At 39.2% G+C, this 140,659-nt stretch overlaps 12 protein-coding genes across 30 annotated transcripts in view; 8 read left to right on the forward strand and 4 right to left on the reverse strand.

The window, feature by feature from the left end:
* Positions 1–2,397: 2,397 nt before the first annotated feature.
* On the forward strand, positions 2,398–4,295 carry LOC114553992 (40S ribosomal protein S26). Its single transcript, XM_028575512.1, has 4 exons — positions 2,398–2,495; positions 3,507–3,684; positions 3,789–3,919; positions 4,201–4,295. The coding sequence occupies exons 1-4, from the start codon at positions 2,493–2,495 to the stop codon at positions 4,234–4,236; spliced, it is 348 nt and encodes a 115-aa protein (XP_028431313.1). The 5' UTR covers positions 2,398–2,492; the 3' UTR covers positions 4,237–4,295.
* Positions 4,296–5,991: 1,696 nt separating this feature from the next.
* On the reverse strand, positions 5,992–11,619 carry LOC114553991 (zinc finger protein Eos). 5 transcript variants are annotated; one of them, XM_028575509.1, is made up of 8 exons: positions 11,564–11,619; positions 10,063–10,120; positions 9,861–9,965; positions 9,298–9,552; positions 8,853–9,020; positions 8,607–8,756; positions 8,169–8,300; positions 5,992–7,673 (listed from the first exon to the last, which is right to left on the reverse strand). In XM_028575509.1, exons 2-8 carry the CDS (start codon positions 10,100–10,102, stop codon positions 6,787–6,789), a joined length of 1,737 nt encoding a protein of 578 aa, XP_028431310.1. In that variant the 5' UTR covers positions 10,103–10,120; positions 11,564–11,619; the 3' UTR covers positions 5,992–6,786. The 5 variants fall into 5 exon arrangements, with proteins under 5 accessions (XP_028431310.1, XP_028431308.1, XP_028431309.1 ...); XM_028575507.1 differs by lacking the exon at positions 11,564–11,619 and adding an exon at positions 11,285–11,547; XM_028575508.1 differs by lacking the exon at positions 11,564–11,619 and adding an exon at positions 10,582–11,267.
* A 4,071-nt stretch (positions 11,620–15,690) lies between these two features.
* On the forward strand, positions 15,691–21,218 carry rhebl1 (Ras homolog, mTORC1 binding like 1). The gene is made up of 8 exons (XM_028575878.1): positions 15,691–16,130; positions 17,567–17,638; positions 17,751–17,818; positions 18,228–18,310; positions 18,725–18,781; positions 18,878–18,925; positions 19,247–19,328; positions 19,430–21,218. Exons 1-8 carry the CDS (start codon positions 16,079–16,081, stop codon positions 19,520–19,522), a joined length of 555 nt encoding a protein of 184 aa, XP_028431679.1. The 5' UTR covers positions 15,691–16,078; the 3' UTR covers positions 19,523–21,218.
* Positions 21,219–21,519: 301 nt separating this feature from the next.
* Positions 21,520–29,107, forward strand: LOC114553928 (protein kinase, AMP-activated, gamma 1 non-catalytic subunit). Its single transcript, XM_028575398.1, has 13 exons — positions 21,520–21,684; positions 23,181–23,232; positions 23,328–23,428; positions 24,496–24,577; positions 24,670–24,728; positions 24,948–24,993; positions 25,089–25,143; positions 25,530–25,656; positions 25,891–26,056; positions 26,158–26,195; positions 26,596–26,742; positions 27,134–27,233; positions 27,419–29,107. The coding sequence occupies exons 1-13, from the start codon at positions 21,676–21,678 to the stop codon at positions 27,427–27,429; spliced, it is 993 nt and encodes a 330-aa protein (XP_028431199.1). The 5' UTR covers positions 21,520–21,675; the 3' UTR covers positions 27,430–29,107.
* Positions 29,108–29,663: 556 nt separating this feature from the next.
* LOC114553596 (activin receptor type-1B) lies at positions 29,664–39,014 on the reverse strand. 2 transcript variants are annotated; one of them, XM_028574833.1, is made up of 9 exons: positions 38,796–39,014; positions 36,043–36,288; positions 35,205–35,471; positions 34,834–35,064; positions 34,519–34,686; positions 33,693–33,849; positions 33,187–33,311; positions 32,933–33,063; positions 29,664–32,260 (listed from the first exon to the last, which is right to left on the reverse strand). In XM_028574833.1, the coding sequence occupies exons 1-9, from the start codon at positions 38,860–38,862 to the stop codon at positions 32,135–32,137; spliced, it is 1,518 nt and encodes a 505-aa protein (XP_028430634.1). In that variant the 5' UTR covers positions 38,863–39,014; the 3' UTR covers positions 29,664–32,134. The 2 variants fall into 2 exon arrangements, with proteins under 2 accessions (XP_028430634.1, XP_028430633.1); XM_028574832.1 differs by having other exon boundaries at positions 36,034–36,288.
* Positions 38,360–68,715, forward strand: arhgef25b (Rho guanine nucleotide exchange factor (GEF) 25b). Of its 6 annotated transcripts, none has more exons than XM_028574826.1 (21): positions 38,360–38,588; positions 38,704–39,029; positions 43,014–43,173; positions 43,318–43,542; positions 45,896–46,061; positions 47,682–47,787; positions 56,368–56,690; positions 56,783–56,881; positions 59,686–59,813; positions 60,160–60,226; positions 60,456–60,559; positions 61,780–61,849; positions 63,533–63,622; positions 63,724–63,816; positions 64,136–64,186; positions 64,478–64,555; positions 64,656–64,847; positions 64,928–65,108; positions 65,200–65,405; positions 65,506–65,586; positions 67,741–68,715. In XM_028574826.1, exons 5-21 carry the CDS (start codon positions 46,002–46,004, stop codon positions 67,828–67,830), a joined length of 2,019 nt encoding a protein of 672 aa, XP_028430627.1. In that variant the 5' UTR covers positions 38,360–38,588; positions 38,704–39,029; positions 43,014–43,173; positions 43,318–43,542; positions 45,896–46,001; the 3' UTR covers positions 67,831–68,715. The 6 variants fall into 6 exon arrangements, with proteins under 6 accessions (XP_028430627.1, XP_028430629.1, XP_028430628.1 ...); XM_028574828.1 differs by having other exon boundaries at positions 38,992–39,029; XM_028574827.1 differs by lacking the exon at positions 38,704–39,029 and adding an exon at positions 41,436–41,609.
* Positions 39,736–43,524, reverse strand: ankrd33ab (ankyrin repeat domain 33Ab). Its single transcript, XM_028575071.1, has 5 exons — positions 43,264–43,524; positions 43,025–43,154; positions 42,665–42,805; positions 40,852–41,621; positions 39,736–39,753 (listed from the first exon to the last, which is right to left on the reverse strand). The coding sequence occupies exons 1-5, from the start codon at positions 43,522–43,524 to the stop codon at positions 39,736–39,738; spliced, it is 1,320 nt and encodes a 439-aa protein (XP_028430872.1).
* A 1,967-nt stretch (positions 68,716–70,682) lies between the features above and the next one.
* On the reverse strand, positions 70,683–85,462 carry b4galnt1b (beta-1,4-N-acetyl-galactosaminyl transferase 1b). Of its 4 annotated transcripts, none has more exons than XM_028575642.1 (12): positions 85,303–85,462; positions 82,347–82,442; positions 81,323–81,545; positions 81,032–81,208; positions 79,987–80,093; positions 78,977–79,014; positions 78,703–78,883; positions 77,484–77,576; positions 76,102–76,289; positions 75,874–76,014; positions 75,428–75,665; positions 70,683–72,879 (listed from the first exon to the last, which is right to left on the reverse strand). In XM_028575642.1, the coding sequence occupies exons 3-12, from the start codon at positions 81,535–81,537 to the stop codon at positions 72,662–72,664; spliced, it is 1,596 nt and encodes a 531-aa protein (XP_028431443.1). In that variant the 5' UTR covers positions 81,538–81,545; positions 82,347–82,442; positions 85,303–85,462; the 3' UTR covers positions 70,683–72,661. The 4 variants fall into 4 exon arrangements, with proteins under 4 accessions (XP_028431443.1, XP_028431444.1, XP_028431442.1 ...); XM_028575643.1 differs by lacking the exon at positions 85,303–85,462 and adding an exon at positions 83,944–84,050; XM_028575641.1 differs by lacking the exon at positions 85,303–85,462 and adding an exon at positions 83,862–84,050.
* A 3,736-nt stretch (positions 85,463–89,198) lies between these two features.
* On the forward strand, positions 89,199–101,386 carry os9 (OS9 endoplasmic reticulum lectin). The gene is made up of 15 exons (XM_028575486.1): positions 89,199–89,388; positions 89,826–90,008; positions 92,799–92,862; positions 92,943–93,019; positions 93,330–93,428; positions 93,600–93,801; positions 94,565–94,720; positions 94,877–94,992; positions 95,303–95,363; positions 95,705–95,787; positions 95,913–96,110; positions 97,013–97,214; positions 97,633–97,800; positions 98,321–98,430; positions 99,738–101,386. The coding sequence occupies exons 1-15, from the start codon at positions 89,239–89,241 to the stop codon at positions 99,873–99,875; spliced, it is 2,007 nt and encodes a 668-aa protein (XP_028431287.1). The 5' UTR covers positions 89,199–89,238; the 3' UTR covers positions 99,876–101,386.
* A 3,978-nt stretch (positions 101,387–105,364) lies between these two features.
* Positions 105,365–122,399, forward strand: c1galt1lb (core 1 synthase, glycoprotein-N-acetylgalactosamine 3-beta-galactosyltransferase 1, like b). 5 transcript variants are annotated; one of them, XR_003692400.1, is made up of 7 exons: positions 105,365–105,923; positions 106,105–106,374; positions 110,022–110,686; positions 116,999–117,332; positions 120,894–120,993; positions 121,441–121,514; positions 121,975–122,399. XR_003692400.1 is itself a non-coding variant. In XM_028575977.1 (4 exons), the coding sequence occupies exons 2-4, from the start codon at positions 106,149–106,151 to the stop codon at positions 117,287–117,289; spliced, it is 1,182 nt and encodes a 393-aa protein (XP_028431778.1). In that variant the 5' UTR covers positions 105,365–105,923; positions 106,105–106,148; the 3' UTR covers positions 117,290–118,410. The 5 variants fall into 5 exon arrangements, 2 of the variants coding, with proteins under 2 accessions (XP_028431778.1, XP_028431779.1); XR_003692401.1 differs by having other exon boundaries at positions 120,897–120,993; XR_003692402.1 differs by lacking the exon at positions 121,441–121,514.
* Positions 122,400–127,874: 5,475 nt separating this feature from the next.
* On the forward strand, positions 127,875–130,528 carry apof (apolipoprotein F). The gene is made up of 2 exons (XM_028576669.1): positions 127,875–128,190; positions 128,828–130,528. The coding sequence occupies exon 2, from the start codon at positions 128,867–128,869 to the stop codon at positions 130,160–130,162; it is 1,296 nt and encodes a 431-aa protein (XP_028432470.1). The 5' UTR covers positions 127,875–128,190; positions 128,828–128,866; the 3' UTR covers positions 130,163–130,528.
* Positions 130,529–133,709: 3,181 nt separating this feature from the next.
* Positions 133,710–140,659, forward strand: part of stat2 (signal transducer and activator of transcription 2) — an 11,419-nt gene continuing 4,469 nt past the window's right edge. The window contains exons 1-15 of one of the 2 annotated variants that reach the window (XM_028574957.1): positions 133,710–134,039; positions 134,803–134,934; positions 135,030–135,174; positions 135,855–135,950; positions 137,165–137,257; positions 137,356–137,434; positions 137,583–137,662; positions 137,767–137,918; positions 138,810–138,968; positions 139,064–139,153; positions 139,692–139,751; positions 139,848–139,868; positions 139,959–140,052; positions 140,271–140,318; positions 140,485–140,568. In XM_028574957.1, the coding sequence (XP_028430758.1) occupies positions 134,804–134,934; positions 135,030–135,174; positions 135,855–135,950; positions 137,165–137,257; positions 137,356–137,434; positions 137,583–137,662; positions 137,767–137,918; positions 138,810–138,968; positions 139,064–139,153; positions 139,692–139,751; positions 139,848–139,868; positions 139,959–140,052; positions 140,271–140,318; positions 140,485–140,568 (1,332 nt within the window). In that variant the 5' untranslated portion in view covers positions 133,710–134,039; position 134,803. The remainder of the gene's footprint in view (positions 134,040–134,802; positions 134,935–135,029; positions 135,175–135,854; positions 135,951–137,164; positions 137,258–137,355; positions 137,435–137,582; positions 137,663–137,766; positions 137,919–138,809; positions 138,969–139,063; positions 139,154–139,691; positions 139,752–139,847; positions 139,869–139,958; positions 140,053–140,270; positions 140,319–140,484; positions 140,569–140,659) is intronic. The other variant, XM_028574956.1, reaches the window with a different exon arrangement.

The following is a 140,659-nucleotide window of genomic DNA, read 5'->3' on the forward strand; positions in this document are numbered from 1 at the left end:
TATCAGAGACTCATGTTAGATGCCGGGATAAAAAAGAAATTCACAGTTTATAAAAAATATGTAGTTTAATTGATTCAATGAAACCTCTCCTGCTTAAGCTGTAACTGTTTGCTAATACAAGCTAGGCCACATGCAAAACATATATAAAAAACAAAAGCAGTTTTTTATGTTTATTCCATTTACTACAAGTCACTTGATATTTTTTTAACCTTCCAGACAGGCTTTGATTTCAACAGAAAATCTAAAAATCTTAAAACTTGATTAGTTAGGTTAGCCATAGCAGTGTAGATTATGTCTGTTTGATTTTCCTCAATGACATACATTTTACATATTAAGGTACACTACCGGTCAAAAGTTTGGGGTCACTTAGAAATTTCCATTCCACTCCATTCCAGACACAATACCAGCTGAGATCAGTTGCATTGTTTTTTTAATCAGAACAGCAGTTTTCAGATTACATTATGTGCTTACATAATTGCTAAAGGGTTCTCAACTGTTGTAGACAGAAGTGGCTGAAGAAATGCTTGAAATACATGTTTTTTGGTCTAAATGTCATACCCAAATTAAAAGTGGTACAGCTCCCATATACTTTGACACTCAGGGGTATGCCTGATATCATTGGAAAGGTGATTGATGTGGGTGTGTTTGTGTATTTGAGAATTGTTGTATTTTGTAGTTTTTGGGCTTTTTTCTTTGCACTTTTCAAATGGAAATAAAAAAACGCACAGACATATCTGTAGAAAGAAATCATATAAAATCAATTTTTTGAGTCTTTTGGTGTCTGGATTGTTTCTGTAGTAAGCTGAGACGTGGCTAATGCCCTGTGGCGTCTGTCACCTGTCAAATGTGTTTACAGCAGTGTATTCTAATCACTTTACAGATGTATGACTTGGACGGAAATAAAACACCTCCATTCTAGCCTCTGTAACTCTGTGTCAGTAAGGCCTAGAATCGCCCTGACACTTGTAACAAAAACTTGAGAATGTTTCCTTTCCAATGATATCAGGCACACCCCTGAGTGTCAAAGTATATGGGAGCTGTACTACTTTTAATTTGAGTATGACGTTTAGACCAAAAAACATGGATTTCAAGCATTTCTTCAGCCACTTCTTTCTACAACAGTTGAGAACCCTTTAGCAATTATGTAAGCACATAATGTAATCTGAAAACTGCTGTTCTGATTAAAAAAACAATGCAACTGATCTCAGCTGGTATTGTGTCTGGAATGGAGTGGAATGGAAATTTCTAAGTGACCCCAAACTTTTGACCGTTAGTGTATATTAAGGGTATATTGTTTTGGTGTAAAAATGCAGTGCAGACTTCTGTGATAACAGTGCCCCAAACTCCCTTTCAACAAGTTGTCTGACTCAAGTTGAAAAAGTAATATTCATACCTTGCAGTTGACATTAATGGTAAGAAAAATACATTCTTAACATAGTATGTTTTGTCATATAAAGTTTTGTAATAAACACAACATATTGTGCAATAATTCAGCCGCAAATGCATGTAAATATAGTCACCCTTTCATATTTTGTAAGTCAAGTATTTACAGTAGCTTTTTAAAATTAATAAAATAAAACACTTTATCTATGCTTTTGAGTCTACCTGGAAAGTTGAAGAACATAGGTGGGCTTGTTTTAATATAAGGCGTGGCTCGATGGCACTGCTTATGTAATTCCATGGATGTATTAAGACAGGGATGTCAAACTCATTTTCACTAGGGGCCACACTGGAAAAAGAGAATCCCACCAAGGGCCAGACATGTGGAGTTTATTGACATGCTTTTGTTACTGCATGTCACTTTTTTTTTTTTTTACATTTTGGTAGCTTTTTTCCAAATTTTTTTGTTTTTGTTCCAACTTTTTTGTGGCTTTTTGTTGCATTTTTGTTGACATGAAGCTCTACAAAAGTCATCAAAAGAGTTCCTTAGCCATCACTGAATTTAGCAAATCAAGCACTGTTTCACAGCCTGAATATGAAAACTCTCTCTGTTTCTCTGGGAATTTCTGAGTCTCAGAGTCGGCAAATCTGCCAAATTCTGCTTTGAATGTCAGGTAATTACAGTTTAAAAAACACTGTCCTGTGTTTTTGGTTTGTTGCACAACTAGGAGGGCCAAAATGTATTGTGAACCTAGAGTGATATACGGGCCGGATCTAAATCTGCAAGGGGCCGGATTTGGCCCGCGGGCCTTGAGTTTGACACATGTGTATTAAGATAGGCCTAAGTGCAGCAAAAGAACTCCGCTCACTCCGGTGACTACCCTGATAACCCTCCGCGAAAAAACGAATATTGATATTATTGATATTATTTTTCCTGAATAAAAGATATGTAATGTTTTTATTTAAAGACATAATTACAACACACAATTATGTACAGAATAAAAATAAAGTAAGAAAATATTTCTTTCGAAAAATATTTCGAGGGCGGAGCGGTTAGCACTACTTCTCGCGGTACAACCTCTTCCGGTCCTCTTTCCAGCTTCCCGTGCAAGATGGTGAGTGTGTTGCAGTGGCGTCCGTGTGGCAAAAACAGAATTAACTGTCATTTTATTCGAATAATAACACATTATTAGCTCGTATTAGGTATTTTATTAAAATAGCTTAACCACAACGTGTGGGATAGGCCTTAGATGTCACTCGAATATATATAAAAAATTAGTCCGGGCCTAATGCTAACTGTTAGCAGGCTAACCGTTTTGTGCATGTGTTCCTGTGAACTAACGTTAGCTAAGTTAGCTAGCGAAGGATAATGTTACTGTAGATGTGCGGAGAAACACAACGAAGCAATGTGGGGTCATTATATCTTAGTTTTTCACGATGGTATATACTAATGCGTCAGTGAAATGAGACGGGGTGCTTTAAATATTTTATTTATTATTTTACGTGTTGCAATGAGACACCGCAGCCACCACATGCATTTGAGGATCCCCTGTATTAGGTTTACAAGATGCAGAAGCTAATGGATAACGTAGCTAATAACGTTAGTCACTCCAAGTAACGTTACCGATAATGCTGTCGGTTATTTTGTATTGGGATAGCGAATTGTACTGAAGTGTAGGGGTAGGTCTTTTGATATCCTTAAATTTTCTTCACTAAATTTAATTAAGTACTTTTCAAAGCCCGTGGCAAAGATGTGTGTAATTGAAATAGACGGCAACTATTTCAGTGATTTGTTCAGTTGCCATTAAAGGACTGTTAGTAGGGCTGGTATTGTTTGAACAGTTTAAAAACGAGTATATTGATACAGTAACGTTGTTTTGATACATCTTAAAGAGACGTTTCTCTAAAAATCGTATTTATCAAAATAAGTTAAACTTTTAAACGTAACTATTATCTAAACCCAAGCAGCCAACCAACAACTTTGCTTAATCACGTCTTATATTGATGCCAGTTTTCGGTACTTGGCAGTTGTTGATGCGCAGTGCTGCTGAACTTTGTTCTGTACCAAAGAAATTAGTTGTCGGTCTGTAATTTGTATCTCTTTCTAACTGACATTTGTTTTGCAGACCAAGAAAAGGAGGAATAACGGTCGTGCCAAGAAGGGCCGTGGCCATGTGCAGCCCATCCGCTGCACCAACTGTGCACGCTGTGTCCCCAAGGACAAGGCCATCAAGAAGTTTGTCATCAGGAATATCGTGGAGGCGGCAGCCGTGAGAGACATCTCCGAGGCCAGTGTCTTTGACTGTAAGTGCACATGCTTGTTTTACATGTCTTGTGTCATAAGTTGTCTTTTGACCCTGGTGGCTTGGCCTCATCTGAACCTCTCTCCATTTGTGTTCACTCTGCAGCTTATGTTTTGCCCAAACTTTATGTGAAGCTGCACTACTGTGTCAGCTGTGCTATCCACAGTAAGGTGGTGAGGAACCGCTCTTGTGAGGCCAGGAAAGACCGCACCCCACCACCCAGATTCAGGCCTGCTGTAAGTACCTTCTACTGCACTGTGCCGTGTTAACTGTCAGATCAGTTCATTGAAGTTTTACAAAATCGTTTTCACAGTGGATAATTTGACTAGTCATAGCTGGAAAAGCACAGGTCTAACTGACATTGATGGTAGTTTTGTCACCTTCAGATGAGTCGGTAGTTCCAGTATTGGAACTGGCACACCTGAATGTAACATGGCCATTAATGTTAATTGATGTCATGTTGTCCACAGTGAGCAGGGTCTATCAGATAATCTAAATTTTATTTTCGTTTTTACAGGCCGGTGCACCAAGAGCCCCTCCAAAGCCTATGTAAAGCAGAATTTGAAGATGCTGTACACCTGAAGAATAAATTCAAGTCTTTACAAACTTGAATGTGTGAAGTTTATTATTCCAACTAACCATTAATTGTGTAGCTTTTGGAAAGACAGGCCTGTCAAGTATTTTATTTGGAATAGACTTTCTTACAGTACAAAACTTACAGTAGTTTAAGATTGAATTACACAAATGCATAATTACAATAGGATACATTTAAAAAGGCTCTGCAGTTATTTAAAGCAATGTTGGACCATTATCAGTATGGGAAGGTTAACAAAGATAGTAAAATTGAGGCAAACTGCAAGAAAAAAAGCATTTGAACACAAAATAACACAAAACAGAAGTTTTCTAAAGTATAGTCTTGAATTAGAGTAGACAGTTTATTTGGTTGTCTTATGTTTAAAACGGAAAGGGTGTAGTTTGAGGAGCAAAAAGCATTGGTAATCGCATGCATCAGGTCTAGAAGCACATAGTCTAGTGTTTTACATGAATAAATAAAAAAAAATCTACACCCAAACGTTTAGCTTGTGAACGGTGAGTTTGCTCTCTTTGATGCAGAATGTTCAAATAGAAAACGCAAATACTGCAGAGGATTTAGCAAAATCAGTAACTTTTTGTACAATATTTGTCACACTTGAGGTCAACGAAATGGCTGAGGGTTCACATCTACAGGAAGTTTTACACATTGTATCTCTAGTTAGTTCTTTGGCTCCTAGCAGAAGTCCTTTTTTATGGTTGATTTTTTTGGTTGATTTATTTTGGAAGGCATAACCCCAAATTACTTTTCTAAACGTGTTCTGCAAAACTAAGGAGAGAATTCCTGGAAAAAACAAACATCTACAAGGTTTTACTGACAGAGCAACAGTAGGAAGTAGTGGTTCTTTGGTTTAACCAAATGTCCTGTTCAACACACTAGGTATTGATTTTGTACCCCATTCTGTAATGTAGACTGAACAAGTTAGCCTGCTTAACAGTACAACTTATTGTGCTTACATTGTGTAAAGTAAAATATAAACAAGTTTCTACAACAACTATCTCAATTGTTTTATCATGTCACAGATGAAGACAGAACCAAGAGCTGACAGTGTTCTGACACATTGCTCTTATACATTCCTGCACCGTTTTACCAAGACAGGATATATTATCACAACCAACAGAACCCATTTTTAAATAAACACCTTTTTCGGGATTGAGGACAGTAGTAAGCTGCCACTCCACACTGCACTCATTCGTGACATACAGCAGCATGTGCGAAATGCCATATGCACATTTAGTCTTTGATAAATTAGCAGAATTGGTTATTTGCCAACACATTAATGAAAATCAACCCAACTTGTGTTGAATAGGAGAATACAAATATTGTGCAAAGCTATAAGCCAGAGACTTGTATCTGAAAAACAACTTAAGTAAATTACTTTGTAACTCATGATCTCTAACATCACCCACAATGATCTGATTCAAGATATGACAGTTGGTAGCTCATGTCCTTCAGTCTGGTCAACAAGGTGTGATCAGGGTGAAGAAAGGCACAATACAATGAGTTGACACCAAAATCATTTTCAAATATAAACAGATTAGTGTTGGTTTGCAGTCTGATGTAGCTATGAAAGGGGAAATGTTAACTTGTTAAGACCCTAACCTCTTCAGAAATCTCTGAAATTGTGGCAGTGATACTCGTTCTCATTTCCTAGTGAGAAAAAAACATTTAATCAGTTTTTCTCACATTGAGAGAAATGTGCAGGTCATTAATGTATTCCATAAAATAGTTTAATATATCATAGTATTCTGGCAGGTATCAGTGCAACAAAAGCAGTCATAGAAAAGAAAAAACATTTGATACACCGCGCCACACGGCATTCACACAGGCCTTCATTTTCCACTTTACATATTCAATTTACTTCCATAAAACACAGGGTCTGTCACTTTCACTCATTCTCTCACGTACACACACACACACGTTAAAAACAAAAGTGCATTTCTAATTCAAGGACAACCCCTCAAACATCTATTCGACTTGGACCTGGTTTTTGAGTTTGGTCTGCACTTCTCATAATAAAGCAATCTATTACAGAATCAACCCCAAGTTGGAAAAAAACTATGTTATCTCTGTTAAAGTGCACAAGAAGGGACAGTTTTCAGGTTATGCACAAAAGTCAGATTTGTCTACTGTAATTTGTGCATCAGGTTTGAATCCTGAATTTTGGAGCAAGGCACGTCTGCGGATGAAAAAGTGCATTAGCTCTTAATCTACTTTAGAATACATTGAATTAAAAGTGCATTTTAAAATTGATTACTTGTTCAAAGTGCATTAAAAATAAGGACCACTATACTAATTTTAGAAAACACACATATGAGCTTGCCATTAATGCTGGTACATGCTAAATGTACCAGTGCCTGTTTGAAATATATATATACACACACTGTATATACACGTGTAAATTTCATGTCATCGGTGTCTCATTTAGCTTGTGTGCAGACCAAACCCAGCCAGGTCCTTGTCTCAGTGTAAAAATAGCTCTAGGTGAAACAGGTTGACAACCCTTTATCCTCAGTCAAGGATGTGCTCCCCGCGGACAATGTGTGAAGAAAATTCATAGCGGTCCTGACTGCGGTGGCCACAGATGTTACACTCAAAAGGCTGGCGAAAACCATGGCAGCCCATGTGGATGGTAAACATGACATGGTCCAGGAAAAGCACACGGCAGTGCTCGCAACGGAAAGAGCGCACAGCTCGCCCTTCCCCGTCTACAACCCGAAACGCCTCCCTGGAGGTGGAGGAGGGCGCTGTGGGTGAGCTTGGAGTTGGCGCGAGGGCAGGAGGTGGAAGGGCTGAGGGGCCTCCATCCTCTCTTTCCACCTCCCTGTCTTTGGCGTGGCTGGGACTACGTCTGTCCCGACTCCTGTGGGGTGCAACGGGATGAGGCGCTGGGTGGTGGTTGTTGGAGTGTTGAAGATGATGGCCGTTGTTACTGTGCAGGGTTGGAGTCGGAGCGGTACTGTTGCAAGGCTCATCTGGCATGCTCTCTGTGTCTGTAGAGTCCTGGCAACCGTTGTTAGGTGAGGGTGCGTGACTGCGACCAGCAGGCAGGTCTTCGTGGCCCTCTGCCGCCTCCCTCCCCCCTATAGCCGCAGCTCCCAGCCCAGCTCCAGTCCCTGTACAATCCAGCCTCGGGCCCAGAGCAACAGAGGTGTGAATGGAGCTGTGGATCGGCCTGAGTTCTGATAAACATGAAGGGTGAGTGGTGGGAAGGTGTAGAGGCCTCAGTGTGTCTGACACCCCTCCTCCTCCATTACCTGCTACACCTGCGTATTCTCCTCCCAGACCAGTAAAGTGCGGGGTTTCAAGGTCCCCTGCGTTCATCTCTCCATCTTTATCCAAACCAGTGGTGAACTCATAAGGTGCATCTGCAAGGTTAAGGCGTATGCTCTTCTGTCCTGCAATAAAGAAACACAATCTTATGATAGTGTACTATCAAAGTCTGTGGAAGACGTCAAAACTCAAGTTTTAAAAAAAGATTACAAAAATTATACATGGCACATACATTGAGTTCAGGACAAGTTGAGTTGCAGGACAAAAATGATGGTGCTTTTGTGTATAATAAGGTTTATGACAATAAGGTCTATCACTGTTCACTTGGAAACCATTTAATTATACTGTTGTCCTGATCCTGTATTCACTGTTCTCCTGCACCAGCTACGTGCAACTGTAATCAATAAACCCCAAAACAAAGCCCAGAAGTTCCAAAATTCACTTTGACATTTGGTTGGAATCTATGGCGAATCGTACAGCTTTAATACATTAAATTGCAAAAGCCCGTGTTCACATCACTTGCACAAAAAGATCAGTACTATTGTATGTGGTATCCAATTCACCAAATTAATGCCGCTTTCAGTTTCCTGAACCTGTCCACACGGAGACCAAATGCTCACCTACAAATTTTTGTGGTGTGGATCTCTTGCGTTTGGTGATGCTGTTGGTGAGCCGATCAATAAATGCCATCTTGTCTGAGGAGGGTTGCAGTAGAGAGTCTGGTATAAACTCTAGCTCTCTCATCTCCTCTCCTGCACAGAGTACAAACAAATTGTAACGTTATTTTTTTTGGGGGGTGGGGGGTCTTACTACCTAGACAGCATTTATCCCAAATATTTAAGTTGGATGCTTGTTTTCAATGTTTGGATAGAAAAGAAGTGAAGGGTTTGTGTGCATTACCTTGTTAAGGAGGTAGACTACATTTCAACACTAGATGCCACTAAAATCCCTTTGGAAATTGATTTACGACACCAGATTGTGATGTTGGTTACTGTCTTATCGGAGAAAATGTTTTTTACTCCTGACACTGCTTCTCCATGCATGCCATAGAACTGTACCTGGATTCTGTGCATTGGATGGCTGCTGTGCCTCCAGACTCTGTAAGTAGCTGTGGCAGCGCTCACGGTGCTCCTCCAGGGTGCTCTGCTGCTTGTAACTACGGCCACAATAACTGCACTTATACGGCTTTCCTACAGTTGGAGAGGAGACTGGGGACAATGTGGGAAGATAGCATTTTTACTGTCACATCATTGTAAACGATCATAAGAAAAATAAAACAACGATCAGGCTTGAATCTGTACTACCTGCATGAGTGCGAAGGTGGCCAGTGAGCGCATCTCGTCTTCGACAGGCATAGCTGCAGAACGGACATTTAAAGGGCTTCTCCCCTGAGTGCAGCTTGATGTGGCGGAGCAGGTTACCCTTTTGAGTAAAGGAGGCGCCACACTGATTACACTGGAATGGTCGTTCACCTGGAGATAGATCAAGCCTGTCAACCCAACTTGTTTTATTACATCTATAGTGTCTGCCGCAATGGGCCTTATGCAAGAATCACTTGTATGAACAGATTGGATCCCGAGTGGCACAAAAAAAAGGTGATTTTAAGAGAATGTGTGGCACTGACAATTTTCTCTTATACCAAAACCCAACATATATTCTGTATCTAACATAATCTCTCTTTCCCAAAAAGCAAACTGAATGGATGTTTTTTCACAGAGATGACTTATCTGAACTAAACTGATCAGTCACCTGTATGGCTGCGTTTGTGCACCATGAGAACATTAGGCCCAATGCAGATCATTCCACAGATGTCACACTTGAGCTTTCCATTAGGCAATCTAGTGGCTCCAGCTTGCATGGTTTCAGGATTGGTGAGCTCCCTGTAGCCTCCGACAGCTTCAGATCCCTGCTCGAGACATCCTTCGTCTACCCGCTCCCCTCTTTCATCTTCAGTACTGCGACCTGGGTCTTCATCACTGTACAGCTCCACTTTAATGGAGTTGGCTACAGAGGCACAATAGCAGACATAAAGAACGAGAAAGAGTGCATAGGCTTACATGCCATTACTTCTATGATTAAAGTAGGAATGCCTCAGTAACTAAACTAAATTGATTAAGTGTATCTGAATAATAATATAATCATAAAATTGTGTGTACACCTTTGCACAAGCTTTGTAAACATTTTACATTAAGATGATCTATTACTATGATGTGTCCCATTATATATTGGGAGCTAAACAAAGAAGTGATTTGTGTAATAATTAAGAATTTCATAGTCTGTTTTGTGGGATTCACACATATTTACTCACTGACCACTGAGGGAGCGACTAGGGGAGGTCTCCTTGCTGTTAGGGGTGCTCACTGTTGGACCTCCAAGGGCCCCAGAAAACTCTCTTTCCATTGAAGAGTCTCCACTAGCTGCGACCAAAATGAAAAAAAAGCAAGCTTTGTCATTTGAACAACATGCCAACATTGAAGGTAAGTATATCTGTGATGAAAAGAAAAACAGTCCTACCTGATATGCAAGACCGGCCATTGCAGTCATCAACATCCATACTAGTTCAAGCTGAATACTAAAATGACAGTTGTGTCAGAAACTGAATTATCTCTTTAACACATTCACTAAGGCCCCAATTCATTCAAACATAACATCACATACAGTAGTTACAGGTACAGGTCCAATTTGACATCACATGAAATGAAAACCCCTGATGCACGTCAAGTTAAATTGGTAACGTTATCGCTTAAGACCTAATTCAGAGAGGTTCGGGATAAGAATACGAAAATGTTGTATCACACATTTTGAATGACCAAAAAATAAAACACTTAAGGCTAGCGTGAATGTCAGCTAACTATAGTCAACTTGTCGTTGCAATGTAACGTTAGCTAAGTACACATTCTGAACTGCACCGATATTTAACTGTAACATTAGCTCCTAAAGCTAACAACACATGTGCTGAAGATTAGCTGATGTAGGTTAATTAATCATACCAGAAAATAGTTAACAAGCAGCTAAGTTAGCGCCAACACTAACCTTAGCAGCCACAGATCAGCTGATTGACTCAGTTACAATTAGCTTAGGTTGGCCCATGACAACATTAATAAAGTAACTTAATGTTAAGCTTATCTGACGTTAGACTCATCTGAGACACATCATTCTGACATCCAGATTATAATCGAGAAAGAGAGAGCGGTTACTTTGACGTTTACATAACGGTTCAGGTAGCCGAAGTTAACGGGTCGGCCTTGGTGGCTAACGTTAGCTTACTGCATGTGATGGAAATCACCGTTAGCCAAGTTAGCTAAACTCAACATAATGTCTAGGGTTACAACAGTCTGCCATCCTCCACAGCTTCATAAAAAGCATGGCGCAAAGTTACAGCGATGACGCGAAGTAGATAATGCTGACTTTTGACATTAACTGGCTAGCTGACGCTAAATTGGACATTGAAGTCTCTACGACGTCTTGTTTATCGCTAGCACAACAAACCAACGTTAGCCTGAAGTATCTTAGCTAGCTAGCTAGCCACCACAGTCAATGTTTCCTAAATGGTTGCTATGGCACCCACTCCCTCCCAAATGCTATGGCTAGCCAGCTAGTGGTTAGCTAGCTAGCTTGCTCTCCCTGAAGCCTAAAAAGCTGACTTTTAAAACAAAACACAACGGAGGAGGCCAATTATAAAAATAAAAAAAACACTTTCAAAGTTGTCCGGTTCTCCCGGTAACTGTTGCATTACCTGTCCCTGCCAGGACCGTTCCAGTAAGGTAATTTTGTATTTTCATCTGCCTGTTGACGGCAGCATTTCTGGTAGCCAATTTTTTTTTACCTAGGATGGCGAAGGCATGGAGAAAGCCATGAAACGCCCTACCTTTCCTCTGATTGGCTAATACTCGTTACCTGCTCTGATTGGGTTGGTAAGGTTTAGGCAAGAGGAGTGGGATTGGATAGGGTTAGGATAAGAATGTCAGGGTAAGCCAATTAGAGACAGAGCAAGGCAGAGTAGGGCGGGACATACCTTCGCCCTCCTGGGACGTCTTTCTCTATCACTCTGGGAATACTCATCTCCTGGCAGCGTTTACCTTTACCTCATGGATGTATTAAGAGAAAAACAATTTCCGGTTAGATGCCAAATCTAGCTGCTAATCAACCAACAGCAATGAGTGGCCTTACATGAACCACGAATCTGTATATAACAACATTATAATAAGAGCCACCAGGATGGCAGTCATTACTTTTTTAGGTGACAAAGGTTGGTGCGAAAAATTTGCGACATATTACCCTTAGTTCACACAGTAGTATACATATAATATGCTATAATCCATAACTGTTTCTGTGACTTTAAGCAGTGTTCAGTCATTGTACCAGTCCCAATAAAATAATAAGAGTGTTGCTCCCAAAAAAATCATACCAAAATTAGATATTTCCATACCACAAAACATGGAATAACAGAACCCCCTTTTTTGTTTTAAATGAGTCCAACTTTTGAAATGCATCCATTTTATTTTGTCTTCACAAAAGTCAGCCATGCAAGAACTTGTGCTAAGTCCAGAAATATCTGATCAAAGAATAAGTCAACAAAACATTTGGTAGTCAACAGTTTTGTTGTTTTGATTGGTACTCAAAAACTATTGAAGCTCCATAATCAGTCAGTAAATGTTAACTAAAGTAAATGTAAATGTTAGTGCCAGCAGTGCAGTTGCTGGCATTGGAGTGAATGCCCCTGCATGCTGGTAGTACCTTCATCACAGACTTACCATCACAAATCTCAGAACAATACAATAGCGAAGATATATTTATGCTCACTGTTTAATATATATATATATATATATATATATACACACACACTACTGGTCAAAAGTTTTAGAACACCCCAATTTCTTTTGTTTTTTATTGAAATTTTAGCAGTTCATGTCCAATGAATAGCTTGAAATAGTACAAAGATAAGTGGTGAACTGCCTGAGGTTAAAAAAAGTAAGGTTACCCAAAACTGAAAAATAATGTACATTTCAGTATTTTACAAAAAGGCCTTTTTCAGGGAACAAGAAATGGGTTAACAACGTAAAGCTGTTCTGCAGCAATGGAGGTTGATCAAGCTTTGAAAGTTGGTGCTACCAATTCCCAGAGGTGTTCCAATTTGTCTGGATTACTTACCACCCCCTCTGTTTGTATAAAAGTATTGTTGAAACACACTGTGGTACCATACCCTCGTGAGCATTATTTGAACAGTATTGTACTGCAGAAAGTAGTGTGTTGCTATAAAAATGGCGGGAAAAAGGCAATTAACAATGTAAGAGAGACAGACCATCATAACACTTAAGAATGTTGGTCTTGTCTACAGAGAAATTGCGAAGAAAGTCAAGGTGTCAGTGAGTACAGTATTCTTCACCATCAAAAGGCACTTAGAAACTGGGGGAAACTCTGACAGAAAGAGGTCTGGCAGACCCAAAGCCACGACAGAATCAGAAGACAAGTTTCTGAGAGTCAACAGCTTGGGTGATAGGCGGCTCACAGGACAACAGCTTCAAGCACAGCTTAATAGTGGTCGTAATAAGCAAGTCTCAGTTTCAACTGTAAAGAGAAGACTCCGAGCTGCAGGGTTGATAGGTCCAGTTGCAGCAAGAAAGCCATTGCTAAGACATCAGAATAAGAAAAAGAGCCTTGCCTGGACCAAGAAACATCGTCAATGGACTACTGAAGACTGGAAGAAGGTGTTATGGACTGATGAATCAAAATTTGAAATCTTTGGTTCATCACGCAGGATTTTTGTACGCCGTCAAGTAGGCAAAAGGATGGTTCCTCAGTGTGTGACATCAACTGTCGAACATGGAGGAGGAAGCATGATGGTCTGGGGCTGTTTTGCTGGATCCAGGGTCGGTGATTTGTACAGAGTGAAAGGCACCCTGAACCAAAACGACTACCACAGCATTTTGCAGCGCCATGCAGTACGCACCTAGTTGGTCAGGGGTTCATCCTACAGCAAGATAATGACCCAAAACATAAGTCCAAGCTATGCCAGAACTACCTTAGGAAAAAAGAACAAGATGGTAAGCTTAAAAACATGGAGTGGCCAGCACAGTCACCAGACTTAAACCCCATTGAGCTGGTTTGGGATGAACTGGACAGAAAAGTGCCACACATTTATGGGAACTTCTGCAACAGAGTTGGGAAGAACTTTCTGAAGAATATTTGATTTCCATTGTAGAAAGAATGCCACGAGTGTGTTCAGCTGTTATATCTGCCAAAGGGGGCTACTTTGATGAGTCAAACATTTAGAATACATTTTGGTTTATAAATTCCATCCATCTTTTCTTTAAAAACCTGGAAAAATTGGGGTGTTCTAAAACTTTTGACCGGTAGTGTGTGTGTGTGTGTATGTATGTGTATATATATGAACATAATCTTGTGGTCTATATATATATATATATATATATATATATATATATATATATATATATATATATATATATGAGACCACAAGATTATGTTCAGTGATTTAAGGTAAACAATGGCATGAATGACATGAATTGTGATATGGCTGTTCAGACTGAGGTCACATTGCAAAAAATCTGATATTTATCTGATTTAGGACCGCATTAAAGTGGCCAAAATCGTAATTGAAAAGATCAGATTCCATGGGATTTGTGCTTTTCACATTGTTATAAAAAAAAGATTTAAGCCACTTTTGCCTGCAGTGTGAATGTAACCTTAGTGTCTTAAGCCAAATACGCTTTAATTCACAAACATGAAGTAGCTGAAAATATTGATTATTTAAAAGCATATTCACAGCTTACCAGTAAACACTGAAACAATCACCAGTGCCTAGTCCTCAGTGGTGGAAGAATTATTCAGATCCTTAAGTAAAAGTACTAATACCACACTGTATATAATACTCTGTTACAAATAAAAGTCCTGCTTTGAAAATGTAAAAGTATGTAGGTATCATCTGAAAAAGTTACTAAAAAGTACTCAATGCAGATAAATCCTCACGCTTTAGAAACTGGAAACGATCAAAACAGACATGTCAATCAACTAAGTGTTTAATCGTCTAATCATTTCAGCCGTACTAGGCCTATATATTGTTGGGTATTTTAATTTATAATAAAACATTGTATTTTATAAACTACATGTGTTTTGTGTGCAAAAATCTTAATTTTAAAAGTAACTAGTAACTAAAGCTGTCAGATTAGTGGAGTAAAAAGTACAATATTTGTAGTGTAGTGGAGTAGAAGTAGAAAGTGGCAAGAAGCTCAGATGTCTACTTTAGTATAGTATTTGAGTACATATACTGGTCCAGACCATAGTGACATCATTAGCGTAGATTTGTGAGAGAAAGGGGGCCACATTCTTGTTGGGGCCAATGAGGCCACATCATGGTCCAGTTTGTAAAGTAGCCTACAATGTGGTCAATTTGAAAATTTCCTGTTTCAGTTTTACTTTATTAGACACATAGGTTAACGCAGGGTCAACGGTAAACTTAAATGGGTTGGACAAGAGAACAGATCAGCTCAACAATTAAAGCACTAATCACAATAAGAGCACTAGTCATATAAAGATAAAATAAGATTAAATGACAATAGGATGTGGGATAAGATTGGATGTATAGGCCTAAATAAAAATAGAATAAAGCATTATAAACATATATGTAAAAATGAGGATAGTGTGTAGAAGTGACAAGTTTATCCAACAGAATAGCACAAATTTAATGAGTAAAAAGGAATGACACATGGGATATCAGAAACAGAAACGAAACAGAAAGTGGAGAATTTTCATTCACTGATACATTTAGATTCCTTGGTGTTATTTTATTCACTTGATTTGGCTAAAGAAAGCCCATTCCCCATGAGTCCATTCCAAGTCTAGCATGATTGTAATAGTTTTAATAGAGTATCTGATTTTAAGCATAGGCTACGTGATTGAGAACAAGACAGTGCAAGTGAGAAAAAGGATGAAGAAAGAGAACAAACATGTGAGATACTTTACTAACAGATACACAAAAACAGACCACAAATAAGTATGTTCTTCTTTCTATTTCCTTTTAATTATCAAAACATGGATGTATTAAGAGATGCACAAAGGGTGACCTCTACTGTACAAATAGTCCATGTCCATGACGTATTCACTGGTTTTACGACGGTGTGCTTACACAATGACAGTTTCCGTCAGTTTGACTTGCGAATCGTAACCATATACTGTCTATGATCGTAACCGCGTTGAGGAGGGAGCTTTTTTTTTTTTAATTCCAATTTCAGTTGGAACGAAAATTTCCTCGTTTCAAACTATCGGTCGATATCGATAACAATATCAGATACAGAAAAATATATTTATTTTTTTAGATAAGTAACGTTACTTAAACTCTTAACTTCCAGCTCGAGGCCCAGCAGAGAGCTCAAGCAGCAGCTCCGAAAAGTTTGTTGTTGTCACGTGATGTGATACGAATGTGGCGATAAAAGTTTGTTTCGATAGTAAACCTAGGTGGCGTAAGTTACTAACGTTACATTATTAAAACCTATTGAACAACGATTTCACCAAAATGCCTCAACCAAAACATCGAAAGATTGCTGTTATAGGTTACAGGTCTGTAGGTGAGTAAAGCACACGAGCTCGTGCACAGCTAATGTTAGTCAGCTAACAGGCTAACGCTTTGTTTTCCTCCTAAGTGTATCCCACGAACACCGGTGACGCTAGATCACCTGTGTTTATGTTTCTTTGTGCTTCGTGTGTTTGCTGAGCAGTTGATTATTAAACCACACTAAAATCAACGTTACCATGTTGTATAGCCATCTGTTACTAGTTGTAACGTGTTCTGTGAAAACAAAGTTAGCTCAGCCGGTGACATCCTGGTTTAGAGCCAAGTGCTGTGTGTCCAGCAAGTCTAACAAAAGTATGTAACGTTAGTTAATGTCAGGGGTTTCTGGGTTATGTCTGTTTTTCGGTCCGTTTTTTATTATTACATCGGGAACTATGTTGGAAATAAGTCTTTCCACTTTACATGTAATCCCTTGGATTTTTTTTTTGTCTTCTAGCTATATCCATTAATCAAATTAATCGAATAATACATGTCCACAATTAAAGGAAGTCAGCATGTAGCTAAGCATATTCGACTTCCTACCAAGTTAATACCAGCCGTTTATATTATTAAATGTACTTGTGTGGCCGATGTTGCCTTAAATATATCACCAATCAGATTCTGTGTTAGCTGTATTAACCAAAACGTTCAGCTGTATGGCCATTGCAAACGCTTATATACTTTATCAGATGTTTTATTATTTAGATGGCAGCCATTACCAAAAACGGTGCCTCCATAGAATATAGATAAGGTCACAGATTTAAGCTGTAAAGAAACAAAATGATCCCATAGATGCACGGAGGATCACACATTTTGATGGCTTTGGTAGCAGAATCTGAAGTGTATCTGAAGAGCACTATCCCTTCGCCTGTCAATATGTGTCGGTCCTTTGGTCGATATCATTTAATTGATTCTCTCTGATCTGACAGCTCACAGATTTCAGTACACCAAAATCACAGATATCAAATTTTGGGAGCCTATCTAAATACTACAGAGGTGCATCATCTTTGGTAATGGCTTAACTAGTACTGGGCGATATGGAGAAAATCAGATATCACGATATTCTTGACAAAATACCTCTATCGATATCGTGGCAATATTCTAGGGTTGACAATTGGTGCTTTAACAAAATATCTTCACACTTAGATTTTAGATAAATAATCATCAGTAATGTGGACATAATGTCTAAGTGAGGAAAAAGCAAATAATAGAACAGCTAGAACAGTCCAGTAAGTTCAGAAAAGTACCTCACTTTACTGTAATGCAGCCTTTAAAACCAGGAAAAGACAACACTTATGTCATATCATGATCTTATGATATCCAAAATCTAAGACAATATCTAGTCTCATATCACGATATCGATATAATATCAATATATTGCCCAGTCCTAGGCTTAAAATTGTGTTAAAATTGTAGTAAAACAACCATGTTATGTTTCTTTGCCCTGTACAGGAAAGTCATCTCTTACAATACAGTTTGTGGAAGGACAGTTTGTTGACTCCTATGACCCCACCATCGAAAACAGTATGTGTCAATATTAGATTGTTTATAAGATATTGCAGCGAAAAAAAAAAAAGTGACAATGGATGTGTTTTCCAGGAAATGTTTTGTATAACTGGTCCGTTCCTCTTCCCAGCCTTTAACAAATTGGTCAGCGTGAACGGTCAAGACTTCAATCTTCAGCTGGTTGATACAGCTGGACAAGTAAGTTGATCATCTACCGCCATATCTTACACAGGCACTAAACTTTTGGTTTTAAATCAACACCTCTGATTTGTTAATCTCTAGGTTTAAACGTTAATTTGTTGTGCTAGTGTTAAGCAAGACACTTGATTGACACTTTAATGTCCAGTTTAGCATTAGTCAGCCAGTTAATTCCACAAGTCTGCGCTATCTACCTTACCTCATTGCCCATATTACTTCACTTTAACTTTGCTAACTTAGGCTGGTATTATGACATGTACTCTAATGTCAGGTTGACAAGTCTATTCAATTGACAGGTGCCAGTTATTTTAGAAGCTATAGTCTTGTATGTCTGACTCCATTTAATAATGTATTATGTTTGGTAACAGTCATACCCAATGAAATTATAATACCTCCCTTCTGTCTGTAGGATGAGTACTCCATTTTTCACCAATCTCACTCAATGGACATCCATGGGTATGTCCTTGTCTATTCAGTGACTTCCAATAAAAGGTGAGTGGATGGTTGTTTTCATATCTGTATGAATAATGAGGCATACACCGTTAAGTATAAAAACATTACGTAAACAACACAATAACGCTAGCGTTGTTCTAACATATACAGATTTTTAGCATTCATGATACATTAATCCTAAACCACAAAGATTTACAAGGGTTAAACCCACTGTTGTGTATACCGTGTTATCTAAATGTCATACAATGGACATATAACTAGGTTTATAATGTTCAATTTTTGAGTAGTTCATTTAGTTGGTGTTGTATTCAACTTCATTGGGTGCCTGTTTGCCCATTGCTTTAACCAAATATGCCGAAGCATAGGGTTCTTTGGACTGGCATTATGTATTATAATAGTAAGTAAGTAACATACAGGTTAGAGTTGCATACTGACTACTCTGTCTCTGTTCAGTTTTGAAGTTGTGCAGGTTCTACACGACAAGCTGCTAGACATGGTTGGGAAGATTCAGTAAGTTCAGTTGGATCTTTAAAATTCCCCACTTCAATATTAGTCTTGTTTTATTTTTTAAGATCATTTTTCCAACCAGGGTTTTTTTCTTTTTAGGGTCCCAACTGTCCTTGTAGGGAACAAAAAAGATCTCCACATGGAAAGGTAATTAAGATGATTTGAATCTTGAATATAAACTGTTACTGTCAGGTTAAAAATAACACAGATAATACTGTTAGACTTTTTGGTCTTAAACACTCCGTATAATTCAACATTAAATACATTTTTAATGACAAGCGTTAAGAAGTTAAAGGCTAAGTAGAATTATATTCTGTATTGTTCTTAGTGTCAACAAATCCCCTGAAAAGAGCAAAACCAACAGTAAATTGATCCTGTTAACATGGAATGCCTGTGTAGCCAAGTACAAATACAAAAGGTGTCTTCTGTTTTCAGTAAGTGAAGCTTCCCTTTTATTTTTTTTCACAGGGTTATCAAGCCAGAAGAGGGAAAGAAACTTGCTGATTCCTGGGGTGCTGCATTCATGGAGTCCTCAGCCAAGGAGAATGAGGTAATGATAGGTATCTCTTTGAATACCAGCTCATCAATGCATACCACATACTAATTTGGACACAGATTTCAAATTCTGATGACAATATTCTTGCAATGCAGACAGCTGTGGAGGTTTTCAAGCGGATCATTTTGGAGATGGAGAAAGCTGATGGAAATGCACCCCCAGAGGAGAAGAAGTGCGCCATGATGTAAACTTGTATCCAGGACATCAGTAAGCTCATTTGCTGAAGACAGAAGGCACAACTTCACCAGCTTGCCAACCGTGACCTCACCGACACCAAGACACTGCAGTTGAACTTTTCTGCTCCATTGTGATACCAGATTGATTTACTTAGCAAGGCAACTGCCCAGACATTTGATAAACCATCCAACTAATTGTAACCACAGGGAGAATGTTCTCAGAGCAAGACTAATCTTTGTTTTAGACAAAGATGCACCGTCGGTGAACACTTTCTTTAAATATTGAATGAAATGTAATCTATAACTGGGCAAAAATCTTGACTTTGAGTTCAACCAAATGCCCAGAAAACAAAATAATATTGCCAAACATTGGTCCCAATTATTGCATAACATTTTTTTGTGAACGTATTATGGTAGTAACTACTTGTAAATCTGATCATTGAGACATCATTGGCTTATGTCTCATATTTCATGAGTAGTTGAGTTAATGTACAGGTAGGGCTGGTTAATAACCTTTTTAAGGACTGGTATTATTTCAACAGGTTTTTCTTTTTTTTTTTTTTTTTTTTTTTTACAGTGATGGAGAGTCACATGGAGTTCACATTGCTTTAAATGTGGTGATAAAATGTCAGTATCTCACAAAAGGTGGATTTCCTTGAACACCTTGGAATGAGATTTCACATAAGAAATTTCACTGGTTTCACAGTTCTCACTGTAATTGTTTATCAACTCATCTTCGGGTACCTTTTCACCAATGAAATCTTGGAACTGTCTTCGTGATGGAGGAATCTTTTTGTATCTACCAACTCACATTTTAAGCTCTTCTGCTAAGCAGATTAGTACTCTGTTTGTTTCTACAGTTTAATTTCTCCTTATTGACCGTAATAAAGATGTTCTCTTTTGGACAACCCTCAGAGAAATTTAGTATAGATTGGGCTAGATCTTAGGTATTTACCAGCTACGGCCTTTTTATACAATATAATAGAATCTTAGAAATTTGTTTGATGCTATTGGTTATATTTTGAGTGGTGCAGGTTTGCTCTCCCTTAAATATCCTAAGTAGAATATATTCTTATAACTGCGTTATAATTATGAACATTCTTGAGTTGCAATTTTTAAATTGCATTTTAACACTGCGTAAGACTATTTAAGTGGCTAAAGGCTACAGAGTTAGCTAACTAATCGTTGAGCTCATGGTTTTGATTTGATGGTTCATGCAAGCCAAACCAGTCCAGGATGACGTGCATTTCATTTATATTGCATATTGTGGACTTGCATGTTTACTGTCAAGATGCTTGAGATCCCAAATGACTTGGTTTTCTTAGATCCTGTAGCATTACAAAGACTCCCCTCCCCCCTACCCTTACACACACACACACCCATAATCCTCATGTTGTACCTGTAGTGGGTAATTTTTATCAAGTGCTTTGCTGAGTAAGTAGTTGACTGATTGATGATGGTTGACCAGAAGCTGGGGATGCTGTGTCTTGTGCCTTACAGTTCTTCAAACTTCCCCATCTACTTCCCTTCATAACTCAAGGTGCTCTTGAAGTGTTTTTTTTTTTTTTTTTTCCCCATCTGTTGACTTGATACTATGTTGCAGGTGGTGTTGTGCACCTGAACACCAGTACCCACTTGTGGGTTAATGTTAATTCAGAAATCTTGCTGTAAACAGTTTTGTATATAAATAAATCTGCTACTCATTTGATGTGTCATTGTGCTGATTTTGGCTGGATTATTTAGGTAGCTAAATAGTTGCCTATTCAATAATTCAAAATTGTAATTTCCCCACTGGGGATCAATAAACAGTATAAATAAATAAATATTCAGTATATTACTGCACAGTTTACAGTGAGAATACATAGCTTGATGTACTACAACAACTGGTCATTTGTCTTTGGGCTATACTCATGGATGTATTAAGAGGGCTATACTGTAACTTCACTTAAGGTACGTAGGCATACACAGCATCATAGTATAGGGGTTAATGTATTGTCTACATTTGACATGAAATTGTGGTGCGTTAACACTACATGCACTACGGTTACGACTCAACAGCCATTCAGGTTGCTCAATGCAAGTTGTAGCGGAAGACCTGTATGGTTTTGCAACATCCTGTGTTGTAAAGGAACCCGGGCAAAGGAAGGTGATACGGCGAAAGGAATATGGAGTGTGTAAGTTATGTAGCTAACTTGAGCGTCAATAGATCCGTTAGCTTTCTAACAAAGTTAACTAACGTGACTTTCCGAAGCATGCTAACGGTAACAGCTAACTAACGTTAGCTCATTCTTGGCAGAGTAACTATCGCTAGTTCTGAGGCTAGCGCACTTGTTAGTAACGTTAACTTGGCACATATTTCTTTTACTGGTTTCAGCCCAGGTATCGGTGTACAGTTACTATAGCTAGCTAGTTACTTAAACAAAGACAGTAACGTTATGTCATATAATGCTTCACCAGGGTAGCCGACGCAAAAGCCAGAGCTGACATGGAAAGTCACCTCGACTGGTTCGTTAATGTCAACAGACAGTGACGCTAGCTTACTGATAATGATTAGCTAAGTTAACGTTATTACTATTGCGTTAAAAGTAAAGTTTGCGTTATTCAGCCTGCACATAACTTCCAACAGCGATGCTACTGTCTGTCAGTTTGGCAACTGGGCACCGTTCAATTATAGCAGCAGTGTCAAAATAAATCTTTATAACAGCTGAATTAACTATAGTACTAGCTGACCTCAGTGTATAACAGCAATTAGCTAGTTAGTTACATCCATACAGTCTATGGTTACATCCCACAATTGAAGTCATTATCAATGAAGCTATGCGTGTTTTTGTGTGCCATGTTTGTCCTAATATGCAGTGGACCTGTTGGTGAGACATTTATGAATACCCTAACGTTACACCAGGGGCGTCAAACTCATTTTAGTTCATGGGGACTCCAATTTAATCTCAAGTGGACAGAGTTTCTCGTCAGGCTGATGTTGCCAAAATTAAGCCAGTCGCTCGCTTGTTAGGGCACACGATTTCTGCATGTTCAGCATGTGTTCATAAACCCACCCGCAGAGTATGGCTTTGATACTGATGCAGATTCTATTTCGTTAGCAATAAGGTAGCTAGCTTTCACAGCTGCATCGCTGATCTATTGGCTATGACTTAAAACAGACTGCTGTTTCCTTAAACCTGCCAACAATGTATGTATCTTCTCTGTTCTCAGTTGTCCTTGCAAGTTCTTGTATTTTTCGCCAAACACAGTTGCTTTACCTCTGCGACTAAAAAACTGGTCCATTTTCTTGAAAAACCATACACTGTGTGTCCACTTTTCTCCTTTTGGACAAGAACAAATGTTCACATAGGAATAGCAGTGTAATTTACTGAAAAAAATTCTCTGCCGTTTTCACACTTTGCAAAGTCATCAGGTGGGCCGGATTGGACCCTTTGGCAGAACATTATACGTACACTAACCATGTGAAGGATTGCACCTAACTGCCTATAGTCTCACTTGGTGGGCCAGTAAATTCTTCTACCTATAATAACACTGATGGGATCAATAAATTAGCTAGGCTGGGGATTATTTAGCCATGTTATGCAGGCTTTTGTATAACAATAAAGCTTCAATATTCACAAGGTCGCCGACACAAACTGACATTTATTGACCTTTTATCTTTTTGTTTCAGATTCCAGTGACTATTGATGATCTTGAGGGCAAAAATGACCCAGTCATAGAGGGTAAATTATTTATAATCTCATGAGACCAAACTGAGAAACAGTGACATTTAAAAACATCAAGCAAGTGTCATTAACAGTCTCTCTTATTCCTTCAGACCCAGAGCACAATGTGTACACCAGGTTTATGAAGTCCCACCGGTGTTATGACCTCGTACCTACCAGCTCCAAACTGGTTGTGTTTGATACATCACTTCAGGTAAAACAAAAGCTTTACATAAAGAAAATTGAATATATCTCTGCAGTCTTTTCCCAAGGTTTGTGGGAGACTAAGGTGCTTATTTGGTGGTGGGTATAGGGGTCCTCCCTCAAGAAAAGGTTACCTTTTCCAATTTGAAAAAAATTCAATGTTACATCATTTTGGATTATTATTATTATTATTATTATTATTATTATTACCATATATGTGTCTAAAACGTTGGAATAACCCTCAAAAAGCTTAAAGACAAAACTTACTAAAGAAGTCCACTGGGGACAATCATTAGATCTGAGAAAAGTCTTTAGGTTACATTCATTTAGCGTAGGTGGTGCTCAAAATAGCTTGGGTGTAGGCATGGGCTGGTTACCGTTTTCAAGGTATACCGTGGTTTGAAAAAGTCATGGTTTGGTGGTCAAAACCACAAACAATTTCTGTAATACCGTTCCAAAGGTATGAGCTGTTTTTTTGTGAGTGGTCAAGGAGAGAAACTGCAGTTTAGTAATCTGTCTCTTTGCCAATTTGCAGTATGTTTTAAAAATAAAATACATTGTGTTCTAGGGCTGTCCTCGACTAAAGAAATTCTTCGTCGACTAACACTTATACGATTTTGTCGACTAATCGATTAGTTGATTTAATTGACAGAGCTGCGCGCTTTGAGAGGTGGTTAAGACTAGAAAAGCACAATATAAATGTAGTTAATTAACCATCTGTAAAACTGAGTTTCTCCACAATTAATCCTGCAAAAGCACCACTTTAAATCTTGTGTTTAACGTAAGTGTGCTCATGAGTTTCTTGGAAATGCATGAATAAGCCTAAAAAATTACTTATCAACTAAAGAAATCTTAGTCGACTAAGACCAAAACGACCGATAAAAAAAAATAAAAATGTAAAGCTATAATTGCAATACCGTGAAATTGTGATATTTTTGCTGAAGGTTATCATACCGTCAGAATCGTATACCGGCGCATGCCTACTTGGGCGTTGTGCCGAAGCCTTATTATAGTAGGGAAAACCCTGCTCTGATTAGCCAATTTAGACTGAGACGTCGGGTGTGATTCATTTTACAGGTCAAGAAGGCATTTTTTGCTCTTGTTTCAAATGGGGTAAGAGCGGCGCCCCTGTGGGACAGCAAGAAGCAGTGCTTCGTTGGTAAGGGCAATTTTCATTTGGCACACTTTCACTCTGTATAAAACAAAATTAAATAAAAGGACTGACTTGATTCTCCTCATGCATCTCCACAGGTATGTTGACCATCACAGACTTTATTAACATCCTACATCGCTACTACAAATCTCCATTGGTAAGATGGTGGACACCACATGGTTCTAGTCCTTTTTAATTGTAAGATAAGGTGTAAAAAATGAAATCTTAAAGTTGAACTTCAGGCTTATTTTGTAATAAGGTAGGGTTTTAACTAATTTGCGGCTGAATGTGCCCATGCTCCTTTTCCATTTGTATTGAGATTTCTTTCTTAGTTCCTCTTAAATAGGTTAACCCTTTCTCTTTTGTTATCTTTTAGGTTCAGATATACGAGTTGGAAGAACACAAAATTGAAACATGGAGAGGTGAGAAAGTTTAATTAATATGTAATGTGCTTTTTTTCATTGACTCGTCTAATCTTGAAGGTTTTGACTTTATTGTCTGTTCTTGTTTATAATAGAGTTGTACCTCCAAGACTCTTTTAAGCCCTTGGTTAGCATATCTCCCAATGCAAGGTGAGTTTTGTTTATTTTTTTATTTATGCTTGGTTTGACAGTAGTACTTCCAGGCATCTACATTTTCTTGTTGGTGTCAAACTTCACTTTTCTGAAGACACAAATGTTGCATGCTGGGATATACAACTATGGGGCATCTGATGGTTTATACTGTGTCAGTAACCCTTTTAAGTTGGCCCATTCCCAGCAAATGTCGATGAGGAAATACAATTACGATTATGTTTGTAAACATAGTATTTATCAGACAAATGCTTCACTTATCACTTGAAGTTATTACCTTTCTTGCCAAGATACCAACAGTTGATGAGCTAACATTAGTTACTATCTCTTAGCTATTTTTCCTTTTTTTATTAAGCTATTAATAAAATTAAACTTCTCTGTCACAGTTTGTATGATGCAGTATCATCACTGCTGAAGAATAAGATCCACAGACTGCCTGTAATCGACCCCCTGACCGGGAACACACTCTATATTCTCACACACAAGAGGATTCTCAAGTTCCTGAAGCTTTTTGTAAGCCCTCTTGTTTTCTCTCCTCACTACTACTACTACTACTACTACTTCTACCACTACATTTAATACTTTAAATTATTGTCATTGTTTGAGTCTGTTAAAAACACGTCTAGTACAGAGTAAAGAAGTTGTCTACAGTTAAAGAACATGGTAAATTATAAAACTCTTTTACAAAGACATCAATTCTCCTACAGTTTAAATGAAGTGTGCACAATCTCTTGTTATTGTTTTCAGATATCGGAGATGCCAAAACCCTCATTCTTGAGACAAACCTTAGAGGACCTGAACATCGGAACATTCCAGAACATAGCAGTGGTCCGCACAGACACACCGCTGTACACGGCACTGGGTATTTTTGTTGAGCAGCGAGTGTCTGCGCTCCCTGTTGTGGATGACAAAGGTATGTGGGCTGGTTGAAATAACATCCTTGTTGATTTTGCATTTAGTGACCAGAGACCTCTTGTATTTAGTGTGTGTACTGATAGGCTGCCTCTCTTGCAGGTCGAGTGGTGGATATCTACTCAAAATTTGATGTTATAGTAAGTTGTTATCTGTCGTTTATGTTTTTGGTTGTTGCTTATAAGCACATAGTAAAGTGCCTGCTTTAATTTCCCAAAGCCAAAGACAATGCATTCAAATTGCTTGCTTTATTACAGTCATTATAACGTTATACATTATAACAGTCCAAACCCCCCAAATATTTAGATAACAATCAGATATGACAAATAAAAGCATCAAATCATCACATTTGAGAAGCTTTAAGATAATTATCCCATGCCATGCACTGTATCACCATATACTGTATATCAATATTGGGATGTATAATGACATATAGCGTGATATATTTTACCCAGCCTTGCATGGGATATTCATTTATACTGGCTAAAAATGTAACCGTAATGATGAAACATTTTAACCTGAAGGCCTGTGTTTATACAGAACCTGGCAGCAGAGAAGACGTACAACAACCTGGATCTGACAGTGACCAAAGCCTTGCAGCACCGCTCTCAGTACTTTGAAGGAGTGCTGACCTGCCACAGGCACGAGACCGTGGAGGCCATCATCAACAGACTTGTGGAGGCTGAGGTGAGAGTTGGATGTCATTGTGTGTCACAGTCTCTTGTGGCCGGTTTGCCCCCTGTTGCTTTTAGGCTATTACTGTCCAGAGTGTAATGAACATGAATAGCCTATGATGAACAATGTCTGAAATGTTCCTCCACACTTTATTCTTCTTTTTCAATCAAAGTCCTAAATCAAGGGACACATCAAACAAAGCTATAACCGGCTTTTCTCCGATTTTTGCGTTAAATAAAAACTCAAAGGAATCCTAGCTACTCTGTCTCTTTTTATCAATGCTGCTGTGTGTGTATAGTTTGATGGCATCTGACAGTTACTCTGTACATTCTTCTGGCTATGGTAGAAATACTATTTTACAAAGGTAAAAGTGACATTGATGGTCCTCTTGTATGTCCTTCAGGTGCACAGGCTGGTGGTGGTGGACGAGCAGGATGTGGTGAAGGGAATTGTCTCCCTTTCAGATATTCTCCAGGCACTAGTGCTGACCGATGGAGAAGAGGGTAAGTACAGTTGGGTAACTGTCTCAAGATTTTTTGGAACTGACACATTTTTAATAGAAGCAACATCATATTATAAATACAGGGAATACTATTAAAAGCAGTTGTATTAAAAGCAGTGTGATTATTTGTACATCCTAAACATGTTCATGGTAAAATAAGTGATGATTTGATTTTTCTGTCCACAGGCACAGCTTGACGAAGTAACTCAAACGAGGAAAGGCTACACAGTTTTAAGAAGAGGTCAGAGCAAAGGGAGAAAGAAAAGGCATGTGAGAGGGGAATTTTTGACATTATATTGAAGTATCATCACCCGTCTCCTGTAACCAGACCTTCTATATCCACACATGGTGATCTCTCCCTCACTGCAGAAATATGAAGCTTTAGCAACACAGCAAAATAAAATTGACTTACAGAAGCTCCTGTAAATCGAGCCAAATTCCAAGCCGAGAGAGAGCCAAGAGAGATGTAAAAGCACAAGAGACCTATAAGGAGGAGCTGTAGCCTCTCAGGATGACAAGGCATCATTCCCACCTTAGTGCTTGTTAAACTACATAGAGGAGGACCATTAATGCTTTGATTAAAAATGTTTTCCCAATAGTATAAATGATGTAATCAGTTACAAGCTAAAGGAAACTCTTATACCTGTGTTGCCTTTTCTTGGCAGCATTTCATTTCTATAAAAAGACTGAAATCTAGATGCACATAAAACCTATGTAAGGGTAATTTTAAACAATGTGTAACTTTCTGAGATTAACATTCAGTGTGCGTTTTTGTTCTGGCACGTTCCTGACAATTGCTTAAGGCCTGTTCTTTGTACATATAAGTATGGATGGTGTTTTCTGGCTTAAATTATTTTGTTATCCAGCTAGTTTAGTTCTAAATCATTTTTCAACCTTGATTAACTACCAATTTGCATATTGATGGTCATATGGTTACAGAAGTATTTATCTGTATGTATGTGTGGTACATTCTGTACATACATACAAAACCTAGCTTCATGCTACTTCTGTGTGAATATTGTAAAAATGATCTAGCTTAATTTATCATTCAAACACTATACCTTGGAGATGGCCAGTAGTCTGCACTGGTCAGTTTTATTTGAAAATCTTGGTCATGATCTAACTCAATTTTTAATAAGCCAGGACTTTTGCAGGTTTCAACTTCAGACCTGTTGCTGCAAAATGTAAATGTACATTTGTCAACAATTAAATCAAGTTACCATTGTGCAGAGAATTCAGCAAACCTGAAAGAGCACTTTAGGCTCTCGAGACAACCTCATTTGTGAAGTCCAGAACAGCATTGATAAATCTGCTGTAAAAGACGACATAAATGGTGCTGTATCCTGGATATTATGGGTTTTATGTTTTGTCTGTGTTGTCATGTATAACACAATGTTAAATGGCTTGTACATGTTACTTTAAAGACACCTTTTTTTCTGCCTGTTTTGTTACTCACACTTTGGGTTTTGGCATTAGCGTTAAAGAGAATTGCTTATTGCTTCAATGCTGCAAAATCTCATCAGTTTTTGGAAAAGTGGCCCATTACTTGAAAACCAATGGTTTTTGTGGCATTGTTTGTTTTCGGATTTCTAACTAGCGTTATGTTGATGTCAGTTACAGTCAGTGATGACATGCCTGAACATCAAGTTTTATGCATTTATACAGCCCTTTTCTGTTCATTGTGTTTAGGGGACTTTATCAAAATCACTCAAAACCAGCATTTCCTTACCATTTTCTTAGGAAAATGTCATACTTTCTGTTTTGGTATACATGAAATTGAATGCATACAACTGTATGTAAATGGACAGTTTTTGTAGTAATCTGCATTGAGATTATGATTGAAAGAATGAGCAATAAAGGTTCTTTGAGAGTTTGTTTAAATGGTATTATTACCTCCGAAGAAGGCTATGCTTTTCGGTTCGGTTTGTTTGTCAGCATGATTACAGAAAATAACGATCATGAAACTTGGTGGAAAGCTGTAGCATGGATATACAAATTATTTTCCACTTCTGTTAACATTGCGAGGTAGGACATATGCGCTGCATTCATGTGGTGTCAGAATAATCGCACAAATGAGTTCCCAACTGGGAAATTTCACAATATTTAACATTGTGAGATAGGGCATGTCTGGGTAGAGCTCTGCACTCTCTAAATGCCCATATAGTTGTTAAATGCACAAATCTTATATATTGCATATAACTTGTGTCTAAAGATGTAACTGGGTAGCATTGATGTGATAGCATTGACAACTTCTCATTAAACTAGAATTAACAGATTTTCTTTCGGCCACTTGGGGGCAGCAAAAACAAGTTCTAAACAACACTGACTTATCACCTGGAACCAATGCCTGGAACCTACTATGGCGAGCTTTTTTTTAATACAAAGTTGGAGTTAGGCAAGAGGAAAGAACATAAAATAAATGGACACCACATTGGAAAACAATTGCATTTATTACTCTATATTAGAAGGTACATGATTGAAGTCCTGAAGTTTTTTTTTTACATAGATGCTGTTTCTTTGCCATGACCTGACAGAGACTTGGGAGTTGTCACAAACTGTAGAATAATACCTAATTTCTTTGACTCACACCCTCCTAATTATCCATGAGGATACTTTGAGCAAGGTATCAAAACCTTAAATACACTATGCATTTGTATACATTGTAAGGCAGATACAATTTGACAAGCATACCCCTTTAGTGTATAAATATGGTTGACACTACACTACCTATCAAACAGTAGAGCTCCACAGTCAAAAACAACAGCATCAAGTGCAGTCTTTTCGTTCTTACAAACATCCTGTTAGACTAATACAATACAGTGCAGTGAGCAAGTGATTTTAATTATTGGTCAAACACATTTGTGAGACAGCATTGAGACATTTTAGTAGTATTTAGTTTCAACATTCAACAGAAAAAGTCAGACTCTCTTTACAGTTTCCAGTTAAATTGTACTGCAACTGGTTGGCATGATTTGTATAAACATTCTCATTGTTGTTCTCATCAACAATTTGGTTTTAATGCTGCAATGTCAGTAGTAGTGCACATGTGGCCTTTCAGGCTTTTATATAGACTCACAGCATACAAATATAAATAGGGAAAGACTACACACAGACAGTACCTATTGAATTTGCATACAGCTAAAGACAAAAAAGTGCAGCTTTTTTCCTGAAAACAAATACAATGTAGACAGTGGTTTCTGACAATGTTAGCTTGATGGAAACAATCCACATACAATTTGCACATTAAGGAGGTAATGTATGGTGAACAAAAGGAGTTGTGAGGGGAAAACATTGATTAAGAATTAAATACTGCTCTGCAGTATTAGAGGGCTATTGGAGAAAGTCAGCATCATTAGTGTGTCTGACACATCCAGTAATGTCACTTCAGAGGTCAAATAGTACAGCAAGAGTCAAGACAGAAGTAATTTTCTTCCCACCAACCAAAAAGTTGATATAAAAGATTTAACCATCTAAAACATAACCTAAGTACCAACATACATTTATTTACACAAGTATCACCTTAAAAAGCTATTTTATGTGCAGTAGTTATACTTGGCCAGGGAAAATGCACCCTGAATGGAAAAGAACATTGGACATGCTTTGACAATATACAAAAATTAACATAAAAACAAACTATTATTCAGATTCCTGAAGTTAGTGTATTAAAAATAAAACATTTTTGCCCTGTATTTAAAGTACAGTGTAAATAGTATTGGCTGCTGCAAAGGGCAAAAGGTTTATCAGAATGTAGTGTATACCAGTTTATCTGAGGGGCTGGAGCAATGTTTACTCTCATGGCAGGTTATGGTCTACGGGTTGATCGAGAGACAATCAGATTGGAATACTACCATTTAAATATTATACATGTGTTTTCAGCAAGAAGTGTCCCAATCTGAAGCCAGCGAGTGTGTCAGCTAAAAAGATCAAGGAGAAAAAAATCAAGTCCCTGGCAGCTGTTGCTCTACATGTACTGTCCAAGTGAAATGCATTTTTGCTTAATTATCCTACATTTGTATTTAACATTGTTAAATAACATGCTTAACATGGTTCTAAACTGACAAAAAGGAAATAAGGAAAACCTGAGGTTTACAACAGCTTATGGAAGGGCTCCAGACAAGTGGTCCAAAGGTCAAATCATGTTTGGCAAGTTGCACTTGCGCTCCAGTGACTTCAAAGTCTTAAAACACCTTGTTGAAAGCAAATGGGCTGCATTTACACAAACTTCCTCAACTGCTTTGTACATGCTTACATGGTTATCTGCAGACAACTCAACAACACAGCTGTAGCAGAATCAGATGGATTATTGTCTTTGAAGGATTTCTAAGCAGTTTGTGATGTGCCTGTATGCTGTAGGTGAGACAGATAAACCTGCACAATAGCCACACAAGATCTAGTCATTTAAATGACAGAAAAAAGTAAGTTAAAAACATTCCTAACTCTTCCAGCTTGCCCCCTTTCAAAGACAAAAAGAGCAAAATGCTGTTTGTTAACTATTAAGTGACTGTGATCAAAGAGACTTTGAGGAAATATCAGCAACTGATTTTCAAAATGTTAAATGGTTAATTACATATCCTGTTATCGATTGCATACAAGTACACAGGAAATCCAAGGATCCTCAATAGTACAGAATATAGAAAGGAACAAAAAGGGCAGCAGTAGCTGAGGACAGGAAAGGTGTTCTTGGTAGTTTGGCTGGGTAAGCGAGGTAGGGTTTGTCAAAAATCAAGTGGCTTCAAAACTGGCAGGAATGTCTATGTAGTAATATTTTACAAAGTGCGAATCTCCATCATATTCTCTTACTCTGTGCGTTCTTTGTAGAAGGCCCCGCCACCTCCTCTCAGTGTCCTACAGTCTGGAAGTCGGCTCCTGCTCAGTGCTCTTTCTCAGCGCTCTGCTGACTGCTCAGACTTTAATGTCCTCTTGAATGCTGAGCTGGGAGAGGGTCTTCTTGATCCGCAGGGCCGTCAAGCGGGCAGCACCGTTAGCATACCAACACTCCCTCATGATTTTGCCCATAACCCGCAAGGCCTGGAACAGTAGTGGGGAAAAGCAAATAAGGATTAAGAGCTTACAATACAGTATGATTGATTATGATGATACAAATGTAGCTCAAGTAGTCAGTATGTATAGTGTTTGAAAGACCCTGTTCCTGTACAAGTATTGTGTTGCTAATGTCAATCCCCTAATTTGGCTTGAAAATATAAATAAAAACATAAAAATTGCATTACAAAAAGAGCTTTAATGGACAAATCAGTTTATTCCATCATTGGTTTTATTTTCGCAGCTTTGGCCGTCATTGCTGAGATCTGGAAAATCCGATTGGGCAAGAAAAATGTCAGACAATCTGACAAAGCCCAACAAATACTTGCGTTTTAAAGCTGATTATTGATATTCGCAAGTCTAACTTTTTTTTTGTTTACATAAGAAAATCACTTAAACATAAAGATTTCTACTGAGAAAGAATGTGACCAAGATATGTGAAATGAATGTAATAGATACCGATAATCTAGTAATACTGGCTGATGTTTCTGGCTCTAGTTGTAAAAAGGCCATCAGTTTAGCCTTATTAACTGAGAACAAGTGAACCCGAAATGTGCATCCCTCATGGCACAGGAAAACAGTCGATAGACAGTGTGACAAATATTTTTTGAGTAATAATTTTAACCATATATATTATATAAATATCGATCATTTTTATACCTCGTAGCTCTGCCACCAATTGGGGATGTTGGGTCGTATTTTTTGGTCACACACCAACTTTCTCATCTCCTCTATGGAAGGGTCAGAAGGTACCAGGTCATAGTAGGGCAGCTGGTACTCTTCATGGATACCTGATAACCCAGGACAATGTTATGTGGGGTTAGAGCAGTGCTGTGATCTCAGTTTTTAACATCAATAAAAAAATATCAAAGAACACAGGTTGAGTATCCAGAGTAAAAACAAAAGAGTCTGACCTCCACTATTACAGCGGCATGCAATCTCCCAGTAGACCAGCCCCAAAGCATAGATATCAGCACATTTGAATGAGTCAAAGTGTCTCATGTTGATAGTCTCATCCAGAACCTCTGGAGCCATATACCTGAGGGATGTAAAAACAATCCCAGTTAAAGGGTTTTCTGGGAAAGGTGTCAAAGATATCATACTATTTAACAATGTAATCATACTATTTAACAATGTTCTGTACATATACCATGTTACTTGCACTATTCATATTTGTTAATATCTGAACAACCTCACTGTTTAACTATGTTCTGTACATATATCATCCAACTGTTCATTCGTTGACGTTCATACTGTACATACCTGTACTGCAATCCCTACTGTCTACATTTTAATATATTCCCTGATGTACTTGCACTTCTGCTTAGATGCTTAACTGCATTTAATTAGCTCTGTACTTGTAACCTGCTTAATGGCAATCAAATTTAATCTGAACTTGAATCTGAATATCGACACAGACCTCTTGGTGCCCACCCTCTGATTGGGCGCAATATCGATGGTGTCTGTTGAAGAGTCATGACGGACAGCCAAGCCCAGGTCAGCGATGGCACAGGTGCAGTTCTTCTTCACGAGGATGTTCTTGGACTTCAGGTCTCTGTGCGCGATACCTGGCTTTCCTACCAAAACATAAATGTACACTTCAGACACTTTTCAATTCATATCTCTAAATTAGTTTTTGAACATGTCATTTTCAACTCTAAACTCTCTTTCGTGAAAAACTAGAAACTACACCTAGCTATGCAATTTTCCTTTTTGGGGCATCAGTTTGGTTGACAAAAATAGAAAACAGTCCTCTTTTTATGCAACAAAATGTCCTCAACTTTAATCTTCCATGACGGATAGTTAAGCAGAGGATTCAGTAGTGAACTGCTTTAAAAGATAACCAGTAGATTATGGATATAACCTCAGATGACTTAGACATGAGAGCACAAACTATTTCCCAGGGCCATACCAAAGGTACAAATTATATAACATTCAATTATTTACATTTAGAAATTAAGTGCAATCTCACCACACTGGATTCTCATTGTCTCTATTTTTCAACAGGTATACCATTTATTCATCTTTTTTCAATGCATAAGCCAACCTTGCAATTGTTTAAGTATTTAGACACCCCATCAATAATACAACAATGTCTTCAAGGACATCGTTTATTTATCCATTTCTATCTATTTGTCAGTTGAGAGGCCTTGTGCTAGTCTGTGGGGAGAAAACATAACAAACGTGTTTCAAATAAAAAAATAATTACAACCAGCACTAAAAGTGCTGAAAAGTGTTGCTGTTACCTTGTGTTCCTAGAATCTCCATGTGCAGATGTGCCAGGCCACTGGCAGCTGACAGTGCCAGTTTGATCATTCCTTCAGTAGTGACAGAGTAGCGATTCAGGTAGTCAAACAGAGAGCCATGCTCATGGTAGTCCGACACCAACCACAGCTGGGTCCAAGTGCCATTGTCTGGGCAGGAGACAGAAATATAGAGATACACAAGAAATGTTATTACTTGATGATGACGAATTATTACACAACAAACAAATCACACACATCAATAACCCTAATCTGCAAATTATTCATCCATTCTTCAACATGTTGTGATGTCACAACCTTTGTTGTCAGCAGCTATAAAGCCCAGGATATTTTCATGGCGGAGCATTATGGTCTGATAGATTTCAGCCTCACGGAACCAGGAGCGCTCCTCTCTGGATGAGAAGATCTTCACCGCCACATCACCGCCCCTCCAACGTCCTCGCCACACCTCCCCGAAACGCCCTTTACCAATGATCTCTTGGAGGACAATTGTTCGCGCCACGGTTCGCTGGACAAACAGAGGCAGACCTGCTTAGAAAAGATGAGAACAGTTATCAGCAGTTTTCTGATATTAATTTGATTTAAAAAAAAAAAAAAAAAAAGTCAAACCAGTGTAAACTACAACATGGGGGCTGGTCTGCAGCTAAATTATCACGTTGTGCACTGACCGGAGCCTGAACCAGACGAGGACAGATCGTATATAAGGTCCTGCAGGGTCCTGTCTTTGGCCATGTAGAGGTGGTCACAGGAGGGGTCCTCCACTTCCAATCGCTGCCTGTGGCTGTAGGCCCGCTGGTGGTACTGATACATGAACATACACATCAGCAGCAGCAGACACAGCAGGAACACTGGCCCTGCAATCACAGCGACTAGTTCCACCAGCACCCATGTCCCACCAGGGCCATAGCCTCCCCCGAGTCCTGACTGAGTTGTGACTAAAAAGAGAACAGTAAAGAATTAAAAGGCAACATCCGGCACATATAAGCAGATTCCCTGATATGAACTGCTTTGTGTCCATGAGGGACAAGAGTATAAAGTATAAAGCTTTTGGCTAAGCAGACAATTAGTCAACATTTGACTCTTGCATTAACTTCTTTTGATTATTCCCAGTTATTTAAGAAAGAAATTGTCAATTCTCTACACTAAAAAGGCTTTTAGTGTTTTACTTTTCCCTCTTGACCATTTTCATATAACCATTTTAATGAAGATATCCACGCTATGTATGTGAACCTTCTCTCCACATACTCTCTGCAAAATATTTTTGGACACTGTCCAAAATACCATAGGAAACATATCTTCCCAGGAACCATGAGTCACAAAACTGTGTAGAAATAGGAAACATGTTTTTGCCTGGGGTTTGCTGTAAGGAGCGGATGTTAGATGGGTGGTACACTACTCCAGGTAAAGACACACCTTTTTTAAAGGTCACCGTCAGACACTTGGTGATAGCAGCACTAAATGTACCAATTGTACTGTGTATGCTGTGTGATACTTCACCTTTCTCACCTGAGGGTACTTTGAGGTCAATGCTGTTGCAGTAGTCTGTGTAGCAGCAGTGGGTATTGAGCAAGCCCTCTGCACTGAGGCAGTAGAACGGTTGTCCGGGGGGCACAAGATTGTCCCGTGTGATGCAGATACGGATGTGCTGCTCTTGGCCATCAATTAAGGAAGTGGAGGCCTTGCAGGCTCCATCGGTCTCACACTGGTAGCCAGTCTTCTCGCACTGGGCAGTGGTGCAGTTACACCACAGAGCTGCAGGGATGGAGAGGGCAGAAAGAAGCAACACAGTGTGAAACAAAATAGTTTGCAGAATTACAAAATACTGGACTTTACAAAACGTATCATCATCATTGCTCATCAAATGTATGAGCAAAATACTTTATTTTCTTCTCAGTTGTGCCGGAACTTACAGTACACATCATGTGCAGTAGAGGGCAATACCAGCCAACAGTAACAGCATACATAACATTATAAGCTATGGACTTACAAAAAATTAGGGGTCTAAATCACAAGTTTTATCATGATACAATATTATATTGGTTCTTTGGACAACAATACGATATTTGCTGATATCACAAAGTCTGCTATGATACGATTTTGATTTGATCCAATTTAGGGACCTGCAATCGACATGAGACAATATCATATGCCCATTTAACACAATCACAAAAAGCAACTAAAAAGCCATTTAAATACAAAACAAACCATTTTTTTAAATAAAAATAATTAATATAGTGGAAATTTCAAAATAAGAGTGCATCTTAATAATGATATGTACCCTTTGCTGGGTGTCATCCACTCTCTCTCACCCCTTTCATGTCATGTGAATAAAAAACATTTATAAAAAAAAAAAAAAATCGACATTTTCGCTTTGCAGTTCACAGTGATGATATTGGATTTTTGATCATCGATTGTTACACCCCTACAACTAATATGCAACATATCCTTACATGAAGCCCCAAAACATAAAGGACAATAACTAGTAATACTTTGTCAGTGATGAACTTCTATTGTGGTTTCTTTGGCATGTGGCATCTCACTTTTTGGTCGCTAAAGATGATCTCAATATAATTAGTTTGGTTTGTGGGAGACCCGCTTGAGGCAGCTACACGACAAGGTTAGAGAGTAAAACAATTATGCAGCAGCGCCCCTTAAATATTCCAAGTACTAAAGGAACATTTTCAGATGAGTGACGTATTGCAAAGATTATTAAGACACAAAAATTATGTCACATTCCAGTTCTTCTGAAAAAGCCCCCATTGAATTCTCATTAGAAAACAACCTTGCTAGAGAGCCTGTGTGCTGGATGTATTTGTTAGAAAACCCACACACATGCACCTGAACTTCAGTGCCATCTACATCAAATGAAGGGAAATGTAGAGATAATGTGCTTTGTGGTGCTGACTCATACAATGCCAACACCTACATGACAGATGCTGGTGGTCAAATACGAAAAACAAAACAACCAGATAAGAAGTCTAATCCACATTGAGCTGAATGTTTTAAAAACACCTTTAGAGAAGAAATACAGCCAAGATACTGACCACTACAGTATAATTTGGGATAAAAAAAAAAAAAAGGCAATAGTAAAAAGGTGTTTTCTGAATGTTTACCTTTAAAACAAAACCATTTCAGTGGTTAAAATATAGTACATCACAATTTAAAAACGTGTTTCCTTGTAAAGTACACAACAGTTCATATCACCACTGGAATTCAGCTGTTTGAGCAGAAGGTGATCTTTTTCTGTTTTCAACCAAAACACAACCAGATGAGATGTTTTAACAACTCAAGTAACAACTTTATGTTCCATACTTTTTGAAGACAATAGTCACACAGTGCACTGTGTTGGGATTCAAAGGAGTGTGCTGTATAGTTAAGATGTGTTCCTACTAGCACTTATTCACAGGTTGTATTGACAGAAAAAAAGGAAAAGGAACAGTTTCCACATTTCTCAACATAACTTTGTCCTATGGGGGATTTGATGATGTATACCATTTATACTGTGGCAACTATTCCTTAAATATATTTGTCCTTAAATATAGTTTTTTGTTGGTTGGATCAACTACAACACTATTATTACACAATATTAAACATCTATGTAATATCTATCTTTTTAGCAACAATCATCTCCATATATGTGCCTGGATGCTATAGATATGAGATTACTAATGTCTGTAATTTGAGTACATCCATTGTAGATACATTAACATTTGAGCACTCTGCAATCTTAACACACACACACACACACACACACACACACACACACACACACACATCATAATAGCCTCATGGCATAATTATCTAAATAGCTACATGTCAAGTGTATGTGGATATCATTACTGTGACACAAATAGGTAATTAAACGTTTACAAAATATTAGGGACACATTGTACAGAGCGGTGACAACCGTCTCTATAGTTGTGCAAGTTGAATAACCATGACTACAAAAAGCTGAAGCTTAGCTAGCTAGTCAAACTATGTTGTTTACAGCTAAATAATTCACTGAGCTACTTCAGACCAGCCTATCTAGCTCCGACAGCGATAGGAAGACGGTGAGAAGTCGTGTTGTTACATTTACATGAAATGTATTTAAATAATTGCCAGGTTTGTACACATGAAGTCGGATTTAATGTCTATTTGTCAATTCAATGTGTCGTCCTTGGCTAGGGGCTAGCTAACGTCAGCTAACAGCTAGCTAACTCCACACTTTCGCCTTGATGACGGCAGCAGCTTATGAACAAAACAAACAAGTCACTCACCCTCGCAGTTTCTGTACAGGACGGCCTGAACAACCAAGGCAGCTAACGAAATCCGTAGGTTAGCCATGATCAATAAATTCCCGGTTCATCGCATTAAGACATTTAGTTAGCTAGCTAACGTAAGAGGTGGCGAGGCGTGATGATGACAGCTAACCAGGCTGTCAGTGAACAGTTTACTAACATTCTCCACCAGCAGGCAGCAGCATTGACAGCCACAGACTGCGGATTAAAGAGGTGAGTAATCATCTATCTATCTATCTATCTATCTATCTATCTATCTATCTATCTATCTATCTATCTATCTATCTATCTATCTATCTATCTATCTATCATTTGGTCATCCATACATGTAGGTTAAAGGTCAACATCATGAGGATGTACTGGATGTAGCAGACATTGAGAGATAGATATGCAACACAATACAGACCAGTATACATGCAGTGGTGCTCATAAGTTTATGAACCCATGCTAAAGTTGACTAAAAATAGGAATAGGGTTCATAAAGTTATGAGCACCACTTGTACATACAAGGGCGTAACTTTGGGTTCAACATTGGGGGTTGAGATCTCCAACTGTCTAGGGAAGTCTGAAAAAAGCAAGAAAAACGTTTTTAAAAAGCGGCAAAAACATTGAAATGGAACAAAAACTTAAGAAAAAGTCCAGTTTTGATCCATACGTTACGCCTGTGCATACATATCAGGTCAAAAAGGTCTCTCACAAATGGCCTTTTGTCAACACCAAGTCCTAGCTAACTTTCCTTGTCATTAGGCTGTAAGATCATCCCCAAATTTATTAGATGAATGGAGGAAAGGCTGTTTCTGCAAATTTGATGCATCATACTCTATGACAGGGGATTGTTGTCTTCAGTTATGGTCTTTGGTCTGAACTGCCTTCAGCCTTTGAACATTAATTCTGCAATCTCCAATTTATTTTTGGTCAATCAGGGCAGCAGAACAAACTGAAAATACAACATGGACATACAGGTATTATCACCTTATAAAGTTTATTAGCATTCATGGGAAAATCCAACATTCACTTTTCTTTCAGCTCTGGTTTGTTCTCCACAAAGCCCTGAGAAATATATCTGGCTCTTTAGCTGTTAAATGTTATACGTGCTGAATTTGGTGGTAACTCCTTGTGGGTTCATCACATAACATCATTCAATCCATTGTTAATATAAAAATATTGACTAGTGCAACACCAATGAATAAATAAATTGATTGAATTGAAACCTTCACTGTCCTATATTTATTTGTAATTTATAATTAGAGTTAATAAAATCAGGATATATATGAATATGTTATCAGCAGAAAATGGCAATATAAACTAGAATTACCTTTAATAAACACATTGTGATGCATGTTTGCCATACTGTATGGTATTTACAATTGGTTTTTGGCTAGCTATTTACAAAAATACACAACACATAAAACAATATTACATAACAACACAAATGAGCTATGACGTAGCTATGTGTTTCTATATTTACATACAACAGATATGCAGGTACTATACAGTTTGTGCCTGAATGCCTGGTCTTTATGTGAATGATGAGGTAGATCCCAGAAATGATTTAGCACCTGTGAAACTGAATCAGTAAATATGTTTTTTATGCATTGTATCATAATCATAAAAAAGCCTTTTTTAAATACAAAAATGGGATTTTATACATTTTGTATATATTTATGGAAAAATAAACTTTGTTTCTATCCTAACTCAAAATATACTTGTCTCAACACAAATTAGAGGCTAAAAGCTTCAAACTCCTCCCAAAGAGGCTCTGCAGTGCTCGTTTGAAGTCCTCTGTCGTTCAATTTTAGGAAGAAAAGAAATCTCTCTTACCTATTTCCCCTTTAGGGCATAGGTTCTATATTTGTTGAATATTTCCAAGATATTTGGTTTGGAAGTTTCAAGCCCTGAGTTGTACACGAAAAGCATTTTGTTTTAAAAAGGGATGATTCGTACAGCAGAACACCCCTTTTTTTTCAAATTCTCAGTTTTTGGCCTTCTTGTCTTTTTCTTTACTTTTCTCCTTTTTCTCTTTTTCTTTCTCAGCTTTCTTTTTCTCCTTCTTTTTGTCATCCTTGATCTCCTTGTATCTCCATTTGGGTGGTTCCAGGAAACCCTTTTCCTTCTTCTTCTTCTTCTTTTCTTTCTTTGGCGTTGCATCTGAAGGCCTGCTGATGTCGATCTTGGGGATGCAGCCAGAGGGGAATATGCTGTTCCTTCTCGCCATACTGCGTGGAATGAATGCAGTAGTAACTTTAGTGGAAGCCAATGAGAGGATGCTGCCTCGCCGCCCAGTCTCCACACAGCACGTTGTAGAGATTGACTCTGCAGAGTGAACTGTGAGATTGATGTTTGATACTGAGCCGTTGCTGTGACACACTGAGCTCTCTTCTAATTCCTTATCTGTGTGTTTCTTCATCAGCTCTGGCACAGCCATGCGCCTCTTCCCCACTTCAGGAGGGCTTGTAGGGCAGAGTGGACGGCATCCAGTTGAAATGAGGGGACTGTGGACACTGGTGGTCATGCGCACCATGTGGTCCAAGGCTCCGTTGTCCTCGGGGTCATGAGGAAATCTGAATCCGAATCTGTTTTTGATCCGCTGGGTGATTTTTTCTGTGGTGCTTTTCCCAGCTGTGGCCTTGGCTACCCTCTCCTTGAGCTCAGGCCACTCAGGGATATAACTCTCACAGAACTGCACAGCTTTTGGCCGCTTATTAAGGCGGCGGAGATGACAAAGGGTCTCATAGCGACCTGTTTTCAGCGCCCAGTCCCGAGCACATTTTCCTTTTGTGGAGTCTACTGCATGTAAGTCAGCCCCTGGAAATAAAGATGGTAGAGCAAAGAAATCATAAGAACATCTATGATGCAGATCATATCGTCCAGTGCTAGCTGCAATGCAGAGCTGTACGATTATTCTATCAATCAAAACAAGCAAATGGAGGACATCACTGTGGGCTCTGAGAAATTGTGAATGTAATTTTTTTCCTGTGCTTTTAAACATTTCACGGACTAAAGGATTGACCAACTAACAGAGAAAAAAATATATACATTCAATCAAGAAAATAATCATTATTTGCAGCCCCACTGCAATGTTAAACAAAGATTTATGACTAGCAGAGATTTTAGATTGGAAACATGTGCAGTCTTCAAATAACTCTGCAAGTGGCTAATCTACAACCAGCCTGCAATACTACTAAGTCGAGGTTACTGGAGGGTGTGTTAAGATGCAATAATGTCCTCAGAATGATCCCTTTAACCGGTACGGCGTTACTGGCACACTCACTCGCGAAAGGAGTTAGCTGACTTCAAATATGGACAGATAAACTGTGGGCTCAGCTATTCTAATCACCAGTGCTGTAACTGTTTATTTAGAGCTGTAAGAGTCCTGGTTAATGAGCTACTGTCAGGTGTGTTTAAAAAAGATCTGATAATATCAGAGAACAGTAGCTCCTGTATGAGTGCAACATTGTCAAAAGTCAAAGGTTGTTTGGTGGATGAAGACAATACAAAAAATTGTGTTTGTAAAAGTTGGGCCTTTGAATGCCTGGAGACTTGAGAGTTCAGTCAACTGAATATTATTGTATATGTCTATGTAAATATGCAATAGGTTTGAGAGTGTTGTAACATATAAATATATGAATATATAAACATTTAATATATAAACTAATATATAACCAATATAAAATTACCTCTTCAGGTCTCATTTTTGTGATATATTAGAATGATGCCAGCAAGGTCATAATATATAATTTTCCAGAAAGTGCATACATTATGCAATAATGACTAAGACTAATAACAATAAATGAAATAAATAAAAAAATAAAAAATCAAGCAAACAAACACTAAAAAAAACAACATACCAGCCATAACAAGGGCAGCCACGACGTCATTGCGGCCGGTCATAGCAGCTTTGATGAGGGCTGTAAAACCTCGACAATCCTTTATTTCAGTGTCTATACCAGGATAGTAGTTTAGGAGATACATGACTGTGTTGATATGACCTGCAGATAAAAACAGAGATGAGCAGTGCGTCAGAAAATGTAACATTTGAAAGCCGGCTGTTTGGATCAAAATTTTCAGTCTATATAAGTCACATCGTACTGTATATGATATTTGCTACTGTCTGTTTACACCATAATTGTGTTGTAGTTTACTGTTTTATCCTCTGAACTTGATCTTTGTTTTGTTTTGGCAATGTTTGTTGTGTAGGTACGACTTACCTGCTTGGGATGCAATCATCAGAGCAGTGTTGCCGTCATTGTCCTGATGATTTATGTCTATAAAGGGACAGGTGTGAAGCCCATATACAATGTCCACGAAACCTTTGCAGCAAGCCACCATCAAGCCATTCTGTTGGTAATAGTCAACGGTAAGGATCAATGACCATGGGAGTGTTTTAGACATTATGAGCTATGATTTACATGTGCTGAATTATCACCATTATGAATGAAACTCTCACCCAGCCATTGATGTCCAGCTCTGTGACCTCCTCTTTTGTAACCCCTCTCTCCAGAACTTTCCGCAGAGCGACGGATTCATTACGAGCACATGCTCGATACAGTGTTAATGCTGCATGCCCGTCTGTTATCTCCGGCGTGTAGTCTGGAAGCACCGAGTCATCAGAGAGGATGCTGTCTGAATCGGACTCGTCCCCCGACAGAGACATGTCGTCCTCATCAGGGCCTGAGCCCAGGTGTGGGTCCTTCGCTGCAGTGGCCATCTTTCAACGGTAGAACAGGTGATACGGTGCTGTGTCCTTTGGCTACATCTACAAGAAAATCCAAAATAGAACCTAGTCGTCAGAAACTACTGGATGTTGTCTATAGCAACACAGGTGCAATCATGTGTGCTCTAGAGATGGAAACTCAGAAAGGATGAATTTGTTTCCTCCCTGGAAAGCTCTCTGTAATTAACGTAATGCCAAGTTAAAATCATCTCTTCAAGGCTGTTCACAACATGACAAGATGCTGTATATAAAAGGCTTCAGATCTGCCACGCTGAAAGAGCAAAAGTTTGCTTATTGCCAGATTGACAAAGTGAAAACATGAGTCTGTCACTCAGGCATTATGAGTGTGTTATCTGTGAGTCATGGAGTGGGTGTGGTTGTATGAGCTCAGTGTGCCTTTACTGTTGAGTAACTGGATCAGCATCTGAAAGCCCTGCTAAACTAACAGGAGGGCTAAATGAGGAACAACCCACCTCAGAATAACCTCAGTCACACATGCTTTGGCTCTATTACTGCTTTGTGAAGCCAACATGACTATTTCAACAAATGTATACTGAAATGTAGCATGTATTTAATCACATGCACATGTTTACACTTATACTCAAGTGTTCCTAACACTGAAATCAAAGCAACAGAATTGCAATTTGGGAATATTCAAAATGTCTAAAGTGGATCACAGGCAGTGGTTTTCCAGTTATTTTCATAGCACAAGAAAGCACTTCTCCTGCTAAATTTTTTATGTCACAGACCAATGTGCAACCAAAGTTCTTGAAACCAAAGTAAAGAAGGGAAAACTCACAGGCAGAGCTTTAGCATCCTTCATCAGTACAGAATGTAAGAACTATCACTTTGATCAAACTAACTGATGTATCAACACAAATTATACACACTCACCATAAAGTGTAATCAATCAGCTGTAAATGTAGATGTATCCACATATGTCACAGCTCTGGACTTCTTGTTGGATGACTTCTGACTTCCTCCAACACTCCTGCTGTATTTTCAGAGCAGCCGACAGATCACAGTTTCCTCCTGGGCCTGTAAATAGAGGGACTTTACCCATTTCCATCCCACATATTGTCGCAATGTTATAAAACTGAGAGGAGGAGTCTTTGCAGCTTCTCAGCTCCTGTCCTTAGCTCATCCTACTTACACCAGCTTATGGAAAGGGTTACCAGCGTTGCCCCTACTACGTGCTTATACTTGTTTGTTTTTTATCTGGCTAGACTAAGGAGAGTTTCTTGAAGTTAGATGCCATTTTTCCTCTCTTTTTGTCTTAATTTTGATACCCTTTTTGAAAAATCACAGGTACATTTGATGAAAGGGAACAAATCAAGATGGGAAACTCAAAAAACAAATGAGAACATAAACAGAAGAACATGGATAGAAAACTTGAATAACAATCACACGTCATCTTCTATGAAATATGAATAAATATGAATTTATGCTAAAAATCCCCTATCAAAGCACATACACCACATACAGTGTTTTGTATTCCGTCCCTAAATAAGTAATTAATCCAATTGTAAATGTCTTAAATGTCGACTGTAAGCTGCTTAAGCCAGAGGAATATAATGAATAGTTAAGACTGACTAACGGATGATCAAATCCCATCAGGGGTGACCGACCTGCTCTGAACAGATGGGACAGATTCCAGACTCAATAGTTAAAATGGCAACAAAAGTCATTTCACAGAACAGCAGTGGCATTCGGCTTGAGGCTGAGTGATGTTTCTCAGATTTACCACAGGATGGGGATCTCTCACCCAGTTCACAGGCTCTAATCTCAGACTTTATAATTTGGTCATAACAGAGTGAAACTGATGAGCCGTTATACATGTGTCCTAAATATTAGGAATGTTCAAACTGCATAAACATAATTTAAATCTGAAATGCATCTACGCTATATAAAGTGAATTCTCAGAGGATTTGAATATATTTTTGGTCTTACTGCAGGACTTGTAGTGCAGAGTGTAGAAACTGGAATAACAGCTGTAAATTAATGAAACAGGAATAATAAAAATAAAACAAGGGAATCATATAGGCAGTATGATCTACTCAATAACAATAATGAAGCACTTTAAGTTTTTCTGAAGATATTTGAGTTAGTTAACACTCCTGCTTTGGGAATGATCACAGGCTGAAATTGTGGGACCTGTGGGACGTGGCTGGACCTGCCTAGACAGATTGCCCCATCTCTTATCCCACTATAATTGAGCAGTTGTCCTCATCTGCCTGGAGGAGAAAAATACCTGAAGCAAAGCATAGATTGTCTACTTTTATCCTTGTGTTGGACGTCAGGCAGAACGACTTCTTCTGAAGCTTTTCAACTTGTTTTCTGTCTTTTGATTAAATGAAAATCAAAGGAACGGGCATGGATGCTTAAATGAGGGGAGAAGACTACATTTGAAAATATTTAGGTGAACAGAAAGGACGCCACATTCGGAAAAACGGAAGAGAAAGCGATGCAAAATGAAGACTGGCAAAGTGCATAGGAGGACTGAACAACTTCTAGGATACAGGGTTGATAAAGTGAGTGTCTTTGGTACAAGTGAGGTGATGGAAATAACAAATCTCAATGCTAAAAGCTAGCATATATCAACTTGGGCTCCTCTTTATTATTCACATACATGCTGTAATTGTGTGAAATGTAATGGAGTAAGTAGAAGAACACACCTGAAAGTAAGAAGATTCTGTATGCTTTTGTTTATGTCAGATCTTAAGCTTGCTTTAGTCAAATATTTCCCTCTATACAGTTTAATAAAGTGTAGGTCTTTTTTATTGACAATATTCTTTCATGTAAAACTGTAATAGTGCTCTTGTCATGTGCTGACACAATTTTGCTACTGTTTATGTGGCCAAAGTGCCATTTAATTGGTGTGAATACATGAAATTTACTCGTACTTTCAAACTTAAGTATAAAAGCAAGTTATCAAATTTCTTAAAGCTAAGAATCACTTTCACTCTCCCAGTTGTTTAAGACAGACAGCTCCAGAGGGCTCTCAAGTGGTTAGGAGTTGCCAGTTGGGGCTTGAGATAGCATTGAGGAGACAGAGACATACGGCAATCTTTCAGTAGAGGAAGAATGTTTTTGAAATGTTTGACGACGAGCAGTTAATCATTCGGTATCATTTGGACAGAGCAGGCATACAATATCTTACAATCTAGGCTATAGGCAGGTCAGTAAACAGCACACCGGTTTGAAATTTGTAATTAAGACATGGTGGAGAACGGGTTTATCTTTCATTTCCAATGTGTATATCATAATGTATTCTTTTGAAAAATCATTACTGTCAAATGTGTGTTAAATGTAAACTCCTCTTAGGAATTTCACCATTTAATGTGAATTTATTTGAGAATATTCTTAAATAAGGAAATCTATCTAGTGATTGATCCATGCTTATGTTGTCATCCAAAATCCCATTTGTGGTACAGCAAAGTGTCCCGAATCATCGCTAAGACTGACACTTAAGATATAGTCCTACACTTCACTTAAATTACGACTGAGATGCTTGATAACTAACTTTAAAGCGCAGCTTTGAGCCAAGAATTTTTTTTGTCTTAAGTCAATTCCTAGCAGTGTTCTTGCGAGTAATTCTCAGAGGCTTGTTAAATACGGGCCCTGGTTTTTAAGTATTTTATAGATTACAAGTCACTTTTAAAATGGAGTTAGCTTTCAGACAGAATCAGACTTATTTGGCTGTGGATTTCATGTTGTCCTGTACTCTCCCCATCAGTTTAGTCCTCTCAGGGAAATTCCTCAGATAAGATTAGAAACCACTTAAGCTGATGCAGAAGTAGGAAAGAGAGAGGGGTGGAGAGAGAGGTGAAATAGAGTGGAAAAGTGGTATAATTAGCTCAATCACTCTTTCTGTTCTGTTACGCCTATAGTCTTTTAACTAATACTTGACATAGGGTTGGCTAATCTATTGGTTACCTATAAAATGTAGAATTGATTTTTTTAAATTCTTTGGATTACTTAAGAAGCACTACTGTACACAGACTGGTCCCTCTTTATATTTCTGAACTTTTGTATCCCCTGGCCACGGTGAGATCACTGAGGTCTACTGACCCAGGCTTTTGGCTGTCCCGAAATCTAGGCTTAATGGCTTTGCTTTAACTTTAACTTGTTTAATCTGTCTTTTGTGTAAGGTTTCACACACCAGCCCGGAGAAACTGTTATCGGATGAAAACAATCAGGACATCCAGACGCAATTCAAGTGTGCCAGGAAGTCCAGTGTGGCTGCAGGATGCAAAGGTAACCATGGCTCTATCTGCTGTACTCATGTCTTCAGTGACTTTGAAGAAATATGGTTGTTTACTGTTGTGTGCACCTCTTATATCACCCATAGTGTGGAGCTATCTGATGAAAAGGAAGAGCAGCGTTACCATCAGACTTTGAAAATGTTTCACTTTGCACACAAAACATCATAGATACCATTTCTGATTTTAAATACTAAATGCAACAACAAACAAAAAGCACACACTACTTTATCCTGATGATTAAATATTGGCTAATTAGTAGTGTGCATGCACATATACACAAGCATTCAGATAAAATAATCCTACATTGTGGAGAGATCAGTGCTTTACAGCTCACATGGATCATGTGTCAGCACAGTTTTTAAAGGCTTAACTCGACGGCCAAAAGAGCAAGAGCATTTTGATATTTTTATAGCTGTAATCTGTCCTCAGCGGATTGAGATTCCAGGGTTGTGTTGGTCTAGTGACGCGAATGTGTGCTTATCTCTGTGTGTGTGCGCGTGTGCGTGCATGCGTGCGTGCGTGTGTCAAGTTGTCTAAAATATGTGTAAGACACAGCAGCTGTGTTAGAGACAGATTCTTCTCTTCCTGTCTTTTTTTCTTCTTCACTGACTTTATCCATGTTTGGGTTTGTATGAGTTTATGCATAAATCTCCTTGAATCACACTGCCGGCTGCCACGAGCCTGGACAGCTGCGCTCAGAAGATCATCTAGTCGTGAATGCTTAATCTTGGCTTTGAGATTAAATTGGTCTGCCTCCATCCTGCCAGCTCAGTTTGCTGTGTGTGGGATATTTCCACATGTTGGTTTTTCCACAGCAGTGGAAATGCTTTGGTACCTGTGGTGACAAAAGAGACTGCCTTATTGATTAGGAGGGGAGTTTTTTTTACCTGTTCTAAAATAACATATATGATTTTTGAATTTTCTCTAAAACTACAGTATGTCTGGGTAACCCTTCAGTACAATTTGCATTTGTTAATTTGTTGTTGGTGGCTAGCTCAAATAAAAAGGGATTATCCAGTGTATCACAAGCAAAAAAGAAAGATTAAGAAGAAAAACTAACTGCTTGCTGCAGATGTTTGCACATCTGCAGCAGGCATGTACAGTGTGTAAATGCATGCAATAACATTTCATTTAAATTTGTTGTTGTCTTTGTTGTATGGGCGAAGAGAAAGTCAAACCGTTTGCTTATTTCATATGAAAAAGCCATGTTTGTCAGTGTACTAAAGGTCCCACAGCCACAGAGCAAACACTGAGAAGAGAAGCTGATGAGGGAGGTGTGAGGAGAGAGGGGAGAGGGAGCAGAAAGGGAGTGGAGAGGAATTAGAGGAGGTGGGACTGGGAAACAGATGCTGGCATAGCAGTGCAGCATGTTAGCCACCACCCCCTCCCTCATCACAGCCCCTCCCATTCCCTGCCTCTCTATCGCTCCCTCACTTATTTTTGGTCCATCTCATAGTCTTTGGCCACTATCTGACCACACAGAGAGGCTTGAGAGTGGAGGAGTGCTGTCTCTTTGGTGTTTTTTTGCTGTTATTCTTCAAATCATGGGATAGAAACAGAATTTTTTTGTCTTGTCTCAGGGGTATCTATGCAGATTTGGACTATGACTGAGGAGCGCTCTGTACACTTTTTCTCCCATCTCCTCCTTGTATTACCGAAGGAATAGTGTGTGTGTGTGTGTGTGTGTGCGTTTGTGTGTTTGTGTGTGTGTGTGTGTGTGTGTGTGTGTGTGTGTGTGTGTGTGTGTGTATGTCCCTCCAGCATGATGTCTGCTTCTGATAGTCTTGAGTCTAGCAGCAGGAGTGGATCATCATGAGAGGGGGTCACCACCAGCGAGGGTGTGGGTGTCAGCACCTGTTCAGAAAACTGCTCAGCAAATGTGGCTGCTGCTTTGTTCAACTTAGAGGTACGTAGATGCTGTAGTTGGTCTTTGACTATGGAGTGACGTTTTTACTTATATGAAACAGCTATTTTAATTGCTTGTATACAAAGTTTTGTCCTGTAGGAGATGCACTTGGATGTTACTTATATGTCATACATCAATCTGCATGACTGGAAATAATTACTCCCCATCCCCTGAGACCACAATAGAAATAAGCCATACATAGCAGGGCTTTATTGTGTTATCCTGACTGTTCCCTTTTATGTAAGCACTCTGCCCTAATTGTGGTAAAGCAAGAGTTTCTTCTTTTATTATCAACTGATTGGAGGTTGAAGGGAAATAAGAAAGCCTTATATTTGTTGTTACACTCTTTTTAAAATTATTTAATCAACAATATTGTTATATTTTTAAAAGTCTGTTGACTTTTTACTACATTGAGTAAATGTTAATTTTGGGGCTCCATATGTGACGGCGTAAAAAATGAAACATTAGCTTACATTAGTAAAGACTTTTCTCTTTTATGCCTTTGTTCCTGTGTAGTGTTAGTTTTCATATAAGATGGATTTTTGATGGCAGATAAAAACAGTGGGATTTTCTTAGGTTTTGTACCCCTACAATACAGTGAATCTGCTTCAGAGCAAAGGCAGCTGGACGTACACAAACCTTTGGACATGCACATAGGTAGACCCACATAAACACGTCCCATTACTGCCCCGACCCTTAAAAACCTCTGTTGTTCTAGTTGCTCTGGCAGTGATTACAGAACAGCTCTTCTCTGAGCTGCGCTACTCTGACAGGCCCTGCAAATAGTTGTGTTAAATATATAAAAAAATAAAAACAGCCTTGAGATTTAGTTGCCTTGCTTTCTCACCTTTGATCGCAACGTTGAATAGAACATCACAGAGACTTTTCTTTCTCTCAGTATTGCTGCTATACAAGGTGTTTTCTTTCCATCTGACTCTAAAAATACCCATTCTGTGTGTTTGTGAGTCTGTGGGTGAGTTTGCTTTGTGTTTATAGAAAGCCTAGTTACAGCCAAGGTCTTTTTTCATCTAATCAGTTTTTCTCTTCTTTCATACTTTTTCTATTATTGTGGTTGCAGGAATACTTTTGTTGCAGAGCCCTTTTCTTACATTTTCAAGTGTTCTTGTTTGGTTTAGGGCTTTCTCCTTTGTTTTTTTGGGGCTTTTTGGTCTCCCTCTATCTCCCCTGAAGACTTCCTTCTTATAACTCGTTCATTGTGCAATCTCTCTCATTAAGTGTTTTATTTCGTTTAGCACATTGTCCAACATTTATTTATAAAGGCAGGGAAACGCCTCCAGATAAAGTATGTTTGGTTGAACATACTTATCTACTTATCTAATAAGATAGAATTGCTTACTTATTACTATCTACTTAAAAGTCCTGCCAACAGTCTCACTGTCTCATAACACATGCATCACTGTGCCTCAGAAACTGCCATGACTAACAGTCCATTAGTCCACCAGTGTGTGTGAAATCATCATTGCCAGTATGTGAAGAAGTAAATATGATGACTAACAAGGACAACAGTGTTTAGTACCACTGATCACCTACATATACAGAAGTTTATCTGTAGGCTCAGCCATCTTGCACTTGTTGGTTGTGTTTTTTTGATTACTGTCGCTGAACCACAGGACTGCCTGATCATTAAAGCACACAATTAGACACTAAGACATGAGTCTAATGTGTCTAAAGTGTCAGACACTGAGAACTCAGTCTTCTCCTCCTCAAATTTATTTCTAAAGCAAAGGCAATTCAAAGTGCTTTACATAATGCATCAAACAGGGACTATAGAGCAAAACATTAAAATGTAAACTAAAATAATAGAAACTGCTGCTATAATCAAATGTTTTTTTTTATATCAACAATAGATCAAATGATCACTTATTTGAAAGTGTTTTTAGTGGAAATTAACTCACAGAGAATATAACCCAACTCTGCAGTTCCCCTCAGCTCTACAGAGATTTTAGCATCTTTCAGCTCATTGTTTTGGTGTGGAGATCGTTTCCAGTCACAGCAGGCAGCTGTTTTCATAGGAGCCCGAGAGGTTTTTGTTTAGCAGCAAACAAAAACTATGAGGGATGGCGACAATGTACGAATGAGAAGCCACATCAGCAGCCTGCAGCGCTGTGGGAAAAAGAATGTGGTGGCATGAGGAGTAGATGTCCTGCAACACTGTGAAAACTGTAACTGGGTCAGTTGTCAACACACAGGATGTGAAGGGACATTAATCAGAAATATTCCCGTTTACCAGCAAATACAATCACCCTTATAATGGCTCAGGTCACAGACGCTAAGAGCAAAGAGCAAAAAAAGTGAACAAACACTTATACACTTATATTGATACCTGTAGACATATGGCAATATAGATGATGAAATGTGTGTTCTAGTGCCTGGTGTATCTCAGTCTGATATTACTTACTGAACCATTTTATGATGCAGCTGTGGTAGCTGGCCAGTGGGTATCAAGTAGCCTTAGCAGTTAGCGACAGCAAAACTGATCGAATGTTTTAAAGTTAATTAAGGTACAGTCCAATGACTGATAAGTAGAAGCTGTTAGCAGGAGCATTTGAATGTGTGGAGTGGGAGTGGGATAGATACTCTGTGTAAAGGTGAGTAGTTGATGCACAGGGAGATCAGCTGATCACATTCTGCTTTAACCCTGAGCTCCATTCTGCATTTGTATGTGACCAACCCGTTTCCTGAGGCTTTTAAAAGGGTGACAGTAACTGTAAAGTAGCATTTTCCTACATGTTAAAAGTCCATCCTCATGTTTAGGAGTGAAACCACTTATTAGTATAATGTGGAGCAAAGAAGATGACACATTGATGTTCGTGTGCATTTTAAACTCTATTAATCTATCACTTTCCTGGATTGATAAACTGTGAATCAACTCTGTTTAGGAGTGAGTGGATGCAGACGACATGAAAGTGACTGATTTGTAGTTTTAGTGACAGTGGTTTGGACTGAAAGTATTTTTCTTGGCAGTATTCCAACAGGAAGTGAAGCAGGCCTTTTAACCCCAAAATGACTATTTGATTCCAATAAAGACAATTTCATACATCAGCACTGATAAGCACGCACAGAATATGAAGCACAAACATATTCAGCTGCCATACACACACAAATGAAGGCCTGGCACGTAACATGTGTAAAGCTTTAGTCATGCTTAGACTTGGTGAAGTGTCATTATTATGTTTGAAGCTTGAGAAGCATCTCAATAATTCCTGCTGTTGCTGACCATGACCATATATGGGGTTTAGTGGGGGAAGATGTAGTTAACTGTCTCCTAGCCATCTGCTTTAATAGAGAGAGGGAGAGAGACTTCCATGATGTAAAGTCAGTCATGGAAGCAGCACTCACCACAAATACAATATATATTCTTGTCATGTAATCTCTTCTCTAATGTTTCTTCTCTTTATACACCTAAAATTATAAAATATTGTAGGTTTATTTTTATGGAAGGATTTTGTATTGTAGCTGTAACAGTAAATATACCACCTTGCCTTTAACAATACTGTGAAAACCAAAGTCAAACGTTTTGGTTGTCATTCAAAAGTAGCATTTAAGTGGATACTAATTACCCATAAATTCAGAGATTGTACAAATTACAGATTATATTACATCTCACATCGTATTGATGATGGACTACTACAACATTTTACTCAAACAGACAAACTGCCACTTTACTATTAAAGAACCTAAAATTTTAAATCATACTACGGTGAAAATTAAAAATTAGCATACTCAGAGAGAGCAGATTATACTAAGTCACTTTTTAGTCAGAAAGACATTGCTGGCTGTGGTTTTGACGACTACAACAAGCTTTAACGGGATTGTTTTAAAGGTAACAGTTAAGAAACGTATATCTCTCCGCACCTGCATGTCTAGAATAGATGTGTCAGAAGTGAACTCCTGCACACTGTCATCACAGCTTTATTATTGGTCTGTTAATTCCACTCTCGCATATGAAACTGTTGTGAGCCACAGTGTAGTGCAATTTGCTGACACCGAGCTGCCAGGCAGGTAATAATCCAACAGACAGGATTACTGTTGGAGAGACTGACCCTTCATTACTGTTGGAGAGACTGATCCTTCACTAATATTTTGGTCCCATTTACTGCCATCTCTTTCCATTTGGGTAGATGTGTTGTCTGAGCCAATGGGGTAGCCAAGAGAATCAAACCCCACCCAACCTTAATCCAGCCATTAATCTCTATGCCGTAGGGAATTTGTGTGGCACATGAAACCAGCTCCATGACAAGTTACACAAATCTGCCCCAGTGATAGATGTGAATGGTCATAGAAAATGTTTTTCTTAAAATTTAACATCCAGTATTTACTATTTTCATGGACAGAACGTTTATACAAGAGGACAATGTTTAATATAATTTGGATGTCCATAAAGCCTGCATGCGAGGATGCATTCACAGCATGCATGCTTGCAGGCTGACTGCTGACACTCCCCGCGGACCGGATGGTGGGCCAGCTGTTGCTCTGTGGGAAAATGACACATAACAAGTGCCTCAAACAAACATGACAAGCTGAGTCGCTAAGCTCTGCAGTGGTTTGGATGTCACAATGACCATTACGCACCATTAAGGGTCAGTTCATAGGAAAGGCTGACGTGTTTGTCAAAAACCCTGCAGTAAGGTGCACTTTTTGCATCATTTCAACAGATGGTAAGGTGGTTGTTAATGGTCTTGTATGATCTGATCTGGATAGATGAAAAACAAGGAGACCAGATGTCTGCCTCTGCTCAACGTGACATACAGTATGTGTGTGTATGTATGTGGGCATGTGGATGTTTGCACCAACCTGATTCTTAAGAATTTGTTCTGGTATGGTCTTATTTGAGTCACATAGTTTAGGATATGGTGTCAGAAAGTAATTTTATTGTCAAATTACAGCCTTTCTGACAGTTTATGGTTAATTGCAGGGATGTTGTTGGTCTGTCTTGGCTGACACACATCTTCTATGTTGCACAGAGGTCAGGGACAATGCCCGGCAGACTGGGGTGGTGGTTCCCATTTCTAAAAAGGGGGACCTGAGGGTGCGCTCCAATTATTGGGGTATCACACTGCTTAGCTTCCCTGGGAAAGCTTATGCCAGGGTGCTAGAAAGGAAGCACCGGGGCCGTTGCTATGAGTTATTCGGTACTTATATAACTTGAGTTTGTCCAGTACTTTATAAGTTTATAACTTAACATCTGCAAAACTAATGCTGTACTTTGTGTTTAATGCTAAGTACCAAATGTTACCCACGCTCGACTAAAATGGTGAACATGCTAAACATTACACCTGCTTAACATCAGCTTGTTAAGCATTGCCATTTTGATAATGTTAGCTTTTAGCTCAAAGCACTGGTAATGGAGCTTCACATAGCCGCTAACATGGCTGTAGACTCTTTTATTTTTATATTAGCATTATAACTATACAGTACGTATTTGAAAAAAAAAATCATCACACATGATCATCACCAATGTTGTGAACAATAAACTGAAACTAAATATTTGTGTATTTTATTGCAATTATTGAAGATTTGCTGGTCCCCGTGAAATAAAAGGAGAACTGAAATGAAGCTGGAAGAAAAACCCATTATTTAGTATTTCACTGTCAATATGGCATCTTGTTTAATTGCAGTATCAGGCAGTTTTGGCAAATGGCTGACCCAGATTTCCACTGCCTTCTTGAAAGCTTGTTATTATAATTACAACTTACATAAATGTGCTGACAGGGAATAGTGGCTTCTGGTAGGAGTCCAAAACGGCAAAATGAGGCTCCTGAAAGATTCCACTTTGCTACGATCAGCAGAACAGAGTGAAATGTTAATGTTAGGGTGCTTGATTAAACAGTGTGGTAGAGGATTAGGTACCAATTTCCATAGTCAAGAGACTTAAAGCTGTAAAAAAAAATCCAGCTTTGGCGTAAAAGGGTGTCAGTGCCAGTGTTGGTCCAGCCTAAGTTGTAGAATGAGGGCAGTTCATTACATATGTGACGTGTTTAGTTGTGACTGAGGACAGGAAAAAAAATCATTCCAGTTTGCATTCTTTAAATCTTATTGTTGAGAGGTTGGTGGTTCAATATCCATCTCCTATGTAGGTTCAGGCAGCATTGTGTTCTTTTTAAATAAATAAAAAATGCCGACTCATGTCATGTTGTCTGCATCTCACAACATGAGGTGCACCTCTGCAAATGCAAATTATGTTTGTGTCAATGCATTAAAAAGAAGACTTTCCATGTTCAGTTTAGATTTATTTTAACTGCCTCTATTATCCAGTACTGCCCATTGTCCAGTATTGCTTCTTACACAGCTTAGTAAAAGCCATAGACTGTATAAAGCGCAGTGATAGACCTTTGGTTGGTGTCATTACATTTTTGGTTTAAATGCACTTTCTTTTTTAGACAATGTCTAACAAATGCATTATATAAATTCTGTTTAAACTTATGAGTCCTTCCTCGTGAGAACAGATGTGTTTATAATGATTTAGGACCGGTTGGTACAGTAGCTGCAGCTACTAAAGTTACAGTTAGGGCTTAACACAGGAAATTGACCAACATTTTTGTGCAGAAATCTGTCTGCAGCGTCTGACCTGAGAGGATGTACCCCACAATTAGCTGCTGTATGTTAACCCAATCCTTTTCTGTCTTTCTTTTTTTCTCTCTACAGCAGAGTCTTACTCTGTGGCAGGCAGTGCAGTCAGTATCACCCCATCAATGGGCCCTGTGCCCCACCAGGCCTCAGGCAGTTCCAGCCCCTGCTCACACTCCTCGTCTGGAGGATCACGGCACCCTGTCAGTGCCCTCAAGAAATGGCTCACCAATCCCGTCCGCAAGCTGAGCTCTGATGCCAGAGGAGGAGCGGGAAAAGTCGAGAAGCAGATGTGCAGGTCAGACAGGAGGCAACCGCCATTGCTCTTTTCCCACAATGAAACTCAGCCGAGGCCTCTGGAACCGCACAACAACTACACCATCCTCTCGTCAGGAGACACGGTGAGACCTAAAGACAGACGGATACATTCATACCTCCTGAGGAAACATTATATGTTCTTGTTTGTAACGGTTGTTGTGTTTGTGTTGTACAGGTGTTGAAAGACAGTCTGTTGAGTCCAGCAACTCCTTCTCCTACACAGCCGCCCTGTCACAGCTACTTATCTGACCTCCTGCAAGGCACAGACACACAGGTCTGTCTCAGCAGATAAAGTACAGTTGTCAGTGAAGCTGATTGATTGATTGATTAATTGATTGAAGATTGATAAATCCTGAAATGAAGATGTATTAGAATATAAGAACTAAAGAACTAGAAAACTGAATCATATGAACAAAGAAAGTAGAAAAAGTTAGTTGTTTTTTTTTTACCTTGGTCATCCGGTCTACAAGAACGTAATGAAAATAGTTTGCGGTGCAAAGAAAGTTGGGAAACATATAGGACAGGTTATTACTGCAATGGTATGAAATTACACAGTGTATAAAATTAATATTTTTTTTCTGATGGGACAATAAAAATACAAAGTAGTTGAGAGAAACAAATGAACAATAAATAATGCAAACTAAAAGTCAAAAGTGCTCCCACCACTGGATTCTTCACCCCCCTTACAGTTATTGTAATACTTTCAGTAGAACCTCTCTCATCATCAACCCCTTAAGTAATGCAGGTCTCATGAGTTAATAATGTATAAATGACAGAAACACATACACCTAAATGTCGATACAACTCTCACTGCATCTATGAATTATGAACGTGCACATCTCTCTACATCCTGTTCAGTTCAATTCAATTCAATTTAGTTGTATTAGCATGTGAAAGGCTTTTTATTTGCACACATCATTCGACTTCCACCAACTGTGCTAAGCGAATAGCATATACTTTTGCTGCATATTTTGTGTTTATGCACACACACAAACACACAAGCACTTACGACTATTTTCTGATAACGCTACACTGTAGTGAATACTATTTGAAAGGCCCTCTGTAGTGGAATCAATCCTGTGGGCTTTTCTAGACGGCATCTGGAAGTACTTAACTAGCAAAGCAGTCTGTAAAAGACTGAAACAGGATCAGGGTTGGGGGTGAGGAGGGTACTGTCATGACACCCAAGAAGCCTGAGCAATAGAGAGCTAATTAGCCTAGGGGAGCTCCAGGGTCACCGGCCGTATGTGAACATAAATGTGAACATAAATACTGCCGTTGGCTGTAGGATTGGAACGGGTTTACCTACACATACAGCTCGACATGAACTTGTAGTTCTTGGTCTCCTTCCTTCCTTGGCCGTCAACTGGTCCAGTTCCTGTAGCATTGTTTCACATTGTTCTGCTTGATAAATGACTGACCTCACTTTCAGCCTTTCTCAGTCCAATGGCCCTTTGGGACATATAGAGCCCTGCAGCTTTATGTTTACTTCAGCTTCTTAACCCTTCAGTGTTGTCCTGCCCAGGTCAGGGTAAATAGAAGCCTAATCATCTCTATAAATGAAAAAATTGACATTTTGGGAAATATGCTTATTTGCTTTCTTGCCGAGAGTCAGGTGAGAAGATTAACACCAATCTCACGTCTGTATGGTAAATATAAAGCTACACCAAGTGGCCAGTCAGTTTAGCTTAGAAAAAGGAAACAGCTAGCCTGGCTCTGTCTAATCTCTACAAAAACCGAAGTGTAAAAATGACAAGTCACTCTTTAACAAGGAGTTATATGACTGACTATTTATTGCCTGGGAGTAGTAACTTCCTGGAGTCTCTGGCACATACCTCGACACATAACCCATTGTAAAGTGTAAATTGTCATTTAACGGATTAAACAAAGAGATATAACATGTTAATTGGTGAGCTTCAGAGGTGCTGGTAGGCAGATTTTGTTGACAGAGCCAGGCTTTCCAGTCGTTAAGCTAAGCTAAGCTAACCAGATGCTGGCTCCAGTTACAACCCCAGAGACATGAGAGTGGTATCAATCTTCTAATCCAACTCTCGGCATAAAATGAATGAAAATGAAACATTTAGAGCAACAAGCAAGCTAAGCTTATTTTTAATGGCTTCTGACTAGTTGATCAGAACCAGAGTGGACATGGAGTTTGAATAAGTCTGAGATGTTTGTCATAGGCAGGATGTGTGCTGGGTAAAGACGAGGAACAGTCGACTCAGACAGAGTGAGAGAGCAAAAAAGAATGAGGAAAATAAACAGCAGAAGGATTATCATCTAGTGCACCGAGGCAGAGCACAACATGTGGTGAGACTACAGTTTGTCAAGAGGATTGCAGTCAGATTCACATTAGATTATACTGCTTTTAAGTGCGGAGTGATAGTTGTTATATAACAACTTTCCATACTGTGGTCAATTACCCCAACCTTTATTAGCTGACTGGACAAATTGTACAAAATGTTGCTTATTATTCACCATCATCTGTCAGGCCACATTCTACTTTTCCAAATGTCTCTGCCCAGCAGTCTTCTGAGCAGCAAGAAGAGACATTAAAAAGTTATTATTACTCTCAGGTTACTTGGGATTTGGGGGGAGCAGAGTGGAGCAAACAATTGTTCTACTGATGTGTTCCCCAGAATCAGGACCCTGTCATCTTTACAGTATATATTTCTTCAGATGTGTGCTGGCTGGGTCAGGGGCTGCTATAGATGGAGCTTTATGATTTCAGTTTGTTGCTTTACTTGTTAAATAATGGATGACTTTACCTCTTAACCTCAAAATAAAAACCATCTAAGAGGTTTACAGGGCAAATCTTTCATTAGTAAAACTGATAGCAACTCTAATAAAAATGTTAATCTGAAGAGTACCTAGTAATTATAGCTATCAAATAAATGTAGTGGAATAAATGGAAATACTAAGTAAAGTACCTCAAAATTATACTTCAGAACTGTACTTGAGAAAATTTACTTTTCACTGGGTCACTGCCCTACACAACAGGATCTGCCTGTCTCCTCTCACATAATATGTTACAGTGATGCTTACCAAAAGCTGTACTGTCTTGTTTGTGTGTTTTAGAGTCAAAAGTCCAGTATCCACACTCTCCAAGGGGAAGATGGCTGCACTGTGACTGATGACTCAGCCAGCCAGTGGTCTGCTACGGTGGACAGCGAAGAGGAGAGAAACATTGCCTTAGAAAAGAGCATGTAAGTGTTGACCTCTACATTAACGGAGTAGTTTGACATTTTGGGGAAACTTTTTTTTTTTTTTTTTTTTTTATTCACTTTATTGCATAAAGTTAGATAAGAAGATTGATACCACTTTCGTTTTGGACAGAGATATTTTCAAAACAGTGCTTGTGTGGATGGGATTTTCTTTGAGAACGAAGACAGGAAAACACTGTTTACAAAAATACCCATGTACATGTGGACTAGGCATAACTATCAGCAAGAACGCGAATAAGCATATTTCCAAAATTTGGCTATTTTGCCAAAATGTACATTTCTATTTCTTAATGTCCTTTGTTTGCCGTTTTCAAAATCTCTATCTCAGATATGTGCTGACAGAGCTGATAGAGACAGAAAGGTTGTATGTGGAAGATCTTGGACTCATAGTGCAGGTATGTCTCTTTTCCAGTCTTTAGTAGCCTAAATAATCTGCTTATGACATTTAGACATTACCAAGCTCCCTTTATCAATAACACTCTGCAACATTCACGTCTTAAACTGACTCTCCAAATCTCTGATTTGATTAGTGACATGTGTCTCTGTGTGTGTGTGTGTGTGTGTGTGTGTGTGTGTGTGTGTGTGTGTGTGTGTGTGTGTGTGTGTGTGTGTGTGTGTGTATAGGGCTACATGGGCACCATGGCCAATCAGGTAGTTCCAGAGGACCTAAAAGGGAAGGATAGGATTGTGTTTGGAAACATCCAACAGATCTACGACTGGCATAAGAAGTGAGTCAGAGCACCCCTCCCCCATCTCTCTCTCTCTCTCTCTCTCTCTCTCTCTCTCTCTCTCCTCCCTCTCTCAGTTCCTCTGAATTTGAACAATCTCTTATAGTGGTTCAGCGTGTGTCACGTCCCCTGGCTGTTTGTTTCGTGTGTGTGTGTGTGTGTGTGTGTGTGCGCGGGCGCGCGCTAGGGTTTAATTCCCGGGAATTAAGACTATTTCCCGATTCCCGGGAAAGGTTATGACGGGAAATAAAATAAAATAAAAAAACCGCAAGGAGTGTGCGTCTATTGTTGTCATACGCCTACGGTAACGTTGATGCAGGCGACGGAGCCGTACCGTAGCAACAGTAATAAAGGCTCACTAAATTCATTACGCAGCAGTAGGCTACATCCGTGGAGGCGGAGAGAGCGTTTTTCTATCTGCGGCCAATTTATCACGAAAATCCGAAACCGCCTGAGCGCAGAGTCTATCTACGCTCTCTGCTTGTTGAAAGCACACTTCCAGAAGAAAAAGAAAGAAAGGCAGGGTGAGAATGCATTGTAAACTAAAAGAAATATGTAGCCTAAGTTGTCACAAGTTCAATGCAACGCTGATATTGTGTTTAGGCATTGTTTTCCCCCCAATTCAGTTTTTACATAGGCTATGGCCCTGTCTTTTTGCAGTGCACAGTTGTACATTTAAGTGGGTCGTTTTCTTTAATTTTGTTGAACTTGTATGTGTTTTAAAGAGAAATGCCTGCCCTGCCCTAATAAAGAAATATTTGGTTTACTTCGAGTGATTATTCCCATTTGCAGCCGCTTACAAATCTCAACAGTCACAGAATGGATTTCGTTTAACAGAATGGTTTAGGAATCATTCAATGGTTTACTTTAGTAGATTTCGATTTTCGTTATAATGAAGTTCTGTAAAATATTGGTTTTATAAGAGTTGCCTAGATTTTAAGAAGACAATTGATGATGGACATAAACTTTTTGTGTTTATTTGTGTTCTTTTGCCTTAATAATGATACAAATAATATATAAAAATGTCAGTTTGGGATTTGGGAACGCATATTTGAATGATATTGATACATTACTTGGGTTTAAAAAAAAAAAGGCTATTCCCAGGAAATGGGTCTTTTCCCGGTATCTGATTCATCTAATTTTCGGTTAAAATATTAACCCTGTGTGTGTGTGTGGGAATGACTGTTCCTGCCTGACTTTCTCTGCTTTGTTTCACACAGTTATTTGCTGGGAGAGCTGGAGAAATGTGTGGGTGATCCTGACCGCCTGGCCCAACTCTTCATCAAACATGTGAGTCTACATCAGTGAGTTACCACCATCCATATGTGTCTTGATCTTGCATCTGCAGATGCAGCTGCAGAATAAACAGTTTTGCAATCATCAGCTCTCAAAGCTGACAATCAGTGTTAAAGAAGCTCTGCAGAAACCGCGCAATGTGTGAAAATGAGCTGGAATTACAGATCTCCGAGATCTATAAAAAGTATTCACACCCTCCTTGAAGTATTTTATATGTGGCTGTTTAAAACCAGACTGATCTCATGAAGTGGCGTATGTATGACACGCCAATTTGTATTCCATTTTCGGTGTGTTATCAAGAGGCATAATCGCTTTTTAGCGTGTTTATCAATGCTGTTTGGCCTCCATTGACTTACATTACCTCACCACTTGGCTTTAGAAAGTGGCGTGTATGTTTATGCGAAGTCATGATGTTATGTTGTTAAAACTGAACTTTGAGAAAACTATTTAATATCAAAGTGAAAACAGATCTCTACAAATTGAGAATGGAAGGAATTACAAACATATACAAGAGAATAAATTGAAACATACTGATCACGTGGATTCAATCATCATCATCATCATCATCAAACTTTATTACAGACTCAAGGTCCAAATCACCCACAACAATACATAAATATATATCCATAAACGCAAATGTATACACACCTACTTACACATGTAATAAATATAAAAACAAACAAATTTAAAAAGAAAATTATTGTTCTACCAGGAGACAATTATACCAGTGTTTCCACATACGGGATTGGTAGCGTGTAGTGCTTAGACGTATGTCAGTTAAGCCCATTATTATTTCATTTTGTGACCCATCAAGCCGACACATGAATTTAAACATTAGGTTTCTTAAAACAGCATGAAAGGTTCTCACTCTTGCAACCACAAACATCTCACTTGCACTACACCATCTTGGTCTTGTGAGTAATATTCTCATTGCGTCATTATATGCTACTTTCAATTTTAAAAGACTTGCCTTTTTATAGTTTGACCACAAGTGCGCAGTATACAACGGTGTGCAATATGCTTTGAACAGAGATATCTTTACACCAGCTGTACATGCCCTAAATTTACGTAAGAGACTATTGGCTTGTGCATACATCATGCGACATTGCCTGTAAATATCTTCATCATCTGTCATTTTATCAGTGATAAAATGACCAAGGTATTTCACCTTATCACAAACACTAAGCGTATTATTAGCCAATTTAAAATCAGGGAAATTCAATGTTGTAAAACATATAAAAAGGGTAGTATATACATTTTATTGGCATTGTACATATCGGTATCAGTATATAGTGTCGTTACAGCAGAAAAATAAACTACTGGAGAAAAATCTGAAAAATATTTTGATTTGGTGCAGCTTTTCCAGCTCAGCTCCTCTATCCACTTCACTCCGTGTAGTGTAGCACGCCAATTAATCCACGGCAAATTAAACCATTCTTTGTCAGCCACTGGAACTATTTAATGAAGCAAAGGTCATGCACTGGTTTAACAAACCCCCCCAAAAAAAACTCATGAGGGGAATGGGAACACAAGAAAACTGAGAGGAAACTAAGAGTCAGAGTAGCTCAGAGGCTTAATTCTTCCTCTGTCCGTTCGTCACTGTCCCTCACACACAGATTATTTGGAATAATTGTAACGTGAGCTCTCTCTCTCTCTTTTTAATTCTTTTTTTTCCAGGAACGGCGTCTTCACATGTATGTGGTTTACTGTCAGAACAAACCAAAATCAGAACACATTGTCTCTGAGTACATTGAGACCTACTTTGAGGTGAGTAAACTGTTGTACTACTGTCAATTTTATTGGAGCTATTTAATGATTTTTATTTTTTTTACTGAGGACACTTTCTCTGTTTTTCTGTGACCTAACAGGATCTCAGGCAGCAGTTGGGTCACAGGCTGCAGCTCAATGATCTGCTTATCAAACCTGTTCAGAGGATCATGAAGTATCAGCTACTGCTGAAGGTTTGCAGTTTAACATGATTGTGTATCTGCATGCATGGCACTGTTACACAACATTAAAGATATAATCAATGTCCGCAAGAGAGGAATTGAAAAGGCAAACTGCTTCGGTCTTCCCACGAATTCTGAGGAAGACCTGTGTGCAGTCAATAGCCTTTGTCTTATTTATAATCATGTAGACGCTATAATAAAAGGCTCTTCACATCACGGTCGCATCCAAGTAGCGTATCCTCTTTTGCTTTTTATTATGAGGGTATTGTTTCCTTTTTATTGAAAATTATTAAAACTCTACATAAACCTCTCTTTGACTGGTAAACCCCAGGACTTCCTGAAGTACTACAGCAAAGCTGGAAGGGATGTTGAGGAGCTGCAGGTATGAGCTCATTACTTAATGTGAATACATATACAGTGAGCTGCCAGTTTATTAGGTACACCTACAGTAGCTAAACTAATGCAGTCTAATACAACAGTCCTGGTTCAATTTTTGTTGAACTGTTCTTTCAAACGTCTTTAAATTAGGATGTTGTATTAGACTGCAGTAGTTTCAGCTAGGTGTATCTAATGAACTGGCAATTGAATGTGTAAAGTACTATTGTGAGTCTGTATAACACAAAATTGTGTTTTGACTTCAACTGATTCTCCTCCATCCAATTTCTCTCATCAGGGGGCGGTGGAGGTGATGTGTTTTGTGCCAAAACGCTGTAATGATATGATGAATGTGGGCAGGCTCCAAGGTTTTGAGGTGAGATACTGATTATTTCCTGTCCATCATCACAGATGAAATGCATATCCAGGGTGACTTACAGTCTATGACAATGTTTGTGGCGAACACACTGTTTCAGGGGAAAATAACGGCTCAGGGGAAGTTGCTCCAGCAGGATACCTTCTCTGTCAGCGAGCAGGAAAGCGGCTTACCGTCCAAAGCGAAGGAGAGGAGGGTCTTTCTGTTTGAGCAGCTGGTCATCTTCAGTGAGCCAATTGATAAGAAAAAGGGCTTCTCTTTGCCAGGGTACACTTTTAAGAACAGCATCAAGGTGCGAATGACACTGCGTTTTAAAACATCTTTGGTTTAGTGTTTTTTTTTAATGTTCAACAAGTCTCCTGTGTGCTTCAGGTCAGCTGTTTGGGCGTGGAGGAGCACTCTGAGAATGATCTATGCTCTCTGGTTCTGACCTCCCGCGGGACTAATGGCAGTGTGACGCGCTTCATCATGCAGGCATCATCTCTGGAAATACAGCAAGCTTGGTTTGATGACGTGGTCCAGATTTTGGAGAGTCAGAGGAACTTCCTTAATGGTACCAGAGCTTAGTGTTTCTTCAATAAAACCGCAGATTTAAGAGTTTGGTGCGTTTTAAGTAATGTGACATCTCTTCCTGTCCACTGGAGCCCTTCAGTCTCCAATAGAGTACCAACGCAGGGAAAGCAAATCAAACAGCCTGGGCAGGAACATGAAGTCTCCAACTGCGTCAGCATCTGGCCTGCGACCTCACTCCTCTGCATCCATGGACCGACGCCAGAAGCCCTGCCTGCTCTCTTGCAACACCTCCCTGCCCTCTCTGCATCCACCACACCACAGCCCAGCCTTGAAAGTGGTGAGTGTGCAGCAACGCTCCCTTGCACATTTGTGTACATTCATAAATTTCTCCTTCTCTGACATTCTTTTGCTTTGATTTGTCTTCTATCTCTCTCAAGCTTTCTAATCCCTGTGCTGCGAGACCTCAAACAGCTCTCCCTCCACTTTCTCCCCCCGAGCAGCTCAGTTTGTACACAGAGGTAAGACACACCCGCCAGACAGCCAATGGGCTGCCGCCATCCCAGCATGCAGGTACATCAGTCTTACTTCACACAGCGGTGAAAAGTGTATCCCAATTTGTATGTAGAAGTAGAAGTAGTAACATCACAATTTAAAAGGTTAGTTCACCCAAATTACAAAAAACACCTTTCCCTTACTGGCTGGTATCTAGCAATGAGGATAGTTTGGGGTTTATTTACCCATGTTTAGAGATATCCATGTCCAAGATTTCTTTTGCTACCCAAATACAGTGAAGGTTAAAGGTATAATATGTAGGGTTTTCCTAATGAAACAATGTTAGACTAATGCAAAAATGACTGTCATTGCCAACGGTTTTTCCCCAAACACATCCGAGAACTCACCAATCTGTCCATGTGCAAATCCCAAGTCAAAACGCTGTTATCTCTATGTCAGCAGTTTGTTGTCGTGATCACTGACGATGAGGGGAAATTACTCTCTGGTTGCCTTTGTCAAATATCCTGTTGTTGTTTCTGCGTGGATTTAAAAACCAGGTCGACCTAATCTGTAGCCAGCGTTATTCAGTCATCCAGTTTATGGAAAAACTCACTGACCTGCTGTTTTATCTCATTCTCTCAGAGACTTCCACCAGGAGAAGGAAATGGTTTGATCGCATATTAGATGTGCTTATCTGGCCTGATTCTACAAAGTCGCTCTCGTCCTATTGTTGTCTGTCTTGGTGTTTTTGGATCAGCAGTGTTTACATCCTGCTCTAGGTGCAGGAGTACAGACAAGTTTTCTATGGTGCTTATCCCTCTGGCTTTTCTTAGTTAATATCTGTTTCTGCACATGACATTTTATGTAACAGCTCCATAATCTTATTTCTGTAAAATTCAATACCAATTATGAGGTTTTTCGTGTGGTTCGTGTCAGAATTAGAGAAGCACAACATTTTTGTAACTTATACATAATTTTTAAAGCTGCACTAATCAATATTTTAACAATTGATCAGTTGGCCCAAATAATTTCCATCTCACAGTTTTCCTCAGCTCTATGGAGCTTTTTGGTGTCTTTCAGTTCATTGTTTTGGTTTTACACCCCACAACTTTACTGTTTTTATTTCCCTCTCACCGCTCTCATCAGCCTAGTTTCAAGCAATGACAGGCGGCTGATATCAGGGGACTAATCTCTAAAAACCTCACAGCACCAAACAGCAGACACAGTTAGCGACTAGCTGGTGAACATGTGGGGGCATTTAGTAGCTAAGACTAAGACTAAAAAGAGTCAGATATTTCCCTCAGGAGTTGTTAGAGACAAAAACAGCTAAAGGAAAGTTAAAATTGGATTCACATTTGTCAGGTGGACAGAAACACAACTCCAAATGAATGATTATTTTGCTTCGTAGCTGCTCAATGTATAAATGAGCAAATGTTTGCTAACATTTTAGCTGTAATAACTTTGTTAAAAATATGTCAATGTGTTAACAGCATGTTCTGCTTCCCTTAAGTGGCTTCCCCAAACAAAAATCATTTAAAGAGGACAGATCATGAAAACCCATATTTTCAGTGCTTATATATTTGGGTATCTGGATTGTCAAAACCAATTGTGAAATAAGGAAACCCAGTCAGTTTTTTGTGGGATGGGATTTTACCGTAGACTGTAAAAAAAAGACTGGACGTAGCAGCAGTGACGTCACCCATTCAATTGTGGACTCGGCCACATGGACTGCCGTTCTTGTAAACCACGAGTTTGCCATTTGGCCTTCGCCATCTTTTATTTTTTTTTAACCGGACCTGATCATATTTGGACAAGAGGGTGGAGCTGGGGAGGATGACGCGGCTAAACCAGTGTTGATTTTCAACTCCGGGCACTGGCGCAGCGTATAGTCAAGATTGTTAATGTTAATATTGGGTGATGTGATTATTAGCATGAATCACATCATGATTTTATCTGACCGCTTAGCTAATTACAAAGTAATATACAACATTTCATTTACTTTTAGGCCACCCAAAAGGACAGAGTAATGAATTTATTATGAGGAGTTGTGTGCCATTACCATTAACTGTTTGTGTAACACTGGAAATATAAAGTAGGAACGTTCTGTCTACTATTTGAAGTTGTGCGTATAAACCACACAAGTATTAAAAACATTTAATTAGTTGCTTTTTTTCCCTCAGGGTGTGACTTCCAGTTTCCAGGAGACCACATTAAACATGGGTGCCCATCGACCAAACAACCTGGATCACCTGAAGGAGATTGAGCAGTAAAATGAACTACGATGACAAATGAACTCCCTTTACTTTTCTGCAGTAGGAGTGCCTCAACTGAGTCAGCGTGATCTGTCAGCATTGTTTGTTTCACTCCTGTACAGATGTCATCAAGGTCTCAGTGTCTCCGTTCCTCACATTTTGCTCTTAATTTCCCTCCAAATATCAATCAAATACCACCATGGTTTAGCTTAATCTGGATTTGATCTTGTATAATCATATCTCTGTGCGTGTGTGTGTGTGTGTGTGTGTGTGTGTGTGTGTGTGTGTGTGTGTGTGTGTGTGCGTGTGCGCATACATATTCGCACATTCACACATCTACAGATGGTGAAATGTGTGAAAATGCAGTTTTGAAGAACCACAGAGACTGTACTTCATATTGTACGTATATGTATACATTTCTTACTTTTTTCATTAGAATTCATGGATGAATATTTTTGTAGATCATAATATTTTCATAAAGGACCAATTACACTTTATTTCCCCTGAGAACTCTAATCTCAAATCCCTTTATGCAGTCATACTCTGTGTTCTCAAATGTCTGTATCCTTGAAATCACTGAGTGATTGCAGATTCCAGCTTCACTGTGGAGTCTGAATCCATACAAGTTGTGTATGTCTGTGTGTTCCTTGCAAACACTGTGTGTTCCTTGAGAAAATAGCTGTTTTCCCTTTGGTGGGCTATTTTAACCCTGCAATTGTTTTACTGTTATCTGAACCAAACACATTTGCAAACTCACACAGGGCACACGTCCTAATCAAGCAGAAAAAGGACAAAGGGAAGACAAAGGTGCTCACCGGTCACTGTCATGTTGAATGTAAATAATCTCATGTGTGATATGTGATCATATCAATAAAGCTATTTGACTTGTGTCCTGATACACACAGAAAGGGAAATGCTTTTCAGATACGTGTCATCGTTTTTGGAGAAAAAAAAACAACTTCTAAAAATATTTCAGAGCTAGCGTGTTGTGTGTGTTGCATGAGATGTTGGGTGAGACAACGGCTCCCTGGGCACAGACATGTCAAAGGACCCCCAATCCTCTTACATGGGAGCAAGATGTGGTTGTTTTGCGTTTCTTTGTAGTCGCTGTAGATCTCTTAGTTTTGCTTCTCTAGGTAGCTGATTAGCATTTTTTTGTAGTCATGCAGCTTTTTGCATCTTGTGTTGTTTTCCACCTCTTTGTAGTCATTCTGTATCTTTTTGTGGTCACTTTTGTCTCTCTGTGGTGCCTCTTTGTTGTTGTTTGATTCAAACAAGAAATAGTAACAGTCACCTCAAACAGAGGCATTGGTCCAGGGGCCCCTTGGGACTGTTCAGTAATCCCTTCATCTTCCCAGGGTACTGTTAATATAAATAGATGCATTAAAACATTTAGGCTACTTTGGAGGATATGAATTCTACAGTGACAGCAGAAGTCACTGCAGCAAACCATGAAAATGTTTTTTAAACAAGATTCTCCTCTCCAGCCTGCTACTCTTTTTTTAAGTCAATTTTCTGACCATAATCTGTGTCAGAAGCCACATTATCAGCCACTTTAAGATTAAGACATACTTTATTGATCCTGTTAGGGAAAATAAAAAAAATGTTTCAGTCTGTTGTTAGTTATTACACACAGAAATACACACATATGCCCAAGCCCTATACACGCACTAATGGAAAGATGTCAAAGTGAGGGAGCTGCCCATGACAGGCACCCTGAGCAGCTGGGGGTTCGGTGCCTTGCTCAAGGGCACCTTGGCAGTGCCCAGGAGGTGAACTGGCACCTCTCCAGCTACCAGTCCACACTCTGTTCTTGGTCCGCGCGTGGATTTGAACCCACGACCCAAGCCGGTTCCCTTGGACCGAGGTACTGCCACACCCCAATTACCTTATTGTACAGGGTGTCCTCATGGCTTTCTTTGCCTCAGCTGTCATTATACAGTCAATTGTATATTCTGAAATGTGTTTCTATTTGAAGAAAACAAGTTAAGAGTGGCTTAGCCACATTTATTTCAATTTCTTTTTAAAAATGTTGCATAAAATTAGATCTTTGCACTAGAGCAATTCCATAACAGAGAACCTGGTATACAGCATCCTCTAGTGGAGAGATTGAAGACACTCATGCTTGTGTCTATGATTTGGTGAATCAAAATGTCAATTTGATAATTCCTTAATTTATTAATATAACATTTTATATCATAAATATTTGTTTTTGTAGAAAGCTTTAATAAAATGTAAGGTGAGTTGTGGTTGAACAGTGCGATTACTAGGCAGCATGGCTTTTTTTCTTTTAATTTTTAAACAAGGAGAAAGCAAACACCAGAAAGTGAGGCACCAGTTCCGACACCTGGCTGCTGTTCTACATTACAACAAACAGAACATTGCTGTTTGGATCCTCTGTATAGCCAATGGCACTGTGGTGGTTGGATATCTGACTGTATGAAACATTATGTCCCAAAGATCTTCATTTACACACCATACTGTAGTGTAGGCTTACATGCACCCAGCTTTATTAACAACTCCTACATCTTCTAAAACACGTCTGCTCTCTAACACACAATATGTGTTGCCTTCTGTGCACTGCTCAACATTGATACTATGCAGTCCTTGTAAATATGCCATAAAATAACTTTATAATTTTCTAAAATTCTCATATCCTTTGAATGTTTTTTTTTTTTATATTATAGTGTACTAAGGAGCATCATGGTGGTTCAGTAGTTACAGCTGTTGCCTCACAGCAAAAATAACCTGCATTTGAACTTTGACTCTGAAAAAATCACAATCACTTATCATCCCCCCCACCCACACACACACACACACACACACCCACCCCCCTTCCCAACCGCACAAAATATTTTGGGGCAATTAAAGACAGGTGTTCCACAGACATTTTAATATGTCAACAATTGAAATAAATTAAAAAAGTTTCATACTGCTGTGATCATTCAACTGACACCAGTGGTTTTTGGGTGAAGCAGGCAAGTAAAATTTCTGTTAACACAATAAATATCACTGGTTTTAAAATAAAGGTTTTCAGCTCAGTTAAAGATCTCAGTAGTTGGTTACAGTTCCTAACATGAGACACATTTTTTAACACACAACTACACAAAAGCCTTTTAAAATACTGTCGATGAAGTTTCATTCTGACCCCTGTCTACAGAGGTGAACAGAGTGAATGTTGCATTTAGGTGAACAAACAGAAGAATCCATAATGGAAAGAAACATCACACAAAATTGTTTTAAAATATTCTTCTCAAGATTTAAAAAAAGCATCAGCTAATACATCTCTGCCCCCTCTTTGCTAATACTGTTTTATTGGCATCATTGGGCAAAACTTCCATAATACCATTTGAGCATATTGTAATTCAAGTAGACTGAGCAATAAATAGACTTTGCACCTCCTCTTGGCTCTGTTTGCAGGCTTTAGAAAATCTAGCCCGTGACAGAAGACTTTGGCCAATGACAGGTCAGAGGGCGCTCCTATTGGCTGTTCTACAAATGCAGACGCAGAGAGCTGCAAGAGGAGGGCTGTATTTTACAATTCTGGTGGGATTTTTTCTCTCTTTTTTGGCCTTTTACAGAAAACAGCCTAACCTAGCTTTAAAAACGTATTAGGAAACAATAGAGTGATACAAGGGTGCCATCTAAAGGTCATGGTATAAAACAACAGCATCATCACTTCAGGCATGAGTGTTAGTTGGACATACAGTAACTCTCCAAAGAGTCAGTATAAAAACGTCACCGTCTCACCGTGTCTCATTTACTTTGTCTCTCTCAGTTTTCCTCTCATGCTCTGACTACTCACTTTTTTTTTAAGATGTTAATTTATCACCAAACTTTTATTAATTCTGTCTCAATGTCCTTGTTTTTTTTTCCTCATTTATTCTCTTATAATGAGGGAAAATAAACATGCACTTTGGTTGATTCAACTTTTGTTTTTAGGGAGCATGTAATGAATCACTGTTATTCATCAGTGTGCACTGGACAGAAGAGCTGCTCTTCTTGACATGTTTGTTGAAAGTGAAAGACAGCAGAAGACCAAAAACAAGGCTGCTCCCAGATCAGGCTACACCAGATGTGATGGGATCGCAAGTTTGTCCTGCTCAGATGAAATTGATCGCTCACAAATGGCACATTCTGGCTAAAGAGGGGTAGCAAAACCAAAGACACAAAGTGATAAAAACGCCCTAGAGCCAGCAGCCAAACCTTTGGCACGACCAGTCAGTCACAGAGCGCAGGTACCACAGGTGGAAAAGTTCTGAATGCGTTCTTCATGTGGCATTTGTGAAAAGTACACTGCGCTGTGTCTACAGGATTGTCACTGTCTGGAAAGTTCCCCCTTGTCCTCAGGCTCTTAGACGTCACTATTGCTTTTTCAAGCTCAGTCTTGTTTTTGGATAGTGCAAATTGAAGGTGGACACATGAACCTCTGCTCACGTTAGCCTAGAATGACAATGAAGATGCTATCTGTTTGGTTTACCCAAAGCTCAGTCTCTGTTAGAACAACTCGAGGATGTAAAGCCAGATAAGATTTGACAAACAAAAAGCCTTGCATTAGTCATTTAACTAGGTCTGTGTTTGTTGATTCTCTACTCTCTAGAGAGCATGGATGGTCATATCCAGCTTCTGGATATTTACTGTGTATCAGGACTTTTTGTTTTAGCACTGACCAAATAAACATGCTAAAAACTGCTCTAATGTAACATCTCTATGTTGAAGCCTGAAACCTCTTGTGAAGATTTTCAAGAAAAAGCAAACCAAAGTGTGTGTGTTTTAAATCTTATCTGACGGGACGGGGCGGAGGAGAACTTCTTTGGCAACTCAGGAGGAGCAGAGGAACCCTCAGGAACTAATTATGAGTCAAACACTGAAATCGGTTCTTGAAGAACAGGAGTCCGTTTTTCGTGTGTGTGGCGTCAGAGGAGGCCGGCGGGTAACGAAACTTGGCGTAAGTCTTGTCGCTCTCTGATTGGCTGACCCAGGGAAGTTTGATTTTGGTTGCATGGTTGACAATGACGTCATCGCAAGAGCCCACGTGGAGAGAACCCAGGCCATCGATGAAAAACTCTGCGAAATAAACGCAAACAAAATGATTGAGCCAAATAAGATAAAATAAGATAAGATAGACTTTATTACTGTAATCCCACACTGGGGAAATTCCTTTGTTACAGCAGCTCAAAAGAATAACACAAATACACACATCCAGTCAACTCATTTTAAAGACCCCCTCTTATACTCCTTTTTAACGTCATATTTTTACTCTAAGGTCTACTAGAATAGGTTTACATGTTTTGATGTTTAATAAACTCTAATTAAACTCTAACTCTACTTCTAATACTGCCCATTGCTGCAGCTCCTTTGTCTGATACACTCTGTCTGAGCTCTTGTGCCCCCTTCCCGAAAAGCCCAGTCTGCTCTGATTGGTCAGCTGGCCCACTCTGTTGTGATTGCTCAATAGGGTTGGGTATCGTTTGGTTTTTTTTCGATTCCGGTGCTAAATCGATACTTTTAAAACGGTGCCGGTGCCTGAACCGGTACTTTTCAATAAAGTTAAAAAAATAAAAAAAAATAAAAAAATAAGGGTAGTAAACAACAGTCAGTGACTTGTTTATTGCTAAGGCCATGGTCAAAATTAAAGATTTAATAATAACGTAATAACTATAACAGTAACAATAACTTATTTCACCAGGAAATTGCTGTTGAACCCCAGATGGGAAAAGGGTATTTTACAATTACTGTGAATGCACCACGAGGCTACCAGTTTTAAGTGAATCTGTGTTGTTTAATTCCGACAATGGCAGCACAAGTGAACGCACCGTCTGTGTTGTTTAATTCCGACAACGGCAGCTGCAAGTGAACGCACCGTCTATGTTGTTTAATTCCGACCATATAAACATACTGTATATCTATGAATTGCGACAACGGCAGCTGCTGCGCTGCAGAGCAGACTGTTACATCCCGCTGTTGAAGTCCTCCACAGTGAAATACAATCACACTTTACACTGTTTAACGTTAGATGTCAGCATTTTAACCGTGATTAATCCAGCTGCTAGCTAAAGGTAGGCTAACGTTACATGCTGTCAGGTGTAGTGTAAAGTCAGGCACCGAAATGAGGCACCGAAACTTTCGTTCTTATTCGGTCTCGTTACTACCGTTTACGTCGGCACCGGCTCCCTATTGGCACCGAGTTTCGGTACCCAACCCTATTGCTCAACCAAATTCAAACACACCACCGGGCAAGCTGTGTACCTATGGGCAGCACATGTGAAAAACTGGGCGGGCTTTCTAAATCAGTGATGTCACTATTTGGAATTTTAAACAGGAATGTGGACGAGGCATTTTTAGGCAGTTGAGAAAAAGTGCTGTCTGTGGGAGAGAAACTCCATTAGAAATATGCTTTCTTGTACTTTATACATCTATTACATACACAAAAAACTATATAACACCCTGAAAGATGGAAAAAAAAAATCCCAAAAAGCATATTAGGGGCTCTTTAATCTAATTTGATTAACTTCTTAAACCTCACTGGGTTAGGGTCATTAAAGGTTTCATGTGGAATGTTTTCAAAGGCACCACATAGGTCAATTATAGAACATATACAGAATAAAAATTGGCTGGAATATTGCAGCCATAAAAACATGAAGACAGGGGGAAATAGGAAGATTTTTACAACCTAAAAGCTAAGGGGGGAGAAGTGTGAAACTGGATATTAAAGGACTAAATTGAAAAACATTGTATTTAATGCATGCATTTAGTTTAATTATAGCAGCGCACTGATTCTGGGATGTGCAAATTAGAGAATTTCACAGTATAATTTCTACGAACAATTATCTTGGTATATGATACTATCTGAATAACTAACATAAGATATGAATCTTTAAAACATAAATTACTAAAACACTTTGTTGTAAAGCGAGCGTTGATGATTATGCAGCTGATTCTAATTGTTTTCCATCATTACATTTTTCAGATCCTAAGTGGAGCTCTACAGAACATCTCTTTTCGAATCTTGCATGCCAAGTAAACTGAATTTTCAGTAAATTCCAAGTGGGTTTTGAAGTTGCACTAGCTGTGGAGATAAGTCTGGCAATGCGAGACTAGGTACACACTGAATAAGACAAAATTGAAAATGATCAAAGATGTACGTTTGCATAAATAACACAAAATAATTCATGGAGCTGCAAACAGCTAAAAATATGAAAATAAAACAATTACAATCTTCTTGGTACTGTAAATTTAATCTGCAGTGGCTTTCGAAACCTGTGAAGCCAGTTTGACTAAGATCCATAATTTCACATCTTGTATATTTTCCTCTTAGTACAAAGTACCAGTATGAAGAAAACATTTAAAATACATACCTACTGTATACAATCAGTACGTGCAGTAGTGTGGAATTGGGACACAGGTATTGCTTCTTTCACATCCTGCTCTGATTCAGTATGTGTGTATTCACCATCATGTTTCTTCTCTATGTGTGTGTGCATTAAGAAAATGTCTTATGTTCATTGTCATAAACATGGAATGCTAAAACATTTGTATATTACATTGTATATAGTCATATCAGCGCTCCCATCTTAACTGTATTATATGAAAATAATGATTTCACTGTACTCACCCAGGTGTGCTACCCTTGCAAGGCGCGGGTCAAAGCCGACCTGCTGGACTTTGTCGGTGCGAGCTAGGAAGAAGTTGATGACCCCATCAGTCACAACACAGTTGGGGAAGCCTTGGATGACGTGATGAAATCCTCTCCTCATGTGTAAACAGTCACCATCCTCCTCCCCTGACTCAATGGAGATGGTCTGTCTGTAGGTGGCAGTGTAACCTGTGGCCTCCCGCACTGCACCACCCACCTGGACACACACACACACACACACACACACACACACACACACACACACACACACACACACACACACACACACACACACACACACACACACACACACACACACACACACACACACACACACACACACACACACACACACACACACACACACACTGATGTCACTGACAGCAAAAACACCAGACATTTAAAACAAATGGTTTATGCCTCACCAGATCCAGAGTGGTTCTCTCTAAAACATCCACCAGTTTTTCCAGCTTGGTGTTGGCTGTGAAGATGAAGTCATCATCCACCCACAGCACGTACTTTGTGGTCACCTGAGAGACGGCCAGGTTTCGTCCGGCAAACCAACCCTATGACACATGTCGCAAAGCTTGAATACCAAAGAGCATCAATGTGAAATTAAAATACTTCAGTATGTGTCTGGCACTTCCCACTACCTTTCCAAAAGGCATGATGTAATGTTCGATGTAAGGCCCCGAAATGGTTTGGGGGTTTTCGCTGTCATCAGCGATTACTATAGTGACGGTTGGATAGTATCTTCTCACGCTGTTGATAAGATCTTGAAGCTTATCATAACGCAGGAAAGTCTTCGTAGCTATGGTTACGAGGGCACTGATGTTGTACTCTGTAGAGAAGTAAGATCAAACAACCGTTAGAGGAAAGTTATCTTTTTTTATTTTAAGCAAATAGTTAACACATTTACAGTTTTTTTCGATTGCAAAACGCTAACTACAGTCTGCACAGCAGCAGTTCATGTGGACTAAACTCTAGTTCGTTTTTCATTGCTTGAACACAGTTTTCAAAACTCTGCACACTTATCCCATGACTTTAACCACAACGTGCACAACACTGTAGATTTATAGCACTTTGTTCAAATGCTAACACACTGCTGTCAAAACTGTAAACCACACATTCAAAACAGAATAGATTTCAGTCTGGTGCCTATCAAACACTGCTGATTGCAATTTTAGCTGAAAGCCTAAGCAAGTGTCTTATTTTAGACTAGTTAGTGAACATATACAGTATGGTATTTATACAGAGAAAGCTCAGAAAGCCTTTTTTTGTATACAAACACCAAATAAGAATGAAACAATTATACACTGTACCGTTTGAGAGAAACAGGTAAAAGAGCAAAGATACCAATATGTCCAGGTAAGATGTCTGAGGTTATATACACAGCTATAAAAAAAAGTGAAAAACACTATATCTTTACAATAGTAAAACTGCGTTCTTACTGTTTTTCAGAAAGTAATGGCGGTGAAAGCAATAGAAACACCACATTCATTAGTATTTAGAGATGATGCAGACATCCAGTGTGATGAAGACAACTTGTCACATGATGCTGGAGAGAGGCAGTAGTAGTCACACTATTCTTTGGTACTGTTATCTACCTTTTAGTTTTTTTTTCCCCCAGTAATTCCGTAAATTACTAGAGACAAAATACTTTATTGAAGAAAACTGCTGATTTTCACTCCTTCTTGTTTACATTATGTAAAAATTGGTATGCTATACAATCTATATTTTTTCCTTAAATAAACTGTTGAGTAGTGTCAAGTCACTAAAATTGTTCAAACTGTAAAGATGAGAAAGTTTGTAATTTCTGTATTGGTGTTTGATGCTAGTATTTTTACTCTCAGTGTGTTCTGAGTGACGGTGTGTGTTATCTCAGTGAGGCGTGTGCGTACTGTTTGAGACGTGTGTTAAGAGTTGTGTTGCTTTGAATGAGTTTTGCAGGTGATGTGAACTGTTTAGCTCAGGTGACTGTTGGTAGTGCAGACTGTAGTCAGAGTTTTGCATGATTAATAGTGTTGTGTTTTACCTCCTTTGGATCCTGTGTTATACAGTTTGGGTGTTACACCGTGACGAATCTTGATACTGAAGCTGGCTTGATGCCCCTCTGTCTCCAACTGCACTAAAAGACACAACAAAAACTACTTTTAATAAATTTGATTAGTGTAATAGGATCTAACTGTGGCTAATGACTCCACAGTTGTTAATATGCTGTTTGATGTAATACATCTATACATACTGAATGTCATATTTTAGTACCATCCACAAAAAGATTCATGCTGAAGAGTGTAACAAGTTGACAGACAATTTAGAGCAGTAAATTTGGTCTTTGGTCATGGCCTGTCCTCAGGCTTTGTCACTTTTACAGAGCCACAATTGAAAGTATTATTACTGGGAATATAACAGCTTAATTTTAAGGATCATTAATTTTAAGCAAAACAAGCAGGCTGTATTACAGTATTAGACGGCCTTCTGATTGGCTGCCCAGCTCTACACAAAGAAATAAATTCTGCAAATATAGATGGAGTACGGAGAGTGCTGTTGCAGCAGAGCACGCACCAAAAATCCTCCTTGATGATTATCTCTATGTGGTGACCAACTGCAGATGTGGAGACATTAAAGGACAAAAAGAAGAAGACCAAAAAAACAAAGTATCTGTTTTCTTTTAGGTGATATCATCTTTAAAGCAATAATTTGACATTTTGGGAAATATGCTTAACCGCCTTCTGGCGGAGAGTTAGATGTCATGGTGCAGGGAATACAGGGACAGGGATTGGACCCAAATGCAGAAAGATGAGGAGGCAGCATAATTATTTCAGTGATTTAATGAAGATAAAGCTTACATGTGGTAAGAGCCTAAATAGGTAGTAAATTTGGCAGGTAACAGGCAACAAAATACCACATAGCACACAATGACAATCCGACAAAGGAATTAATGTGGACCGGTATATGTAGTGACACATGAGTGTCTAAAACTAACCAGCTGCTGGCTGTAGCTTTATATTTACTGTACAGATGTAAGAGTGGAATCAATCTACTCATCTAACTCTATACCCGTAAAATAAGCCTGTTTCCCAAAACTCCAAACTATCGCTTTAAATCTAATCCCGGATTACACAGCACTTGATTCTGTACATGAAAAGAACAGAAATGGTTTGGGTACAAATTAAAAGAAAGACAAAATTAGAATAAGAAAGTCCAGAGAGAAAATGAGACAAAGAAAAGCTGATTTTAGTGTGAGGCCTCACCTGTGTCTGCTGTGTTAGGGTGGAACAGTGTGTTTGTGTAGGTGACAAACTGCAGCTGTCGGTTTAGGTTGGGCAGGAGGCTGCTTGACAGACTCATGTGCATCTCGCCATCACCTTTGATTTTCATCCCGTCCACCTCTGCTGCCACGTTTAGCGTTCCTAGCGTGGCAGTGATGTTTATCTGCAGCGAGATGGAAAGAAAGGGATAGGTGGGATAAAATATACAATACAATAAAATATGTAAAAGTAAAGACAGACCTATTGAAAGACTTACTGAGTAGTGGTCTCTGGGAAGGCTGTGTAAGGCCAAGCCTGAAAGCATAATGATAACAATTAACAGACTTATACACTACTAGACCCATTGGGATCAATTTAATCCACTTCCTGTCAGCAGAAATTAAAATAAATATATGCTTTCTAAAGAGTATATTACTTACTTTTTAAGCATTGTTTTTTTATTCTTTTTTTTTCCTGCTAAACATGTTAAAATGCTCTTTATCTCATGCAGATAAGTGAAATCCAGTGTGACTTTTTCTACACCAAACTGATAGAAGCCACATGAGCCAGTTCTAGGTTGGTTCAAGAAGTAGCTTGATGATCTATTAGCTGTAGTAGCCAATGCCTTAATTAAATAATGTAAAGGTCCCATGACATGGTGCTCTTTGAATGCTTTTATATAGACCTTAGTGGTCCCCTAATACTGTATCTGAAGTCTCTTTCCTGAAATTCAGACTTGGTGCAGAATTACAGCCACTAGAGCCAGTCCCACAATGAGCTTTCCTTAGTATGTGTCATTTCTGTGTATGTAGCTATTGAGGAGGAGAGAGGGGGGGCAAGGTGGAGGGTGGGAGTGTGGTCTTGACCAACTGCCACTTTGCTCATTTGAAAGCCATGATGTCTCTCTCACTCTCTCTTGGGTGGGCAAAATTCTCTGGGTGGGCAAAGCAGAGAAAGGGGAGGTAACCTTGGTCCTTATGACCTCATAAGGAGCAAGATTCCAGATTGGCCCATCTGAGCTTTCATTTTCTCAAAGGCAGAGCAGGATACCCAGGGCTCGGTTTACACCTATCACCATTTCTAGCCACTGGGGGACCATAGGCAGGCTGGGGGAACTCTTATTAATGTTAAAAAACCTCATAAAGTGAAATTTTTATGGCATGGGACCTTTAATCTAATACAGCAGCAATGTGCTACCCCAACATCCAGTTGTAAATGTTGGAAAACAATCTAATTTAACAAATAAGTCTTGTTTAAACGCGTGTCCCACTCTATCTGATGTCTTACCTGGGATGATGATTGTTCTCAGGGGTCGTACCTCAACCCCCTGTGTTGGATACTGTAAGGGATTGTTAGCCTCTGCAATAATAAGAACATCTGTAGGTGTCTGTGACCTGAAGGGGAGGGGGGGAATCCACATCAGGAAGATTTATACTGCAGCCTACACACAACATACTTTCACAAGCTGTTAGAAAAACTAAACAGCTCTTCTTGTTTCTGTTAAATATTAAACTGTTTGCATGAAATAAAGCCTAAATGCTGCTGACATTCTCACAAGATAAATCCTGGGAGCTACTTCCTGACCTTGTTGGAGACAACATCTTCTTTTCTATAATGTCTTCATTTTCACTGATAGAAAAAGCTATTGTAGAAGGCTTTGGTCAGTCATTTTTCTGTACTTTGCTGTGAGTGCTGTAAAATTGACTCTACTTGCAAGTAAACAAACTTTGAGACAATTTCAGTGATTCTGTCCATTCCTTGATACATAATTATCACAACACATAGACAGGAATGGAATAAGTGGACAAATACGCTTTCAGTGAGTTTTGCTCTTTGAAACCACAAACATCAGAGATAATTCAATAGCAGCTATTAATAACTTTGTCACCTTGTGATTGTATTCTTGGCTGTAAAAAAATATTGTGCAGAAAAACCTTTCAATGTTAAAAAGGTATCAAGGGGATCCAGTATAGGAAAGAAAAAGAAATTGAAAAAAAATGACTAATATGATTTTTCCATTTTGATCTATTTTTTTGGGATGGAATAATGAATCCTGAGTGGCACCAAAAGGTGAAGAGGTATAGTATGAGACAGTTGATAAGAGAGCATCAGTGATTTTCTCCATGTCAGAGAGAGAGACAGAATGGTTGCAATCTTGATCCAGAGATGACTGAATCTGGATTTAGTCAAATAAAGCCACATTAAAATGATATTCAGTGATTGTCCTTCTAGTAGTGCTTCATTAAATACTTCACCAATTAGATAGACAACATTCCATCATTATCTCTTCTGGTAACAACATTTGACAACTTTGTTTTATGGTGACGCTTACCTCTCCTGGAAACTCTTGTACTCTTTGGCCCGTCTCCTCTTCATTTCCTCCAGCTCAGAGGCCTCAAAGGCGGTGTGCAGCGGGTGAGCTGACACCCGCGGGAACAGAAGTTGGGCGAAGGGCAGGTTTACTCCTCCACTCTCACCCTCACATACGCATCCGTTACGTGCCAACAAGCTGGATGGATCATCGGAGACACATGCATGTGAGGAAATCAGGTTTTAGCTGAGCTCTGTTGTGCTGAGGAGTTTATAGATGGAATAAATAAACAGGTTAAAAAAAATTAATTACCTTGCCACATTGTCCCTCACGTGAAACGGGATGTTACCTAATCGGTGGTCTGGTTCTGGGAGCCTCTCCTCTAGATGCCTCTCTACTATTGGTCCCTGTCGCTGCCACACATCCACTGTGGTGTAAGCCCGAGTGGGCCACGAATGGAGGAGGGCCAGTACCACCACCACAGACACTAGGATGGCGAGCAACACCGTCTTTCTCAGGGAGCGCATCCTGAAACCTGACGTAGACACATGTATGTTGAAAGACTGATTGTTGTAATTATACCTACTGTCCACACTTGCCATAGAGAGATCCACTTTAAAATTCAGCTGAAGCTAATATGATGTACTAGATCCACATGTCCACAGTTCACCTTACCTCCTCATAGGCTCTAGATCTGCGCTAGTGTCCTAACCGGAACACTAAATCGGTTTCAGACAATTCATAAAGCCATCATATTCAATTTTGTCAAAATTTCCCATTGTTTTTCTTTCTCAGCTATGGAAAGATGTTAAAGGTACAACCCTAAGGAAAGGGATGTTTTCATTACAATCTCTCAATATATACTCCTGTTTGTTTTGCTGTGACGTAAATGTAATGACAATGCTAATTTATTATGCTTTCACCATTCATGACCAAAATTGTTCTGTCCACACAGACATCTTCCTGTAAAATAAGTGTATTGTCATATTTTTGAGATCCCCTGGACATCCTTTTTCTTTTATCTTCGCTTAAGATCATGTTATGGAGTGCCATGGGGGAACAGTCTTGAGGCACACCCAGTCATTAAATGGTTTGTTGATTTTCCTGTGAGAGGATTAGTCGAATTCCTACTGACCCGAATGTTTTGTTACTTAACGACGACTCTAAATTAAATCTGCTTGGGAGACAGAGGAAAATTTGGCTAGCCGGCTCAACTGCAACTAAGAAAATGATAGCTCAGCGTGAAAGCTAGTTATGCTTGAGCTCTCTACAGCAAGGATTAACAAAGCTAAATCATCAACTATCAACCTATGGGAAAGTGCAGTAGGAAATTTACCTAAATGCCTCTATCCAGTCAGTAAAAGGACATCCTCAGTAGGCACTTGCATCTCCAGAAACAATGTAGATAGAAATGAGTTAGCACCTTCCCCATCTGGAAACAAAAAGAAATAAGCCAAATGAATCATAAAATATAGGGTAAAAAACATAGTCGAGCATCCATACGCTTCATCAGCTGCTTGCGTGCTACAGCCCCCAGGGGAAATCCTGTAGGGGGTGACCAATTTAGCTTTATTATGGTAAAAAAAAATCAATAGGATAGAACCAGCGCTAAGCAGCCTATTAGCTGGGCTGTTGTGGTGTGCAGTTAAACATCTCTCAAAGGAACTGGTTTCTCAAAGTGCTGCTTTAAAAGCACTTTTGATGTCAGATACACCATATGTGCATTATATAGCCAAACTTATATTTACCAAACTCACTAGTGTCACTTCCTTCACAGTTGCAGACTCAAAAGAGAGTGGCATTTGGATGTGGTCCTGTCTGTATAAGATCAAATAAGATAGATTTCTCTCCAAAACTACATCTTGAAAATAGATTTTGAGTACACAACGAATTAGGACTGAATTATTCATCCAATAACAGAAGAAAATTGTAGGCCTACTGTATTCACTTTACAATCAGACCTTTAGGTTCAGCCTTCTCTTTCCTAGATAAACTGTATGCCACAGTATACTAATAATCTCCAATTATCTTAGCTCTAACAAACACATGCAACATCAAACCGAGAAATGCACGAGCATGAAATAACAAAATATGTAAAAGCATACAAATCCATTATTATGCATCACAAAACTATTCAAATGTGCAGCTTTTAAGAATTTAGTGGTTAAAACAAACCATTTAATAACAGATTGTTGTAAAAAGATAGCATGACATGATCATATCCGAGATCAGATAAACATAATATTGAATAATTACTCAGCTCAGGCTATAACATAAGGTAGGCTAATACAAACATAAAGTACAGGAGGAGTATAATTATCTTCTTTTTTTTACATTAAGTATGATCTGTGTTCTGTTAAGCTTGCTAAGTCAACCCCACAGTCCTTATAGTGGCAGTGCTATAGCCCTGATAATAGGCTACTTTATATTGTGCATGATGATTAGCTTAGATGGTGGAACCATTCTCACTACAGTAGGCTAACTGGTCTGAGAGGTGAGCGAGATTATCTAAATCATGAGAAAATGTCCACAGCGAATCTGAACGAAAGGGTAGGCCTAGCTATTAGTTATTTTTAATTAACCTAAAACAAGCCTATGAGGAGATAAGGAGAGCTGTGGACAGACAGAGGCTGTGGGACCCTCCCTAAGTAAGAGAGACAGATTCGTATCCTCATCCAGATTCTGAATATTAAATCACTGCAATTGTATTCTGCATCAGCACTCCTCCTTACTCCCCTGCATCTTTCAACATAATAAAAATGCCAAAGTAATGCAATAACCTGTCAAGCGAACAAAAATGTCTGGAGATAGCCTAATACGATCTCTCAGACAGGCCTAGGCTATAGCCTACCTTGTCGTGAATAAGACTGCAGAAGAAAAAATCATGCACTCAAAGCTTGATGTTTCTTTCGATTAGGGCCTACATTCCTTACATGAGAAAGACATATTCTCCAAAACGAAAATCTATTGTATTCAACTGCGGTCAAGCCAGCCGACACTCAGATCTCAAATCAGCCGACGCTGAAATTGTAGTGCACTCATACACTAGTACTTTTGGTAAATGCAGTTACAGTAAACTGCGCAGATCGACGGTCTTAGCAAAGTTAGCGGTAAGATACACATAGAACTACTTTCGGTTTTCAAAATAAGGTGTTCAGAAAGTGTATATATAAAGTACATAAAAATACGATTATTGGATTATATTTGCAAGAAATAAAAACATTTTACTGTATACATTTTGAGATTTTACAAAGTAATTGTCCCATACCTCTACCGTTAAAAAGACTTTGTTCCATAAGTCCAGACAATGACTGATATATTTGAGTACAGGACATCTTTGACTACACCCATACCGAAAATCAAAAATGTTACTGTATAAATATGGAAATCCCATACCTCCACCATGAAATGACTAATAATATGAGACTGGAGGTGCTATAAAAAGTCACCGGCATATACTACAGAATGCTTGCATGTTGGGATGACAGTTATCCTTCTTTGTTCATCACAGTCGCTAACAAAAGTTGCTTTTTGCAATTATCTGCAGCACGCTACTCTCTCATGTCCTTTTATCAAATATATCAGTCATTGTCTGGAATTATGGAGCAACGTCTTTCAGATTTGAAGTCATTTCCCAGTATAAATGTTGGACATTAACTTGATAAAATCTCCACAATTATACAGTAAAAATGTTTGATTTTCAGTAAGGGTGTAGTCAAAGATGTCCTGTAATCAAATAAATCAGTCATTTTCTGGAATTATGGAGCAACGTTGTTTTATTGCACCTACAATTTCAGATTTTAAGTCATTTTAGAGTAGAAATGTAGGACAATTACTTTGTAAAATCTACAAATGTATACAGTAAAAAAAAATGTTTATTTATTGTTAATATAATCCAATATTATTTTTGTGTACTTATAAACTTTCTTAACACCTTATTTTGAAAATCGGAAGTAGTCCCATGTTTTTCTTGTCGCTAACTTTGCTAAGACCGTCGATCAGCTCCATTTAAAGGCATTTACCAAAAGTACTAGTATATGAGTGCACTACAATTTCAGCGTCGGCTGATGTGATCACGGAGATCTGTGTGTCGGCTGTCTTGACCGCAGTTCAAATTCAGGCATTTTATCGAAAATTATTTGGCTCCGATAGTGTTCACCGTTCTCGTTTCTTCTCTCTAAAACGAGAAGAAACCGTAAAATGTTTAGTCAGAGCTAGAAATGCCATACAAATGACGTGCAGAATACATAAGGGCTATTAATATTCCAGACAAATAAGAACAGGGAGCTCACCTCAGTTCAAAGACGCACAGTGTAGTCTGTTTCACCTCCCGCCTGCACGGAGGTAGCCCCCCTTAATTAATTTATTCCTCTGTGGACTTGCAAATGGAATTAGATGTGGAAAATGGAGCTGCCAGGACAAGGCGGCCGCACATCGCAGCGCTGCAGGCTGTGGACGGACGCTCCCCCTGTAGCAGCAGCAGCAGCAGCAGCACCGCACCGCACCGCACCGCACCGCACCTCACCTCACCGCACCGCACCGCACCGCACCTCAACACAACACTCAGCGAAGCAGCAGCATCTGGAGCTCGTTCCATAGAGTTCTGACATGCGACGGCAACATAGGCCTACTTCATGAACTGCATACACTGTAAACCCAGATTTAGTTGTAATTAAAGTTCTTAGTGGTCACTACGTAGCCTATTATTTCATGTTTTGTTAAAAAACATATTCATTACGAAATCACATTAGTTGTTTGTAATAATCGGCCTTACCATGCAGTGCACAGATCATATTAAGCAGAGATAACTAGAATGTTAAGTTTCTGCATGGGAGGGGCGGGATCATTTGAACATCCTGAACGGTTTCTGTCCTAGTTAAAGTGTGTTATAATAATGTTCTGTTATTGTTTTGGGTGTGCATTTATGTTATCTGTGTTTTAGTTTTGTATAGTTGAGTTACTGTTCATGTTTATCTACATTTGTTGTTGCACCATGACCGAGACCTGGGCAAGACTGTATGGCTGCAGCCTGGAGCGTCCCCCTCATGCCGTCCCGTCTCATATATTGCCGTCCCAGCTTTGACTTTTCAAAATAAAAGCTGGCGTCTGGAATAGAATAGGCTACTTTAAAATACTTTACTACTTTATTATTTTTAAAGACACTGATGTGTACCTTAAGGAAAATCACAGAAAGAAACCATCAGAGTCTGCAACCATAAATTGCTCTAGGTAACGTTATAATATTAGCTAACAAATCTCAACCAACATGCAGGTTTCATCTTATGTACATTAACATCAGGGACACAACAATAACATCCAGAAATCAGCAAACTATATGTAGGCTATGGCTAAAACTGTTATTTCAACAGTTTGAACGTGTTTCAATTGATTGCAACAAATGTGTTCACGAACTGGCTCAATTTTCGGTGGGGACGGTGGTATAAGTGTACCTACCAGATTTCGTCATGAGTCATTTGTACCCACCACTTTTTTTTGAAAACCTCAATCTCAATTTAGTTAAAAAAAAAAAGAAGTCCATAACACATATGCGACAGATGCCAAAAAATCCACAACAATCTCTATCCCCACAGGGCAGGCACATACAGCTGCTCTGCTGCTGCGCTGGCTGCACGCACCTCTCACAACACTGCCTGTCAGGACATTCTGCTTAACGTGAAAAAGCTTAACGTGGTTTAATGTAGCCTACCTAAACAACGATCAATGATCACCAAATGTATCATGGCCATATCTTGTAATGTTCACTTAAGCCTGTCAAAAGAACTAAACCGAAATCCAACGATTATAAGTTATCTTACATTAACATTTTCTTCTTCATTGGCGCCTATGGCGAGGAAAAAGCTTGTACCAAAGTTCTCTCTCATATTGCTCCTCATGACCACAGAAAACTGTCAAAAAAATCTAACCAGAAAAGTGGTGATGACTGATCGTTGTTAACGTTAAGCTTGTTCACGTTATAACCATAGACTGTATAAAGCCTGAGAACCGTTGGGAGTCAACCCACAGCAGATCCGCTGCCCTGCTGAAAATGTGAAGCAGAAACGCATCAGATAACGTCCATAATAATTGGACTTTGGGTTTGATTTTTTGACAGTTTTCAGTGGTTATAAGGAGCAAAATGAGAGAGAAATTTGGTACTCATTGATCATTGTTTACGTACATTAAACCACGTTTTTATTCATTAGTAAGCTACAGGACAGAGAAAAACAAAAATGAATGCGTCATTGTACCCAGCACTTGGAAATGTACTTCCACATTTGCGTCTCTGTCCCCAGCACATTTCAAACCAAATTGACGCCCATGAACTTACCCGTATCTCCATCTGGAAAATAATTTGATTTCGTATTTTTGACCCTCTGAACTTACCATGTCAGGCCGACCCGTCTCATGCTGAGGCGTGTCTAACGGTAAGTTCAGGGTGGGGACTGATGGGGTCTGGGCAGTGAGGCGTTCTCTTAATACATCCGTGAGTGAGGTAGTGTATGGCTAATCACATTCATGCAGGGCACGTTGGAAAATCACGGGATTTCAATTGTTTTTGTTTCTATTTTAATGGAATTAATGTACAGAATACATATGGAGCTAAAAGAGTCTCAATAAAGATAAATGCATTGTTCTTAAAACTATTCTGTAACAAAGAAAAAATATATATTTAAGAGGATGATATCTTTCTATAGTTTTGATAAGTACAGCGTGATATTTCATATTAATTATATTTGAACAAAAGTGAAGTAAGTTTACTAATGATTTTTAGTAATGACTACTAATGTAAAGTTGATTTGTCTACACTGTGTCGAGGAGTGAACCTCGACATATGGGCACCCGCTCTACCAACTGAGCTATATGGGTGCCCAAAACTGAGCTTTTATGAAGATAAAAGTGGATACAGACTTGGAGAACGGGAAGACTGTGGGATCCTACTAACATTATATCTGACAGTGTATATCCGATGTTATATCCAACGTTACGTTTGCAGCAAGCATTTTGTTTCAAGTCAAATATCCAAATGTCAGTTTTAGGCTAACTATCTAAGTATAGCTAACGCACGTAATGTCGGACATAATGCTTAGTGTCAGGAAACCACAGTCTTCCCATTCTCCCTGCTGATTCCTCATGTCTGTATTCACTTTTGTCTTCATAAAAGCTCTTTTTTCCCCTTGCAATCTATATATCATATTTACTTGAGAACAAATAAATGTGCCTGTTTTCGTGAATTCATTAGTCAAACCTCATGAGTTATTATCTCAGAAAAACTGGCATAAAACCGAGGCTGTTTTTATGAATCAATGAGTCATTATGTTATGATCTCCAAAAAACACAACTGAAACGCTGTCACACGCAATACTGAAAATGCTCTGTACTGAAGCGCTCTCATAAACACAACTGAAACGCTCTTAAATACATATATAGGCCTACAAAGCGTTTCAGTAGTGTTTATGAGAGAGTTTCAGTTGTGTGTGTGTGTGTGTGTGTGTGTGTGTGTGTGTGTGTGTGTGTGTGTGTGTGTGTGTGTGTGTGTGTGTGAGGTTTCAGTATAGTATGTCAGTATGTGAGAGTATAATTTTTCAGTAGTGTACTGTATATGAAAGCATTTCAGTAGAGTGTGTGAGAGCATTTCACTTGTGTGTGTGAGGTAATTGTGAGTAATGTCCCAGATGGCCCCTAATATTCTGGTATCAAGTTTGAGAATGTGTAAGTATGCTACTACATGTTTATTATGCAAATACCATCAATTTTGACAAAAGTACCACACAGAAGGAGTTGATTTTTCAGGGTATCAATGAGTGGTGAATACGTTTATACATATACTACTTAAAATGTGGACTTTATAAATCTAGAAAACAGTAGTGTGGTGAAAAAGTAGAAAATAATCTGCATGATTGTAATTCGTCCAAATTTGTGATACACCTCATCCAGCCCTATCGAAGCCCAATGGCTCTGGACCAATGTGTGAGTTTATTTCGGTTTATTTTAAGGAAAGACAAACGTTGACAGCCGACCTGTGCGTCGTTTAATTATTACTTTTTTAATGTCACAATGTAGGCGCCGCCCATTCACTCTGTGCCTGAGGATCTTTACCCAGAAATGTTAAAGCGTTGATAGACACAAAAATCAGCCAATGACAGAGCAGCGCTTCTCGCATGGACCAATCAACTGCTACCAGGTCAGGCGTTCTGTGTTTTGTTGATGTCAGAGAAGGGGAGTCAATCATGGCTGCTTCCTTGTTACGGTGGCTGAAAAGATTGTACGCTTTCTTGTTGATATGCCCTCTCTGTATTCCAGCCTTCTTGAATTTAGAGGAGTTGAATGAGATGAAATATGGGATTCAAATTCTCCCAGATCCCGTCATGTTGGGGCAGGTGAGTGAAGGTGTTTGGGGGAAGCTAACGGTTAGCTTGCTAGCTAGAAAGTAGGCTACAGTTAGCTAGCGTGCAATATCTTCCTTTAATGTTACTGACGCGAGTAACAAGTATACTGTCAGTTAGCTAGTTTAGAAATCTAATTTAAAAATGTAACCATACACTTGACTTGCAAGTTACACGAAAGAAGCGTCAAAGTTAAATTGATTTCCACGTGACCTACGCAGCAATTCTTGACAGCTGTCACAACACAACCTCAGCTTCTTCACTTCCACTTAGCTAGTTGCAACTTCGTTAGATTGCAAATAACTAACCACGAAGACAGTAGCAAAACCAGCTAGTTAATAGACTGAAAATACTCAAGTACTGCACTAGTCGTGTATGGCATTGTCACACGTCCAGATGCTACAGCTGTCATGACAGTCTTTCTCCTTTAGACCAAGACAGAGGAGGTTATGATGGTCTCCAGTAAGTACAAGCAGCTGTATGAGTGTCGACTTCCAGCCCAGGCCGTCCGGTTTCATCAGGACGCTGCCTCTGAGCCTGACTCACAAGGGTACACCGGGCCTGACATCCCAGACCTACTCAGTCCAATGCACAATGCTCAGTGTCTAGTAAAGGTAAGTTCTCAACTGCTTATCTGTGGGATCCAATGGTCAATGCTTATGCTGTTTAGAAACTAACTAAAACTGTTATCCATCCAAGGTAGTGTTTTAATACAAACTGTATCACACTGAAGTAGTCTCACATTGCCAGACCTTTCTCTAGAGCGCTGCGGAGGAGGGTCTGGCTAGTCCCCACAGCATTCCGGGATGGGAGAAAAACGTGCTCTCGTTTATTGGTATTTCTTTAAACCAATCACAATCGTCTTGGGCGGTGCTAAGCACTGAGGGGAGCCATGGTGGTGCTAAGCACCGCGCGGAGCCATGGTGCCGCTGCAAAATAGCCTCGGGAAGGAACTTGTTTTGGTGGAACATGTGTACGTTCAACAGAAAACTCTGATTGGACAGATAGTCCAATAGCTAGCTGTCTGGATTTACCCTGCATATATCAGAGGAGCAATTAACCATAGTCCTCATAAATCGACCAGAGTTTAAAATTACAACACAAAGAAAGCGGAAGGCAATGTGTCATCCGAAAAACGGACATTCGAAAAGAGTGACATCAGGTGGAATTTCTGTCAGAATGAGAACAATCCCGGAAGTGGAACATCGTGGATATAGACTATGCTGTATGTGACTTAAAAAACATAATTGTACTAAAATAGGCTGCCAACACCAAATAAACTGTATATAATACACATTTTTACAACTGCTGTCAACTTTGCAGTGAGCATAAAAACCACAATAAATACAGAGACAGGTGATTTGTACATGCCATACAATTCAGATTGGGTTTTCAGGTCCATACACAAAATAAACAGAACCAAAGTCCTGTAAGTATAAAAATTATGGAAGGAGACGCACATCTCTATATTGCTGCTTTATGTTTTCACTGGTTTATATTAAAGTTAAATCAAGTTTCTCCAATAGAGATTCTGTTGTAGGAACAAAAAAGGAAAAAAAGATTGCACAATATCACTCAGTTTTTGGGAAGAGCGTCACTGATTCCTTTCCCCATGGGTATTAGCACTGGAATTTAAACATCTGTCTGCCCTGTCAACAAACCTTCTTCTCTAGTGTGACTGTAGGGACAGTAATAGCCTTTGTTCCAAAACTCTTGAAAATATGCACATTGGGGCAACTGTTTCTATTGTGCAGTCAAAAGAGCGGGTTGCTAGCATGATATAATGTGTTACTTAACCTAGTGCCCAATCAAGGTCAAGGTCAAGGAGTCTTTATTATCCCCGAGGGGCAATTCGTTTTGCAGCAAATAAAGTGCAACATAAACAACACATAAGCCATACAGACAACAGACACCTACTTATCTCCTCTGGATAGCCTTATAAGGTACTTGTCTGGTTACAACACAAGGGTTTTAAACACGCCAGGAGATTGTGGCTGTGAGGCATACTAAAAGAATCCTATTTTTGTTTTGTCTTGTAAATATTCACCTCAGTTAGTGAAGCGATGGCTTAGCGCTGCGGAGGGAGGGTCTGGCTAGTCCGCAGCATTCCGGGATGGGAGAAAAACGTGCTCTGGTTTGTTGGCATTTCTTTAAACCAATCACAATTGTCATGGGCAGCGCTAAGCTCCGCACGGAGCCGCTGCAAAATAGCCTCGGAAGGGAACTTGTTTTGGTGGAATGTGTACGTTCAAAAGTTGTTTTAGTCATGCAACAGAAAACTCAGATTGAACAGATCTAGCTAGCTGTCTCAATTTACCCTGCAGAGATCTGAGGAGCAGTTAACCATAGTCCTCATAAATCCACCTGAGTTGAAAATTCCAACATAAAGAAATCAGAAGGAAACGGACATCGGCGAAAAGACATGCATCCGGCGGAATTTCCTGCGGCATCGGAGCAATTCCGGAAGTGAAACGTCGAGAATATAGACCAATACTGACCTAACACTCTTCCTGCATCCTGACATATCAATTTTCAATCAAAGATCATTAACCAAAGCGGACTTAACTAACAACACAATGAGTACGTTTACATGCACACCAATATTCCACTATTATTCAGAATATGACAATATTCCGTATTTGATTCAGCATATTCAGAATAAGGCCTTATTCCGATTATAGCACTTTCCGATTAAGACGTGGGATAATCAGGTATTATTCGGGTTTTAGAGGCATTCTTTGGACATGTATACAGCGCATTTGGAATATGCGTCTCAATCTGGGTTTGTACCTCTGGCTTATGGTCAGCTCTGTGCGTTGCTGTGGTTGCTGTACACAAACCAACCAGCCAACAGTTTGCAAGGCTGCAGACCCGATAAGAAGGAGAAACACAGCTACTTTTAAACATTATCAAAGACTTGGATATCAACAGGTTTTTTGATATGCGCACACATCGCTACGCTGACCTTTTCAAGACAGTAGCTGGTTGAAGGAATGAAAGAGGGAGGCTGTGTTTGCATGGTCCAACAAGTCCGCCACCACTGGTAAACTTTGAAAAAAATTATATTTTTATGGCTACATGTAAATGGGAATATTACCTTAATTCACTTTCATTGGCCATGCAAATAGCCATAGTCAGAATATAGTCTTTTTTTTTCGGAATAAGGGCAAAAACCCGAATATTTGCATGTAAACGTAGTCATTGAGTAGGTGAGTCTGTTGTAAGGTGTCTGGCCCTAACCTTTTCGAAAACATAATATGTGTACAAGTTGTTTGAGTGTGTGGAATTCTAATAGGATGATCAATGATATTGTTGATGACATCGTGCAAGTAGCCTAAATGAAAAGAAAAATGTGTCCGTCAATTGCTTTATATTTAACAGTTTGCTGTCTGTGTTTCCTGCAGACAAAGGACTGGTGGACATATGAGTTCTGCCACGGTCAGCATATCAGACAGTACCACCTTGAAGGTAAGAGCTTACCTCTGTGCTTTTAATCTATGTTTTTCATGAGAATCACTTTTTGACAGATGTCGTTCTTCTCCCCTCAGACACAGAAATCAAAGGGGACATTCTCTTCCTAGGTTATTATGAATCTGAATTTGATTGGAGCAACGAAACAGCAAAGGTAAAGTTGCCTCAATGTTGTGATTTTTTTTTTTTTTAATTTTTTTTTAAATCATTCTTGATGGTCTTTGATTTCTGGTATACATTGAAGAACTTAGAATTACAAACTTGGATTTACAAAATGCTAGTGCAACCCATTCATCATCAAAGATTGTGTTTGGTGATTTACCAGCTTCCAGTAATGATGACTATGTGCACTTCTAATGATTCACACAAACATCAGAAGCATCTCATTTCACATTTTGATGATGCACTGAACCTCCAAGTATATTATGAGTTTACTTAAAACATATTTCTGTTTATTTCCCTAGGCCTCCAAACAGCACAGGCTAAAGCGCTACCACAGTCAGACCTATGTAAATGGCTCAAAGTGTGACCTAAATGGAAATCCCAGAGAGACTGAAGTCCGGGTGAGACATTCAGTTCCTTGATATATTCCTATACCATGCTACCCATGTGGCTTTGTGGGTTTTTGTTCTGTTTTGTTACTCCAAACCGATATGAAGTCAGTAAAAATGTGCATGTTGTACCAAGTGATCCTCCTAAACACACCTAACTAATTGTACTCTTATTTTTTCCAGTTTGTGTGTGAAGAAGGCTCCGGTGACTACATCGTCCGAGTGGATGAGCCTCAGTCGTGCCGCTATGTGCTGACAGTTCACACCAGTCGCACCTGCCAGCATCCATTCTTGCGGCCACCATCCACTGCCAAGCCCCAGGGTATCGTGTGCCAGCCAGCACTAAGTGCCCAACAGTACATGGATTACGTCAAGGCTCAAGTCTGTGAGTTGACAAAAATGAAGGTTACTGTGACGCAGCATGTGGAGAGTCTTGCTTGTTACTTTAATGTTATGTCCTGTTGAAGCAGAACTGGAGCAGGACATAATATTGGAAAGGAGTTATGGCTGGGCGACAAAAAAATCTGATTTTAATCTTAAATTTGAACAGAGTTCCTCAACACCGGCTCTGGTGCTCTGCATGGTGCTCCGTCAGGTCAGCTGTAGCTGGTGGTTCAGTTTTCCGAGAATAGGTTGCTCTCAGCCGGGGACAGAGCACCACAAGCTGCCGGTCATTTCGGCGGAGATTACGGTTAAGTAAGTAATGAAACGACTAGTTAAGAAAAGAACTAATGTTAGTCCCTTTCGCTGCCATGTTGTTTGTGTATCTCTGTGGCAAACGCGTGTGGGGGAGGGCTGAGCCCGTTCGGAGCTACGGGAGCCCAGAGGGGAGCGTCGGCGGATGTTAAGGAGAAAATCAATTTTCATTTTAACAATTCAACGTTAACTACACATTCGAGTTAATCGATAAAATCGATTTATCGCCCAGCCATAAAAGGAGTATTTTAAAGTGTAATGGTGACATCAGATAAGAAGATAAAAGCAGTAAAATGTACAGCTTTTTGACATTTGTTGTTGAATAGGCATTTCATATATGAAAACTTTCATTGTCTTATTTCAAAATAATAAAAAATGTGTGACATAATTGTTCTTTCTTTCCCTCTCTCCCTCCCTCCCTCCTTCCTTCCTTCCTTTTCCCTTGTTTCTAGCGGATACAAAGCGTAAAGTAGAGCAGATCTCAGAGGAGCTGAGGAGTCTTGATGAGATGTTGGCTGGCAATGAAGGGGCAGATGGAGCAGTGGAAGTAACAGCAGAAGAGACATCACCTGCACCCAGTGATGACCTGAACCAGTCAGACACAAAAGGTGCATTTTTATTTATTTTTTTATACTTAAAAGGCAAATAACCTTCAAATGATTGTAGTAATTTGTAAATTCAAATAAATAAAAATCTTCACAGTTTTTTTAAATTTCACATCATGCCAGATGTAAACTTGTGTGTGCCTTTTTATTTTTAAACAGATACTGCTGAAGTATTTGAGGGTGCCGGGTCAGAGGAGGCAGAAGATTCTGACTTCTGGGAGGGAGTTACACAGCCAAGGAGTTCAAAAACAACTGCTTCTGAATCGGAGAATAAGGTCTAGAAATACGTCCTTAGAATCAATTTTTTCCTTTTTAAATGAATGGTGCTTCTCTGGTAAATGAAAGGCCGGGCTACTGATGTCATGTCCACAATATCAAAACTGGGGAAGCTTTAAAAAAAAAAAAAAGTTGATACATTTATACTTTATTGTTGTGTATATTCACCAAACGTGTGATTAACTGATGATATTGTATATATTTTTTTTAAATGTAGAGGTGTTTTTTCTCCAACCAGATCCCAGCCACTAGAGGGTGTAGGCTGATATATTCCCTCCCCACTAACCAGATTTTATATTCTACATACAGGAAGCAGATGATGGCTATAACTCACTTACAGACAATGAAGCCATAGATGATGGTGACGAAGGTATTGGCAATTTCCCCTTAGACACACACACACACACACACACACACACACACACACACACACACACACACACACACACACACACACACACACACACACACACACACACGCACACACACGCACACACACGGAAGACCAGTGCCAGTTATGATCATTCTGGTCACAGCTGATGTATTGTCCTGCTGTTTTAGAGAGCCTCAAACAAGATTAGTAAAACAGCAGAGTATTTCATTTCTGTGCAGTTATATTGTGTAGTCTGGTTTGCAAAAATGAAGGAGCATTTCTTTTGTGTTTTGTTGTTCAGCGTTGGACTTTTCTCTCTTCACATTAATATCTTTCAGTTGAAAAATTCAACTTTAAAATCATCACTGACCCAGCAGACCTGATGAAATTTGTCCAACATCTCAAAGAGAGTAACAGGAAGGTCAGTACTCTCCGAGATTACTTTGATACTTTTTTGTACACCTGTTGGAGTATATTTATTATTATATTTTCTGTGCAGTGTATGAGTATTCAATGCTGCATTTGTTTTTAATTTTTTTTTTTTAGAAAGCACAAAAGCAAGCCAAAAGTCAGGGAGAGAAACCGGCAGACAACAGGGTAACGGAGAAGCTCGGTGAGGAAGATGAAGATGAGCGCCTGCTACAGGAGTTTGAGGATGAGATGGCCGACCTCTCAGTGCCCTCTAATAAGATTGACGACATAAAGGAGGAAATGCAGAAGGAGTTTGACAACATCATAAATGAGGTTTCAGACTAGAGACGATATGCACACACACACAGTACAGGCCAAAAGTTTGGACACACCTTCTCATTCAATGCTGTAGATTCTCACTGAAGGCATCAAAACTGAATGAACACAAATGGAATTATGTACTTAACAAAAAAGTGTGAAAGTGTGTCTTATATTTTAGATTCTTCAAAGTAGGCACCCTTTGCTTTTTTATTAATAACAAGAAAAAAATTCCACTAATTAACCCTGACAAAGCACACCTGTAAAGTAAAAACCGTTTCAGGTGACTACCTCATGAAGCTCATTGAGAGAACACCAAGGGTTTGCAGAGTTATAAAAAAGGCAAAGGGTGGCTACTTTGAGGAATCTAAAATATAAGACATGTTTTCAGTTATTTCACACTTTTTGTTAAGTAAATAATTCCATATGTGTTTATTCATAGTTTTGATGCCTTCAGTGATAATCTACAATGTAAATAGTCAAGAAAATAAAGAAACACATTGAATGAGAAGGTGTGTCATATATATATATATATATATATATATATATATATATATATATATATATATACACACACACACATACAGTATCTCACAAAAGTGAGTACACCCCTCACATTTTAGTAAATATTTCATTATATCTTTTAATGGAACACTGAAGAAATGACACTTTGCTACAATGTAAAGTATTAAGTTTGCAGCTTGTATAACAGTGTAAATGTGCTGTCCCCTCAAAATAACTCAACACACAGCCATTAATGTCTAAACCGCTGGCAACAAAAGTCAGTACACCCCCTATGTTCAATTTTTATATATATATATATATATATATATAAGAAAGTTATGAGGCAGTTCTGACACAATGAAATAATCTAACAATGCTGTTGGTGTGTGATTGGCTTCTCTCTTGTGTCGTAGGCCCAGCAGGAATTAGAGACAGAAGGTCTGAAAGGGGAGTTTGATCGCACTCAAGCAACACAGACACTGGAGACAACGCTGGACAAGCTCCTTGATCATTTGGAGGAGAAAGACGTCCAGGACCCAGAGCAGCAAACAGCAGGAGTTCAAAGAGCCAATGACCCCACCAGGGGGAGCCCCAGCCTGGCTCCCAAGCAGCCAGGTAACCAGGCAGCTTGCTCATGTCTGTACACTCTGTGTCTCCTTCCATCATCCTCATATTTCATTCATTCATATGTGCAATAGTTTGTCATGACCTCTTTCATCCCAGATTAGACATGGAGTTAGTTTGATTCACAGAGAATTTGTGTTATCAGATTGATATTTTCAATTATTTTGGTTAGTTAGTGGTCTTTCCTCTGCTGCCATTGATGTATCTGTGGGTGATTTTCAGTAATCAAATCCAAAAAAATAATGAAATTAATCACAGTTTTATAAATCTAATGACAACGCAGAAATGTAATGCTTAAAAGACTTTGAAGTACACATTCTTGGCTCTCACCTCCTGCTTCCTGTGGCCCTGCTGATGGGTTTTTGAGGTGAACTGTGTTGTTTGTCCCTCTTTTGTCTCGTCACCCCAGACCAAGCGACTGACGACCATGTTAAGATCAAAATTACTAAGTATAAGACGGGCAGCAGCCCTGATGGGGAGGTCAAAGTTCAGGAGATGGGCGAAGGAGACCCCCAGTGGCAGCACATAAAGGACGTGGTTAAAGAACAGCTAGAGAAAGCAGGACTGAAGGCAGAAGGTATGAGGGGGGACTGCCCGAAACACTCCCGGCCTTTTCTCTCTTCCATCTGTTATCTTGAGCATATAGTAGTTCTCCTCTCATCTGTGTCAAAAAGCATAAAACTGTCCGATTTAGGTTTTTCCATGGTTTAGCTGTTCAAAAGACACTTCATCAACGTCATGCCAATAGTAAGAAGGGTGTGCTTCATTTTTCATGCTGCCAGCAATTAAACACGTATGCTTTTACCAAATAAATCTAGTAAATCTGGACCCATTAAATTAGTTTTTTATTTATTTTTAAAAACAAAATTGCAAAATGAAAGATCATAGTAGCAAAATATATGTAACAGCAGGTAGCTGAAGCTTATTTTAAAGGCAAAGGGAAATCAAAGGTGTGCCATGTGTGTCTTTTTGTATTTCATCCACAGTTGTTTATACCATTCTTCATTATGATTATTTGTTGTTTAAATACATCTGAATTGACTTAAATCTGTGTTTAACTGGCGAAGCCTGCCTTTTCCCCTGTTTTTCTTTTGCAGGTAAAATTGAGGTCAAGATCTTGACGCGAAAAAATGCAGAGGAGGCAGGTGATCAATGGCTGACTGAAGAAGATACAAAGTCCTTCAGGGAGCTCCTCATAAATCTCCTGGTAATTTAAGAAGTGATTGTAACTTTTTATTGGGTTCATTTGGATCCCTATGGGTTTGAGTTATACTGTGTTTGCCAGCAGATGTGTGAGATTATACAGAGACAGCTGTTGTTTTTGTATGTTTGTCTACCTGCATAACAAGTTATTGTTCAGCAAAACTACCGCTTGATTAGATGTCAAATCACTAGACTATAGTCATTAAACACCATGGTATATTGACAGATTTAAGTTGTCAGTTGAGTTGTTTGTAAGCACAAATAACGACATTTTGTAAACTTATTATTTACGTGAATATTTAGTTTTCAAATGTTTAACAAAATAACTAAATGTATGTACAGTCTGGAACACTTTACACTATTGACATTTTATTTGCTCTCTGGCAGACTGTTACATGAGAATTTTGACACCACTCTCATGTCTGCCTGTTAAATATGAAGCTGCAGCCGGTTAGCTTGGCTGCTGGCTGTAGCTTCATATTTAACAACAAATAAGAGTGTGGTAATGATCCCCTCATCTAATTAAGGAGAAATACTGGATATTTTGGGAAACGCATTTAATTCTATTTCCCAAAATATTGCTGTAAGTGGGAAATTGTATGGTTTCTGGTAAATTCTAGGTTGTCAAACACAAATGTCTTTAAAAAGTGTACAAAAAATATAATATTCCAATACAGAAAGTATTTTAACATTTATAATTTGTTCAAAAAAAAGGGTTTGTTTTCATAAACTAGAAAAAGTTGCTTCATATTAGATTGCACATTGCATGAAAAGTCTTTTTCTGACACTGAGCTAGCCTCATATCAAAAACAATTCGTGAAAAACAACTGCTGTGCTTTAGAAAACTAGTCTGAAATATGGGGGGAAAGTAATAACCAATGGGTTTAAGGTTTCCTGGGAGAGTCCCACATGGTTTTGTGTAGCATTTTATGGCTAAGTTGAGCCACCTTGCCTAAACACCCTCCTCTAACATAAAAAAATGAATACACTTTTTAGGAGCTAAAACATGACCCTGCAAGGAAATTTTCAATTAGTGTTTCGGGTGTCATGAACTGGATCTGGGTGGCATTCCCACCTCACTGAAACCAACTTACCACCCACAAGTACACTTCCATTTTTCCTGTCGACCTTTGCCACACTGTCTAGAAAACATTACAACCTGTGTGTGTTTTGTCATTGACATTCAGCATGAAGACTGCGGCATGTACTTTTTTTTTATTTTATTTTTTTTACTGTCCGCAAGTTAAGTAAACATTTGATTAGAAAGGTTGTGGTTGCTTTTAAACACATCCTTTTCCCCCTATCTTATAGACTGGAGGCACAGAAGAGGTTTACAAAGAGCAAAAGAGGCAGCAGGACTTGGAGAACAACTATAGGTTTGTGTGGGGAGAGTCCCAGGAGGAGTCGCAGTCATCCAGCGCCTCTGACTCAGACGACGTGGACATATGAGCTCATTCAGTACATTCAGTGCACCTTTTGTAACGGTGAACTCCTGTGAAAACGAGCAGGGACGGGGACTCTGAAGTGCAGCCGCAAATTTGAAATAGAGCCCCATTGATTCAATTACTGCTATTAAACCTGGCAGATAATGTCAACTCATCTGTTTGCACATGCAGAAAACGTGTCCGTGTGTCTGTGTCTGTAGTAGGCACCAGTTATATGTTGCACGATGAAACCGCAACGTCTCAGCTGTACTTGTGCAGTTGAAGGAAGTTATGCATTGTCCCTTTTGATGGGATCCAGTTTTGATAGATTGTGATGTACCTTTTTTTTTTTTCCTTTATCATAAATATGTCGGTGAATTTTACTGAATATTTGCATCTAGTTCTGAAGTTGTCAGCAGCACACTGTGGTCACAGTTGAATTATTACATTTGTCTTATATGTTGCTATACACAAGTCACTTAAAGTACCTTTAAGTGACTTGTGCATGCCTCAACAAACTGGAGGAGTGTTTGCACAGGTTGTTCAATTTAATGTTTACTGAACAGTGGGATTGTGTCTGGATTTGAAGAAATAAAACAAAATTTCCTACAGGTTTAAATTTCAGTTCCCACTTGTCTTTGACACTTTCTGTTGCTGCATTTGGTGATTAGATTAAACAACTGTAGATTGCAGAAGTGTTTGTTCACATGCTGTGACACTTTATATCTTTAGTAAAAGGTTTTGTAAACTCAGAATTTTAAAAGAATTTTCACAAAAATATGTGTTTCTTTTTGGTTGTCATGTGCTGGTAAAGGGATTTAAAAAGAAAAACCCTAAACGGAGTGTAGGAAGATACATCTTTTAAGTGTGTACTTTCATTTCTGACAAGAATTTAATTTACTTTCATTCAGCAAAGGAAAACAAAGAACTCAATATTAGATTCAGTGAACCGAAATAATACTTTTCTAAGGATCCCACAGAGGTGTACTTAAGGGCTGGTTTGTATAATTTATGAGTAATTGTGACTACTTGGAACACATGTACATGATTATTGCGTGAGTATATTTTCGATGTGTTGTATATTGGCACAAATTAAGTGGGACTTCAGTTACCTGAGTAAATTTATTCAGATGTGTGACTGTGCAATCTTGTATATGAAACTTAATTTCGCTGTGGAAATAAGTTGTATACAAACTTTTTCAGACACACGATTGAGGCATGTCTTCATAAATAAGATAGTGTCTAGAGGCTCAAGATCAGATAAGAGTAACTAGACAAAAGTGTCAGGGTGTGTGTTGATGTGGTTATTGACTTTAATGGGTTTGTCTTCCAAATAATTTCGATTGCTCTTTCCTGTTATGCAGCCTTAAGGCTTTTATCTGATCTTGGGAAAAGACTGTTTATTACTGTATTCTTGAATGGGGCTGTATTACTGCATTAAGAACACCATATTGGTTTCATAGTCTGACAAAAGTCCATCTGTGCTGCCTTGTAAATAAAACTTCTTTTGCAATAAAAACAAATACCATACAAGTCCCCTGGATAACATCCAGCCATGTTTTTTTTATTTAAATGTACTAACATTTATTTGTATTGAATTAGATCAACAAACTGAATGCCCTTCTGCATCAAGTCCTTCATTTAATTTGCCCGAATTAATTTAAGCAGCTACAGTCATTGTGTGTCTGTCATATGCTTCTACAAATTTAGATAAACAAATGCAATTGGTACTTCACTCATCCACTGGTTCACCTCAAACATGTGTTCTGACTCCCAGCCATTATAGTCTTTAAACAGCTGTCAAAGTAAAAAACAGAACAGACACAGTATAACGTGTACTTGATTAACGTACACCATAGAAAGATACTGTACTTTTTACTCCACTAAAGTTTGCCACAATGATTTGAGATTCCAACCAAATGTTTTGCACTATCTTCATTTGAAGTGTTCTCGCGTTTGTACAGTTTTTCCCTATGATCAAGATTGTTGGCAGTCTCAGCAGTATAAATTTGATTTTTCCTTTTAATAGGATTATTATTACGATTACTATTGCAACGCGTTACTGTAATCAGATTATTATTATTTGTCTGTAACGCAGTAACGTAACGCATTACTGTTCATAATTTCAGAAATGACATTACAGTTACGAATCAAAAAATGATCCCGTTACTGGTTATTAAACTATCTGCATAACGGGATGAGAGAAAAACAAATCAAACGTCCCTTTTCGTGCCAAGGAGACGTAACAAAAATGGCAGAGCCACAGCTAAACGTCTTTTGAGGGGTAGCCGGGAGTATGCACATTACTTCAAATTAGTTGCGCGAAAGGACAATTATTGTTAAGTGTAAATTGTGCCCAGGTCACAAACACCTCTCCACCGCCACGAACTTTAGGCAACGTTATTTGCTAAAGACCCCCAGACCCATTATATTTCTCTCCCCGGACCCTTATGGAAAAGACGACGCTGAAGTTGGCTTCCGATTCGGCAGTTAGGGGGCCATTTAAGGGGAACTTAAAACTGTCCGATTCAGCAGGAAAACTTAATCTAGGCTACATTGCTGATCGAGTGACTGATCCTCGTTTTTTTTTAACCTCTTACTGTATTGAAAGAGTGTTAGTTATTAAGGTAAATTATTAAGTATGTCTAAAACACACTTTTAGATTTGTGAAAGCTTTATTCTATTTGTGACAATGCAATAAAGGGAGATTTCACCATTTTTTCATATGTAGACCACATAAGACAGTCCAGATCCCAAACCACTATACCTAGACTTGTCAAATCTGGACTAAATTATTACAGAGAGGCTAACGAGTCTAATGTGGTCTAAATATGAAAAAAAAACTGTGAAATCTCCCTTTATTGCGTTCTCATAAAGACAATACATCTTTAACAATCTAAAAGTGTGTTTTAAAAATAATTTACCTTAATGATTAACACTCTTTCACTACAGTAAGAGGTTCAAAAAATCAGTATCAGTCACTCAGCAATGTAGATTAAAGGGGTGATAGAATGCAAAACTGATTTCATCCTGTCATAGTTGAATAACGACAGTTCGGTGGGTAAATAGGACATACATAGAAGCTCAAAGTCCCACTGACACCCCTATACTATGAAAATCTCATATTTTGAAACTGCCGCTGAAAACGGGCGAATCTCAACAAAGCTGGAAGTTGACGTCAACCTCCCAAAAACTGGAACCTTTGTCAGCCCATGGGTGTATTAAGAGAACGGTCACGCCCCAACATTTACATAAGATACACAACTGACCTGAGATCAGGTAGTCTTCTGAATCTAGCTAGGTCACGCAGATCTCTGCTACTCCATTACAAAATTCACTTCTGAAACTTTTTTATGCGAGAAATCAACTATGTAAAGCTCAAATATGGGTCACTTTACGAAAATGGATGGCTAATTGCAAATTTTGTCCGACTGTGTGTCGGAGTTCAGCGCCGGTGCTGCCTGTGTTGCTGCCTCGCCGCCCGACCTGCCTTCCTTCACACACCCCGGCCTGCTATGAGGTACTTGGAGCTCCGTCACGACTGGCAGCCCACAGCACTCCATACCCGCGCAAAGTCACCGTATCTTGGGGTAATAGACAACTAAACGCCGGTGCTCTGACAGAGCTCCAGGGCCTGCAGCTCCCCTCTTCCTGCTAGCTAAATGCCCGGTGTGTGTGAGTGAGAGCACGGTCAGCAAGCTTGTTACGCCAGCAATCTGTTACCACAGGTTCCAGTTAATCTTTTAATGTGTGTAATTATAATGTGTTGAGTTATTTAAACAAACGATTGGGGAAATAAACGCAGCTTGTCCGCGAGTCTCATTGATAGAGCCTGCGGCTGGATGTGATAGAGCCTGCGGCTGGATGGAGCTATCTAGCCTCCTCTTAGAATTCCTCTGGAATTCAGAAATATTCATTAATTTGAAATCGGACACCGTTGTTAGTTTTATAAGACATTTAGTTAGATGTTATAGGTGGCGTGATGAAATTCAAAGTGTAAATACACTCGGAATTACGCCAAAAATGAAGCTACAGTAACTATCCGTGATTTGTAGCTACAAACGGGTTACATCCAGCCGCAGGCTCTATCAATGGGACTCGCGGACAAGCGGCGTTTATTTCCCCAATCGTTTGTTTAAATAACTCAACACATTATTATTACACACATTAAAAGATTAACTGGAACTGTGGTAAGAGATTGCTGGCGTAACAAGCTCGCTGACCGCGCTCTCACTCACATACACGGGCCATTTAGCAAGCAGGAAGAGGGGAGTTGCAGGCATAGACAGTATATAAGGTTGCAGGCCCTGGAGCTCTGCCAGGGCAGGGGCATTTGGTTGTCCATTAGTGCATTAAAACAGTGACTTTGCGCGGGTATGGAGTGCTGTGGGCTGCCAGTCGTGACGGAGCTCCAAGTACCTCATAGCAGGCCGGGGTCTGTGGAGGAAGGCAGGCCGGGCGGCGAGGCAACAACACAGGCAGCACCGGCCGCTGAACTCCGACACACAGTCTTACCAAATTTGCAATTGGCCATTCATTTTCGTAAAACGGCCCATATTTGAGCTTTATATAGTTGATTTCTCGCTAAAAAAAGTCTCAGAAGTGAATTTAATAACGAAATAGCCCGATAAACAATGTATAACTTTGCAGTGTCTGAAATATGAGACCTGCTGTCGAGTCTCCCATGCGTTTCTATGTAGTTTGCTCAAACCAATCAGCACGTAGCTCATTCTAAATATTCATGAGCATACCATATTTGGAAGAAAAGCTCTTGTTCCAAATAGAGCCATATTCACAGGGTAGTTAATAGCATTTGGGCAATTTTTAGCCCAACCAATGTTACATACCCCATTAGGAGACCTCAAGGAACAGTGTACCCTATATAATCATTCTATCACCCCTTTAAGTTTCCCTGCTGAATTGGACAGTTTTAAGTTCCCCTTAAATTTCCCCTTAACTGCCGATTCGGAAGCCAACTTCAGCGTCGTACGGAAAAGAGCATCTTTACCGACACCAGCCAAGCAGCCAAGACTTGATTTTCAAAACAAAGCCGAAATAAATATGCTTATGGCAGCCAAAGACAGTAAAAGCAGTAAATACATAATGTTAAATAATAAATACTACTATTTACTACTGCTATAACTATACTATAAAACATAATAGTAAAACGTATTTTATAAAGTCTATGGCGTCATGAGCATACGAGTCTAGTGGAGGAAAGTTGCCTGTTTCATCAGTAGAATCGTCGTGATTCTGGGCAAGAGGAGCTGACGGCCGCCAGTACTGTAGCCTTATTTGACAAATTTTGGGCTGATGTTTACAACTTAGCTAGTTGTCAGATTTGTGCTATTAATAGTAAATTAATAATAAATAATCAAGATACAGTATGTAGAAATAGTATTTTATATATATATATATAAACGTTTGCTAAGTAGTCGCACCACTGCCTTTGCAGGAGAAAACATATGAGCTTTTCTTTTGAAATAACGCAACTTGAACCCGGAAAGACAGACGGATAAGTTACAATGTAGTTTATACAACTGTCTATGAGTTTATGCAGCGTTTTGAAACAACTTAAAATTTGTGTTTTAGTCTTTACGTTATTTTCTTTTAACTACGTCATTTCAGTTTGCTCGGTTGGTCAGCTAGCTAGCTAAATAACTAACGTTTCCGTTAGTTGTGTTGACACAACAGGAAGGATTGATGTTAGCAATGTCGGTCAAACTAACGGACTATCGTTAGCTAACGTTAACGGTTATAGTTTGCTAATGCCTGCTGTCCCACCACCAAGGCCAGGAGCCAAGGCTAGTATCTGCTGTTATAATTCGTTTTTCCCTCATCCCGGAGATTATTTAGTTTTGGTTTCTGTTTAGTTAGCTAGTTTTCAGTTTTGCCACGAGCGACATTTTCTGTGGCTAGCTGAGCTAAGTTATCGTTCAGATAGGGGGGAAAAAACGCTAACCTACGTCGTGGTGAAAACTGGCTTAGCTTTTGCATTTCAAAGTTCATGTTTCCTGTTATATTGAATTATCTGTGGGATAACCCAGCTGCTATGGTGTCCGCGATACCGCTGGTGAGTAAACCCCACCCTCTTAAACAGGGAGTGTTTAGAGGCTCACACCCATGTGAGTTTACAAGTCACTTCGTTGTAATTTCCCCACTTGCCAACAAAGCGACAGGGACTTAACAGCTCAAGACTGGGGCCCTTGTAGTGAAACTTGTGTCCATGCTGTCTTTCTCACTATCTTATGCAGCACCTGCCAAGTTGAACGACATACAGTGAGACCCCTGGTCCAGCATGAAGGCCCTCGGATCCAGAGTCTCCTTCTGTGCGGGTTTCGCGGTGGGAACCTTCACACTGTACGTGTTTATGCGGCAAGCGTGGTTTGAGAGGACATTGTCAGCACAGCAGGCCAGCAGCCTTAATAAAGTCCATGACTACCAGCAGCAGCTTGAGCAAGAGAAGACAATATGGAAGAAGGAGAGGTCTGCTCTTTTCAACCTGAAGCACCCTCATCATAAAGGTAGGCCTGTTATGTGTCACCGAACTAGCTACTATATTAAATTTCAGCTTCCTTGTATTTAAATTCCCTGCCTACAGTAGGGCAGTGTTTCTGTCCCTCTCAGACACTGCATTGGGCGTTATGGTCTGATCCTAATACAAAACTCGATACTTGTATGGCAAAGTACGACTTTACTGTAATGTCTCACAATAACGTTTTTCTTTACACCCAATAGACTATTTGTAGACAGACTAATTCTCTACACGCACGTTGGAAGCAACTCGAATGTGCTATTGAAATCTGCACTGTGGATTAAAGTGGACAGATGTTAATTTGTGCAAATGATGGCTAGAGCAGGTTTAGATTTAACTGTTTTATTATTACAGTAGCTTAGTTTATTTTTTTGCACATTATATGGCTTACTTCCTGGTATAGATGGAGATTAAAAAGAGAGACACTGAGGAAACTGACCTGGGAAATACAGAAACTAGAAAGAGAATTAGGCCTAAGTGATGATCAATGCACACAGTAAGCATGACTGTAACACAATGTATTTTTGTTTTATCCCAAGTTCCCAGCAGACAAGTGATCCCAGTGACATAAAAGGCCAAAAAAACATTGAGGTGTTGTATATGTATAGTTAGTGGTCCAGTGAGCTAGGACTATAATTTGGGAGACTTGTACTGTAATTATGAAACCTAATAACCACAAATGGTATGCTAACAATGCTTAATGAAATGCACATGAAAGAGTAACATGCATGATGCTTTATTGTTAAAGAAGACAAAAAAACTTAACTATACAAACATATTTATATAGGACTTTATGTTTTGCCCTTATTGCCCTAAACTGATTCATTGTAAACACATTTGCAACTTTATCATGTGTATGTCATTATTAATCATCTCAATGCAATGATATATATTCATCAAACCTTGAACAACAATATGAGCAGCAGTCTTCATGAACACAATATAACGGCAACAATGACTGTCATATGAATAATTACAAAATGAATGGTCACAATAACAGTTCTTAATTGAATTGCAGGCTAATACAAATAAGGCAAAATCCATCAGAGTGACCGCTGACTGAACACAGCAGGCACCAGGATTAACCAAGCCTGGCTGTTAGCCTGGTCTGGAGCAGGCTAGCTGCACAGAATAATCTCCATGGTAATTTATGAGCCACTGCTTTCATTAAAAACAGAGTCAAGGCTTAATTCAGCCAGAATAACTGGAAAATCCCGGCTTAATCCGCTATCTAGGTTTTGTGAAATAGCCCTCTGGTTTCTTAAGTGCTTGTAAACACACTGCATGTGTACATGTTGTCTGGTTGGAACTGAAACGGGACTGGAGCACAGGGTTTCAATTAACAGGCAAACCCCTTTTTTTTGATGACGTCTCAATGAATTTGGTTCAGATATATAGCTGTACACTGTTGTGTTAATTTTTTGATACGTATTGATTAATCTTAACATCCCTCTAAATATTCAGTATTTATCTACTGTATGTAGGGGCAGAGGTGGCGCCAGGGAGGGGCTAGGGGGTGCTGTAGCTACCCCTAGGATTGCCATAGCACCCCCTTAGCACCCCCAAGAAATTGCTGTGGTTGATTTATAAATAAATAAAAAATCGTTAAATAATATTTTTTTTAATTAATAAATACATTAATAAAACAAACCGATTATTTGTAGGCTAAAAAACACAGGTGATCGTATTCGGCCAAAGGGTGCAGCACACATTGAACTTTTGACCTTACTTCCGCAGTAACATTTTCACACAGAAGAAGAAGAGCTCAATATTTGGAGCCGTTAGGATTAGAGAAGTGAGTCTAATGCTAGCAATGGATAGTTTTTTACTCTTTACTCTGAGACTTTATCACAACCTGTAAATGAGGCTGAGAGATATGGTGAACTTGTCACCAACCGGGACGAAGAAAAGCAGCCGGAGGAAGGTGACCTGACCATGGCTGTGATTGCTGCTGAGGATGCTTAACGTCACCCTGCTGTAAATGACATTAGACCAGGGGATCGCACAGCCAGGCCACAGTGGGTGAGTCCGCTGATAGGGGTCCATGCAAGAACGCTCTTATCTCTGTCTCGTAGAAGAGCATTACAGTAAACGTGTTTTACAGAAACGTAAATAATCACAAATTTATACAGTGCACTGGACATCAGTTTATTTTTATCCCAGAAAACGTGTTCGCCCTCAGTGGCTTATTTAGATATATTAAGTCACTACAGATATGACTACAGTATTTTTGAGTGTGAAAACTATGTGAGGATACATGCGCATGTGGGTTTGTGTGTGTGCTTGGCTATGTGTGGTGTATTTGGCCTGCTGCATTACTCTTCTGAGCCACTGTATGAGAGCTGCAGTAATGATTGTTTGAACCTGGCTTGTTGGCTGGTATTTTAAATATGTTTGGTGGGCTAATCAGAGTTCTATGGTGCTGTTAGGGCTAGGTATCGTTCAGAATTTTGATCCGGTGCCAATTTTGATACCTCAGTTTTGATACCGATTCCTAACGATACTTTTTTCGATACCATATGTTTTAAAATCCATTTCAGCATCAACAAAAATACATTAAACACAAAGCTTTTATTTTCCACCTTAATTGTGAATCAAAACAGTTATCAAAATTAAAAAATTCTGGTAAAACTGCTCACTCAGAGTAACATTAATAAAAGTGCCTTGCCTTGCAAGCTCATCAGGGCAGAGAAACCACCGTTTTGGCTGCTTGTAAGAGGAAGTGTAACGTCAACAGCACCGCGACCGCTTTCGGCTCGCCATTAATATCATATCGCAGTTTTAAAAAACTGTAACCACACTTGAAACCAACCGTGACTCTCTGTGACTTCAACAAAACTGCAGACAGTTTACTCCGTCCGCACCTCTCCGTGTGCGTGTGTCGGTCGGAGCTCCGCTCTGTGTCAATATGCAGAGAGGACAGATAAGCTTGCGCTTACGCGCTCAGACTCTTTTTAGATACGAAAGATAAAGATACGAAAGATAAAGAATTTTTCGATACTCGCAGGATTGGAGTATTTTTTTTCCGATACCATAAAAGTATCGTCGTTCGGTACCCAGCCCTAGGTGCTGTTGTATGGGCAACTTTAAATCAATCTCTCTCGTTCACTCGCTTAGTAAACCGCAACTGCGCGAGTGTGTGTAACGTTAGCCTATTTGTGTCAAGAGAAACTCAAAATTTCCGAGCACCCTCACTGAAACGTCCAGCAACCCCAAAGCACCAGCAAAAGAACATCTCTGGCGCCGCCACTGTGTAGGGGAATATTGTCAAGTTTTAAACACGTGGAACAGTGTACACTAAGTGCTTACCAATAGTATAAAATGGATCATGCAAAAGAGAAAATTGTCTTCAGCAAGGCAAGTGTGCCGATTTGCATGGGTGTATTTTTTATAATGTGTTTGTCGCTCATTTTAATTATCGGCTTTTTATTTTGAACCATCCACTTGAGCTGGGTTTTCTATGCCATACCCTGCTACCACCATGAGGGCATATTTTTTTTTCCTCCTTTTGAATGTTGTCTTTTCCCCTCCAAGAGCATATTATATACTGTATTTTATATGGGATATTGTCACACTTTTTGTATATAAAGAGTATTGTATAAAATGTGATTATTAATGTTTATATCTCCTCACTAGGTGAGGATAGCGGCATGGCTGACGAACTATACAAAAAGGTGCGTATTCTTTGCTGGGTGATGACTGGACCCAACAACCTGGAGAAGAAGGCTCGGCATGTAAAGTCCACGTGGAGTCGCCACTGCAATGTTGTGGTCTTCATGAGCTCTGTGGATGACCCTGACTTCCCTACGGTGGGCTTAGGTACAAAGGAGGGTCGGGACCAGCTGTACTGGAAAACGATCCGGGCCTTCCATTATGCCTACGAACATCATGCCAATGAGGCGGATTGGTTTCTCAAGGCAGATGACGACACCTACGTAATCGTAGACAACCTGCGCTGGGTTCTTTCGAATCACACGCCGGACGAGCCAATTTATTTTGGCCGAAGATTCAAGCCCTACACCAAGCAGGGCTACATGAGTGGCGGTGCGGGCTATGTGTTGAGCAGAGAGGCTCTGCGGCGATTTGTAGAGGGATTTAAAAACAAACTTTGCACTCACACGACCTCTGTAGAGGACCTGGCAATGGGGCAGTGCATGGAGAAAGTTGGGGTGCTGGCAGGGGACTCCAGAGACACTGTGCACAGGGAGACATTTCACCCATTTATCCCCGAGCAGCACCTTACTGCAAAGTTTCCCAAGAGCTTCTGGTATTGGAGCTACTGCTACTACCCCATCTCAGAGGCAAGTGCAGCAAACTTTATGGACTTTCTCTGCTTCTATGCTATTCGCTAACTCTCATATTAGCCAGTGAACTGCTAGTTTTGCTGCTCTCTCTCTCTCTCTCTCTCTCTCTCTCTCTCTCTCTCTCTCTCTCTCTCTCTCTCTCTCTCTCTCTCTGCTTTAATCTATTGTTGTTGTTGTTGTTTTTTTCTATTGATCACATTTGAATGCCCGGTTGTGCGCCCACCCCCACTCCACAGGTCCATCGCAGTGTTTTTGCTCGATTTTCTTTCTCCTTGGCATTTTTCTTGCCTCTGCGCCGGCTCTAGCATTATGTTTTTGGGTTGTCCGCGATATCTCAAGAGCCCCTGGAGGGAGTTTCTTCAAATTTTGGACAAGCATCCACTTGGACTCAAGGATGAACTGATTCGATTTTGAACGATGTTTGCAAAACACTTTTCTGGGTATTATTCAGCACCATCAGGACCGTCCACACCAAGTAGTGTTAATTTCGTCAGACGAGACGAGAGTAAATATGATCGTCAACGACCTTTTTTTTTCCATGACTAAGACGAGACGATGACGAGAACGCTGACTAAGACTAAATTAACATGCATTATTGTTGGCGAAAAAGACGAGACTAAAATGTTTTGCATAAAATAAAAATTAAGATAAAATCTCTCTTCATTTTCGTCTACAATCGTCTCTACTTTTCCATCATGAGATAGAATATTCAGCTGTTAATAGGGTTGGGTACCGAGACCTGGTGCTACGGCACCTACCAGACCGAATAGCAACGCGGATTTCGGTGCCACTTAAATGCCTATGCTTCTCTCTGATGCTCCTAAACGGATGTTAGAGGCAACCGAAACATCGCTGCACGGGACACTAGTTAATACTACACTTGGCAGCAGGTAACGTTAGCCTACCGTTAGCTAGCAGCTGGAGTAAACCTGGTTAAAATGCTGACAGCTAAACGGTGTAAAAGTTTGTCTGTATTTAACTGTGTAGGATTCCAACAGGGGGACGTACAGTGAAGTCCATAAATATTGGGACATCGACACAATTCTAATCTTTTTGGCTCTATACACCACCACAATGGATTTGAAATGAAATGAACAAGATGTGCTTTAACTGCAGACTTTCAGCTTTAATTTGAGGGTATTTACATCCAAATCAGGTGAACGATGTAGGAATTACAACAGTTTGTATATGTGCCTCCCACTTTTTAAGGGACCAAAAGTAATGGGACAATTGGCTGCTCAGCTGTTCCATGGCCAGGTGTGTGTTAGTCCCTCATTATCCCATTTACAAGGAGCAGATAAAAGGTCCAGAGTTCATTTCAAGTGTGCTATTTACATTTGGAATCTCTTGCTGTCAACTCTCAATATGAGATCCAAAGAGCTGTCCCTATCCGTGAAGCAAGCAATCAAAAACAAAACAAACCCATCAGAGAGATAGCAAAAACATTAGGTGTGGCTAAATCAACTGTTTGGAACATTCTTAAAAAGAAAGAACGCACCGGTGAGCTCAGCAACACCAAAAGACCTGGAAGACCACGGAAAACAACTGTGGTGGATGACCGAAGAATTCTTTCCCTGGTGAAGAAAACACCCTTCACAACAGTTGGCCAGATCAAGAACAGTCTCCAGGAGGTACAGTGGGGGAAATAAGTATTTGACCCCTTGCTGATTTTGCAGGTTTGCCCACTTACAAAGAATGCAAAAATCTACAATTTTAATCATATGTACATTCTAACAGTGAAAGACAGAATCCCAAAGAAAATTCCAGAAAATCACATCATATGAATTTATTAAAATTGATAACCATCTGATGAGGAAAAACAAGTATTTGACCCCCTGGACAAACAGCATGTTAATATTTTGTAGAAAAGCCATTATTGGCCAGCACAGATGTCAAACGGTTTTTATAGTTGGTGACAAGGTTTGTGCACATTTCGGCAGGGATGTTGGCCCACTCCAAATCATTCAGGTTCCGAGGTTGTCGCCTGGCAACTCAAATTTTAAGCTCCCTCCAAAGATTTTCAATCGGATTCAGGTCTGGAGACTGGCTAGGCCACTCCAGAACCTTGATGTGCTTCTTCTTCAGCCACTCTTTTGTTGCTTTGGCGGTGTGCTTAGGGTCGTTGTCGTGCTGAAACACCCATCCTCGACCCATCTTCAGCTCTCTCACTGAGGGAAGGAGATGTTGGTCCAGAATTCCACGATACATGGCCCCGTCCATCCTCCCCTCAATACGATGGAGTTGTCCCGTCCCTTGGCTGAAAAGCACCCCAAAGCATGATGTTGCCACCACCATGCTTGACGGTGGGGATGGTGTTCTTTGGGTTGTACTCGGTGTTCTTTGCCCTCCAAACACGACGAGTTGAGTTGAGGCCAAAAAGTTCTATTTTGGTCTCATCTGACCACATCACCTTCTTCCAGGCCTCTTCTGAGTCGTCCAGGTGGTGAATGGCGAACTTCATGCGGGCCTGTACATGTTTCTTCTTGAGCAGGGGGACCTTGCGTGCGCTGCAGGATTTCAATCCATGACGGCGTAGTGTGTTACCAACCGTTTCTTTTGTAACTGTGGTCCCAGCTGCCTTCAGTTGATTCATCAGTTCCCCCCTTGTAGTTTTGGGATGATTCCTCACCGTTCGCATGATCAGGGACACCCCACGAGGCAAGATCTTGTGTGGAGGCCCAGACCGAGGGAGGTTGGCGGTGGTGTGGTGCTTCTTCCATTTCCTGATAACTGCACCGACAGTTGATCTTTTCTCTCCAAGTTGCTTTCCGATTCTCTTGTAGCCCATCCCAGCCTTGTGCAGATCAACAATCTTGTCCCTGATGTCCGTAGAAAGCTCTTTGGTCTTGCCCATGGTGGTGATGTTGGATGCTGGTTGTTTGGGTGTTGACAGGTGTCTTTTATACAGGTAACGAGGTGAGGCAGGTGTATTTCATGTAGACAATTGGTTCGGATTGGGGCTGTGTCTTAAAGAAAGACTAACTGGCTTGTAGGAGCCAGAATACTTGCTGTTTGTCCAGGGGGTCAAATACTTGTTTTTCCTCATCAGATGGTTATCAATTTTAATAAATTCATATGATGTGATTTTCTGGAATTTTCTTTGGGATTCTGTCTTTCACTGTTAGAATGTACATATGATTAAAATTGTAGATTTTTGCATTCTTTGTAAGTGGGCAAACCTGCAAAATCAGCAAGGGGTCAAATACTTATTTCCCCCACTGTACCTCCTGGAGACTGTTCTTGATCTGGCCAACTGTTGTGAAGGGTGTTTTCTTCACCAGGGAAAGAATTCTTCGGTCATCCACCACAGTTGTTTTCCGTGGTCTTCCAGGTCTTTTGGTGTTGCTGAGCTCACCGGTGCGTTCTTTCTTTTTAAGAATGTTCCAAACAGTTGATTTAGCCACACCTAATGTTTTTGCTATCTCTCTGATGGGTTTGTTTTGTTTTTGATTGCTTGCTTCACTGATATGGACAGCTCTTTGGATCTCATATTGAGAGTTGAATTGTAGATTTTTGCATTCTTTGTAAGTGGGCAAACCTGCAAAATCAGCAAGGGGTCAAATACTTATTTCCCCCACTGTAGGTGTATGTGTGTCAAAGTCAACAATCAAAAGAAGACTTCACCAGAGTGAATACAGAGGGTTCACCACAAGATGTAAACCATTGGTGAGTCTCAAAGACAGGAAGGCCAGATTAGAGTTTGCCAAACAACATCTAAAAAAGCCTTCACAGTTCTGGAACAACATCCTATGGACAGATGAGACCCAAGATCAACTTGTACCAGAGTGATGGGAAGAGAAGAGTATGGAGAAGGAAAGGAACTGCTCATGATCCAAAGCATACCACCTCATCAGTGAAGCATGGTGGTATGGCTGCCAATGGAACTGGTTCTCTTGTATTTATTGATGATGTGACTGCTGACAAAAGCAGCAGGATGAATTCTGAAGTGTTTCGGGCAATATTATCTACTCATATTCAGCCAAATGCTTCAGAACTGATTGGACGGCGCTTCACAGTGCAGATGGACAATGGACCCAAAGCATACTGCGAAAGCAACCAAAGAGTTTTTTAAGGGAAAGTAGTGGAATGTTATGCAATGGCCAAGTCAATCACCTGACCTGAATCCGATTGAGCATGCATTTCACTTGCTGAAGACAAAACGGAAGGGAAAATGCCGCAAGAATAGGGCTGGGTACCGAACGTCGATACTTTTATGGTATGTGTATCAAAAAATTCTATATCTTTCTGTGCCAAATTTCGGTTCCAAAAGCGTCTGAGCGTGTAAGCGCAAGCTTATCTGTCCTCTGCATATTGACACAGAGCGGAGCTCCGACACACACACACACACACACACGCACACACACACACACGGAGAGGTTCGGACCGAGTAAACTGTCTGCAGTTTTGTTGAAGTCACCGAGAGTCACGGTTGGTTTCAAGTGTGGTTACAGTTTTTTTAAAACTTCACGCAGACAGCGTTTGCCGCGATATGATATTAATGGCGAGCCGAAAGCGGACGCGGTGCTGTTAACGTTACACTTCCTCTTACAAGCAGCCACAACGGAGGTTTCTCTGCCCTGATGACTGACTGACAGGCTGAGCTTGTAAGGGAAGGCACTTTTAATAATGTTACTCTGAGTGAGCAGTGTTATCAGAATTTTTTTAATTTTGATTCACAATTAAGGTGGAAAATAAAAGCTTTGTGTTTAATGTATTTTTGTTGATGTTGAAATGGATTTTAAAACGTATGGTATCGAAAAAAGTATCGTTAGGAATCGGTATCGAAACTGAGGTATCGAAATTGGCACCGGATCGAAAGATTCTGAACGATACCTAGCCCTACCCAAGAACAAGCAGGAACTGAAGACAGTTGCAGTAGAGGCCTGGCAGAGCATCACCAGGGATGAAACTCAGCGTCTGATAATGTCTATGCGTTCCAGACTTCAGGCTGTAATTAGTATTAAAAAGTGAAAGTTTGATTTATGATTGTTAACCTGTCCCATTACTTTTGGTACTTTTAAAAGTGGGAGGCACATATACAAACTGTTGTAATTCCTACACTGTTCACCTGATTTGGATGTAAATACCCTCAAATTACAGCTGAAAGTCTGCAGTTAAAGCACATCGTGTTAGTTTCATTTCAAATCCATTGTGGTGGTGTATAGAGCCAAAAAGATTAGATTTGTGTCGATGTCCCAATATTTATGGACCTGACTGTATGACAGTCTGCAGCTGCCGTTGTCTGAAAAACAACACATATGTTGCGTTCACTTCAAACTCTCCTCGCCAGCCTTGTGCTGCGTTAAATGTTATTGTAAAATACCATTTTCCCATTCAGTGGTTTTTTTTGTCGTTTAACAAGAATGTACTGGTGAAATAAGGAAGAGGCTCAATATTTATATAACTTTATATAATTTATTTTTATAAAACTATTTGACTGAAATGGTTATCAGAAATAATCTCATTGAAAAAAAGACTAAAATGTTTTGACTAAAACTAGACTAAAATGACGAGACTTTTAGTCGACTAAAACTTGACTAACAAAAAAAGATGTGAAAGACTAAATATGACTAAAACTAACAAGGACATTTTGCACAAGACTAAGACTAAATAAAAAATAGGGGACAAAATTAACACTAACGCCAAGAACGATAACTATAACGATTTTAAAGATCGTTCTAACTCAAGTGAATGGCGCAGTCCGCACCACAACTATAAAGACAACTGCAGCAGCGAACGATATCCTTGGATCACTTTTCAAAACGAAAATCCATCTGAATTTACAACATGGCACGGTGAAGAGATTGGTTTCACACAGGCGGTCAGTGGCATGACGTGACTTTTACACCCGGTGGGGCTACGATCCTTAAGTTCTGTATATTTTTGTATTTTTAAACCTTAGTACTTTGAAAGTATTTCTCATGTAACAGAAACCACTGAGAGTAAATCCTGTGTTCTCGTTCCGGTGCTCTGCATAGATCTGACACACATCTGGTCACATTTGGTCGGATACTGAATTGGTGACACTAATCTTGGGTGCCTACCTTGAAACCATGGTGATTGTACGTCGTACACTTAGTACACTTTTTATTAAATTGCTTCAAAGTCTTCACTACATATGAGTCTGGACAGAACTTTAGATAAATTGTAACTTGATTGGTTGCCGGAGTCATACAAATCGCAAGGCGGTAATTCTAGTTTGCATCTAGTTTTACATTATCTTGTGACAGATATACAAATGTGTTCACCCATTCCGAATGTGAAACTTGGTCTCTGTATTGCATAACCACATACTCTGTTTTTCCTCAGGGTCCAAACTGCTGCTCGGACGTGTCGGTGTCATTCCACTATGTAGACGCTTCACACATGTATTTAATGGAGTACTACACATATCACCTACGTGCCTTTGGATACAGATACCGTTACCAGCCACCAACCCCCCTGGGCTACAATATTGAGCAGTCAAGTTCCAGCGATGCCACGAAAGGAAAAAAAGAGCTGACTTCTAAGGAGAAAGGGCAAGTAGAGGGGAATGATCCGTCCAGGACTGACAAGAGACAAGATGCAGATCCCCCACCTGCTGCTCCAGCTGGAAAATAACAGTATGACTTTGTGGGTGCATGAAGGGACAGGATCTCATTAGGTAGGCAGTATGTGTATTATGTGTGTTTGCTTAATCATTCTGATAATCTTTGCTTGCTTTGCCCACTTTGATTCAAAATGTCCCCACATACAAGCGTGTTGCTGAAGGACTGTTACTAATGTGAAATGTGACTGCCAGACTGGCCTTAAGGGAAAGAGAGAATATTACCCTTGTTTTTCAGGTTTGTAGGTGGTTTATACAACCCAACGTCTTCTTTGGAAGTCAGAAAAAGCTTTCTGTGGGCTGCGTTCATTTGTAAACTAACTAAAGCACCTTCTTAATCCATATGGACCTGTTATGGGAAAGTATTTTCCAGAGAAAAGTTAAATAAGATTTTGCCAATGTTTTATCCTTTTCTTGACTATTGCAAACCCACCAAAACACCCTGATCTATTTACTCTCTACAGCGAGGTAGTTCTTTGTTTGCTGGAGTTGTTTGACTACATTCCACACAGACTGTAGGCCTTGGAAAATGTTTAAGGGTGAAAACAACCCCTCTTTTGTCTATAGGTGACATGTATTTCTTTAGAGCATATCACAGTTTTACATACAGGCAAGTGTAAAGTTCCGTGTCGGACTGAATCTCTTTTTATTTGGTTGTATTCTGTGGTAGCTCTAAGAAGATTGATTTCCTGTCTCTCAGTAATAGTAAGAGCTGCAACTTACTATTCTTTTTATTAATGAAAAAAGCCTGTTGTAATTTCCTAAAGTCTTCAAACCGTTTTGTTTTTCCGACCAACAGTCAAAAAACATAAAAATTATCAATTAAGACAAAGAGAAGCCGCAAATCCGCTCGAGAGAAGCTGGACCTACGTAATGTTTGAATTATTGGAAAAAAGACAATTTATGGATCATCAAAATAGTTGCCAGTTAATTTTGTCATAATTTTAATTGATTAATTGACCAATTGTTTCAGCTACATAAACATCATTATGGAAGTGAAGGCAATTTAAGCTGTGATCTTGCAGCCTTAATTAAATAATACGATGGGAAAGGGCAACTACATCCCACGCATTCATGTTTCCCTATGGCTAATAGACTTAAACTGATGTGACCATGATGCTTTAAATGAAACGTTCAAAAGACTAAATCTATACAGTCCAGCCAAAGATTTCCATGAAGGATGTGACTGATGTCACATCCGTCACTGATAAACGGACAAGCCAATATTTGTGGTCTGGGTGCTTCTCATTTATTTGTTTAGTTGGTGTGTATGTTGAGTTAACTGGAAACTTTCAGGATGTTTGTCTGCAGCTTTGTGTTAGTTTTATCTGGATAATGTCTTTAGTGGTTTGACCTTCAGCCAGACAAGGAAAACAGTTAGTCAGATATTAGGGGTGTGACGAGACACTTACTCCACGAGACGAGACACATCACGAGATTGGGTTCACGAGAACGAGACGAGACGAGATTTTTAAAAAAAATTTGAAGAAATCCTCAATGATGAAATATATGAATGGAAAATAGTTTTTTTATTCAACTGACCTTGGCTTCTTTGTAGAGGTTTGGGACTACAGTGCGAGTTAAATGCGCGCGTGATGGGATGACGTACCTCGTTTCCAGTGTGTGGAGGAGTCGCCGAAATCCAACATTTTCCACCACAGAAAATGGCCTCATATCAGCTGCAATGAAAACGCCTATGTCCCTCGTTATTGCCGTGGCTCTTGCACTTACCGGTGGCAGAGATGCAAAGGCTTTTAGAGTTGTTTGCCCTTTTAATGTTTTCGTCGCGGGTGCAGTAGTTAGTAGAGAGCTGTGGTGGTGCTGTAAGTGTTTTTGCATAGTGCTCGTGTTAGCCGCGGTATACGGCATGTTTTTCTACAATGTTTACATATTATGCCTGTCTTGTCTGTCACTCTTTCGCCGTTTATTATTTCCGCAGGAAAACCAAAATGTTGCCACACAAATGATTTAAAAGTGGCAGGGGGATCTTCAATAGTAATTTCACGCTCCATCACGCTGACCTAACATCGCCTCACGAGACAACTTTTCACCTCGACGAGAAATCTCGTCACGTTTTAATCTCGCGAGATCTCGTAAAACGAGATCTCGTCACACCCTTATCAGATATCTATCTTTCATAGGAATGAAATGCACGCTTCTTCTACCCGTGCTTCCTGCAATTGGCACTGGATACACACACACACTTCACAGTTCCCCTCATCTCTCCCGATGGACTCATCAGCTTGTGCCTTTTGTAAATTTGAGATTGTATGAGCCATCAGCTGCACACATGACTTTGCACTGTGACATTACCATGATGAGAGTGATGTTTTCAGATGAAGTATAATTTTATTGAATCCTTCCAATGTTATAAGGATGGCCTTTGGGCATGCCAGCAAATTACTTGTTAATCACAGTGTTTTTTTGTTTTATTTTTAAATATACAATTTTAGTTTCTACAATGTGTAATTTTTTTAATTGTGGGTGGGCCAGTCCTTTTTGTTTTGTACATTGTGTATATTTAAAAGTATTAACAGTTCCTGTACTACTTTGAAACCAAACAACAAAAAAATAATTTTGTGGGTGATGGTAATTACCAAATAGAGAAACTGGCTTCAGGATTCAGGCAGGATTCTGTGATGATTCAGACTAAACCTATTTGTCGTTTATGTGAAAATTGAATACACTTTGAGTGTTATAATTGCTGTTTTTTTTTTTTAACCACTTAAACCTCCCACTTTCCAAGGTAAAACATGGAGCTTTTTCACAGCAGACATTTTGACTTGTCATAGTAGGAAAAGCACAGCTGAAACTGATAACCTTAATGATGGCTCCATTCCATCAACTGTCCCAGTAAGTTATTTCAGTCAGTCAGCATGCACAATACCAGGGCCTCTCCTAAGTGGAGTGCAGCCATCATTAATGGTTTTGAACACACCTGTGCTTTTCCTACTATGACATGTCAACATGTCTATGTAGGAGGTAACTAATGCCTATCAAAATGCCTTTTGTACATGTTTACACTCCGTTTCTTTCTGTACATGAGCACAGAGAATGTTCAGTTTGTTTTGTTTCTATTAAAATGGAAAAGTCCAGTTTAAACCAAATCAGCATGTTTTATAGAATGGTTTTCTTTTGAAATAATTTAAATTTGTAAAACATTTTAGCAGCAAAGGGCTTCAGTGCAGATTCTTACTATCAGTCCTGCGGGCCCAAACACAGCTGATAACCATCACATCTGGTTTCTGATGCCAGTGATACATCCAGTCCTCGACAATCTACTCAAACATTCAAATTGTATCTAAGGGATAGGTGTACTGTTTTTATATCTGAAATGTATTTATGTTGGTTTTGACATCTAAATTGAGGTGTTACATTTTAGTGTGTAAATGAGTATTGTGTGAGTTTGTGAGCATACATGATCAAGTGTGCAGGGTTGTTTTCAGTGAATGTTCTTTAATCACTATAAATAAATGCATATTTTATTGTACATTTGTTTTACATTAGTTATTACGTCAGAACATTTTCCAGTGACAGTAGAAAAGCATTCATGCATGGTTAATATGGCTTCACCTCTCTGTAGTTAAATAACTTTGATACATTGTCCTCTCGTTACAGTAGCTGTGAGGACTTAAGGTTTTACAGCCTTTGTTGAGGTTGAGGGGGCGTGACATCCTCACAACAGAAAGCCTTAAAACCTGAGGAGATAGAGAACAAGGTTAGCAAAAGATTCAGCAACACAGATTGTTTTTTCTTTTTTAATTTTAGGGGGGATAATCAAAAGGCCTCACCTCTGCCTCCCATGATTGAAAAATCGGCCACGCCTTGTCTGTAAATACTCCGGGGCTATTCCTGTTATGTACACGGAAATAGCAGGTTCTAACAATTCTAATAAACATATAACCAGTTTTACAAGATCTGATCCTATATGAAGGGGAAACTCAAGCTTCAAGTGTGGTACCGGGTTTGTAATACTGGCAGGTTTTTATTTCTGGTATCGATTTAAAAAAAACAAAAAACTATGCACAATATCTGTATGTTTCTCTTACAAACAGCAGCACAATACACAGTGAAATAGTGTAAAGTAAATCATATGTTGTGTGGCTTGCTGAAAGAATTGCTCTCAGTGTTGCTGAAGTCACTCACCTGTTCTCCACCCCAACAGATCAGCGAGGAAGCGATCCTTGTGTCCTGCGCAAGATAAACAAAAGATGTAATACAATGCCATAAAGCTATTAGGTGAGGTCATTACAGAAAAATACTGGTTTGAAATTCATACTTTTTCTTGACAACGGGGTGTTTCTGTGGCCTGCAAAAAGAGTTAGGCGTTAGACGACAATAGCTCGCGTGTCAGTGAGAGAGTACTGTCGGACGAGGTGTTTCCTACAAAAAAAACTCACGGTTTGGTTGAGCAGCACTTCTCCTTCCCATTAGACCCACAAAGCTGTCATAGTCTATCTTTTTAAATCTCTTCAACTCCGCATCTTCTTGAACACAGCTCTCCGGCTTAGCCCGAAAGACAAAACATCATTTGTTAGCCTGTTTGTTAATTATTGTGCATTTTAGCTTAAAATGTTCTAAAAATCTGCTACAGTGACCTTAAAAATCAGGCCATAACACACTTGACTTTGTAAATATCGTGTCGATGTATGTAGCCTTACCTCTGTCAGTGATTTGTAGGTGTCTTCCTTACATCCAGACCTCACAGGAAATAAGACGAGGACGACTAAAGCGACCAATGAAGCAAGAGTGCAGCAGTTTGAAGTTCTTTCCATCACTCTGAAATGTAAATCAGATTTACAGCGAGACAAAGCCTGCACGTTACCAGGTTGGTTTATCAACATGTACAACTATTCTGTGACCAATTTCAACTAAACATTGATAGCAAACGATTTTACCATAGTCACATACTTTATTTTCATGTTTTAGAGAAATTTGGGACAGTTGTTTGGACTGGGTCAAACATTTTAATAAGTGTGATAGCAGCAACTAGTGGCCAGGAGTGTATCTTTTCCGTAGCTGACACTTGACCGGTTTAGTGACCGGTTTTTAAACTATTAACTTAAAAGCAAAGGGACATTTCCAGTTGATGTTTTAGATCTGAATATGCGCTACACGCTGATTACTCACACAAGCTATTATAAGCTATATAATGCATGTTAAGTGTTTAAAAGCCACCATTCACTATGTCTATATGTCTATAACTAAACCAGTATGTCAAGTGCAATTGTGATTAAAGTCATCCATTCAAAGAGCATAACAGCCTGCAACAATCACAGCCTATCCTTCAACAAATGTGGTTGTCTCTTAATGCTCTTTAATTAATACATCTAAATTAAATAAAAGTATTTATTTGCTTTCCATTTAATTACATTGAATGCAAACAAATGTTTTGTTGACTGTGGATCTGGAGCACTGCGTCTGTTGAATTCTAAGGCTCCTTTTGATTGTATGTACTTTGTGGGATGCTGTAATAGCTGGCTGCTAACTGTGTGCCCTGTAACCGTAGGCTACATTCGCAAGCAGGCCCAACACAACAGGGTTTCATGTATATCCCATCAAACTTATTTAAAACATGTCTTTAACTGTGGTTGCAACAGTCACACTTTACCTTCAAAAATAATGTGAAGCCCATGACAGCAGATTTGACTCCAGGTGTACGGTAATCTTTTAAACTAAAAAACACATTTTGATTACACTGTTATGGGCCCATACATTACACGTTTAAATTATAGTTATAGCAATGGTCGGGCCGAGCATTTTGAGCAGGAAAAGAATAAGGCGGTGGATGGAGACGAGGAGAAAAATGGCAAACAAACAACTTGAACTCTTAACTCTCACACTGAAAACCAGTATCAACCTTGTTGAGCTACAGCTCCTCTAAGCTCTAAGAAACCGGTCTCCAATCCGCAAAGCATAATGCCAGAGTACACAGTGGCATGTTAAGATAGGACACAAACTAGGTGTGTTGATGCTGATAAACCACTAAAACACACAGGGAAGGTGTCCAAAGCACAATGGTGCTGATCTCGGGGAGCTATTATCTGGGTGATGACATCTCAGGGCATTGAATAGACAATGGGCAGGAATGCATGAAAATGCAGGATTATAAACTACTGTTAAAAAATCATTCCTCTCTAGATAATTCAGAGATGTTGTGTACTTAGTTAAGACAACATAGAGATGCCTGGAATGTATTTTCACGAAGATCAATGACATGATCAAACTGATGTTTAAAGATGCTCTGTTTTGCATTGAGTGCAATGGTGTAGATGAGGACACAATTAAAAAAAACAAAAACAATTTGAGATAAAAATCTGAAATGTTTCACACTAAATTTACAGTGACCTCTAAATGTTGTGATTTCTTTCCCTAAACTTCAAAGATTTATTTATTTTTTAATGTTAGATAACTGCTGTAGTGCCACCATCAAGAGCATACAAATCGGACTGATTAGGTTTGGCACAGGACTTGACTTGTGTGCAAAGTTTGGTGAGTTTTTATGCATGGGAACCATAGACTGTTAATATTTACAGTGTATGATGGGAACATGGATTTCTTATTTCTTTCTTCTTCACTGCTTGGCCCCATATAATACTGGCAAAAACAATAGGGTCCAGTCCACGCAGCTTCGCTGCTCGGCACCTAATAACGTAACTAATGCATGCAGCAACATGTACATGTTTGCATCTGACTACCAGCTTGATTAAAACTGCTTCATACTTCTCTAAGAACAGGTACTGTTGCCTTTTCGATAGAACTGGCTTTCAGACAAATTTGTGGAATAGAAATAATGTAAGAAGTGAGTGTGAATTAACACTTAAAAATAATTATTTGATGGTCTATCAAGTGTGAACTAATCAAATAAACTCATATTGACTTGATTATTTCTAAATGGTCAGCAAGAAGAACTTATGGTCCTGTATTCATCATGACACATTAGTTTTAACCATTTGTTTTGTACCCTCATAACGCATTACCAATTTCCTAATAATTTTCTTAACGTTTTTGGAAATAGTAACATGGCACTTATTATGCAAAATAGAAATGGTGTTAAATTGGTCAACTTACTAATAATTAATTTCAATTAAATGACTTAAAAATATTTTTCTTTTGTCAATTCACAGCAGGTAAGCTGAACATGCAAAAATGTGCAATTTGTCTGAAGACAAGCATACAATTCAGAATATATAAACACTTAAGTTTGTAAAAAATAACTGAATGATGAATACACATAGTTACTTGGGTTTAAATGGATAAGTCCTTTCAAGAAATTCCTCTGGAAATTAACAACTGCTAAACTAAAACGTTTTTTAAGAGTCTAGTTTCTAAGTCTGGATTTAAGTATCAATACATTATTAGGAAATTACAATTAGGAAATAGTGGACCCATACAATAAAACATAAGTAATATAATGGCCCAACATAAATGCAGCATGTGGTGTTTTGTAGTGAAGATTAGAAACCAAACTTGTCAATTAATCAATTAATTCAGTAATCCAATAATCCAATAAATCATAAAATTAGCCTTGTATATGACAAAAATCAAATCACATCATTTAATCGGAAAATAGGCTGGTACAGTATCTTTATGTCTTCTCTGAATGAACAGAGTAAGCTCTCATAATGTCATTAGGCTCCTTTATCACAATAATCTATTAATAATGAATGAAAACAACATGAAGTCTCACCTGTTCACAGTGTTGAAAAATCTTGATCTGATGCAGTATAAACCAGTGATCTGTTGAACAGCTTACTGATCAAAGAAGCTCTATGCTGACTCAAAATATGTCTTTCACTCAGTGGCGTCTCTACCTCAATTATTATAGTCCTTGAAGCTAATTTGTAATCCAATTAGAGCTCCACCCGCCACCCAAACCCCCATCACACCCCTACACACACACACACACACACGCACACACGCACAGAGTTTGCATCTTTCTTATAAGTCTAATCGAATAGCTGAAAGATGCAACATATTTTTTGGAAGCAATGATAATATGAGAATTAAAAAAAAAGTCATGTATCTTTTCACAGGTGGTTATTTGTAATGAAATAAACATTAAAATAAACAATATGCCACAAGGTCACACAACATGGCAAATGGTTATAAGATGGATGCATTAAAGGTTCTAATATACCATATACTTTGTCCATATACATTATACTTACTTTGCTCATAATAAATGCAAACAAAAACACTTGAACTACAGTGTGTGTGTGTGTGTGTGTGTGTGTGTGTGTGTGTGTGTGTCCTAGTAGAAATTGAACGTATAATGTGTAAGTGGACTGGACTTGGAATCCGTGTACGCCCTTGCAAGCGGATATTGCTGTTCTGTCTACACCGTCAAAGAGAGCCAAATTACTCCCACGCTCTCTGAAAGCACAAGCAGAAGCCTTCCCCCTAACCTTTTCTATCTACAAATAAATACAAATATAAAAATAATCAAAAGTTTGATTGCACCCACTTATATTGTATTTATTATTCATAAGGTCATATTTGAACAGCAATAAATCATTCGGTCTCACAAAGCAACAACTCATACCTAAAGTACTAACCCATACTGTGTTCATGACAGCAATTAGCATGGCAGAGGTGTTCTCTGTCTTCTTTATTGTTTGTTCATTTCAGATTGCCTTGAAGCTCTGACTTTTATTAGGAAACTAAAAGTCCTCTGTAGCTGAAGTGTTCTTTAGGAGCAGCCTGGAAAACTCGACTTGGCCACAGTAAGACAGGACAGATAGGAAAACTTTCATTACCTTTTAACCTTGCTTCATGTCTGTGTCACTTGTGTTTTGAAAGCAGCCAAAGGAATACAGTTTGGAATTTTGTTATGTTTCTGTCTCAGCCCCTTGAATGCGCTGACGTGAGAAGTACACTTAGCACAAATGCAGCATTTTTTTTATTTTATGTCTATGGTTAAGCACCTCAAACAAATACCTTACACTTCTTTAATCTGGGAAAACCCTCTTACAGTTTGCTTAAGCCTTAGGCAAACTGTAAGAGGTTTTCACAGATTTAAGTAGATTTTTTGCCGTATGAGAGACAATCGGCACAGCCAAAAAAAAATAAAGTCCTGACCAGCAAACCACCAATTTTATGCATTATAGTAACACAATTGTCAGGACTGAGACAAGGACTCAGTGCCGTGTGTGTGTGTGTGTGTGTGTGTGTGTGTGTGTGTGTGTGTGTGTGTGTGTGTGTGTGTGTGTGTGTGTGTGTGTGTGTGTGTGTGTGTTTAAGAAAAAAAGAAAGAGAATAGAAAGGAAGTGAAAGGGAGGGAGGTATGATAAGATTGAGGAGGAGTACATGGTGAAATTCTTTAAGTAATGGTCACAGAGCAAATAAAACTAGAAACAGAAAAAAAGCATGAATGCTGCTTAAGAAATTCTGTAGATATGAACGTCTTTAGTGTTTTTTATAAGCTTATGAAAATTACACTATTCTTTTTATTGGATAAAATTGTCACTCCAACTTCTGCGTTCTCCTCAGTGCACATATAAAATACATAGGATGATTAGATCTAGATCTGAATAAAAACAGTGAGTTTTAGGTCACATTTCTAACTGACACTGATGTGTATCATTGCTATCCAATGAAAGCCACGTATCTCCAATTTGGCAATTCTGATTTTCTTTTTAGATAACCTGACACATTAGTGTTTCAATGTTTAAAAGTATCCTACTTCTAGAGCTAATTAAAAAAAACAATGGATTACAAATCTGAAAACGGGGCTGTTTTTATTAATTCATGAAATCTTTACTTTTTCGTTATAGATACATAGTTTTCATAGGACTGCTACGGCCTGCTCCAGGGCAAAGTCATGCCATTCTGGGTGATCTGATTGCCAAAGAGATGGACTTTTACCAACAGTTTCTACAGTGTGAGCAAATGGGGCTTCGGAGAATAAAATAACTTATGCCTCAGGGCAAAGGTACAGAGTCCTCTGTGCAAAGAAAACAATGTTTGTCCTAGTTGCCATACAATATCTTTATCAGTAAGGCCACTGCTTGAAGCCAGCCTGCTACCTCTGCACGCAGCACTTTTATTCAACCTTGATTCAGTCCTTACCATTGAGTACCTGGTGCTCATAGCTTCTATTGTGTATTGTGTTTTTATTTAAATGTGTTTTAACGTGTCCTGTCTGGATATGATGTGTTTTAATGTACATTTTTTTTGCACATGCAAACCAAAGACAAATGTATGCCTTTTTTCATGCAAAAAAGTAGACAACGAATTTATTATTATTATGTTATTATATTCTATTCTAAAGAAGCTCTTTTGTAAATAAAGTTAGTACAGGTAAGTGATGTGTTTAGATGTAAAAATACATAGAGTGAACAGGTCTGCAGTAACAAAAATTCATACATTTTGAAGTCGAGTTTTGTATAGCCTACAGTATATTCCAGTTACTATTTCTGTGAATGAGTTCAGTCTTTACTTCAGATAGCCCCCTGTTTTTCTCACTTGTGTTGACTGTGTAAGAGATAAATTTGCTCACGGCATGAGGGGAGATTTCTTTCAAGTATTTGGGTCAAAAACAAAACCTACCGACTGAGAGAGAGAGAGAGAGCAGAGGGATGGGGGGATGAGAGGATAGCAGGGCAGACAAACAAAACTGCTTTAGAACACATGGACTTTCCCCACGTGAATCAATATTCAAGCCCTGATCTCCCTGTTGAGCAATGAGGCCAAAGAGAAGAGGGAGCTGAAAGACAGATGAGACAGAGGGAGGGCTGTGGGATGTCATCTGTAAAGAAGGAGATTCTCATTGGAGGCAAAGAGAAAGAAGATTGCTATGCATGTTTTGAGGAAAAGAAAGGGGAAAAAGGAAAACAAAAAGCATCCTACATGCTGAAGCCATCTTGGTCACACACTCCACTTACACTGGACTACACATCTGATTGTTATTAAGGTAGGTGCTGGAAACACAGCTGCCACAGGATCAAAATATGCAATGACATTTGAGTTTTGGGTGGAACATTTCTATTTTTAGTTGTTATAGTACAGAAAAAGAAAGGTTAAGCTGAGTGTGGAGGCTAATGGTATGCGTTGTTTTTGCTGAAAACATTTTAAAATATAGATTTTTTGTTTGTTAAAAGAAAATTATCTTTAATGTGATAATCTTGACACTGGAATAGTTTTTCAGTCATTTTTTTCACTCATAACTAAAGTCACAGATGGACAAACTCTGTTTTTTATCAATGTTCCTGCTCAAGATTTTAAAATAGGCTATTCAATAAGTATATTTTACTAAATTTTTTTTGCAGGCAGACTGGATTACAATTCTGAAATCAAACAACATAGACAATTGACTAATTGTGACACTAGAAACATTACAGAATAAGAGTAATGAGTCATTTAACATGTTTTTAGAGTCTGCAGTGAAACAGGTGCAGCCACAAAACTGTCTCTAGCCGAAACTGGGCAATTAATCTCTGTGTGAAAGTAAAGACAAACATACTTGGCTGCAGAATTTACAGTACAATGAGAACTCATTTTTTATGTTGTTGGATCGTTTTTCTTCTTCTTTTCTCCTGTGTTTAATGTAGAAGCTTTGGGGGGGGGGAAGCTCCAACAAGACTGGAAAGATGTACTCCAAGTTGAAGTGGCTGATTGTGTTCCAGCTCCTGCTGAATGAACAGGCTCTGTGCAGGGTCCCACCTCCTCTTGCGCGGAGAAACATTACGCTTCCAGAAGCCGACTTTAATGAAGGGGGAGAGGAGACAGCCAAACAGGATCATCAGTCTCTTCTGGGATCCCAAACCCAGCTCGGTAGCTCAGCTGCAGAAAAACCTGATCCTATTCGATCTGCCAATCATATAATGTCAGTCCTCAGGGCGAACCTTCAGGGGCAGATTCAAGATCATCTCCACATTCAGGGGAACGTCAGCTGTGAGGAGTTGCTGTCTGCTAGCACCGTGGACGACCCATCATCCTCCATGTTCCCCCAGGAGCTCCTGGGTCTCTCTTTAGTGCCTGTGTTGGTGGTGGCAGGCTGCCCACAAGAGGCACAGACCCTGGTGCTTAAGCTGTACAGCTTGCTGGGAGTGGCGGACACGGAGGAGCTTCTGATGGAGGTGGAGGGTCTGATAGAGAGGAGGATGAGCAAGTCTGCATCTACGCCTGCACCTGCATCAGCAGCATCGCCTTCAGGGAGGGATCAAGCAGGGCGCCACATAGAGGCTGTGATGTTTAACATCCAGCAGCTGGCCATGGTGGGAGAAGGTTCCTCCAAGCAGGAAGGGCATTGTGAGGGTTGGACCAGGGTGAGGGGAACCACACTGGCAGGAACAGCTGTGGAAGGAGCCACAGGTGATCTAGAGGAGGCTGTGGGCACCTGCGAGAGACTGGGAGCCCTGTGTGCTGGTGTGACCAGCAGTGCACTACTCAAACCTGGGAAGTACCAGGCAGTGTTTAAGAAAGGCAGCCGCGTCCTGCCCTCTGAATCCACAGTGTCTGAATGTTGGATCCATCAGTGCAGCGCAGAGGACCACCTTTTGACCTCCGCTGCTTCGGGTCGTCGGGTGAAGCGAAGCCCCGAGAGGAGCTGCATCAACAAAAGCGAGGAGCGTGTGTACAACGTGATGGATTGGATCCCTGCAGTCAGCACCCTCTACAACCTCGGAACAGCTGTGTATTATGCTTCAGTCAACTGCTCTGAAACAGCCAAGGAGAGAGCCATCCTCAGTGCGGTCGACCTCGGCACAGATGCTCTCATGGTCGCCACAGGGGGAACTGCCGGGGTGGCAGGCTACGCGCTGGGTGCAGGGATGAAGACCGGTGTGAAAGCCGGTGTCAAGTATCTGCTCAACTCCATGAAGCAGGAAGACGATGTGCTGGTGAACCAGTTCAGCTGGGAGGAGGGCATCATCACCATCCAGTAGACAGAAGGATCAATAAATCAGGCTGTGAAACGTTAGATAAAAATATTGTTATGATTAGTTTATACCTTTTTTTCAAACAATGACAACAGGATCAGTGTTTGTTAACTGACATGTTTGAAGAGTAACATATCGGTTTACTAGACTTAAGATTAATTGGAAAACAAGATTACACGTTTTTGCATTACTCACGCAATTATCAAGTTTTGAAAGGAGAAAAATTGTTTTTCTTTTTTCATTTGTGTTTGCGCACACAAACTACATTAAAGTTTGACACAATGATTATTCTTAATTGAAGATGATGTCAGTGATTTTTGTAAACTAATTAGCCTAAAATATAATGCAAATTCAGTTAAAGAAAAAACTTAATTAAACTACACATTAATTGTAAACAATTTCAATTCTATATATATATATATATATATATATATATATATATATATATATATATATATATATATATATATATATATATAATGAGTATGGTCATAACGTAACATAAACTAAAAATCTTTTTCCTTGTAGAAAAATAGCTGCTTTTGTGTAAAACGGATAGTTGAACAAATATTAAGCAGACATTTTTAAAGAAGAACTGGTCTCAGGAAACTAAACCTTCAATCCCTCAAGACTTTCATTTTCCTTTCCAACCAATGTTGTTCTTCTGTTCACTCTTGATGTTTTCTTCTCTTCCATTATAATGTTTTGTCAGGTCAGAGTCACATTCCCACCTCTGGTGTTAATTGCAGGGACACTAGACCGAGAACTAAATTTTGTTTTTTATATTCTTTTTTTCTTCAAATGTCAATAAATTGTATATTAAATCAATATGTGTGTATACAGTGACTGTCATTGTGGTAGTTTTTCACACACTCATTGTTTGTATTGCAGAGTAGTCTTAATTTCTCATAAAATTGGTCTTGATGAAACCAAAGTCAGTAGCTACCTAAAATATACAGTAGGTAAAACATATCACATTAGCTCTCTAAATCTAATGGAAAGAGATAAGGATCAAGCTGAATGACGTTTAATCAGACAAGCCCAGTACAGAACACACGCCTGCTTCCGGGTGGAAAGGTATTTGATTTGATTAAAAGAGCTACACTATGACCTATTTGATAATGTTAGATAACGTGTGTTTGTCTAGAGGGATAACCTCAGTTTTGAACCTTTTTTCTTTTCCACATCTATCCATAGCACAGATATATAGTAGTTTTTGTTTTAAAAAAAAAAATGAATAAAGGGAATGTTGATTAAAATCAACTATTAATCAATTATGTTTCATTCGCCATGAAACATAGTTTTTGAATGATTTTGAGGGGGGTGTTGTAGTGGACAAATTTAAAATCATGAACCCAAAATTTCTACAATTCCTTTCACAGTTTCTGCATGGCTGATTTTAATAATTAATTTTAATTTTCAGAATCCAAACTTATTTCTGTAACGGTGTGGCAAGTATGACACCTACTGGGGAGAGTGGGAGCTGGAATGAAGAAAGGAGGAATGAGTAAACTAAATGCTGCTGTTATTATTGTAATATCCAATAAGAGCCGATTAGCTGAGTGGGAAAAAGAGTAAAATAGCACTAGGGTTATTATTTTAAATTGTTAATTTAATTGAACTGATACCCATTGCACACATAAATCTTTTGAAATGGCTATTTGGTAGCAGTGGTGGTAAATAATTAATAAGTAGCCTAGCCTATATTTACTGAAGTACAATTTCTAAGTACTTGCTTTTTAGCAAGTAACCTACTCAGGGGCGTCGGACTGGGGGTAAAACCGATACTGATTACCAGGGCCCAAGGGGAGAGAGGGCCCTTGAAAAGTCTGGAATATATTTTATTTCACCTGGATATTTTCATTTCCTAATTAAATTTCATAATGTATGTCAGATGGAATGTAAAGTTAGTGTATTGGCTGAATAACTTGGTTGATTGACTGACTACATTTTGTATACAAAAAAGACTATCTAAGGTCTCACCCACCCCTTGCTAATGCGCCAAATGGTTTAGTCCATCTGCACGCATTTTGCTTATGTTAGCTAGTTCAGTTGAGCGTCTGGTGGAGCGCAAACTTCTGCTGTAGAAATGTCTTTCTCAAAGAAAGCCAAATCATGCTTCCAAAGAAGAAAGGAAAGACAGGAGAAGGAGAGAAAACAAAATGAGTGGAAACAATTGGTAACTGATTCTTTTCAAAGTAAGCACAAACTAGAAAACGAAATCCATGGTGCTAAACTGCTTGAATATCTCCGTGACTGTTAGTGCTAAAAACAAACTGAGACAACCCATTGAAAGAGCAGAACATACACTTTCAAATGATAATTTGGTTATACTTGTAATCTGAGGTAAAGGCTAAATAAATAAACTACACTAACAATGCTGTTTGCATATAACACGCCATTGTAATAGCCTAATTTAAAACATGTTTAATTTTAAATTAATAGGCTATAATGTCTATAATTAGCAATAATAGGCTAATCAGTGTCATAGGTAGCTCATCGGTAGATGCATATCATGTCAACATTATAGTTATGTCAGATTCAGTAGATGTTAACATTGTGAAACACATGGCCCTCAGTTTCTGAAACTGTCCCACCAGGGAGCAACAGACCCCTCATCCTCCTTTTGGGATTTGAAACAAGGGAAGCTTATATCAAAATTAAAGCAAACCATGTTTAGCCATTTTGACTGAAAGGTGTTAAGTAACACTAACATCTTAGTGTGTTTTATTATATTAGGTTACAATTAGGATAAGAGGTTAATATCAGATGTATCCTTCATAGAGAAAGATGATAGAGAACATCTGATTGAGGATGATGGGAGTGAAGACAGCAGGGAGCATGAGTGTTGCTCTGAGCACAGTGTGGAAATGAGGAACTGGAAAGTAGGTAGAGCAGTGCAGACCAGTTTTTGCCAGAGGATCCAGGACTATGGCCAGATAAATTAACAGATAATCAGAGAGACACCATAGTAAGCAGGCTGGCAAGTAAAGGCACAGAGAAAACCAACAAAATGTAGTAGTAACCACAGTAAAGTAGGCTAGAGAATGTTGAGAAAGGATGTTTGAAATGTGTGTTATCAGGCTACTCTAAGCATTACAGTTAATAGTTATTACCCTATAAACATCTAGGCCGACAGATTCATGTGTACATTTTGTTTGGGGGTTTGGTGGGTGTTGAGGAACATGGGGGCCCATCAGGACTGCCTATGCATAGGGCCCAGGGTGTACCTACTCGATCTTTTGTTATTGAGATGTACGTACAAATATTAACTCAATAGACCACTGTATCAAATATCCTGCATTGACATAGATCAAACTATATAGTAGTTTGTTATTCTGACTGTTTGTTGATTTGGAACCAGTGCATCACTTTCACAATCTCATTTCTCGTGAAAGTTTCAGATTGGGCCATCAGTTTCTATTTTGCTCACCACTCCCCCTCGCTACAGATTGACGTGAAAGTGTACCAACAGCGCGTGCTGTTCTGTGTCCGTATCGACCAATGAGCTGTTAGCTCTGAGCTCACGAGGAAACTGTGCTACTTTACGCGGACATTTCGGCTCTTAACTGCCTTAACCGCAGTTGTGTCAGAGCCAAAATGGTGCCCATGGTTATCTTCAGAAGAACCAATTGGGAGGGATAAGTAGACATCCAATGATTGAGAAAACAAAAATTAAGGAAATAACATTGATACGTCTGCTTACTTTTGGAAGTTGTTTTGTTTTACCAACGTCTAACAGCAGCTACAGCTAACGTTAGCTAGTAACGCTCGAAATAAGAGCTATGCGCCTGTCTTAAATGACCAGTTAATAGCTAACAGTTGTTACTGACGTTAACTAGCTACATTTCAAATTGCATTTGGACTGACAGCATAAAGTAAGGTGAGTAAATGTGTTGTTACTAATGGATCAGCCATGTCTGGCGCTGTTGACTGACAGTTTGGCGAACATACAAATTAAGTATATTCCGTCTCAACTTCCAATGGCTTGTTAAAACATAATAACACCATTTGCAGTCAATAAATGTCACAAAATAGCATAGTAGCTGTTACAGGCCATCTCGAGAGTTGCACTTTGCTCCTTCAACTGTCGATTAACGTTACAGACTACTTGTATGAACCCGTCACATTTTAATCTAATGGCGCTGTCTTTTAAGGGCCGTCCAAATCAAAAACGATATCTATAAATATATAGCTATACTTTAAAAGTGTGTCTCATGTAACAGAAACCATTGAGATCTTGTGTTTTGGATGTTATTATCATACTATCGGTGTTTCGTTCCGGTGCTCAGATCTGAACCCCGCTTGCCTGCTTTTATCCCCGGCTCTATGGAGCTCTGTGCGGCGTCACCCCCGTCAGGGACCGCCGGTCGACAACCCGCTTCTTTTTGGTTAATGTACCCGATTTCACGAATTTGTAGAATATTACTGTGGACATTAATGCAATTTTACGTTGCAGCGTCTGCTGTATGTATTATCAGCTGGATCGTGCAGTGCGTGCTAGACGCCCCTGTTTACAGAAGGTTAACGTTCAGTGTGGATACGCACAAAGTTCTTGGTGTGGCTTTTAGTGACCTCATACTGTTTAGCAATTATTGTGGTTTTCTGTTTGTGTGCATGTTGGCGTTTCCCCTGATCAACCAAAGGATGGCTCAGTGGGACAGACTGAGGCAGTTGCCTGCTGCATACACACAGCAGTTACATGAGCTCTATGACAGGGATGCTTTGCCTATGGATGTGCGGCACTACCTATCAGCCTGGATAGAGAAGCAGGAGTGGTAATCTCATCTTTTTTTATCATCCAATTATCACAGTAAATTAGTAAAATTTGTAAAACACTCAGCTATTTGTATCTTGTTCATTTGTTTTTCAGGCAACGAGCAGCACGGGACCATGACTTTGCCATGGTGCTATTCCAGGTCCTGCTGGAGAATCTGGATATACAACATAGCCGATTTGTTCAGGAGGAGTCATTGTTACTGCAGCACAACATAAGACGCTATAAACAGAACTTTCAGGTTTGTCTGGATGGGATTTGTGGAAAAACAAAAGAACTGTTGTGGGACATCTTTGTTTTAAATTGGAAATCCACCTTGAATATAAATATTTTTTATATATATTTTTTAAAGGTGCCCTGCCACACGTATTTCATTACTTTGTGGTAATGTCTGAAGTTCTAACAAGGACTCTGTAAAAAAATTTGTGGAAAAAATGCCTTGGTTAAATTGTTTCAAGCCATTCTAGCGTGGTATAGAAAGCCTGCAGGAAGACGATTTCTGCCAGTTCTCATTAATATTCAACAAGCTAAGCTGTTTGAATCTGATTGGCTAACAGCTAGCCAATGAGAGCCTGGCTGTCAGAATCCTTTACCTAGCGCAACTGGGCGAGCTAATGAATAGTTATGAGCTCAGGCAATATGATGTGAGACTGACCAGCTTTTGTAATTGGCCTAATTTCTCCTCTTATTTCTTGTCAGTGGCTAGAGCTGACAGAGGAGGCAGCAGTTAATTTTCACATTCACAACATAACACAAACACATATGGACCTAACATATTTCAAAAAATGCAAGTAAAAGCGGTTTTTGTATGGCAGGGCACCTTTAAATCAACATTCCAGGTGTTCTTGCTCCTGCCTGTGCTGATCATTTTAAGTAATTAACTTTGACTCTGATATCCATCTGACCTGTCTCCCCTGACAGAAGTACCTGGATGAACCTTGTGCCTTGGCAAACACAATCCTGTGGTTTTTGGAAAAAGAGAAAGAAATTCTGCAGAGTGCTGATCTGGCTGAACAGGTTGAAGCGACATTTCATCAACTTGACACACCCTGCTTGCTCATACAATATTTAATGAAAACAGCATGTAAATTAAAACAATTACACACATAAGGGCTAAGCAATATGGCCAAAATCTTATATAGGTAATTTCATAACTCTTAAACGATATAGCATGTTTTCTGATAATTCAATAAATAAATACTCTATATCAGGGGTCTTCAATGTGTTTTAAGCCTAGGACCCCTTAACTGAAAGAGAGACGGAGTAGGGACCCCCTACTTCATATATTGTATAAAATGAAGTTGCATATAAAACTGGGCCTAAAATGACATGTAGCGTGGCCTAAAACCTTTTATACATACCTTTTTTGTATAGAATATTAAGCTATTAAAATAGCCTAAAAATTGTTGCCATAATTCTTATAAATCATGTTTGTGTGTATGTGGCACAGTGACTTTTTAGGATTACCTGTATCTGTAGATGGCTACCTTAGTGACTACCTTACCTATAGGCCAGTAACCCTATCATCAGTGGGGATGTATATTTGATAATATTTTAGATTCATGTTAAGACTTTTTAATTTTTGAAAAAAAACTAATTTGGAGGCCCCCTGCATTGACTCTAAGGCCCCTTAGGGGTCCCAGACCCCCTGTTGAAGATCCCTGCTCTATATGAAATAACCACATGGTAAAGCGCTATCCAAATGGCATAAATATTGCCATAATGCAGTTGGGCTGCTGTGTTTTTTTCTAGAAAAGGGCAGTTGTCACCTGTTGTTTTTTTTTTTTTTTTTTTTACAAACAAACATTTTATCATATGGTCACATTGTTTTGGCTGTTTTTTCCCAAATTACTCATTTGGTCAGTCATCAAAAGTGGATGTGCTGTGTGTCTGCAGTACTGTTACTTAATTCCTAACTTTAATTAAAGCTTTTGTTAGTATAACGCATATGTTGAAGGTGTCCACTGTGAATTTCCATTCTATATCTGTTTTCAGTAGTTCTGAAAAATGGTTTTTGGTCGTTATTTAGAAAGCACCACATGTACTAAAAACAAACAGCAGGACTCAGTGTGTGGGCTACAAAGCAACGGTTTTCCACCAAGCAGTGATATGTTTTAACTGCCACTTTCTTTCACACTTATTCTTTACATTTCAGCAATATTACTCAGTATCACATCTGAAAAACCTTTAATCTCTATACCTGCTCCTCCTACTCCTTTGCTTTGTTGCAGGTCCAGTTTTTGTGTGTAGAGCCGGAAGCCATGGAGACAAGCAGCCAACGGGACCTTGAACGTAAAATAGCTGGCCTCAAGAATGAAGTGCAGGTGCAGATTATGTTGCTTTATGCCATTATGTTGTGCTTTGTAGTTGAAAGATAGTACAGTTGATTCATTTTTCCCTCCACTGGACTTTTGGGATATAGTGCATTGAACATACAATGTTATGTCTGGAGGAGCAGCAAGACGAGTTTGATTTTAAATACCAAACTCACAAGATGGAAGGTAAGCAAATTAAAACGTTCTGGTTATATTTGCATACTGTGATAATGCTCTCTGAGAATGAGTAATAAAATGAATCACAGCTTCATGTTCTCTCTTGTTCTCTGTCTTCTATGGAAACTGTGATCTCTCTGTGGAAATGGTTATACAGCTGTGGTAGATGAGGCTGTGAAGAAGGAACAAATGAAAGTTCTTCAGTTACTTGTCAACAGACTGAATGAATGTAGAAAGGTATGGAGTTATACATTTTTTTTACATAACACCATCTCTTCAGGCCAATTTTTTTCCTAATTAAAAAAATAACACATTTGTGTCTCATAAAATCACCTTCTTAGAGCACACTGTCAGACCTAAGTAAGTGCCTAGACAGAACTGATGACCTGATCGACATATTGGTGAAGAAGGAGCTGGTGGAGTGGCAGAGGAGGCAGCAGAAAGCTTGCATTGGCGCTCCAGACAATGTTTGTCTGGATCAGCTAGAAAAGTGGTATGTTCATCTCCACCTGTTCCACATCAGTTTTGATCTTTGGCATTTACTGTGGAAGACCTTTCAGACTTAACACAGCACCACTGCACTCTGCAACCTATTATTTCTAATGGCTCACTACGTTGCAAATGTTTTTCAGCGAGCTGCTGCTGCGCTGAGCCCAGCACGTTGTGTCTGGAGAAAAACATGCTGTTTTATAGGCTGTATTTAAGACTTCCCCAATCCCACAACCACTATTATCACATTTTTGGTCTTCATTTGTTGGTCTTTTTTCCATTTTCTGAGACTTGTGTGAACTGGTGTTACTTTTGTCAGATTATATTGAACATTTCAGTCAATCTAGTCTAGCCCAAACCAATTATTTTTTCATTTTAGTCTAACTTTTCACATAAGTTTTTGTCTTATCATTATCTGATTAAAAACACAGGTTGTATGATTAAGAATGCAGCTTTGCAGTTACTTTGAGTCCTCCTAATTGTAATAATTAGTGATGCTTGGGTCAGAGTTATTTACATCATACACGCAACCACCCGTCTCGTTATGAGAGACTATCGGCACCGGCAAAAAAAATGTGACGCACACAGCACAGGACACAAAACTGCTGCATTGAAAGAAAATCAGTCTTCTCTTTTTTGTCAATGAAAATAAAGAGAGTTATTGTTGAAGTTTAAATTTTTGAAAATATGTTTTTATCTCATGTTTTTTGTCAACAATATTGTATGTTGATGTAGTCCCAGTTAGTGTTTAAGTACGTTGGTGCAACTCGTCATTGTCTCGTTTTAGTAATGGAAACAAAGGTTGTTGATGAATATATATTGTCATAGTTTTCGTTAACGAAATTAACACTGGTGTGAACATCATCACTTTTGCTAATTTCTTCTTGTTTTGTAGGTTCACCTGTGTGGCAGTGTGTCTGTTCCAGGTGCGGGAGTTTCTTGGTAAGCTGGAGGAGCTGGTAGGAAAAGTGTCCTATGACAACGACCCTGTGAAGGCCCAAAAACCTGTATTGCAGAGGAGAGCAGATACTCTTCTGAAAAACTTACTCAAAAGGTCTCTCTTTTAGGAAACCCTTCCTTTCACTCTCTTGCTCTCTTATGATTCCCTTGTGAAATTTCCTGACACCATTGTTTTATCGTTTCTTGAAGTTCCTTTGTGGTTGAGACTCAGCCGTCCATGCCTCAGGGGAAAGGACCCCTGGTGCTCCGCACAAACATCCAGTTCTCTGTCAAGACCAGGTCAGTGTGCCACTCCAGGCAACCGTACAATGCTAAGTATTTGTAACATCATCTATAGACTAGTCGGTACATTCTGACCAATGCCTTCATTGTAATGTGATAATCAGTATCACTTTTCATAAATAAATATGCAGTTATTAGTATAATAGTTGTACATGTCAGGCCACTGACAAGAAGCAACCAAGACATTTGAAAGAGCACAATTTACTTTTAGCTACACAAACAGATCATAACAGAGGGTTGTAGTGGAGCTAAACCCACCTAACATCAGTTCACTTGACCTGTAGTGGATTGTAGTTCACTACATAAACATTACAGCAGTTCTTAACTAATATGAGAATAATAAGGGGAATCTTGATAAATTAATGCTTTTCTGCAAAGTCTTCTGTTATTCTTTTCCCAAATGTGACTTTGATCCATCACACTTATTTTGTTCTATGTTATAACCTTGAGAGCATTCCTATATTCCTGTTTTTCATATTTTACTGTTTAGTATCTAAATAGTTCTAAAATCTTACACCTGACATAATCTTTTCAGGTTTCTTGTTAAATTCCCTGAGCTGAACCACTCCATGAAAGTGAATGTATCTATGGACAGGTGAGATTCCGCCTTTAGTTCTTGACTTTAAACACATTATGATGTTTTGTTGCCCCCCAGTGGTCACTGCTCTGTTTTTCTACCCCTTGAAATTAGGGAGGCTCCTCAGATCAAAGGGTGAATATTTGTTTTTATAACTTTAGCTTCCCTTAATTTTAGAAGAACTGTGAATTTGTTTTAACTAAACTTTGTACTGTATGTTTGTAGATATCGGCGTTTTAATGTTCTGGGGACCAAAATTAAGGCTTTGAACATGGCAGAGAGCCAGAGTGGAGGCATGGTGGCAGACTTCAGACATCTTGTGAGTGATAAAGATTTGAAAAGAGAAAAAATATGAAATGACAACTGAGGAAACTTGTATCAACAATTAGATATAAGTCCTTTAATACAATTTTGACATCTGAAGGATAAATCCTGTAATACTTAACTGTTTACTTTATCAAGTACACACATCAAGTAGTCTCCAGCAGGTGGTAATATTATTGTTTGACTAATTTCGTTTACCTTATTTGTCCATAGACTCTGAAGGAGCAGAAGTCTGGAGGTGGCGGCAAAGGAGTCAGTGATGTGAGTTGACTTCGGCAGTCCTGAAGATACAACCTTTGCTTACAGTTTAACTCAGTAAGTCATAATTCAAGAAGATGTGAACAACCAAATAATTGTGTGTGTGTCTGTGTGTGTGTGTGTGTGTGTGTGTGTGTGTGTGTGTGTGTGTGTGTTTTGGTGTTGATAGATTTCTCTCAGTGTTACAGAGGAGCTGCACATCATCTACTTTGACACTGTATTTGAACTGAAAGGCTCGTCGGTTGAGTTGCAGGTGGAGTTTCTTCTACTTCTTTTCTTGTAACATGGTTAGCTTTATAAACATGCCATTACACTACATGTGCTCTATATACAAATTAAGCATA

This window comes from Perca flavescens, chromosome 4, assembly GCF_004354835.1.
Source record: "Perca flavescens isolate YP-PL-M2 chromosome 4, PFLA_1.0, whole genome shotgun sequence".
Lineage (NCBI taxonomy): Eukaryota > Metazoa > Chordata > Actinopteri > Perciformes > Percidae > Perca > Perca flavescens.

Bases quoted from the DNA above. Each gene is read 5' to 3' on its own strand.
- LOC114553992 (XM_028575512.1), top strand. The intron at 3,685-3,788 runs GTAAGTGCACAT...TTCACTCTGCAG, and splicing joins CGAGGCCAGTGTCTTTGACT to CTTATGTTTTGCCCAAACTT. The intron at 3,920-4,200 runs GTAAGTACCTTC...TCGTTTTTACAG, and splicing joins CACCCAGATTCAGGCCTGCT to GCCGGTGCACCAAGAGCCCC.
- LOC114553991 (XM_028575509.1), bottom strand. From the start codon at position 10,102: ATGGATGTTGATGACTGCAATGGCCGGTCTTGCATATCAG. The intron at 9,966-10,062 runs GTAGGACTGTTT...TTTTGGTCGCAG, and splicing joins TGGCCGGTCTTGCATATCAG to CTAGTGGAGACTCTTCAATG. The intron at 8,301-8,606 runs GTACAGTTCTAT...TACTCTGTGCAG, and splicing joins ATCCAATGCACAGAATCCAG to GAGAGGAGATGAGAGAGCTA.
- rhebl1 (XM_028575878.1), top strand. From the start codon at position 16,079: ATGCCTCAACCAAAACATCGAAAGATTGCTGTTATAGGTTACAGGTCT. The intron at 16,131-17,566 runs GTGAGTAAAGCA...TGCCCTGTACAG, and splicing joins TATAGGTTACAGGTCTGTAG to GAAAGTCATCTCTTACAATA. The intron at 18,926-19,246 runs GTAATTAAGATG...TTTTTTTCACAG, and splicing joins AAAGATCTCCACATGGAAAG to GGTTATCAAGCCAGAAGAGG.
- LOC114553928 (XM_028575398.1), top strand. The intron at 25,657-25,890 runs GTAAGCCCTCTT...TATTGTTTTCAG, and splicing joins TCAAGTTCCTGAAGCTTTTT to ATATCGGAGATGCCAAAACC. The intron at 26,743-27,133 runs GTGAGAGTTGGA...TATGTCCTTCAG, and splicing joins ACAGACTTGTGGAGGCTGAG to GTGCACAGGCTGGTGGTGGT.
- LOC114553596 (XM_028574832.1), bottom strand. From the start codon at position 38,862: ATGGCTAACCTACGGATTTCGTTAGCTGCCTTGGTTGTTCAGGCCGTC. The intron at 34,687-34,833 runs GTTGTGACATCA...TCTCCTGCCCAG, and splicing joins TATAGCTGCTGACAACAAAG to ACAATGGCACTTGGACCCAG. The intron at 32,261-32,932 runs GTATAAAAATGA...CTACTGTTCCAG, and splicing joins ATTGGTGGCAGAGCTACGAG to GCCTTGCGGGTTATGGGCAA.
- ankrd33ab (XM_028575071.1), bottom strand. From the start codon at position 43,524: ATGGCCACTGCAGCGAAGGACCCACACCTGGGCTCAGGCCCTGATGAG. The intron at 43,155-43,263 runs GTGAGAGTTTCA...TATTACCAACAG, and splicing joins AGCTGGACATCAATGGCTGG to AATGGCTTGATGGTGGCTTG. The intron at 42,806-43,024 runs GTAAGTCGTACC...TTTTATCTGCAG, and splicing joins GATGATTGCATCCCAAGCAG to GTCATATCAACACAGTCATG.
- arhgef25b (XM_028574826.1), top strand. From the start codon at position 46,002: ATGAAGACTGGCAAAGTGCATAGGAGGACTGAACAACTTCTAGGATAC. The intron at 56,691-56,782 runs GTGAGACCTAAA...TGTGTTGTACAG, and splicing joins TCCTCTCGTCAGGAGACACG to GTGTTGAAAGACAGTCTGTT. The intron at 56,882-59,685 runs GTCTGTCTCAGC...TGTGTGTTTTAG, and splicing joins TGCAAGGCACAGACACACAG to AGTCAAAAGTCCAGTATCCA.
- b4galnt1b (XM_028575642.1), bottom strand. From the start codon at position 81,537: ATGCGCTCCCTGAGAAAGACGGTGTTGCTCGCCATCCTAGTGTCTGTG. The intron at 76,290-77,483 runs GTAAAACACAAC...ACTTCTCTACAG, and splicing joins TAACACAGGATCCAAAGGAG to AGTACAACATCAGTGCCCTC. The intron at 72,880-75,427 runs GTGAGTACAGTG...TTTATTTCGCAG, and splicing joins TGCAAGGGTAGCACACCTGG to AGTTTTTCATCGATGGCCTG.
- os9 (XM_028575486.1), top strand. From the start codon at position 89,239: ATGGCTGCTTCCTTGTTACGGTGGCTGAAAAGATTGTACGCTTTCTTG. The intron at 89,389-89,825 runs GTGAGTGAAGGT...TTTCTCCTTTAG, and splicing joins ATCCCGTCATGTTGGGGCAG to ACCAAGACAGAGGAGGTTAT. The intron at 97,801-98,320 runs GTATGAGGGGGG...TTTCTTTTGCAG, and splicing joins AGCAGGACTGAAGGCAGAAG to GTAAAATTGAGGTCAAGATC.
- c1galt1lb (XM_028575977.1), top strand. From the start codon at position 106,149: ATGAAGGCCCTCGGATCCAGAGTCTCCTTCTGTGCGGGTTTCGCGGTG. The intron at 106,375-110,021 runs GTAGGCCTGTTA...TCTCCTCACTAG, and splicing joins GAAGCACCCTCATCATAAAG to GTGAGGATAGCGGCATGGCT. The intron at 110,687-116,998 runs GCAAGTGCAGCA...GTTTTTCCTCAG, and splicing joins GCTACTACCCCATCTCAGAG to GGTCCAAACTGCTGCTCGGA.
- apof (XM_028576669.1), top strand. From the start codon at position 128,867: ATGTACTCCAAGTTGAAGTGGCTGATTGTGTTCCAGCTCCTGCTGAAT.